At 45.0% G+C, this 129,920-nt stretch overlaps 1 protein-coding gene across 1 annotated transcript; it reads right to left on the reverse strand.

Moving 5' to 3' along the window:
* Positions 1-19,510: 19,510 nt before the first annotated feature.
* LOC142760401 (uncharacterized) lies at positions 19,511-97,361 on the reverse strand. The gene is made up of 12 exons (XM_075863588.1): positions 97,264-97,361; positions 89,516-89,579; positions 88,769-88,883; positions 86,980-87,089; positions 86,324-86,461; positions 84,372-84,530; positions 68,200-68,418; positions 59,532-59,570; positions 55,861-55,911; positions 28,245-28,295; positions 23,006-23,044; positions 19,511-19,562 (listed from the first exon to the last, which is right to left on the reverse strand). Exons 2-12 carry the CDS (start codon positions 89,557-89,559, stop codon positions 19,511-19,513), a joined length of 1,017 nt encoding a protein of 338 aa, XP_075719703.1. The 5' UTR covers positions 89,560-89,579; positions 97,264-97,361.
* Between the last annotated feature and the right edge of the window lie 32,559 nt (positions 97,362-129,920).

The raw sequence follows: 129,920 nt of genomic DNA on the forward strand, positions 1-129,920 counted from the left end.
GGAGCATTATACTGGGTATGGGAGGGGGGCTCATATGGTAGCTGCTGAGGGGGCATCATACTATATGGGGGGCATTATACTGTATGGAACAGCTATGGGGGGCATTATAATCTATGGGGCAGCTATATGGGGCATTATACTGTATGGGGGCATTATACTGTATAGGACAGCTGAGGGGGCATTATACTGTATGGGGGGCATTATACTGTATGGGACGTCTAAGGGGGCATTATAATGTATGGGGGCCATTATACTGTATAGGACAGCTAAAGGTGGCATTTTACTGTATGTGGGCATTATTTTGTATGTGGCAGCTATAGAGGGCATTATACTGTATGGGGAGCATTATACTGTGTGGGGCAGCTATAGGTTGCATTATACTGTATGGGGGCATTGTACTGTAAAGGATAGCTAAGGGGGGCATTATACTGTGTGGGGCATTATACTGTATAGGACAGCTAAGGGGGGCATTATACTGTATGGGGGCATTATACTGTATAGGACAGCTAAGGGGGGCATTATACGGTATGTGGCAGCTATGGAGGGCATTCTACTGTATGGGGAGCATTATACTATATGGGGCAGCTATAGGGGGCATTATACTGTATGGGGGCATTATACTGTATGTGGCAGTAATGGAGGGCATAATACCTGTATGGGGGCATTATACTGTATAGGACAGCTAAGGGGGGAATTATACTGTATGGGGAATTATATTGTATGGGACAGCTATGGGGGGCATTATACTGTACTGTGCAGATAAAGGGGGCATTATACTGTATAGGGCATTATACTGTATGTGGCAGCTATGTAGGGCACTATAGTGTATGGGGGAATTATACTGAATGGGGCAGCTATAGGGGGCATTATACCGTATGGGGGCAATATACTGTACGGAGCAGCTATAGGGGGCATTATACTGTATGGGGGCATTATACTGTATGTGGCGGCAATGGAGGGCATTATACTGTATGGGGGCATTATACTGTATAGGACAGCTAAGGGGTCATTTTACTATATGGAGGGCATTATACTGTATGGGATAGCTATTGGGGGCATTATACTGTATGGGGCAGCTATAAGGGGGCTTAAAATACTGTATGGGGTTAATATACTGTATGTGGCAGCTATGGTGGGCATTATACTGTATGGGGGCACTATACTGTATGGGGGCATTATACTGTATGGGACAGCTATGGGGGCTTTATACTGTATGTGGCAGCAATGGGGGGCATGATACTGTATGGGACAGCTATGGGGCATTATACTATATTGGACATTATAGTGCATGGGGCAGCTATAGGTGTCATTATACCATATGGGGGCATTATACTGTATGTGGCGGCAATAGGGGGCATTATACTGTATAGGGCATTATATTGTATGGAGTGCATTATACTCTATGGGGGGCATTATATTGTATGGGGCAGCTATGGGTCGCAATATACTGTGGGGGCAGCCATGGGGGGGCATGATACTGTGGAGGCAGCTATGGGGAGCATTATACTGTGTGGTGGCATCTATGGGGCATTACACTGTGTGGGCAGCTATGGGGGCATTATGCTGTGTGTGGGCAGTTATGGGGGCATTATACAGTGTGGGGACAGCTATGGGGCATTATACTGTGGGGTCAGCTATGGGAGGCATTATACTGTGGAGGCATTCATGGGGTCTGTCGTGCAAGGCGGCTGGGTAAGGTGTGTTCAGGGGTCTGGTGCTGTTGGGAAGGAGTAGGGGGTCCAAGCTGAATTTTTGCTCCAGGGCCCTTTAGCTACGCCCCTGTATCTGTAAGTGTATATATTTCTGTGTGTGCATCTACTACATTATCTGTGTTCAGAGTTATGACTGTGTGTTATCTGTGGTGTTACATAGGACTGCAGGTGATATCTACTACATTATCTGTACTCAGAGAGTTATCACTGTGTGTTATCTGTGGTGTTACATAGGACTGCAGGTGATATCTACTACATTATCTGTAATCAGAGAGTTATCACTGTGTGTTATCTGTGGTGTTACATAGGACTGCAGGTGACATCTACTACATTATCTGTACTAAGAGTTATCACAGTGTGTTATCTGTGGTGTTACATAGGACTGCAGTTGACACTACTACATTATCTGTACTCAGAAAGTTATCACTGTGTTATCTGTGGTGTTACATAGGACTGCATGTAACATCTACATTATCTGTATTTTTGTCAATCATTTTTGATTTGATTCAAGATTTTCTTATTTTTAGGAGTAATTAAGGAATTACTGTGCATGCAATTCCCATATCCTCAAAAAAATACCAGGACACAATTCTTTACATTAGAGTTATCCAATAATATATATTGATTATCAGGATTGTCCCTCAGCTGCTACGTGTGATCATGCTCACTTATAAAAGGCACAATGCTGATAATCATCATATATATATATATTTGGCTCAGAGAATAAGAAGAGCAACTATGAGTGCAGAGGAACGCCAGGAACAATGAGAAACCACTTCCCAAAACAAGGCGTTAAGAAGGCAAAACCCTGAAGTAAGACGATCCTGTAATGAAGAACGTCGTTCTCAAAGAGCACAATTATAAATACTTATCATTCCTTTTACTAGCAAACCCGTGTAATGAGCTTTCTATACTAGTATAATATGTCTCTCCTAGATAAACACACTTAAATAGTGGAATCTATATATATATATATTCCCATAGATGATACCGTATTATCGTCCTTTATGTAGACATATTAGCACTCACCCCGGGATTACTCATATATCATCTACATGGAAGATTCTTATATCCAACACTAGAGAAATAGGCTCATTATTCAATAAGATAATTACCAGAAATACACCTCCGTCTCCTCAACTTTCTTCCTCCAACTGTTTAAGAAATAAAAAAAAATACCAATATTACACATAATTGTTCTTGAAAGGAATATAAAATATACTATTGTTCTCTGTTATAATATACGAAACAGTCGATACAAGGAGGAGGAGTTTCTCATAGCAACCAATCAGATTGCAGCTTTTATATATGGTATATTTTCCTTGGGCTTTGATTGCCTGATGGGAAAACGTGAGTGGTGATGTCAAAAGGGATCCTACATAAAAACTGGGTTGTGTCTAGAACATTTTTTCATAAAGCCTCCACACCCCAGGAGGCAAAAGCATTTTTCATTACTATCAATGCCTACTGCTTTCTGTGACTGAATAATACCCCCATACAGTGAATACCACCATACACTAACTGAATAATACCCCCACATCACCATACAGTTATGTCATTACAGTTTGATTCGTGGAGCCCCAAACTTTAAAACTACCACCAATCGAGGGACATCGGCTCTATCAAGTACAGCCGTCCTTATCAGGAACGTTGCATATGGTTTACTGTTTACTCAGGCACAGGGGCTCGTCCATATGATCTACTGTGCCTGGTACTACAGCTCAAGGCATCTCCTTCCTGTAAGGCATAGCCATACTCATATGTACAGGGCCGTTTCTGTGCAGATTAGACCCCGGTCAGACCCACACAGATCAAACATTCTAAGAATAGGCCATCGAATGTTAAATTCCAGGTAGTGAAGGGGTAACTTCCTTTGTGGTCTAGGGTATTAACCCCTTTGCGCAGCACAACGTAATAGCACGTCGTGGGGCTGAAGGTGATGTATCGAGGGGGCTCACGCGCTGAGCCCACTCCATATGCTGTGGGTATCAGCTGTGTATTACAGTTGACACCCAGTACTAACGGCCAGGAACAGCGATCGCAATGTTCGTGGCCGTGTAAACCGTCAAATGCTGCGGTAAAAAAAAAAGTTTAAAGAGAGGGAGCGGCCCCGTCCGAGACCTCGTCTTCCTCCCACAACGCGATCGTAGGGTGCTGATGGTTGTAATGGCAGCCCAGGGCCCTAATAAAGGCCCCGAGGTCTGCTTTCACTCTGCCTCTGTTAAAGGGAATGTGACGCTAGAAAAAAATGTTGTTTTTTTTTTATTTCAAAACTGTTTTTATTGATTTTTCTCCTAACATTACATACAAAAATATGTCATTCAAAATGATAACATGTTGTACAGAAAATTCACATCCATCAGGAATCACATTTGGATTTTCATCATTGCAGGAAATGAGTGTGATAACATATCTTGAGCAGTGTAAATTCCATTAAGAATGTGGAACATATATTGATTTACATATCTTCTGATCAACAAGAAGGGAGGGAAAGGGGAGGTACAGGAGGGGGGGGGTAGGAAGGTGGACTGGTGTTGTTGAGTTTAGCTAACATAGATGTTATTTATGATATTGATGAAGGCAAAGTATTCTAATCCCATTGTGTATGATATAGAAACTACTTTCCTACAATTACTCTTACCTAGTTCAAATTGAGGTTGCCCGGTCTTTCCATGGTCCCCATATTTTAAGATACTTCTTTCTAGTTAGCAGTTCCCAATGTGCCAGTTCCTCTAGTCTTTCTAATTCTGATACCTTGTTCACCCAATTACTCAACTGTGGGGGTTCTGTTGATCTCCAGCAACTTGGTATTAATAGCTTAGCTGCTGTGAGCAACAGGGTTGGAAGACAATGCTTCTTGGGGGTAAAACTGGGTGTCGGTTTCCACAGTAGGATTAACTCAGGTGTTAAGTGTAAGTTTGTAGAGCAAATGTTATTAATTTTCTGTTCTATTTGCTGCCAAAAAGGCACAATAAGGGGGCATGTCCACCATATGTGTAAATAAGTACCTCTTGAGGTGTTACATCTCCAACACCGGTCCGTAACTTCTTGATCAATAGCATGTAGGACCACAGGCGTCTTATACCACCTAGTTAACAGTTTGTAGGAGCTTTCCTGTATTCTAGTACACCTAGAGAAACCTAATGCGTTAGACAGTATGAATCTAATTTCGGGCTCGGTCAATGATATATGGAGGTCTGTCGACCACTTTTCCATATAGCTTGGAGTCGGTGGGCAAGTCAGTGAGATCAGATGATTATATGAGGTAGATAGTATCTTACGCTGGGGTATAGAGCTCATGAGCATCTTATCTAACCAATTCTGAGAAGATGTTTGGATGGGTAGGGAGTTAAGCATAGCCGTGCAGCATTTAATAAAAGTGTGTTTAAAGAGGAAATCACGAGACTTTATTCCTAATTTATCAAATACCGTGGGGACACTTCTCTGCGGAGTATCAGTCATCAGGACGGAAACTTTCATGTGGTGTGGTATGTCCCACGGATCTGGTATTAGTGTAGAATCCCGATGTACATAGCAAGGCACTAAACGTAAAGGCATATGTGGTGAAGGCATCCCGAGCAAGTTCAATCTATTATGTGTGTCTTGCCACACTAGGATGGTTCCCTTTAAAAGAATGCTAGAGTATTGGTCAAGGTGTGAACTTTTGGCGAGACTCCACAGGGCCCTCTGTTCCCAGCTAAGCATAAGAGTATTCTCTACTTCCGTATAAAGAGAAGTCTGAGAGGGATGTTGCAGCTCAACCCATCTATTCAAGTGATTAGCAATATAATATGTGTGTATGTCGGACAGTCCCATACCTCCCATTTTAACCGAGTTAATCAGTTGTGTGTGCCTCTGTCTTGGTCTGTTCTTGTTCCATAGAAAATTCGAGAATATACGCTTTAGGGAGAGGAAGAATGATTTTGGTAGCCACAGCGGTAACGTCTGAATCAGGTATAAAATTTTTGGGACTATAAAAGTCTTTAGGAAATTTTTCCGCCCCATCCATGACATAAACGGGAACTTCAAGGAATCTATTTGACGTTTAATAGCCGCTACCAGAGGTATATAGTTGAGGGTATACAATTGTGATGGGCAATTAGAAATGGTAATGCCTAGGTACGAGATTGATGTAGAAATCCATCGAAACTGAGATGTTCCCGTCACCGCAGCAACTACCTGTTGAGGTACAGAGACATTAAGGATCTCAGATTTACTATAGTTAATTTTAAAATTAGATATTGCACCAAATTCCGTAAAAGCTTGTGTTATGTTCCGAAGGGAGACAGACGGCTTAGTCACCAACAGTAGCAGATCGTCCGCAAAGGCAGCCGTTTTATGCGTGAATTGACCTATCTTCAGGCCAGCTATATTGTCATCTTGGCGGATCCTTTGTATCAAGGTCTCCATCACCATCACAAACAGTGTAGGTGATAGAGGGCATCCCTGCCTAGTACCATTTGAAATTTGAAAGGAATCCGACAATATGCCATTTACTCTGACTTTAGCACTCGGATTATGATAGAGTGTCAATATAGCTTGTATGAATTCAACAGGGATCCCAAATTTTGACAAGGTAGCTACCATATATTGCCAGCTCACCCTGTCAAAAGCCTTTTCGGCATCTGTGCTAAGTAGTGCCATTGGGGTGTGTGTCGAGCGAGCGTGTTGAACTAACCGAACTACTCTTGTAGTATTATCCTTACCCTGACGCCCTCCCACAAATCCAGTTTGTTCTGGGCCAATGAGTTTGGGCAGAAGCTTCCCCAATCTAGTCGCCAAAGCCTTTGCCCACCATTTCAGATCCGTGTTTAGTAAAGATATAGGTCTATAGCTACCACATAGTGCTGGATCCTTCCCGTCCTTTGGGAGGACTGTGATGTGAGCTTCCAAAGATTGGCGAGTCAATTGGGCTCCCCCCATCAATGAGTTACACATAGATGTGAAATGGGGCAACAGAATACCGCTAAATGTCTTATAGTACTGAATCGTATAACCATCTGGGCCAGGACTTTTCCCGGATGGTATTGTTTTAAGAATTTTATGAAGTTCTTCTGTGGTAAAGGGTGCAGTAAGCGCTAGTTGATCTTCCTGTGTGAGTTGAGGTAAGCTAAGTTTATCTAGAAACTTTCTAGTGCTATCCCCCAGGTTACCCTGCTGACTATCCCCACCTTTAAGATTATATAGGCCATGGTAGAAATGAGTAAAGGCCTGTGCTATGTCCTTCGATTCAGTAGCTCTAACACCTGAAGAAGTTAGGATCTCAGAGATAAAAGATTTCTCATGTTGTTGTTTAAGCAGTGCAGCCATGATTCTGTTGCCCCTTTCCCCATGCGCATAGTGTTTAAATTTGGTATAGTGAAATGTTTTAGCAGCTTTTATATTCAAGGCATTTTTAACCTCTTCCCTTAACTCCCCAAGCTCAACCTGGGCTGCGGCTGCTTTCGTACGTTTGTGAATAGTCTCAAGCGTAGATATTCTCGAGAACAGATCGTTCAATATTGCTGACCGTTGTTTTTTGATATGTGAGCATAGCGATATCAGTTCTCCTCGTATTACTACTTTATGCGCTTCCCATCTAATAACATCCGATAAATCCGGAGAGGAATTTATATCAAAATATTTCTGAATATTATCCTGTATCGCAGAGGAATGTTGGGGGTCACTCAAAATCGTATTGTTCAACCTCCACAGTCTGTCTCCCCTCGGAACACTATTTAGCTTCATAGATACAAACACTGGTGCATGATCAGAAAGGAGAAGGTTTCCTATTCCTGCCGACAGAACCATCGGGAGGAGACTATCCGACAACAGAACATAGTCTAATCTAGTATATACATTATGTGCTGCAGAGTAATAAGAGAAATCCTTTGTGGTGGGATATAGAAGTCTCCACGCATCAGTGACCTGTAGGTCTCTAAGTACCCTGTGGAGTCTCGATCCAGCTCGATGGGATATTTTAACCTTGCCAGTGGAATCTATAATGGGATTAAGTGGGATGTTAAAGTCCCCGCCTATAATTCTAGCACCTTCCGCAAACAACTTAAAATTCTCTAAGGTCTGAATAATCCACGATATCTGATCCGTATTGGGTGCGTATAAGTTGGCTATAGAGAACAAATCTGTACCAATGTGAGCTTTTATAAAAAGATATCGACCGTCAGGGTCTTTCTGCATTGACAGTAATTTAAAAGGTAAGTTTTTCCGTATCAAAATACTCACTCCTCTGCTAGCAGTAGAGTAGGTGCTATGAAAGGCATTTGAGAAGATAGCCCTAGATAGTTCCATAGTTTTATTATGCTTGTGATGTGTTTCCTGGAGAAGGGCTATATCAGTATTATCTTTTTTCAATTGTTGGGCAATCTGGTATCGTTTACGTGGAGCATTCAGACCTCGAACATTATACGATGTTATCTTAATATCAGACATGGTGAAAGATAGTATACATCAGCATATATGTCATCACAGTATTCAGAACACCAGTAGGAGGGGGGGGGGGGTTGTAATACAGGGAAGAGTGAGATTAAAGTAAAGGTATGTACTGCCCCAATGTATAGAGCATGTACCTGGGGAGGGGGGGGAGTTAACTGTTAACAACAGTTGTGTAGTTGGCATAACCCGCATGCCAGCCAAAACCCAAGTAAGAACAGTGCAGAACAATAAGAAGCGATAGGATAGAATCGCCCACAATAGCAACAATAAAGTCACATCAAAGTATACTCTATTTCTTGATCTTCTCCAGCTACAGTGACTAGCTCCTACTCACGAATCCAATTCGAAAAGAGAGGTGACGTCCGTCAATCCGAATGCTGGAGCCGTGTGGAGAACAGTCCCCGCAATATTGGCAGTACCTTTCAATTTTCCATCGCTCCAGATCTTAGCGCCGGCTTTTTATTCTTAGGCGATTTCAGTTTCCCCACCACTTTCCACGGCATAAGTTCCAGCAATGGAGGTAATTTCAGCTCCGGAGGTACCATCATCCACGGCGAGATTTCCATAGGCGGTATACCCAGGGTTTCCCATGCATGGGTCAGGTCCTCGTGTTTCCTGATGGTGATTTGGCGGCCATCTTTTTGTATCGCCAGGCCAAACGGATATAGCCAGCGAAAAGGCGTCTTGGAGGCACGTAGCGCATCAAGGAGAGGTCGGAAAACTTTCCGTTTTTGTAGTGTGGAGGATGCTATATCTTGATAGAGGTATATTGTTGTTCCTTCAAATTCAATAGTACCTTTCATCCTTGCAGCCTTTAGAATCTCCGCTGTATCAGTGTAGCTCAGCAGACCACATATAATGTCGCGGGGGGGATCATTAGAGCGAGGTTTTGGGCGGAGTGCTCTATGGACACGTTCTATCCGAACTGTATCATGGCTGTTTACTCCTAGAACTGAAGAGAATATGTCATGAGCAAGTTTGCCCAAAGTCTCATGTGCGTATGACTCAGGTACTCCCCGCAGCCCGATATTCTTCCTCCGACTCCTATTTTCTTGGTCTTCTGTCCGCATAAACATCTCATTCAATTGATCTTGTTGTGAATGTAGAATGTCCCGCACTTTGTCATGATAAACTCTCATGTCTGTCTGTGCCGCTTCAAGCGTCTCCACCCGTGATCCTATCTGACGTAAATCAGTGCTTATCTCTGACAGTTCTTTAGTAAGAGGAGTCAAGGCTTTGTATAAGATCCTCTTCATAAACCCCCGTGACACTGGTGCTAAATCATTAGTGTCTCCCGACTCAGATTGCTCACCTCCACTCTCCTCATCTGAATCGTCATCTCGGCACTGTGGAGCAGCATGCACGGTGGCCATCTTAGATTTCCGGGCCGGAGATTCTTCATGCCTTTTATGGAGAAATTTCTCCATGTCTGCTTGTGCTTTCCCCGGTTTGGGTGTGCCAGTGTGATCTTTAAGTTTCTCCTTTGCCGGTTTAACCATTTTCCAACGATGTGGGTCGATATAGCTCGGGTTTTGGCTGGTATCAGTGAGGAGCTCTGGTCTCAAGCTGCCATCACACTGCACGGCTACGCTCCGCCCCCCCGTTGTTTTTTTTTTAGTTAAACAATTAGTGTATAGGTGATTAAACATTGTTCTAATTTTTTTAATTTTTTTCACGAGTCAGGAAATATTATAAATTAGATTCTAATTTATAATATTTCCCAGTGCTGGTCACTAGATGGAGCAATTCTCAAAATTGCAGCATTGCATGTGGTAAAGCAACCACATTGCTTTATGCTGCAAAATTTGAGAAAAACTCACTCGCTCTAGTGAGCTCTCAGAATCCCCCCTCCTTTATCCTGGCTAGTGCCGGGAGAAACGAGGGGATTGAACGGTCAAACCTCCTACACTGTGTGTCGCCATTTTTTGAGCTAACACACAGTGTAGTAGGTTTACATACACTAGTAAACACACAGTAAAACACTTACATACACAGCATTATACTGTGTGGGGCAGCTATAGGATGCATTATAATGTATGGGGGCATTGTACTGTATAGGACAGCTAAGGGGGGCATTATACTGTGTGGGGCATTATACTGTATAGGACAGCTAAGGGGGGCATTATACTGTATGGGGGCATTAAACTGTATGGGACAGCTAAGGGGGGCATTATACTGTATGTGGCAGCTATGGGGGCTTTATACTGTATGTGGCAGCAATGGGGGGCATGATACTGTATGGGACAGCTATGGGGCATTATACTATATTGGACATTATAGTGCATGGGGCAGCTATGGGTGTCATTATACTGTATGGGGGCATTATACTGTCTGTGGCGGCATAATGGGGCATTATACTGTATGGGGCATTATATTGTATGGAGTGCATTATACTCTATGGGGGCATTATATTGTATGGGGCAGCTATGGGTCGCAATATACTGTGGGGGCAGCCATGGGGGGTATGATACTGTGGAGGCAGCTATGGGGGGCATTATACTGTGTGGTGGCATCTATGGGGCATTACAATCTGTGGGCAGCTATGGGGGCATTATGCTGTGTGTGGGCAGTTATGGGGGCATTATACCGTGTAGAGGCAGCTATGGGGCATTATACTGTAGGGTCAGCTATGGGAAGCATTATACTGTGGAGGCATTCATGGGGTCTGTCGTGCAAGGCGGCTGGGTAAGGTGTGCATGCAGTAATTTAATAATACCACCATATAGTAACTGAATAATACCACAATACACTGACTGACTAATACCTCCATACAGTGACTATATAACACTACCATGCAGTAACTGAATAATACCACCATACACTGACTGAATAATACCTCCATACAGTGACTAAATAATACCACCATACAGTGACTAAATAATACCACCATACAGTGACTGAATAATACCACCATACAGTAACTGAATAATACCACCATACACTGACTGAATAATACCTCCATACAGTGACTATAAAATACTGCCATGCAGTAACTGAATAATACTACCATTCACTGACTGAATAATACCTCCATACAGTGACTAAATAATACCACCATACAGTGACTAAATAATACCACCATACAGTGACTGAATAATACCACCATACAGTAACTGAATAATACCACCATACGCTGACTGAATAATAGCTGCAGACACTGACAGAATAATACCATAATACACTAAGGCCTCATTCACACGACAGGGTCCGAGTGTCGGCCGGGAAAATCGGCCGTTTTTGGCCGATTTTCCCGGCCGGTTTGCATCCGGTTTGCATCCGTTCCGGGCCGAGTTGCCGTTTTTACCGGCCGATTTGGACCCGATTTGCATCCGTTTTTTTCCCTGTCCGTTTTAAAATCGGATGAATTTCATTTCAATTTTTTGCCACACACAGCCCTTTGTAGATAATGCCACAGCCCCCCTGGTAGGTAATGCCACCCAGCCCCCTGTAGGTAATGACACACAGCCCCCTGTTGGTGATGCCACACAGCCCCCTGTAGGTCATGCCACACAGCCCCCTGTAGGTGATGCCACACAGCCCCCTGTAGGTGATGCCACCAAGTCCCCTGTAGGTGATGCCACCAAGTCCCCTGTAGGTGATGCCACCAAGTCCCCTGTAGGTGATGCCACCCAGCCCCCTGTAGGCGATGCCACACAGCCCCTTGCAGGCGATGCCACCCTGCCCCCTGTAGGCGATGCCACCCTGCCCCCTGTAGGTGATGCCACCCAGCCCCCTGCAGGCGATGCCACCCTGCCTCCTGTAGGCGATGCCACCCTGCCCCCTGTAGGCGATGCCACCCAGCCCCCTGTAGGTGATGCCACCCAGCCTCCTGTAGGTGATGTCACTCAGCCCACTGTAGGTGATGCCACCCAGCCCCCTGTAGGTGGTGCCACCAAGCCCCCTGTAGGTGGTGCCACCAAGCCCCCTGTAGGTGATGCCACCAAGTCCCCTGTAGGTGATGCCACACAGCCCCCTGTAGGTTGCACCCATCCCCCCCTTCCAGGAGAAGTCACTGACTTCAAAGTCCATATATGGACAGTGGAGTCACTGACTTCTCCTGGAGAGGAATTCCCTGCCACAGGTCGGGAATTCCGCTTCAGAAGTGAGTGACGTCACTGTCCATATATGGACAGTGTAGTCACTCACTTCTCCTGTAGCGGAATCCCCGGCCATAGAGTCGGGGATTCCGCTGCAGAAGTGAGTGACATCGCTGTGTCCATATATGGACAGTGTAGTCACTCACTTCTCCTGTAGCGGAATCCCCGGCCATAGAGTCGGGGATTCAGCTGCAGAAGTGAGTGACATCGCTGTGTCCATATATGGACAGTGTAGTCACTTACTTCTTCTGTAGAGGCATCCCCGGCCATAGAGTCGGGGGATTCCGCTGCAGAAGTGAGTGACTTCGCTGTGTCCATATATGGACAGTGTAGTCACGCACTTCTCCTGTAGCGGAATCCCCAATACCCGGTCGGGGATTGGGGATTTCGACTCCTACAGGGAGCAAAAAAAGGCCCGGTCATCACTCAGGACATATTCCGGTGATGGCCGTGTATTACCCGGCCCCATAGACTTCTATGGGAGCCGGGCGGCCGGGTACCCAGCCGAAAATAGGGCATTTCCCATTTTTTGACGGCCGGTTCTCCCGGCCATCAAAAAATTGGTCGTGTGAATAGCCCCATTAGGGGTCTATTGTTCCTAATGCAGCCGGGTGCCGGCCGATTTATTAACGGCCGGCACCCGGCCGGGAAAACCTGTCGTGTGAATTCTGCCTAACTCAATAATACCTCCATACAGTGACTGAATAATACCACCATAGAGTGACTGAATAACACCACCATTCAGTGACTGAATAATACCACCATACAGTGACTGAATAATACCACCATACAGTGACTAAATAATACCTCCATACAGTGACTAAATAATACCTCCATACAGTGACTGAATAATACCACCATACACTGACTGAATAATACCACCATACAGTGACTGAATAATAGCTCCAAACAGTAACTGAATAATAACTCCATACAGTAACTGAATAATACCACCATACAGTGACTGTATAGTAGCTCCATACAGTCAATGAATAATACCTCCATACAGTCAATGAATAAAACCTCCATACAGTATTTGAATAATACCTCCATACAGTGACTGAATACCACCATACAGTGACTAAATAATACCACCGTACAGTGACTAAATAATACCACCATACAGTTACTGAATAATACCACCATACAGTGACTGAATAATACCACCATACAGTGACTGAATAATTACACCGTACAGTGACTAAATAATACCACCATAGAGTGACTTAATAATACCACCATGTAGTGACTGAATAATTCCACCATGTAGTGACTGAATAATACCACCATGCTGGATCTATTGCACTAAGAATACCAGTGGTGCCCTGCAGACGCCATTGACTTTTAATGGGTCAGCTGGGCTCCGCAAAAGTGTACCTCATTTTGACAGGAAAAATATAATCCTTTTTGTTCTACAGACTTACGGTATTTCCTCATGGGTAATCCAAAAAGGATCATCTTCATATCCTGATGGCCTGGAAGAGAAAATACAAATCCAGTTAGAATAACAAAACTGAAACCTACCAAAAAAATCATCTATCATATTTGGCAAGGATGTGGTGTCCGAGGCACAGTTAGCTCTGCCCACAGCCCGACCTGCAAGAAGCCTGTGAGGAAGGAGATGTGAGTGCTCAGTCTGTCTGTTGTTTGTGCCTCCATTTGTCTGTGAGTCTGAGTGTTTGTGTGTGTATAAATTCCAGTATGTGGGTATGTGTGTGTGTGTGTGTGTGTGTGTGTGTGTCTAAGTGCCTATATATGTATCTGTATAGTGGCGTAGCTATAGAGATCGCATCGGTCGCAGCTGCGACCGGGCCCCCAAGCCTGTGGAGCCCGCAGGGCCCCGTTGCCACCCAGTGCTGACCGCTCTTCCAACTGTATTTGCGTCCTCAGGACGCAAATACAGTTCAGTGCAATGCTGGAGTCCTGCTCCAGTATTCACTGTGCCGCGAGCGGCTCGGCGCAGGCAGGCGCGATGTAGTGAGTCACTCACAGCACAGACCGGAGGAGAAGGATTCTCCACCCATCGTGGGAATGGGGATAGGTAAGTAATTATGTTATTATTTTTCTATTAGGTATGTACATATGGGGGCATTATACTGGGTATGGGAGGGGGGCTCATATGGTAGCTGCTGAGGGGGCATCATACTATATGGGGGGCATTATACTGTATGGAACAGCTATGGGGGGCATTATAATCTATGGAGCAGCTATATGGGGCATTATACTGTATGGGGGCATTATACTGTATAGGACAGCTGAGGGGGCATTATACTGTATGGGGGGCATTATACTGTATGGGACTTCTAAGGGGGTATTATAATGTATGGGGGGCATTATACTGTATAGGACAGCTAAAGGTGGCATTTTACAGTATGTGGGCATTATTTTGTATGTGGCAGCTATAGAGGGCATTATACTGTATGGGGAGCATTATACTGTGTGGGGCAGCTATAGGATGCATTATACTGTATGGGGGCATTGTACTGTATAAGACAGCTAAGGGGGGCATTATACTGTGTGGGGCATTATACTGTATAGGACAGATAAGGGGGGCATTATACTGTATGTGGCAGCTATGGAGGGCATTCTACTGTATGGGGAGCATTATACTGTATGGGGCAGCTATAGGGGGCATTATACTGTATGGGGGCATTATACTGTATGTGGCAGTAATGGAGGGCATAATACTGTATGGGGGCATTATACTGTATAGGACAGCTAAGGGGGGAATTATACTGTATGGGGCATTATATTGTATGGGACTGCTGTGGGGGGCATTATACTGTACTGTGCAGATATAGGGGGCATTATACTGTATAGGGCATTATACTGTATGTGGCAGCTATGTAGGTCACTATAGTGTATGGGGGAATTATACTGAATGGGGCAGCTATAGGGGCAATATACTGTACGAAGCAGCTATAGGGGGCATTATACTGTATGGGGGCATTATACTGTATGTGGCAGCAATGGAGGGCATTATACTGTATAGGACAGCTAAGGGGCATTTTACTATATGGAGGGCATTATACTGTATGGGATAGCTATTGGGGGCTTTATACTGTATGGGGCAGCTATAAGGGGGCTTAAAATACTGTATGGGGGCAATATACTGTATGTGGCAGCTATGGTGGGCATTATACTGTATGGGGGCACTATACTGTATGGGGGCATTATACTGTATGTGACAGCTATGGGGGCTTTATACTGTATGTGGCAGCAATGGGGGGCATGATACTGTATGGGACAGATATGGGGCATTATACTATATTGGACATTATAGTGCATGGGGCAGCTATGGGTGTCATTATACTGTATGGGGGCATTATACTGTATGTGGCGGCAATAGGGGGCATTATACTGTATGGGGCATTATATTGTATGGAGTGCATTATACTCTATGGGGGCATTATATTGTATGGGGCAGCTATGGGTCGCAATATACTGTGGGGGCAGCCATGGGGGGTATGATACTGTGGAGGTAGCTATGGGGGGCATTATACTGAGTGGTGGCATCTATGGGGCATTACACTGTGTGGGCGGCTATGGGGGCATTATGCTGTGTGTGGGCAGTTATGGGGGCATTATACCGTGTAGGGGCAGCTATGGGGCATTATACTGTGGGGTCAGCTATGGGAGGCATTATACTGTGGAGGCATTCATGGGGTCTGTCGTGCAAGGCGGCTGGGTAAGGTGTGCATGCAGTAATTAAATAATACCACCATATAGTAACTGAATAATACCACCATACACTGACTGAATAATACCTCCATACAGTGACTATATAATACTACCATGCAGTAACTGAATAATACCACCATACACTGACTGAATAATACCTCCATACAGTGACTAAATAATACCACCATACAGTGACTAAATAATACCACCATACAGTGACTGAATAATACCACCATACAGTAACTGAATAATACCACCATACACTGACTGAATAATACCTCCATACAGTGACTATATAATACTACCATGCAGTAACTGAATAATACCACCATTCACTGACTGAATAATACCTCCATACAGTGACTAAATAATACCACCATACAGTGACTAAATAATACCACCATACAGTGACTGAATAATACCACCATACAGTAACTGAATAATACCACCCTACACTGACTGAATAATACCTCCATACAGTGACTATATAATACTACCATGCAGTAACTGAATAATACCACCATTCACTGACTGAATAATACCTCCATACAGTGACTAAATAATACCACCATACAGTGACTGAATAATACCACCATACAGTAACTGAATAATACCACCATACACTGACTGAATAATAGCTGCAGACACTGACAGAATAATACCACCATACACTAAGGCCTCATTCACACGACAGGGTCCGAGTGTCGGCCGGGAAAATCGTCCGTTTTTGGCCGATTTTCCCGGCCGGTTTGCATCCGGTTTGCATCCGTTCCGGGCCGAGTTGCCGTTTTTACCGGCCGATATGGACCCGATTTGCATCCGTTTTTTTCCCTGTCCGTTTTAAAATCGGATGAATTTTATTTACATTTTTTGCCACACACAGCCCTTTGTAGATAATGCCACAGCCCCCCTGATAGATAAATGCCACCCAGCCCCCTGTAGGTAATGCCACACAGCCCCCTGTAGGTAATGCCACACAGCCCCCTGTAGGTAATGCCACAGAGCCCCCGGTTGGTGATGCCACACAGCCCCCTGTTGGTGATGCCACACAGCCCTCTGTAGGTGATGCCACACAGCCCCCTGTAGGTGATGCCACACAGCCCCCTGTAGGTAATGCCACCAAGTCCCCTGTAGGTGATGCCACCAAGTCCCCTGTAGGTGATGCCACCAAGTCCCCTGTAGGTGATGCCACCAAGTCCCCTGTAGGTGATGCCACCAAGTCCCCTGTAGGTGATGCCACCCAGCCCCCTGTAGGTGATGCCACCCAGCCCCCTGTAGGCGATGCCACACAGCCACCTGTAGGCGATGCCACACAGTCACCTGTAGGCGATGCCACCCTGCCCTCTGCAGGCGATGCCACACAGCCCCCTGCAGGCGATGCCACACAGCCCCTTGCAGGCGATGCCACCCTGCCCCCTGTAGGTGATGCCACCCTGCCCCCTGTAGGTGATGCCACACAGCCCACTTTAGGCGATGCCACCCAGCCCCCTGCAGGCGATGCCACCCTGCCTCCTGTAGGCGATGCCACCCTGCCCCCTGTAGGCGATGACACCCAGCCCCCTGTAGGCGATGCCACCCAGCCCCCTGTAGGGGATGCCACCCAGCCCCCTGTAGGTGATGCCACCCAGCCCCCTGTAGGTGGTGCCACCAGGCCCCCTGTAGGGGGTGCCACCAAGCCCCCTGTAGGTGATGCCACCAAGTCCCATGTAGGTGATGCCACACAGCCCCCTGTAGGTTGCACCCATCCCCCCCTTCCAGGAGAAGTCACTGACTTCAATGTCCATATATGGACAGTGGAGTCACTGACTTCTCCTGGAGAGGAATTCCCTGCCACAGGTCGGGAATTTTGCTTCAGAAGTGAGTGACGTCACTGTCCATATATGGACAGTGTAGTCACTCACTTCTCCTGTAGCGGAATCCCCGGCCATAGAGTCGGGGATTCCGCTGCAGAAGTGAGTGACATCGCTGTGTCCATATATGGACAGTGTAGTCACTCACTTCTCCTGTAGCGGAATCCCTGGCCATAGAGTCGGGGATTCCGCTGCAGAAGTGAGTGACATCGCTGTGTCCATATATGGACAGTGTAGTCACTCACTTCTCCTGTAGCGGAATCCCCGGCCATAAAGTCGGGGATTCAGCTGCAGAAGTGAGTGACATCGCTGTGTCCATATATGGACAGTGTAGTTACTTACTTCTCCTGTAGCGGCATCCCCGGCCATAGAGTCGGGGATTCCGTTGCAGAATTGAGTGACATCGCTGTGTCCATATATGGACAGTGTAGTCACTTACTTCTCCTGTAGCGGCATCCCCGACCATAGAGTCGGGGGATTCCGCTGCAGAAGTGAGTGACTTCGCTGTGTCCATATATGGACAGTGTAGTCACGCACTTCTCCTGTAGCGGAATCCCCAATCCCCGGTCGGGGATTGGGGATTTCGACTCCTACAGGGTGCAAAAAAAGACCCTCCTCCTCCTCCTCACATGCACACTGCACTGTGAGGAGGAGGAGAGAGAGTGCGCGAGCGACGGTAGACCCGGCCATCACTCAGGACATATTCCGGTGATGGCCGTGTATTACCCGGCCCCATAGACTTCTATGGGAGCCGGGCGGCCGGGTACCCGGCCGAAAATAGGGCATGCCCCATCTTTTGACGGCCGGTTTTGCCGGCCGTCAAAAAATTGGTCGTGTAAATAGCCCCATTAGGGTTCTATTGTTCCTAATGCAGCCGGGTGCCGGCCGATTTATGAACGGCCGGCACCCGGCCGGGAAACCCTGTCGTGTGAATTCCGCCTAACTAAATAATACCTCCATACAGTGACTGAATAATACCACCATAGAGTGACTGAATAATACCACCATTCAGTGACTGAATAATACCACCATACAGTGACTGAATAATACCACCATACAGTGACTAAATAATACCTCCTCCATACAGTGACTAAATAATACCTCCATACAGTGACTGAATAATACCACCATACACTGACTGAATAATACCACCATACAGTGACTGAATAATAGCTCCAAACAGTAAATGAATAATAACTCCATACAGTAACTGAATAATACCACCATACAGTGACTGTATAGTAGCTCCATACAGTCAATGAATAATACCTCCATACAGCCAATGAATAATACCTCCATACAGTATTTGAATAATACCTCCATACAGTGACTGAATACCACCATTCACTGACTGAATAATACCACCATACAGTGACTAAATAATACCACCATACAGTGACTGAATAATACCACCATACAGTGACTGAATAATACCACCATACAGTGACTGAATAATACCACCATACAGTGACTGAATAATACCACCATACAGTGACTGAATAATACCACCGTACAGTGACTAAATAATACCACCATAGAGTGACTTAATAATACCACCATGCAGTGACTGAATAATACCACCATGTAGTGACTGAATAATACCACCATGCTGGATCTATTGCACTAAGAATACCAGTGGTGCCCTGCAGACGCCATTGACTTTTAATGGGTCAGGTGGGCTCCGCCGAAGTGTCCGTCATTTTGACAGGAAAAATATAATCCTTTTTGTTGTACAGACTTACATTTCCTCAATGGTAATCCAAAAAGGATAATCTCCAAATTCTGATGGCCTGGAAGAGAAAATACAAATCCAGTTAGAATAACAAAACTGAAACCTACCAAAAAAATCATCTATCATATTTGGCAAGGATGTGGTGTCCGAGGCACAGTTAGCTCTGCCCACAGCCCGACCTGCAAGAAGCCTGTGAGGAAAGAGATGTGAGTGCTCAGTCTGTCTGTTGTTTGTGCCTCCATTTGTCTGTGAGTCTGAGTGTTTGTGTGTGTATAAATTCCAGTATGTGGGTATGTGTGTGTGTGTGTGTGTGTGTGTGTGTGTGTGTGTGTGTGTGTCTAAGTGCCTATATGTGTATCTGTATAGTGGCGTAGCTATAGAGATGGCATCGGGCGCAGCTGCGACCGGGCCTCCAAGCCTGTGGAGCCCGCAGGGCCCCGTTGCCACCCAGTGCTGACCGCTCTTCCAACTGTATTTGCGTCCTCAGGACGCAAATACAGTTCAGTGCAATGCTGGAGTCCTGCTCCAGTATTCACTGTGCCGCGAGCGGCTCGGCGCAGGCAGGCGCGATGTAGTGAGTCACTCACAGCACAGACCGGAGGAGAAGGATTCTCCACCCATCGTGGGAATGGGGATAGGTAAGTTATTATGTTTTTTTCTATTAGGTATGTACATATGGGGGCATTATACTTGGTATGGGAGGGGGGCTCATATGGTAGCTGCTGAGGGGGCATCATACTATATGGGGGGCATTATACTGTATGGAACAGCTATGGGGGGCATTATACTGTATGGAACAGCTATGGGGGGCATTATAATCTATGGGGCAGCTATATGGGGCATTATACTGTATAGGACAGCTGAGGGGGCATTATACTGTATGGGGGGCATTATACTGTATGGGACTTCTAAGGGGGAATTATAATGTATGGGGGGCATTATACTGTATAGGACAGCTAAAGGTGGCATTTTACTGTATGTGGGCATTATTTTGTATGTGGCAGCTATAGAGGGCATTATACTGTATGGGGAGCATTATACTGTGTGGGGCAGCTATAGGATGCATTATACTGTATGGGGGCATTGTACTGTATAGGACAGCTAAGGGGGGCATTATACTGTGTGGGGCATTATACTATATAGGACAGCTAAGGGGGGCATTATACTGTATGGGGGCATTATACTGTATAGGACAGCTAAGGGGGCATTATACTGTATGTGGCAGCTATGGAGGGCATTCTACTGTATGGGGAGCATTATACTAAATGGGGCAGCTATAGGGGGCATTATACTGTATGGGGGCATTATACTGTATGTGGCAGTAATGTAGGGCCTAATACTGTATGGGGGCATTATACTGTATAGGACAGCTAAGGGGGGAATTATACTGTATGGGGCATTATATTGTATGGGACAGCTATGGGGGGCATTATACTGTACTGTGCAGATATAGGGGGCATTATACTGTATAGGGCATTATACTGTATGTGGCAGCTATGTAGGGCACTATAGTGTATGGGGGAATTATACTGAATGGGGCAGCTATAGGGGGCATTATACCGTATGGGGGCAATATACTGTACGGAGCAGCTATAGGGGGCATTATACTGTATGGGGGCATTATACTGTATGTGGCAGCAATGGAGGGCATTATACTGTATGGGGGCATTATACTGTATAGAACAGCTAAGGGGGCATTTTACTATATGGAGGGCATTATACTGTATGGGATAGCTATTGGGGGCATTATACTGTATGGGGCAGCTATAAGGGGGCTTAAAATACTGTATGGGGGCAATATACTGTATGTGGCAGCTATGGTGGGCATTATACTGTATGGGGGCACTATACTGTATGGGGGCATTATACTGTATGGGACAGCTATGGGGGCTTTATACTGTATGTGGCAGCAATGGGGGGCATGATACTGTATGGGACAGCTATGGGGCATTATACTATATTGGACATTATAGTGCATGGGGCAGCTATGGGTGTCATTATACTGTATGGGGGCATTATACTGTATGTGGCGGCAATAGGGGGCTTTATACTGTATGGGGCATTATATTGTATGGAGTGCATTATACTCTATGGGGGGCATTATATTGTATGGGGCAGCTATGGGTCGCAATATACTGTGGGGGCAGCCATGGGGGGGGCATGATACTGTGGAGGCAGCTATGGGGAGCATTATACTGTGTGGTGGCATCTATGGGGCATTACACTGTGTGGGCAGCTATGGGGGCATTATGCTGTGTGTGGGCAGTTATGGGGGCATTATACCGTGTGGGGACAGCTATGGGGCATTATACTGTGGGGTCAGCTATGGGAGGGATTATACTGTGGAGGCATTCATGGGGTCTGTCGTGCAAGGCGGCTGGGTAAGGTGTGCGCAGGGGTCTGGTGCTGTTAGGAAGGAGTAGGGGGTCCAAGCTGAATTTTTGCTCCAGGGCCCTTTAGCTACGCCCCTGTATCTGTAAGTGTATATATTTCTGTGTGTGCATCTACTACATTATCTGTGTTCAGAGTTATGACTGTGTGTTATCTGTGGTGTTACATAGGACTGCAGGTGATATCTACTACATTATCTGTACTCAGAGAGTTATCACTGTGTGTTATCTGTGGTGTTACATAGGACTGCAGGTGACATCTACTACATTATCTGTAATCAGAGAGTTATCACTGTGTGTTATCTGTGGTGTTACATAGGACTGCAGGTGACATCTACTACATTATCTGTACTAAGAGTTATCACAGTGTGTTATCTGTGGTGTTACATAGGACTGCATGTAACATCTACATTATCTGTACTCAGTTATCACTGGGTGTAGAGCTGGTTGATTTTTCCCAAAAAATAAAATCTAGATTTTTGTCAATCATTTTTGATTTGATTCAAGATTTTCTTATTTTTAGGAGTAATTAAGGAATTACTGTGCATGCAATTCCCATATCTCAAAAAAAATACCAGGACACAATTCTTTACATTAGAGTTATCCAATAATATATATTGATTATCAGGATTGTCCCTCAGCTGCTACGTGTGATCATGCTCACTTATAAAAGGCACAATGCTGATAATCATCATATATATATATATTTGGCTCAGAGAATAAGAAGAGCAACTATGAGTGCAGAGGAACGCCAGGAACAATGAGAAACCACTTCCCAAAACAAGGCGTTAAGAAGGCAAAACCCTGAAGTAAGATGACCCTGTAATGAAGAACGTCGTTCTCAAAGAGCACAATTATAAATACTTATCATTCCTTTTACTAGCAAACCCGTGTAACGAGCTTTCTATACTAGTATAATATGTCTCTCCTAGATAAACACACTTAAATAGTGGAATCTATATATATATATATTCCCATAGATGATACCGTATTATCGTCCTTTATGTAGACATATTAGCACTCACCCCGGGATTACTCATATATCATCTACATGGAAGATTCCTATATCCAACACTAGAGAAATAGGCTCATTATTCAATAAGATAATTACCAGAAATACACCTCCGTCTCCTCAACTTTCTTCCTCCAACTGTTTAAGAAATAAAAAAAAATACCAATATTACACATAATTGTTCTTGAAAGGAATATAAAATATACTATTGTTCTCTGTTATAATATACGAAACAGTCGATACAAGGAGGAGGAGTTTCTCATAGCAACCAATCAGATTGCAGCTTTTATATATGGTATATTTTCCCTGGGCTTTGATTGCCTGATGGGAAAACGTGAGTGGTGATGTCAAAAGGGATCCTACATAAAAACAGGGTTGTGTCTAGAACATTTTTTCATAAAGCCTCCACACCCCAGGAGGCAAAAGCATTTTTCATTACTATCAATGCCTACTGCTTTCTGTGACTGAATAATACCCCCATACAGTGAATACCACCATACACTAACTGAATAATACCCCCACATCACCATACAGGTATGTCATTACGGTTTGATTCGTGGAGCCCCAAACTTTAAAACTACCACCAATCGAGGGACATCGGCTCTATCAAGTACAGCCGTCCTTATCAGGAACGTTGCATATGGTTTACTGTTTACTCAGGCACAGGGGCTCGTCCATATGATCTACTGTGCCTGGTACTACAGCTCAAGGCATCTCCTTCCTGTAAGGCATAGCCATACTCATATGTACAGGGCCGTTTCTGTGCAGATTAGACCCCGGTCAGACCCACACAGATCAAACATTCTAAGAATAGGCCATCGAATGTTAAATTCCAGGTAGTGAAGGGGTAACTTCCTTTGTGGTCTAGGGTATTAACCCCTTTGCGCAGCACAACGTAATAGCACGTCGTGGGGCTGAAGGTGATGTATCGAGGGGGCTCACGCGCTGAGCCCACTCCATATGCTGTGGGTATCAGCTGTGTATTACAGTTGACACCCAGTACTAACGGCCAGGAACAGCGATCGCAATGTTCCTGGCCGTGTAAACCGTCAAATGCTGCGGTAAAAAAAAAAGTTTAAAGAGAGGGAGCGGCCCCGTCCGAGACCTCGTCTTCCTCCCACAACGCGATCGTAGGGTGCTGATGGTTGTAATGGCAGCCCAGGGCCCTAATAAAGGCCCCGAGGTCTGCTTTCACTCTGCCTCTGTTAAAGGGAATGTGACGCTAGAAAAAGATGTTGTTTTTTTTTAGTTAAACAATTAGTGTATAGGTGATTAAACATTGTTCTAATTTTTTTAATTTTTTTCACGAGTCAGGAAATATTATACATTTAATTCTAATTTATAATATTTCCCAGTGCTGGTCACTAGATGGAGCAATTCCCAAAATTGCAGCATTGCATGTGGTAAAGCAACCACATTGCTTTATGCTGCAAAATTTGAGAAAACTCACTCGCTCTAGTGAGCTGTCAGAATCCACCCTCCTTTATCCTGGCTAGTGCCGGGAGAAACGAGGGGATTGAACGGTCAAACCTCCTACACTGTGTGTCGCCATTTTTTGAGCTAACACACAGTGTAGTAGGTTTACATACACTAGTAAACACACAGTAAAACACTTACATACACAGCATTATACTGTGTGGGGCAGCTATGAGATGCATTATACTGTATGGGGGCATTGTACTGTATAGGACAGCTAAGGGGGGCATTATACTGTGTGGGGCATTATACTGTATAGGACAGCTAAGGGGGGCATTATACTGTATGGGGGCATTATACTGTATAGGACAGCTAAGGGGGGCATTATACTGTATGTTGGCAGCTATGGGGGCTTTATACTGTATGTGGCAGCAATGGGGGGCATGATACTGTATGGGACAGCTATGGGGCATTATACTATATTGGACATTATAGTGCATGGGGCAGCTATGGGTGTCATTATACTGTATGGTGGCATTATACTGTATGTGGCGGCAATAGGGGGCATTATACTGTATGGGGCATTATATTGTATGGAGTGCATTATACTCTATGGGGGCATTATATTTTATGGGGCAGCTATGGGTCGCAATATACTGTGGGGCAGCCATGGGGGTATAATACTGTGGAGGCAGCTATGGGGGGCATTATACTGAGTGGTGGCATCTATGGGGCATTACACTGTGTGGGCAGCTATGGGGCAATTATGCTGTGTGTGGGCAGTTATGGGGGCATTATACCATGTAGGGGCAGTTATGGGGCATTATACTGTGGGGTCAGCTATGGGAGGCATTATACTGTGGAGGCATTCATGGGGTCTGTCGTGCAAGGCGGCTGGGTAAGGTGTGCATGCAGTAATTGAATAATACCACCATATAGTAACTGAATAATACCACCATACACTGACTGAATAATACCTCCATACAGTGACTATATAATACTACCATGCAGTAACTGAATAATACCACCATACACTGACTGAATAATACCTCCATACAGTGACTAAATAATACCACCATACAGTGACTAAATAATACCACCATACAGTGACTGAATAATACCACCATACAGTAACTGAATAATAACACCATACACTGACTGAATAATAGCTGCAGACACTGACAGAATAATACCACCATACACTAAGGCCTCATTCACACGACAGGGTCCGAGTGTCGGCCGGGAAAATCGGCCGTTTTTGGACGATTTTCCCGGCCGGTTTGCATCCGGTTTGCATCCGTTCCGGGCCGAGTTGCCGTTTTTACCGGCCGATTTGGACCCGATTTGCATCAGTTTTTTTCCCTGTCCGTTTTAAAATCGGATGAATTTAATTTCAATTTTTTGCCACACACAGCCCTTTGTAGATAATGCCACAGCCCCCCTGGTAGGTAATGCCACCCAGCCCCCTGTAGGTAATGCCACACAGCCCCCTGTTGGTGATGCCACACAGCCCCCTGTTGGTGATGCCACACAGCCCTCTGTAGGTCATGCCACACAGCCCCCTGTAGGTGATGCCACACAGCCCCCTGTAGGTAATGCCACCAAGTCCCCTGTAGGTGATGCCACCAAGTCCCCTGTAGGTGATGCCACCAAGTCCCCTGTAGGTGATGCCATCCAGCCCCCTGTAGGTGATGCCACCCAGCCACCTGTAGGCGATACCACACAGCCACCTGTAGGGGATGCCACACAGCCACCTGTAGGGGATGCCACACAGCCCCCTGCAGGCGATGCCACACAGCCCCCTGCAGGCGATGCCACACAGCCCCTTGCAGGCGATGCCACCCTGCCCCCTGTAGGCGATGCCACCCTGTCCCCTGTAGGTGATGCCACCCAGCCCCCTGCAGGCGATGCCACCCTGCCTCCTGTAGGCGATGCCACCCTGCCCCCTGTAGGCGATGCCACCCAGCCCCCTGTAGGCGATGCCACCCAGCCCCCTGTAGGCGATGCCACCCAGCCCCCTGTAGGTGGCGCCACCCAGCCCCCTGTAGGTGATGCCACCAAGCCCCCTGTAGGTGATGCCACCAAGTCCCCTGTAGGTGATGCCACACAGCCCATGTAGGTTGCACCCATCCCCCCCTTCCAGGAGAAGTCACTAACTTCAATGTCCATATATGGACAGTGGAGTCACTGACTTCTCCTGGAGAGGAATTCCCTGCCACAGGTCGGGAATTCCGCTTCAGAAGTGAGTGACGTCACTGTCCATATATGGACAGTGTAGTCACTCACTTCTCCTGTAGCGGAATCCCCGGCCATAGAGTCGGGGATTCCGCTGCAGAAGTGAGTGACATCGCTGTGTCCATATATGGACAGTGTAGTCACTCACTTCTCCTGTAGCGGAATCCCCGGCCATAGAGTCGGGGATTCAGCTGCAGAAGTGAGTGACATTGTTGTGTCCATATATGGACAGTGTAGTCACTCACTTCTCCTGTAGTGGAATCCCCGGCCATAGAGTCGGGGATTCAGCTGCAGAAGTGAGTGACATCGCTGTGTCCATATATGGACAGTGTAGTCACTTACTTCTCCTGTAGCGGCATCCCCGGCCATAGAGTCGGGGATTCCGCTGCAGAAGTGAGTGACATCGCTGTGTCCATATATGGACAGTGTAGTCACTTACTTCTCCTGTAGCGGCATCCCCGGCCATAGAGTCGGGGATTCCGCTGCAGAAGTGAGTGACATCGCTGTGTCCATATATGGACAGTGTAGTCACGCACTTCTCCTGTAGCGGAATCCCCAATCCCCGGTCGGGGATTGGGGATTTTGACTCCTACAGGGAGCAAAAAAAGACCCTCCTCCTCCTCACATGCACTCTGCACTGTGAGGAGGAGGAGAGAGAGTGCGCGAGCGACGGTAGACTCGGCCATCACTCAGGACATATTCCGGTGATGGCCGTGTATTACCTGGCCCCATAGACTTTTATGGGAGCCGGGCGGCCGGGTACCCGGCCGAAAATAGGGAATGTCCCATTTTTTGACGGCCGGTTTTCCCGGCCGTCAAAAAATTGGTCGTGTAAATAGCCCCATTAGGGTTCTATTGTTCCTAATGCAGCCGGGTGCCGGCCGATTTATGAACGGCCGGCACCCGGCCAGGAAACCCTGTCGTGTGAATTCCGCCTAACTGAATAATACGTCCATACAGTGACTGAATAATACCTCCATAGAGTGACTGAATAATACCACCATTCAGTGACTGAATAATACCACCATACAGTGACTGAATAATACCACCATACAGTGACTAAATAATACCTCCATACAGTGACTAAATAATACCTCCATACAGTGACTGAATAATACCACCATACACTGACTGAATAATACCACCATACAGTGACTGAATAATAGCTCCAAACAGTAAATGAATAATAACTCCATACAGTAACTGAATAATACCACCATACAGTGACTGTATAGTAGCTCCATACAGTCAGTGAATAATACCTCCATACAGCCAATGAATAATACCTCCATACAGTATTTGAATAATACCTCCATACAGTGACTGAATACCACCATTCACTGACTGAATAATACCACCATACAGTGACTAAATAATACCACCATACAGTTACTGAATAATACCACCATACAGTGACTGAATAATACCACCATACAGTGACTGAATAATACCACCGTACAGTGACTAAATAATACCACCATAGAGTGACTTAATAATACCACCATGCAGTGACTGAATAATACCACCATGTAGTGACTGAATAATACCACCATGCTGGATCTATTGCACTAAGAATACCAGTGGTGCCCTGCAGACGCCATTGACTTTTAATGGGTCAGCTGGGCTCCGCCGAAGTGTCCGTCATTTTGACAGGAAAAATATAATCCTTTTTGTTCTACAGACTTACGGTATTCCCTCAATGGTAATCCAAAAAGGATAATCTCCAAATTCTGATGGCCTGGAAGAGAAAATACAAATCCAGTTAGAATAACAAAACTGAAACCTACCAAAAAAATCATCTATCATATTTGGCAAGGATGTGGTATCCTAGGCACAGTTAGCTCTGCCCACAGCCCGACCTGCAAGAAGCCTGTGAGGAAAGAGATGTGAGTGCTCAGTCTGTCTGTTGTTTGTGCCTCCATTTGTCTGTGAGTCTGAGTGTTTGTGTGTGTATAAATTCCAGTATGTGGGTATGTGTGTCTTTGTTTGTGTGAGTGTGTGTGTGTGTGTGTGTGTGTCTGAGTGCCTATATATGTATCTGTATAGTGGCGTAGCTATAGATATCGCATCGGTCGCAGCTGCGACCGGGCCCCCAAGCCTGTGGAGCCCGCAGGGCCCCGTTGCCACCCAGTGCTGACCGCTCTTCCAACTGTATTTGCGAACTCAGGACGCAAATACAGTTCAGTGCAATGCTGGAGTCCTGCTCCAGTATTCACTGTGCCGCGAGCGGCTCGGCGCAGGCAGGCGCGATGTAGTGAGTCACTCACAGCACAGACCGGAGGAGAAGGATTCTCCACCCATCGTGGGAATGGGGATAGGGAAGTAATTTTGTTTTTTTTCTATTAGGTATATACATATGGGGGCATTATACTGGGTATGGGAGGGGGGCTCATATTGTAGCTGCTGAGGGGGCATCATACTATATGGGGGGCATTATACTGTATGGAACAGCTATGGGGGCATTATAATCTATGGGGCAGCTATATGGGGCATTATACTGTATGGGGGCATTATACGGTATAGGACAGCTGAGGGGGCATTATACTGTATGGGGGGCATTATACTGTATGGGACTTCTAAGGGGGCATTATAATGTATGGGGGGCATTATACTGTATAGGACAGCTAAAGGTGACATTTTACTGTATGTGGGCATTATTTTGTATGCGGCAGCTATAGAGGGCATTATACTGTATGGGGAGCATTATACTGTGTGGGGCAGCTATAGGATGCATTATACTGTATGGGGGCATTGTACTGTATAGGACAGCTAAGGGGGGCATTATACTGTGTGGGGCATTATACTGTATAGGATAGCTAAGGGGGGCATTATACTGTATGGGGGCATTATACCTTATAGGACAGCTAAGGGGGGCATTATACTGTATGTGGCAGCTATGGAGGGCATTCTACTGTATGGGGAGCATTATACTGTATGGGGCAGCTATAGGGGGCATTATACTGTATGGGGGCATTATACTGTATGTGGCAGTAATTGAGGGCATAATACTGTATGGGGGCATTATACTGTATAGGACAGCTAAGGGGGGAATTATACTGTATGGGGCATTATATTGTATGGGACAGCTATGGGGGCATTATACTGTACTGTGCATATATAGGGGGCATTACACTGTATAGGGCATTATACTGTATGTGGCAGCTATGTAGGGCACTATAGTGTATGGGGGAATTATACTGAATGGGGCAGCTATAGGGGGCATTATACCGTATGAGGGCAATATACTGTACGGAGCAGCTATAGGGGGCATTATACTGTATGGGGGCATTATACTGTATGTGGCAGAAATGGAGGGCATTATACTGTATGGGGGCATTATACTGTATAGTACAGCTAAGGAGGCATTTTACTATATGGAGGGCATTATACTGTATTGGATAGCTATTGGGGGCATTATACTGTATGGGGCAGCTATAAGGGGGCTTAAAATACTGTATGGGGGCAATATACTGTATGTGGCAGCTATGGTGGGCATTATACTGTATGGGGGCACTATACTGTATGGGGGCATTATACTGTATGGGACAGCTTTGGGGGCTTTATACTGTATGTGGCAGCAATGGGGGGCATGATACTGTATGGGACAGCTATGGGGCATTATACTATATTGGACATTATAGTGCATGGGGCAGCTATGGGTGTCATTATACTGTATGGGGGCATTATACTGTATGTGGCGGCAATAGGGGGCTTTATACTGTATAGGGCATTATATTGTATGGAGTGCATTATACTCTATGGGGGGGCATTACATTGTATGGGGCAGCTATGGGTCGCAATACTGTATAGGACAGCTAAGGGGGGCATTATACTGTATGTGGCAGCTATGGGGCATTACACTGTGTGGGCAGCTATGGGGGCATTATGCTGTGTGTGGGCAGTTATGGGGGCATTATACCGTGTGGGGACAGCTATGGGGCATTATACTGTGGGGTCAGCTATGGGAGGCATTATACTGTGGAGGCATTCATGGGGTCTGTCGTGCAAGGCGGCTGGGTAAGGTGTGCGCAGGGGTCTGGTGCTGTTAGGAAGGAGTAGGGGGTCCAAGCTGAATTTTTGCTCCAGGGCCCTTTAGCTACGCCCCTGTATCTGTAAGTGTATATATTTCTGTGTGTGCATCTACTACATTATCTGTGTTCAGAGTTATGACTGTGTGTTATCTGTGGTGTTACATAGGACTGCAGGTGATATCTACTACATTATCTGTACTCAGAGAGTTATCACTGTGTGTTATCTGTGGTGTTACATAGGACTGCAGGTGATATCTACTACATTATCTGTAATCAGAGAGTTATCACTGTGTGTTATCTGTGGTGTTACATAGGACTGCAGGTGACATCTACTACATTATCTGTACTAAGAGTTATCACAGTGTGTTATCTGTGGTGTTACATAGGACTGCAGGTGACACTACTACATTATCTGTACTCAGAAAGTTATCACTGTGTTATCTGTGGTGTTACATAGGACTGCATATAACATCTACATTATCTGTATTTTTGTCAATCATTTTTGATTTGATTCAAGATTTTCTTATTTTTAGGAGTAATTAAGGAATTACTGTGCATGCAATTCCCATATCCCCAAAAAAATACCAGGACACAATTCTTTACATTAGAGTTATCCAATAATATATATTGATTATCAGGATTGTCCCTCAGCTGCTACGTGTGATCATGCTCACTTATAAAAGGCACAATGCTGATAATCATCATATATATATATATTTGGCTCAGAGAATAAGAAGAGCAACTATGAGTGCAGAGGAACGCCAGGAACAACGAGAAACCACTTCCCAAAACAAGGCGTTAAGAAGGCAAAACCCTGAAGTAAGACGACCCTGTAATGAAGAACGTCGTTCTCAAAGAGCACAATTATAAATACTTATCATTCCTTTTACTAGCAAACCCGTGTAACGAGCTTTCTATACTAGTATAATATGTCTCTCCTAGATAAACACACTTAAATAATGGAATCTATATATATATATATTCCCATAGATGATACCGTATTATCCTCCTTTATGTAGACATATTAGCACTCACCCCGGGATTACTCATATATCATCTACATGGAAGATTCCTATATCCAACACTAGAGAAATAGGCTCATTATTCAATAAGATAATTACCAGAAATACACCTCCGTCTCCTCAACTTTCTTCCTCCAACTGTTTAAGAAATAAAAAAAAATACCAATATTACACATAATTGTTCTTGAAAGGAATATAAAATATACTATTGTTCTCTGTTATAATATACGAAACAGTCGATACAAGGAGGAGGAGTTTCTCATAGCAACCAATCAGATTGCAGCTTTTATATATGGTATATTTTCCTTGGGCTTTGATTGCCTGATGGGAAAACGTGAGTGGTGATGTCAAAAGGGATCCTACATAAAAACAGGGTTGTGTCTAGAACATTTTTTCATAAAGCCTCCACACCCCAGGAGGCAAAAGCATTTTTCATTACTATCAATGCCTACTGCTTTCTGTGACTGAATAATACCCCCATACAGTGAATACCACCATACACTAACTGAATAATACCCCCACATCACCATACAGTTATGTCATTACAGTTTGATTCGTGGAGCCCCAAACTTTAAAACTACCACCAATCGAGGGACATCGGCTCTATCAAGTACAGCCGTCCTTATCAGGAACGTTGCATATGGTTTACTGTTTACTCAGGCACAGGGGCTCGTCCATATGATCTACTGTGCCTGGTACTACAGCTCAAGGCATCTCCTTCCTGTAAGGCATAGCCATACTCATATGTACAGGGCCGTTTCTGTGCAGATTAGACCCCGGTCAGACCCACACAGATTAAATATTCTAAGAATAGGCCATCGAATGTTAAATTCCAGGTAGTGAAGGGGTAACTTCCTTTGTGGTCTAGGGTATTAACCCCTTTGCGCAGCACAACGTAATAGCACGTCGTGGGGCTGAAGGTGATGTATCGAGGGGGCTCACGCGCTGAGCCCACTCCATATGCTGTGGGTATCAGCTGTGTATTACAGTTGACACCCAGTACTAATGGCCAGGAACAGCGATCGCAATGTTCCTGGCCGTGTAAACCGTCAAATGCTGCGGTAAAAAAAAAAGTTTAAAGAGAGGGAGCGGCCCCGTCCGACACCTCGTCTTCCTCCCACAACGCGATCGTAGGGTGCTGATGGTTGTCATGGCAGCCCAGGGCCCTAATAAAGGCCCCCAGGTCTGCTTTCACTCTGCCTCTGTTAAAGGGAATGTGACGCTAGAAAAAAATGTTGTTTTTTTTTAGTTAAACAATTAGTGTATAGGTGATTAAACATTGTTCTAATTTTTTTAATTTTTTTCACGAGTCAGGAAATATTATAAATTAGATTCTAATTTATAATATTTCCCAGAGGTGGTCACTAGATGGAGCAATTCCCAAAATTGCAGCATTGCATGTGGTAAAGCAACCACATTGCTTTATGCTGCAAAATTTGAGAAAACTCACTCGCTCTAGTGAGCTCTCAGAATCCCCCCTCCTTTATCCTGGCTAGTGCCGGGAGAAACGAGGGGATTGAACGGTCAAACCTCCTACACTGTGTGTCGCCATTTTTTGAGCTAACACACAGTGTAGTAGGTTTACATACACTAGTAAACACACAGTAAAACACTTACATACACAGCATTATACTGTGTGGGGCAGCTATAGGATGCATTATACTGTATGGGGGCATTGTACTGTATAGGACAGCTAAGGGGGGCATTATACTGTGTGGGGCATTATACTGTATAGGACAGCTAAGGGGGCATTATACTGTATGGGGGCATTATACTGTATAGGACAGCTAAGGGGGGCATTATACTGTATGTGGCAGCTATGGGGGCTTTATACTGTATGTGGCAGCAATGGGGGGCATGATACTGTATGGGACAGCTATGGGGCATTATACTATATTGGACATTATAGTGCATGGGGCAGCTATGGGTGTCTCTATACTGTATGGTGGCATTATACTGTATGTGGCGGCAATAGGGGGCATTATACTGTATGGGGCATTATATTGTATGGAGTGCATTATACTCTATGGGGGCATTATATTGTATGGGGCAGCTAAGGGTCGCAATATACTGTGGGGGCAGCCATGGGGGGTATGATACTGTGGAGGCAGCTATGGGGAGCATTATACTGTGTGGTGGCATCTATGGGGCATTACACTGTGTGGGCAGCTATGGGGGCATTATGCTGTGTGTGGGCAACCCTGTCGTGTGAATTCCGCCTAACTGAATAATACCTCCATACAGTGACTGAATAATACCACCATAGAGTGACTGAATAATACCACCATTCAGTGACTGAATAATACCACCATACAGTGACTGAATAATACAGTGACTAAATAATACCTCCATACAGTGACTAAATAATACCTCCATACAGTGACTGAATAATACCTCCATACAGTGACTAAATAATACCTCCATACAGTGACTGAATAATACCACCATACAGTGACTGAATAATAGCTCCAAACAGTAAATGAATAATAACTCCATACAGTAACTGAATAATACCACCATACAGTGACTGTATAGTAGCTCCATACAGTCAATGAATAATACCTCCATACAGTATTTGAATAATACCTCCATACAGTGACTGAATACCACCATTCACTGACTGAATAATACCACCATACAGTGACTAAATAATACCACCATACAGTTACTGAATAATACCACCATACAGTGACTGAATAATACCACCATACAGTGACTGAATAATACCACCGTACAGTGACTAAATAATACCACCATAGAGTGACTTAATAATACCACCATGCAGTGACTGAATAATACCACCATACAGTGACTGAATAATACCACCATGCAGTGACTGAATAATACCACCATAGAGTGACTTAATAATACCACCATGTAGAGACTGAATAATACCACCATGTAGTGACTGAATAATACCACCATGCTGGATCTATTGCACTAAGAATACCAGTGGTGCCCTGCAGACGCCATTGACTTTTAATGTGTCAGCTGGGCTCCGCCGAAGTGTCCGTCATTTTGACAGGAAAAATATAATCCTTTTTGTTCTACAGACTTACGGTATTTCCTCATGGGTAATCCAAAAAGGATCATCTCCATATCCTGATGGCCTGGAAGAGAAAATACAAATCCAGTTAGAATAACAAAACTGAAACCTACCAAAAAAATCATCTATCATATTTGGCAAGGATGTGGTGTCCGAGGCACAGTTAGCTCTGCCCATAGCCCGACATGCAAGAAGCCTGTGAGGAAGGAGATGTGAGTGCTCAGTCTGTCTGTTGTTTGTGCCTCCATTTGTTTGTGAGTCTGAGTGTTTGTGTGTGTATAAATTCCTGTATGTGGGTGTGTGTCTTTGTGTGTGTGTGTGTGTGTGTGTGTGTGTGTGTGTGTGTGTGTGTGTGTATAAATTCCAGTATGTGGGTATGTGTGTGTGTGTGTGTGTGTGTGTGTGTGCCTAAGTGCCTATATATGTATCTGTATAGTGGCGTAGCTATAGAGATCGCATCGGTCGCAGCTGCGACCGGGCCCCCAAGCCTGTGGAGCCCGCAGGGCCCCGTTGCCACCCAGTGCTGACCGCTCTTCCAACTGTATTTGCGTCCTCAGGACGCAAATACAGTTCAGTGCAATGCTGGAGTCCTGCTCCAGTATTCACTGTGCCGCGAGCGGCTCGGCGCAGGCAGGCACGATGTAGTGAGTCACTCACAGCACAGACCGGAGGAGAAGGATTCTCCACCCATCGTGGGAATGGGGATAGGTAAGTAATTATGTTATTATTTTTCTATTAGGTATGTACATATGGGGGCATTATACTGGGTATGAGAGGGGGGCTCATATGGTAGCTGCTGAGGGGGCATCATACTATATGGGGGGCATTATACTGTATGGAACAGCTGTGGGGGCATTATAATCTATGGGGCAGCTATATGGGGCATTATACTGTATGGGGGCATTATACTGTATAGGACAGCTGAGGGTGCATTATACTGTATGGGGGGCATTATACTGTATGGGACTTCTAAGGGGGCATTATAATGTATAGGGAGCATTATACTGTATAGGACAGCTAAAGGTGGCATTTTACTGTATGTGGGCATTATTTTGTATGTGGCAGCTATAGAGGGCATTATACTGTATGGGGAGCATTATACTGTGTGGGGCAGCTATAGGATGCATTATACTGTATGGGGGCATTGTACTGTATAGGACAGCTAAGGGGGGCATTATACTGTATGGGGGCATTATACTGTATAGGACAGCTAAGGGGGGCATTATACTGTATGTGACAGCTATGGAGGGCATTTTACTGTATAGGGAGCATTATACTGTATGGGGCAGCTATAGGGGGCATTATACTGTATGGGGGCATTATATTGTATGTGGCAGTAATGGAGGGCATAATAATGTATGGGGGCATTATACTGTATAGGACAGCTAAGGGGGGAATTATACTGTATGGGGCATTATATTGTATGGGACAGCTATGGGGGGCATTATACTGTACTGTGCAGATATAGGGGGCATTATACTGTATAGGGCATTATACTGTATGTGGCAGCTATGTAGGGCACTATAGTGTATGGGGGAATTATACTGAATGGGGCAGCTATAGGGGGCATTATACCGTATGGGGGCAATATACTGTACGGAGCAGCTATAGGGGGCATTATACTGTATAGAGGCATTATACTGTATGTGGCAGCAATGGAGGGCATTATACTGTGTGGGGCATTATACTGTATAGGACAGCTAAGGGGGCATTTTACTATATGGAGGGCATTATACTGTATGGGATAGCTATTGGGGGCATTATACTGTATGGGGCAGCTAAAAGGGGGCTTAAAATACTGTATGGGGGCAATATACTGTATGTGGCAGCTATGGTGGGCATTATACTGTATGGGGGCATAATACTGTATTGGACAGCTATGGGGGCTTTATACTGTATGTGGCAGCAATGGGGGGCATGATACTGTATGGGACAGCTATGGGGCATTATACTATATTGGACATTATAGTGCATGGGGCAGCTATGGGTGTCATTATACTGTATGGGGGCATTATACTGTATGTGGCGGCAATAGGGGGCATTATACTGTATGGGGCATTATATTGTATTGAGTGCATTATATTTTATGGGGGCATTATATTGTATGGGACAGCTATGGGTCGCAATATACTGTGGGGGCAGCCATGGGGGGTATGATACTGTGGAGGCAGCTATGGGGGGCATTATACTGAGTGGTGGCATCTATGGGGCATTACACTGTGTGGGCAGCTATGGGGGCATTATGCTGTGTGTGGGCAGATATGGGGGCATTATACCGTGTAGGGGCAGCTATGGGGCATTATACTGTGGGGTCAGCTATGGGAGGCATTATACTGTGGAGGCATTCATGGGGTCTGTCGTGCAAGGCGGCTGGGTAAGGTGTGCATGCAGTAATTGAATAATACCACCATATAGTAACTGAATAATACCACAATACACTGACTGAATAATACCTCCATACAGTGACTATATAATACTACCATGCAGTAACTGAATAATACCACCATACACTGACTGAATAATACCTCCATACAGTGACTAAATAATACCACCATACAGTGACTAAATAATACCACCATACAGTCACTGAATAATACCACCATACAGTGACTGAATAATACCACCATACAGTAACTGAATAATACCACCATACACTGACTGAATAATACCTCCATACAGTGACTATATAATACTACCATGCAGTAACTGAATAATATCTCCATACAGTGACTGAATAATACCTCCATACAGTGACTAAATAATACCACCATACAGTGACTAAATAATACCACCATACAGTGACTGAATAATACCACCATACAGTAACTGAATAATACCACCATACACTGACTGAATAATACCTCCATACAGTGACTATATAATACTACCATGCAGTAACTGAATAATACCACCATTCACTGACTGAATAATACCTCCATACAGTGACTAAATAATACCACCATACAGTGACTAAATAATACCACCATACAGTGACTGAATAATACCACCATACAGTAACTGAGTAATACCACCATACACTGACTGAATAATAGCTGCAGACACTGACAGAATAATACCACCATACACTAAGGCCTCATTCACACGACAGGGTCCGAGTGTCGGCCGGGAAAATCGGCCGTTTTTGGCCGATTTTCCCGGCCGGTTTGGATCCGGTTTGCATCCGTTCCGGGCCGAGTTGCCGTTTTTACCGGCCGATTTGGACCCGATTTGCATCCGTTTTTTTCCCTGTCCGTTTTAAAATCGGATGAATTTCATTTAAATTTTTTGCCACACACAGCCCTTTGTAGATAATGCCACAGCCCCCCTGGTAGGTAATGCCACACAGCCCCCTGTTGGTGATGCCACACAGCCCCCTGTTGGTGATGCCACACAGCCCCCTGTTGGTGATGCCACACAGCCCACTGTGGTTGGTGATGCCACACAGCCCTCTGTAGGTGATGCCACACAGCCCCCTGTAGGTGATGCCACCAAGTCCCCTGTAGGTGATGACACCAAGTCCCATGTAGGTGATGCTACCAAGTCCCCTGTAGGTGATGCCACCCAGCCCCCTGTAGGTGATGCCACCCAGCCCCCTGTAGGTGATGCCACCCAGCCCCCTGTAGGTGATGCCACACAGCCACCTGTAGGCGATGCCACACAGCCACCTGTAGGCGATGCCACCCTGCCCCCTGTAGGCGATGCCACACAGCCCCCTGCAGGCGATGCCACACAGCCCCTTGCAGGCGAAGCCACCCTGCCCCCTGTAGGCGATGCCACCCTGCCCCCTGTAGGTGATGCCACCCAGCCCCCTGCAGGCGATGCCACCCAGCCCCCTGCAGGCGATGCCACCCTGTATCCTGTAGGCGATGCCACCCTGCCCCCTGTAGGCGATGCCACCCAGCCCCCTGTAGGCGATGCCACCCAGCCCCCTGTAGGTGATGCCACCCAGCCCCCTGTAGTTGATGCCACCCAGCCCCCTGTAGGTGGTGCCACCAAGCCCCCTGTAGGTGGTGCCACCAAGCCCCCTGTAGGTGATGCCACCAAGTCCCCTGTAGGTGATGCCACCAAGTCCCCTGTAGGTGATGCCACACAGCCCCCTGTAGGTTGCACCCATTCCCCCCTTCCAGGAGAAGTCACTGACTTCAATGTCCAAATATGGACAGTGGAGTCACTGACTTCTCCTGGAGAGGAATTCCCTGCCACCGGTCGGGAATTCCGCTTCAGAAGTGAGTGACGTCACTGTCCATATATGGACAGTGTAGTCACTCACTTCTCCTGTAGCGGAATCCCCGGCCATAGAGTCGGGGATTCCGCTGCAGAAGTGAGTGACATCGCTGTGTCCATATATGGACAGTGTAGTCACTCACTTCTCCTGTAGCGGAATCCCCGGCCATAGAGTCGGGGATTCCGCTGCAGAAGTGAGTGACATCGCTGTGTTCATATATGGACAGTGTAGTCACTCACTTCTCCTGTAGCGGAATCCCCGGCCATAGAGTCGGGGATTCCGCTGCAGAAGTGAGTGACATCGCTGTGTTCATATATGGACAGTGTAGTCACTCACTTCTCCTGTAGCGGAATCCCCGGCCATAGAGTCGGGGATTCAGCTGCAGAAGTGAGTGACATCGCTGTGTCCATATATGGACAGTGTAGTCACTTACTTCTCCTGTAGCGGCATCCCCGGCCATAGAGTCGTGGATTCCGCTGCAGAAGTGAGTGACATCGCTGTGTTCATATATGGACAGTGTAGTCACTCACTTCTCCTGTAGCGGAATCCCCGGCCATAGAGTCGGGGATTCAGCTGCAGAAGTGAGTGACATCGCTGTGTCCATATATGGACAGTGTAGTCACTTACTTCTCCTGTAGCAGCATCCCCGGCCATAGAGTCGGGGATTCCGCTGCAGAAGTGAGTGACTTCGCTGTGTCCATATATGGACAGTGTAGTCACGCACTTCTCCTGTAGCGGAATCCCCAATCCCCTCCCCTACAGGGAGCAAAAAAAGACCCTCCTCCTCCTCCTCACATGCACTCTGCACTGTGAGGAGGAGGAGAGAGAGTGCGCGAGCGACGGTAGACCCGGCCATCACTCAGGACATATTCCGGTGATGGCCGTGTATTACCCGGCCCCATAGACTTTTATGGGAGCCGGGCGGCCGGGTACCCGGCCGAAAATAGGGCTTGTCCCATTTTTTGACGGCTGGTTTTCCCGGCCGTCAAAAAATTGGTCGTGTGAATAGCCCCATTAGGGGTGTATTGTTCCTAATGCAGCCGGGTGCCGGCCGATTTATGAACGGCCGGCACCCGGCCGGGAAACCCTGTCGTGTGAATTCCGCCTAACTGAATAATACCTCCATACCGTGACTGAATAATACCACCATAGAGTGACTGAATAATACCACCATTCAGTGACTGAATAATACCACCATACAGTGACTGAATAATACAACCATACAGTGACTAAATAATACCTCCATACAGTGACTAAATAATACCTCCATACAGTGACTGAATAATACCACCATACACTGACTGAATAATACCACCATACAGTGACTGTATAGTAGCTCCATACAGTCAATGAATAATACCTCCATACAGTCAATGAATAATACCTCCATACAGTATTTGAATAATACCTCCATACAGTGACTGAATACCACCATTCACTGACTGAATAATACCACCATACAGTGACTAAATAATACCACCATACAGTGACTGAATAACACCACCATACAGTGACTGAATAATACCACCGTACAGTGACTAAATAATACCACCATAGAGTGACTTAATAATACCACCATGCAGTGACTGAATAATACCACCATGTAGTGACTGAATAATACCACCATGCTGGATCTATTGCACTAAGAATACCAGTGGTGCCCTGCAGACGCCATTGACTTTTAATGGGTCAGCTGGGCTCCGCCGAAGTGTCCGTCATTTTGACAGGAAAAATATAATCCTTTTTGTTCTACAGACTTACGGTATTTCCTCAATGGTAATCCAAAAAGGATCATCTCCATATTCTGATGGCCTGGAAGAGAAAATACAAATCCAGTTAGAATAACAAAACTGAAACCTACCAAAAAAATCATCTATCATATTTGGCAAGGATGTGGTGTCCGAGGCACAGTTAGCTCTGCCCACAGCCCGACCTGCAAGAAGCCTGTGAGGAAGGAGATGTGAGTGCTCAGTCTGTCTGTTGTTTGTGCCTCCATTTGTCTGTGAGTCTGAGTGTTTGTGTGTGTATAAATTCCAGTATGTGGGTATGTATGTCTTTGTGTGTGTGTGTGTGTGTGTGTGTGTGTGTGTGTGTGTGCGTGTGCGTGTGTGTGTCTAAGTGCCTATATATGTATCTGTATAGAGGCGTAGCTATAGAGATCGCATCGGTCGCAGCTGCGACCGGGCCCCAAAGCCTGTGGAGCCCGCAGGGCCCCGTTGCCACCCAGTGCTGACCGCTCTTCCAACTGTATTTGCGTCCTCAGGACGCAAATACAGTTCAGTGCAATGCTGGAGTCCTGCTCCAGTATTCACTGTGCCGCGAGCGGCTCGGCGCAGGCAGGCGCGATGTAGTGAGTCACTCACAGCACAGACCGGAGGAGAAGGATTCTCCACCCATCATGGGAATGGGGATAGGTAAATAATTATGTTTTTTTCTATTAGGTATGTACATATGGGGGCATTATACTGGGTATGAGAGGGGGGCTCATATGGTAGCTGCTGAGGGGGCATCATACTATATGGGGGGCATTATACTGTATGGAACAGCTATGGGGGGCATTATAATCTATGGGGCAGCTATATGGGGCATTATACTGTATAGGACAGCTGAGGGGGCATTATACTGCATGGGGGGCATTATACTGTATAGGACAGCTAAAGGTGGCATTTTACTGTATGTGGGCATTATTTTGTATGTGGCAGCTATAGAGGGCATTATACTGTATGGGGAGCATTATACTGTATAGGACAGCTAAGGGGGGCATTATACTGTATGGGGGCATTGTACTGTATAGGACAGCTAAGGGGGGCATTATACTGTGTGGGGCATTATACTGTATAGGACAGCTAAGGGGGGCATTATACTGTATGGGGGCATTATACTGTATAGGACAGCTAAGGGGGCAATATACTGTATGTGGCAGCTATGGAGGGCATTCTACTGTATGGGGAGCATTATACTGTATGGGGCAGCTATAGGGGGCATTATACTGTATGGGGGCATTATACTGTATGTGGCAGTAATGGAGGGCATAATACCTGTATGGGGGCATTATACTGTATAGGACAGCTAAGGGGGGCATTATACTGTATGGGGCATTATATTGTATGGGATAGCTATGGGGGGCATTATACTGTACTGTGCAGATATAGGGGCATTATACTGTATAGGGCATTATGCTGTATGTGGCAGCTATGTAGGGCACTATAGTGTATGGGGGAATTATACTGAATGGGGCAGCTATAGGGGGCATTATACCGTATGGGGGCAATATACTGTACGGAGCAGCTATAGGGGGCATTATACTGTATGGGGGCATTATACTGTATGTGGCAGAAATGGAGGGCATTATACTGTATGGGGGCATTATACTGTATAGGACAGCTAAGGGGGCATTTTACTATATGGAGGGCATTATACTGTATGGGATAGCTATTGGGGGCATTATACTGTATGGGGCAGCTATAAGGGGGCTTAAAATACTGTATGGGGGCAATATACTGTATGTGGCAGCTATGGTGGGCATTATACTGTATGGGGGCACTATACTGTATGGGGGCATTATACTGTATGGGACAGCTATGGGGGCTTTATACTGTATGTGGCAGCAATGGGGGGCATGATACTGTATGGGACAGCTATGGGGCATTATACTATATTGGACATTATAGTGCATGGGGCAGCTATGGGTGTCATTATACTGTATGGGGGCATTATACTGTATGTGGCGGCAATAGGGGGCATTATACTGTATAGGGCATTATATTGTATAGAGTGCAGTATACTCTATGGGGGGCATTATATTGTATGGGGCAGCTATGGGTCGCAATATACTGTGGGGGCAGCCATGGGGGGGGCATGATACTGTGGAGGCAGCTATGGGCAACATTATACTGTGTGGTGGCATCTATGGGGCATTACACTGTGTGGGCAGCTATGGGGGCATTATGCTGTGTGTGGGCAGTTATGGGGGCATTATACCGTGTGGGGACAGCTATGGGGCATTATACTGTGGGGTCAGCTATGGGAGGCATTATACTGTGGAGGCATTCATGGGGTCTGTCGTGCAAGGCGGCTGAGTAAGGAGTGCGCAGGGGTCTGGTGGTGTTGGGAAGGAGTAGGGGGTCCAAGCTGAATTTTTGCTCCAGGGCCCTTTAGCTACGCCCCTGTATCTGTAAGTGTATATATTTCTGTGTGTGCATCTACTACATTATCTGTGTTCAGAGTTATGACTGTGTGTTATCTGTGGTGTTACATAGGACTGCAGGTGATATCTACTACATTATCTGTACTCAGAGAGTTATCACTGTGTGTTATCTGTGGTGTTACATAGGACTGCAGGTGATATCTACTACATTATCTGTACTAAGAGTTATCACAGTGTGTTATCTGTGGTGTTACATAGGACTGCATGTAACATCTACATTATCTGTACTCAGTTATCACTGGGTGTAGAGCTGGTCGATTTTTCCCAAAAAATAAAATCTAGATTTTTGTCAATCATTTTTGATTTGATTCAAGATTTTCTTATTTTTAGGAGTAATTAAGGAATTACTGTGCATGCAATTCCCATATCTCAAAAAAAATACCAGGACACAATTCTTTAGATTAGAGTTATCCAATAATATATATTGATTATCAGGATTGTCCCTCAGCTGCTACGTGTGATCATGCTCACTTATAAAAGGCACAATGCTGATAATCATCATATATATATATATTTGGCTCAGAGACTAAGAAGAGCAACTATGAGTGCAGAGGAACGCCAGGAACAACGAGAAACCACTTCCCAAAACATTAAGAAGGCAAAACCCTGAAGTAAGACGACCCTGTAATGAAGAACGTCGTTCTCAAAGAGCACAATTATAAATACTTATCATTCCTTTTACTAGCAAACCCGTGTAACGAGCTTTCTATACTAGTATAATATGTCTCTCCTAGATAAACACACTTAAATAATGGAATCTATATATATATATATTCCCATAGATGATACCGTATTATCCTCCTTTATGTAGACATATTAGCACTCACCCCGGGATTACTCATATATCATCTACATGGAAGATTCCTATATCCAACACTAGAGAAATAGGCTCATTATTCAATAAGATAATTACCAGAAATACACCTCCGTCTCCTCAACTTTCTTCCTCCAACTGTTTAAGAAATAAAAAAAAATACCAATATTACACATAATTGTTCTTGAAAGGAATATAAAATATACTATTGTTCTCTGTTATAATATACGAAACAGTCGATACAAGGAGGAGGAGTTTCTCATAGCAACCAATCAGATTGCAGCTTTTATATATGGTATATTTTCCCTGGGCTTTGATTGCCTGATGGGAAAACGTGAGTGGTGATGTCAAAAGGGATCCTACATAAAAACTGGGTTGTGTCTAGAACATTTTTTCATAAAGCCTCCACACCCCAGGAGGCAAAAGCATTTTTCATTACTATCAATGCCTACTGCTTTCTGTGACTGAATAATACCCCCATACAGTACAGGCTGGACCCGGCAGAATGCCATAGGGGGAGGCCACCATGATCAGGGATGTTAGGAAGGGAAGGAGTTAAGGAGTTAGGGGTGTGTTTAGGAGGGGGCGGATGTGAGGGGGGGCGAGGTCAGTTTACTTAAGGGTAGGAGAGGGAAAGGCGTCGCCATCTTTAGTAACAGCACAGGGAAGCTTGCAGCAGCACAGGGAAGCTGGTGATCTTTAGTTAACAGCACAGGGAAGATTGCAGCAGCACAGGGAAGTTTGTCCAGTACTTTATAATGGATGCACTACTTACCCAGCTCCGTGTTTGGATCTGGGGCGCGCTCTCCTCCCCGGCGGCGGTCACGTCGCACGAGGCCTCCGGAGAGGTTGAGCCCGGAAGTGATGCCACGAGCCAGGCGCAGGGTAAGGAGCCCCACGAGGGACCCTCCAGGCCGGGCCCCTCGCTCGGCTGCCGTGAGCAGGACGGCCTGGTCTGAGAGGAATCCTGGAAGCCGGCCTGGCTCAGCGGAGGTGGTAGGGCAGGCACCCATGCATCCGGGACCTCCCTCTGCCTCCAGACGACGGGACCCAGGACTTGCGGTGGGCCGTGCTGGCGATGCTCCAGTCGGGCGGCCCACCTGTACCCAGGATGGTGCAACCAATTCCAGGCGTGTGCCACGGTCGGTGGTGACACGGCGGGCAGGAGGGCGGCTACCTGCGGGCCGCGGGGTGGTCGAGCCTCCCCAACAGACGGGCGGAGAGGCCCAGTTCATTGGCGCAGTTAAGGAGCGCTCCATCAGAAGGTCGGGGATGTCATGCGTGCGGCGCTTGTCCTGGCCCGTCTGGGCAGGATGAAGTGGACGACCGTGAGTTCGGTGACCAAGAGGGACGTCTGGAGGGATCCTTCGCCCCGGCTGGTGGGGACACAGCACCTGCGCAGCCCGGTGAGTCGCTGTCTCCTACTTTTTCATTGCCTGCTGTATTTCGGTCCCCAGGGGTAGGGGGTGGGGGTTCACTTTTGCCTACGGGATTGCCGGGGTGTAGCGGGGGGATTACAGGAAGTACGGGTGGTGGGGGTGAGATTCATGAATTGTTGTGTTGTGTGCGTGACCTTTTGGCGCGATGCGGAGGGGGGGCGGTAGGTTCCCCGTCCCCGGTTGCAGCTTGGGTGGGGCCGTCAGGGCCTGCAGTGGTGGATAGCACGCTATGGGGAGCTGGGGTGGTGTCTAGGGAATCGGGCGTGGCAGTGTCGGTGCAGACAGAAAAGGATGTGGCAGTGGATGAGGTGCGGTTGGATGATAAGGCGAAGGGCGAGGTCTATGTTTGTTTTGAGGGCCCATTGGGGGCGCATCTGAAACCGGAAGTAAGGGAAAAGATATGGAGGGATGAATATGTGGAAATTTTTTCATTGTTGCCGTTGGAGAAGTTCAATTTAGATAAAGGGAAGTGGTTGGAAAGCAAGAAGGAGAAGGAGGAAAAACGTCGGTATCGATTGATTCCCCAAACTTTTGTTAATTGGTTGCAGGCGTTTGCTATTTTGGCAAGCGTAATTGGACAGAAGACGCCGGAGCATTGTTCCGGCCTCTTCTGTTATATGGATGCTATCGGAGAGGCTCATCGAGTTTACGGCGGGCAGACTATGATGAGCAGTTCCGGCAGCGGAAGGCAGTGAGACCTGACATTAGGTGGGATAACAAAGACATAGGGTTATGGTTGCGGGTCATGGCTCCAGTGCGTTTTGGCCAGTCCTTTCAAGGGGGTGGGGCCGGGGTGGCCGGCCCCTCATTGCCTTCGGGGGGGGGAGCAGGGGGGACAGGAGGAAAATCCGGGTTCTGCTGGCAGTTTAATGAGGGCCAGTGTAAGTTCGGATCGGGTTGTAAGTTCAAACATAGCTGCTCCTCCTGCGGGGGGATCTCTCACGGAGCGGTTAAATGTTTTCGGAAGGGAAAAGGACGAGGGGCCGGGGGCGCTAGTCAAGGGCCGGACACCGGTGAGGTGGGAAGACATGGAGCCCTTTCTAAATAGGTACCCTGATAGGTCCAGGGCAAGTTTGTTGTTGGATGGTTTGCGGGTTGGTTTCCGGAACCCTGCCCCTGCTCACAAGGTGCCGTTTACCTTGCGTAGTTTGCGTTCAGCGTTGCAGTATCCAGGGGTAGTAGGGGATAAGTTGCGGAAGGAGGTGGAGTTGGGGCGCATGGCAGGTCCGTTTGAGAGTTGCCCTTTACCGGAGCTGGTGGTGTCACCACTGGGGGTGGTGCCTAAGAAGGAGCCGAATAAGTTTAGGCTCATACATCATTTATCTTACCCGAGGGGGCGATCGGTTAATGATGGGATTTCTCCAGAACTTTGCTCGGTGGCTTACACGTCGTTTGATGCGGCAGTTGCGTGGGTGCGCCGCTATGGTGTGGGTGCATTAATGGCAAAAACGGATATTGAGTCGGCCTTTCGCCTCCTCCCTGTGCATCCTGACAGCATACGGCTGTTAGGATGTTATTGGGACGGGGCTTATTTTGTGGATCGCTGCCTCCCTATGGGGTGTTCTATTTCCTGTGCCTATTTTGAGGCTTTTAGTTCTTTCCTGGAGTGGGTGGTTTGCGATGTTGCGGGGGTCTCGACGGTCATACATTACTTGGATGATTTCCTGTGTGTTGGTCCAGGCGGGTCTTCGGTTGGTGCTACGTTGTTGAACATGATAGAGTGGGTGGCAAAGAGGTTCGGTGTGCCTTTGGCCCAGGACAAAACGGAAGGACCTAGCTCCTGTCTGGTCTTTTTAGGAATCACCATTGATTCTTTGAGGATGGAGTGTCGGCTCCCGCAAGATAAATTGGTAGCGTTACGGGCGGAGGTGGACCGGGCTAGACATTTGCGTAAGATCACGTTACGTGCATTACAGTCATTATTGGGTAAGCTTAACTTTGCTTGCAGGATTATGCCCATGGGCCGGATTTTCAGCAGGCGGCTGTCGGGAGCGACGGCTGGGGTGACAGCCCCTCATCATTTCATTCGTCTGACACAGGCGCTGAGGGCAGATTTGGCAGTTTGGTTTGAGTTTTTGCATCGTTATAATGGGAGGTCCTTGATCATGGCCCCGGTGGTTGACAGCGTAGATTGGGAGCTGTTTACAGATGCTGCGGGGGGCGTGGGATTTGGGGCTTACTGCAAGGGTCAGTGGTGCGCGGCGCGGTGGCCTGAGGAATGGGCGGAGTTGGGTTTGGTGAAGAACCTGGCATTCCTAGAGCTGTTTCCCATAGTAGTGGCGGTGGAAATTTGGAGTGAGAGGTTTCGGGACAGCAAGGTACGGTTCCATTGTGACAACTTGGGCGTGGTGGGGGCTATTAACAACGTGTCAGCGTCATCCCCCCCGGTCGTCCGGCTGTTGAGGCACCTGGTTTTACGTTGCTTGTCTTTGAACGCTTGGGTTGTGGCGGTTCATGTGCCAGGGATCAAAAATGACATCGCAGATTCTCTTTCTCGCTTGCAGTGGGAGCGGTTCAGGATGGTGGCTCCGGACGCGGAGGAGGACGGGATCGCTTGCCTGGAATGGTTGTGGGGGCTGGGTTACGAGCCGCAGGAGGTTTGATTCAGGCTTCGCTTGCGCAGGGTACTTGGGCTGCTTATGATTCGGCGTGGCGGGAGTGGGAGAGTTGGTTGGCAGTTCTGGAGGGTGTAGTGACGGATGATGATCGGGTGGTGGCGTTGTTAGTCTTTCTGGGGCAAGTCTCTATCGCGGGCTGGTCAGTGTCCAAGGTAAATCGTTTTGTGGCAGCCCTGGCTTTTGGTTTTAAGGTCCGGGGGTACACAGATGTTACAAAAAGTTTTTTGGTTGGCCAGGCCCTGAGGGGGTACAGGAGAGGGAGGATGTTGCCGGATCGGCGGCGCCCTGTCTCGTTTATGTTGTTGGAACAGTTGTGGGGGGTGTTGTGCGACATTTGTTTTTCCAGCTACGAGGTGACCCTGTATAGGTTGGCATTCTCGTGGGCATTTTTTGGGGCCCTGAGGGTCGGGGAGCTGGTGGCTCCCAGCACAAGGAGACCTGGGGGGTTGAGAATGGAAGATGTGTTGGTAACGGATCGGAGTGTGGAATTCTGGATCCGGCGGTCTAAGACGGATCAAGGGGGTCGGGGCAAGAGAGTGGTGTTGGGGGTGGCCAAGGGGGTCAGGATGTGCCCAGTCGCCTGCTTTGCGGGGTTCAGAGAGGTCTCAACGGTGCGTAGGGGACAGTTGTTGTGTCATGAGGATGGGTCCTTTATGTCCCGGTATCAGTTTACGTGGGTTTTTCGTAGGTGTCTGCGGAAGTTGGGACTGGAGGAGGCGTTGTTTTCCCCCCATTCTTTTCGGATTGGGGCAGCGACGGAGGCGGTGGCATGGGGGTTGGGTGAGGAAGTGGTAAAGCAGATAGGTCGATGGGATTCCCGCCGCTTCCAGCTGTATGTGCGCCCTCAGTTTATATGATAGTCCAGTCGTAATCCCTCCTTCTCTACACTCCCTCCAGGTCCCCTCATCGTTTTTCTCTCCTCCTCCATGTTTCGCTTGCATCCTTACTCGTTTTGTTAATCAGTGGTTTTATTTTTCAGGACCAGCGGGGCGATTGGTGTGGATCGTCGGGCATTCCTACGTTCATTGGGGGGCGGAGCGGGCGGATGTTCGTCCAGACGGGCGGCAGTTGGGTTTTCGGCGGGAGGATGTAGTCGTGCGGTGGCTGGGGAGTAGGGGGATGCTGTGGAGTCGGGTGTTGCCGAACGTGCATCGGTTTGCGCTGATGGACAGGGCCCCGGATGTCTTGGTGTTGCATGTCGGGGGTAACGATTTGGGTAGTCGTCCTTTTCGGGAATTGATCAGGGATATAAAATACGATCTACTCAGGTTATGGTCCGGCTATTAAGGTGGTGTGGTCAGAGATTGTCCCGCGGAAGGTTTGGCGGCATGCTAGATCGGTGCAGCGGTTGAATAAAGCCAGGGTTAAGGTTAATCGGGCAGTTTCGGGTTTCGTGGTGAGAAACGGGGGGGTCTTCGTGCGTCATTATGACTTCGAGGATGGCCAGGGTAATTATTGGCTAGGTGATGGTGTGTACCTGATGGCCGTGGGGATCGACCTGTGGACTCTGCGCCTGCAGGAAGGTATCGAAAGGGCCCTCTCGTTGGGTGGGGGCTCGCATACTTAAAGGTGTCTAAGTATGTTCGTGTGGCGGATTGGGGGTCCTTGGAGTTGGTGGTAAATTACTGTGGGGGGGGGATTCATAGGGGGTATGGTCCCTCCCCAATTTATTATGGTTGGTAGTCTGCTCAATTTGGGCTCCTGCTGGGTGGTGTCCCGAGGAGTGGTCAATTTGGGCTCCTGCTGGGTGGTGTCCCGAGGAGTGGTCAATTTGGGCTCCCGCTGGGTGGTGTCCCGGGGAGTGGTTGCGGTTGAGGTCAGCCAACTGCAGGTATAACGGTGCCCCTGAGCCAGTAGGGTGACGGCTGGGAGAAAAATACTATGCAGGTGGGCTGTTTCGTGACAGACTTTTGTAGCTCCAAGGACTCCCCTTCCATTGTTATTATTATTTGTAAATTGGTGTTCTTGATGTTTGTTTGTAAATAAAATGGCTGCTGTGGCCAAATTTATCCAACCCAAGTGTCTGAGTCTTATTAGAGGGACAGGGGGTTTGGAAAAAGGTATGGCCATTAATGGGGAAGGTGAGTAGGTGAAGCCACTTCCCCCCGGTAGGAGTGTACGCACTCTACAGTCCCCTGATCAAGTACAGGCTGGACCCGGCAGAATGCCATAGGGGGAGGCCACCATGATCAGGGATGTTAGGAAGGGAAGGAGTTAAGGAGTTAGGGGTGTGTTTAGGAGGGGGCGGATGTGAGGGGGGGCGAGGTCAGTTTACTTAAGGGTAGGAGAGGGAAAGGCGTCGCCATCTTTAGTAACAGCACAGGGAAGCTTGTCCCACCCTCCCTCCCAAAATGATGTGTTCATCTGTGTGACTATTTTGGTATTTCGCTTTGTTGCTCGTTGTTTTTGTTTTTCCGCAGGTACCGGAGGATGCTGTGGAACAGTTTTGCAATGTCGCAGCAGTTGTATGGCGGATTGGGGGTCCTTGGAGTTGGTGGTAAATTACTGTGGGGGGGGGATTCATAGGGGGTATGGTCCCTCCCCAATTTATTATGGTTGGTAGTCTGCTCAATTTGGGCTCCTGCTGGGTGGTGTCCCGAGGAGTGGTCAATTTGGGCTCCTGCTGGGTGGTGTCCCGAGGAGTGGTCAATTTGGGCTCCCGCTGGGTGGTGTCCCGGGGAGTGGTTGCGGTTGAGGTCAGCCAACTGCAGGTATAACGGTGCCCCTGAGCCAGTAGGGTGACGGCTGGGAGAAAAATACTATGCAGGTGGGCTGTTTCGTGACAGACTTTTGTAGCTCCAAGGACTCCCCTTCCATTGTTATTATTATTTGTAAATTGGTGTTCTTGATGTTTGTTTGTAAATAAAATGGCTGCTGTGGCCAAATTTATCCAACCCAAGTGTCTGAGTCTTATTAGAGGGACAGGGGGTTTGGAAAAAGGTATGGCCATTAATGGGGAAGGTGAGTAGGTGAAGCCACTTCCCCCCGGTAGGAGTGTACGCACTCTACAGTCCCCTGATCAAGTGAATACCACCATACACTAACTGAATAATACCCCCACATCACCATACAGTTATGTCATTACAGTTTGATTCGTGGAGCCCCAAACTTTAAAACTACCACCAATCGAGGGACATCGGCTCTATCAAGTACAGCCGTCCTTATCAGGAACGTTGCATATGGTTTACTGTTTACTCAGGCACAGGGGCTCGTCCATATGATCTACTGTGCCTGGTACTACAGCTCAAGGCATCTCCTTCCTGTAAGGCATAGCCATACTCATATGTACAGGGCCGTTTCTGTGCAGATTAGACCCCAGTCAGACCCACACAGATCAAACATTCTAAGAATAGGCCATCGAATGTTAAATTCCAGGTAGTGAAGGGGTAACTTCCTTTGTGGTCTAGGGTATTAACCCCTTTGCGCAGCACAACGTAATAGCACGTCGTGGGGCTGAAGGTGATGTATCGAGGGGGCTCACGCGCTGAGCCCACTCCATATGCTGTGGGTATCAGCTGTGTATTACAGTTGACACCCAGTACTAACGGCCAGGAACAGCGATCGCAATGGCCCCGTCCGACACCTCGTCTTCCTCCCACAACGCGATCGTAGGGTGCTGATGGTTGTCATGGCAGCCCAGGGCCCTAATAAAGGCCCCGAGGTCTGCTTTCACTCTGCCTCTGTTAAAGGGAATGTGACGCTAGAAAAAAATGTTTGTTTTTTTTAGTTAAACAATTAGTGTATAGGTGATTAAACATTGTTCTAATTATTTAATTTTTTTCACGAGTCAGGAAATATTATAAATTAGATTCTAATTTATAATATTTCCCAGTGCTGGTCACTAGATGGAGCAATTCCCAAAATTGCAGTATTGCATGTGGTAAAGCAACCACATTGCTTTATGCTGCAAAATTTGAGAAAACTCACTCGCTCTAGTGAGCTCTCAGAATCCCCCCTCCTTTATCCTGGCTAGTTCCGGGAGAAACGAGGGGATTGAACGGTCAAACCTCCTACACTGTGTGTCGCCATTTTTTGAGCTAACACACAGTGTAGTTGGTTTACATACACTAGTAAACACACAGTAAAACACTTACATACACAGCATTATACTGTGTGGGGCAGCTATAGGATGCATTATACTGTATGGGGGCATTGTACTGTTTAGGACAGCTAAGGGGGGCATTATACTGTGTGGGGCATTATACTGTATAGGACAGCTAAGGGGGGCATTATACTGTATGGGGGCATTATACTGTATATGACAGCTAAGGGGGGCATTATACTGTATGTGGCAGCTATGGGGGCTTTATACTGTATGTGGCAGCAATGGGGGGCATGATACTGTATGGGACAGCTATGGGGCATTATACTATATTGGACATTATAGTGCATGGGGCAGCTATGGGTGTCATTATACTGTATGGGGGCATTATACTGTATGTGGCGGCAATAGGGGGCATTATACTGTATGGGGCATTATATTGTATGGAGTGCATTATACTCTATGGGGGCATTATATTGTATGGGGCAGCTATGGGTCGCAATATACTGTGGGGGCAACCATGGAGGGTATGATACTGTGGAGGCAGCTATGGGGGGCATTATACTGAGTGGTGGCATCTATGGGGCATTACACTGTGTGGGCAGCTATGGGGGCATTATGCTGTGTGTGGGCAGTTATGGGGGCATTATACCGTGTAGGGGCAGCTATGGGGCATTATACTGTGGGGTCAGCTATGGGAGGCATTATACTGTGGAGGCATTCATGGGGTCTGTCGTGCAAGGCGGCTGGGTAAGGTGTGCATGCAGTAATTGAATAATACCACCATATAGTAACTGAATAATACCACCATACACTGACTGAATAATACCTCCATACAGTGACTATATAATACTACCATGCAGTAACTGAATAATACCACCATACACCGACTGAATAATACCTCCATACAGTGACTAAATAATACCACCATACAGTGACTAAATAATACCACCATACAGTGACTGAATAATACCACCATACAGTAACTGAATAATACCACCATACAGTGACTATATAATACTACCATACAGTAACTGAATAATACCACTATTCACTGACTAAATAATACCTCTATACAGTGACTATATAATACTACCATGCAGTAACTGAATAATACCACCATTCACTGACTAAATAATACCTCCATACAGTGACTAAATAATACCACCGTGCAGTGACTAAATAATACCACCATTCAGTGACTAAATAATACCACCATACAGTAACTGAAAAATACCCCCCTACACTGACTGAATAATAGCTGCAGACACTGACAGAATAATACCACCATACACTAAGGCCTCATTCACACGACAGGGTCCGAGTGTCGGCCGGGACAATCGGCCGTTTTTGGCCGATTTTCCCGGCCGGTTTGCATCCGGTTTGCATCCGTTCCGGGCCGAGTTTCCGTTTTTACCGGCCGATTTGGACCCGATTTGCATCCGTTTTTTTCCCTGTCCGTTTTAAAATCGGATGATTTTCATTTCAATTTTTTGCCCCACACAGCCCTTTGTAGATAATGCCACAGCCCCCCTGGTAGGTAATGCCACCCAGCCCCCTGTAGGTAATGCCACACAGCCCCCTGTTGGTGATGAAACACAGCCCCCTGTTGGTGATGCCACACAGCCCTCTGTAGGTGATGCCACACAGCCCCCTGTAGGTGATGCCACACAGCCCCCTGTAGGTAATGCCACCAAGTCCCCTGTAGGTGATGCCACCAAGTCCCCTGTAGGTGATGCCACCAAGTCCCCTGTAGGTGATGCCACCCAGCCCCCTGTAGGTGATGCCACCCAGCCCCCTGTAGGGGATGCCACACAGCCACCTGTAGGCGATGCCACACAGCCACCTGTAGGCGATGCCACACAGCCACCTGTAGGCGATGCCACCCTGCCCCCTGTAGGCGATGCCACACAGCCCCCTGCAGGCGATGCCACACAGCCCCTTGCAGGCAATGCCACCCTGCCCCCTGTAGGTGATGCCACCCTGCCCCCTGTAGGCGATGCCACCCAGCCCCCTGTAGGCGATGCCACCCAGCCCCCTGTAGGCGATGCCACCCAGCCCCCTGTAGGCGATGCCACCCAGCCCCCTGCAGGCGGTGCCACCAAGCCCCCTGTAGGTGGTGTCACCAAGCCCCCTGTAGGTGATGCCACCAAGTCCCCTGTAGGTGATGCCACACAGCCCCCTGTAGGTTGCACCCATCCCCCCCTTCCAGGAGAAGTCACTGACTTCGATGTCCATATATGGACAGTGGAGTCACTGACTTCTCCTGGAGAGGAAATCCCTGCCACAGGTCGGGAATTCCGCTTCAGAAGTGAGTGACGTCACTGTCCATATATGGACAGTGTAGTCACTCACTTCTCCTGTAGCGGAATCCCCGGCCATAGAGTCGGGGATTCCGCTGCAGAAGTGAGGGACATCGCTGTGTCCATATATGGACAGTGTAGTCACTCACTTCTCCTGTAGCGGAATCCCCGGCCATAGAGTCTGGGATTCCGCTGCAGAAGTGAGTGACATCGCTGTGTCTATATATGGACAGTGTAGTCACTCACTTCTCCTGTAGCGGAATCCCCGGCCATAGAGTCGGGGATTCAGCTGCAGAAGTGAGTGACATCGCTGTGTCCATATATGGATAGTGTAGTCACTTATTTCTCCTGTAGAGGCATCCCCGGCCATAGAGTCGGGGGATTCCGCTGCAGAAGTGAGTGACTTCGTTGTGTCCATATATGGACAGTGTAGTCACGCACTTCTCCTGTAGCGGAATCCCCGACCGGGGATTGGGGATTTCGACTCCTACAGGGAGCAAAAAAAGAACCTCCTCCTCTGCACTCTACACTGTGAGGAGGAGGAGAGAGAGTGCGCGTGCGACGGTAGACCCGGCCATCACTCAGGACATATTCCGGTGATGGCCGTGTATTACCCGGCCCCATAGACTTCTATGGGAGCCGGGCGGCCGGGTACCCGGCCGAAAATAGGGCATGTCCCGGCCGTCAAAAAATTGGTCGTGTGAATAGCCCCATTAGGGGTCTATTGTTCCTAATGCAGCCGGGTGCCGGCCGATTTATAAACGGCCGGCACCCGGCCGGGAAACCCTGTCGTGTGAATTCCGCCTAACTGAATAATACCTCCATACAGTGACTGAATAATACCACCATAGAGTGACTGAATAATACCACCATACAGTGACTGAATAATACCACCATACAGTGACTAAATAATACCTCCATACAGTGACTAAATAATACCTCCATACAGTGACTGAATAATACCACCGTACAGTGACTAAATAATACCACCATAGAGTGACTTAATAATACCACCATGCAGTGACTGAATAATACCACCATGTAGTGACTGAATAATACCACCATACACTGACTGAATAATACCACCATACAGTGACTGAATAATAGCTCCAAACAGTAAATGAATAATAACTCCATACAGTAAGTGAATAATACCACCATACAGTGACTGTATAGTAGCTCCATACAGTCAATGAATAATACCTCAATACAGTCAATGAATAATACCTCCATACAGTATTTGAATAATACCTCCATACAGTGACTGAATACCACCATTCACTGACTGAATAATACCACCATACAGTGACTAAATAATACCACCATACAGTGACTGAATAATACCACCATAGAGTGACTTAATAATACCACCATGCAGTGACTGAATAATACCACCATGTAGTGACTGAATAATACCACCATGCTGGATCTATTGCACTAAGAATACCAGTGGTGCCCTGCAGACGCCATTGACTTTTAATGGGTCAGCTGGGTTCCGCCGAAGTGTCCGTCATTTTGACAGGAAAAATATAATCCTTTTTGTTCTACAGACTTACGGTATTTCCTCAAGGGTAATCCAAAAAGGATCATCTCCATATCCTGATGGCCTGGAAGAGAAAATACAAATCCAGTTAGAATAACAAAACTGAAACCTACCAAAAAAATCATCTATCATATTTGGCAAGGATGTGGTGTCCGAGGCACAGTTAGCTCTGCCCGCAGCCCGACCTGCAAGAAGCCTGTGAGGAAGGAGATGTGAGTGCTCAGTCTGTCTGTTGTTTGTGCCTCCATTTGTCTGTGAGTCTGAGTGTTTGTGTGTGTATAAATTCCAGTATGTGGGTATGTGTGTCTTTGTGTGTCTTTGTGTGTGTGTGTGTGTGTGTGTGTGTGTGTGTCTAAGTGCCTATATATGTATCTGTATAGTGGCGTAGCTATAGAGATTGCATCGGTCGCAGCTGCGACCGGGCCCCCAAGCCTGTGGAGCCCGCAGGGCCCTGTTGCCACCCAGTGCTGACCGCTCTTCCAACTGTATTTGCGTCCTCAGGACGCAAATACAGTTCAGTGCAATGCTGGAGTCCTGCTCCAGTATTCACTGTGCCGCGAGCGGCTCGGCGCAGGCAGGCGCGATGTAGTGAGTCACTCACAGCACAGACCGGAGGAGAAGGATTCTCCACCCATCGTGGGAATGGGGATAGGTAAGTAATTATGTTATTATTTTTCTATTAGGTATGTACATATGGGGGCATTATACTGGGTATGGGAGGGGGGCTCATATGGTAGCTGCTGAGGGGGCATCATACTATATGGGGGCATTATACTGTATGGAACAGCTATGGGGGCATTATAATCTATGGGGCAGCTATATGGGGCATTATACTGTATGGGGGCATTATACTGTATAGGACAGCTGAAAGGGCATTATACTGTATGGGGGGCATTATTCTGTATGGGACTTCTATGGGGGCATTATAATGTATGGGGGGCATTATACTGTATAGGACAGCTAAAGGTGGCATTTTACTGTATGTGGGCATTATTTTGTATGTGGCAGCTATAGAGGGCATTATACTGTATGGGGAGAATTATACTGTGTGGGGCAGCTATAGGATGCATTATACTGTATTGGGGCATTGTACTGTATAGGACAGCTAAGGGGGGCATTATACTGTGTGGGGCATTATACTGTATAGGACAGCTAAGGGGGCATTATACTGTATGTGGCAGCTATGGAGGGCAATCTACTGTATGGGGAGCATTATACTATATGGGGCAGCTATAGGGGGGCATTATACTGTATGGGGGCATTATACTGTATGTGGCAGTAATGGAGGACATAATACTGTATGGGGGCATTATACTGTATAGGACAGCTAAGGGGGGAATTATACTGTATGGGGCATTATATTGTATGGGACAGCTATGGGGGCATTATACTGTACTGTGCAGATATAGGGGGCATTATACTGTATAGGGCATTATACTGTATGTGGCAGCTATGTAGGGCACTATAGTGTATGGGGGAATTATACTGAATGGGGCAGCTATAGTGGGCATTATACCGTATGGGGGCAATATACTGTACGGAGCAGCTATAGGGGGCATTATACTGTATGGGGGCATTATACTATATGTGGCAGCAATGGAGGGCATTATACTGTATGGGGGCATTATACTGTATAGGACAGCTAAGGAGGTATTTTACTATATGGAGGGCATTATACTGTATGTGACAGCTATGGTGGGCATTATACTGTATGGGGGCACTATACTGTATGGGGGCATTATACTGTATGGGACAGCTATGAGGGCTTTATACTGTATGTGGCAGCAATGGGGGGCATGATACTGTATGGGACAGCTATGGGGCATTATACTATATTGGACATTATAGTGCATGGGGCAGCTATGGGTGTCATTATACTGTATGGGGGCATTATACTGTATGTGGCGGCAATAGGGGGCTTTATACTGTATAGGGCATTATATTGTATGGAGTGCATTATACTCTATGGGGGGCATTATATTGTATGGGGCAGCTATGGGTCACAATATACTGTGGGGGCAGCCATGGGGGGGGGGCATGATACTGTGGAGGCAGCTATGGGGAGCATTATACTGTGTGGTGGCATCTATGGGGCATTACACTGTGTGGGCAGCTATGGGGGTATTATACTGTGGGGTCAGCTATGGGAGGCATTATACTGTGGAGGCATTCATGGGGTCTGTCGTGCAAGGTGGCTGGGTAAGGTGTGCGCAGGGGTCTAGTGCTGTTGGGAAGGAGTAGGGGGTCCAAGCTGAATTTTTGCTCCAGGGCTCTTTAGCAACGCCCCTGTATCTGTAAGTGTATATATTTCTGTGTGTGCATCTACTACATTATCTGTGTTCAGAGTTATGACTGTGTGTTATCTGTGGTGTTACATAGGACTGCAGGTGACATCTACTACATTATCTGTACTAAGAGTTATCACAGTGTGTTATCTGTGGTGTTACATAGGACTGCAGGTGACACTACTACATTATCTGTACTCAGAAAGTTATCACTGTGTCTTATTTGTGGTGTTACATAGGACTGCAGGTGACATCTACTACATTATCTGTACTCAGAGAGTTATCAATGTGTGTTATCTGTGGTGTTACATAGGACTGCAGGTGACATCTACTACATTATCTGTACTCAGAGAGTTATCACTGTGTTATCTGTGGTGTTACATAGGACTGCATGTGACACTACTACATTATCTGTACTCAGAAAATTATCACTGTGTCTTATCTGTGGTGTTACATAGGACTGCAGGTGACATCTACTACATTATCTGTACTCAGAGAGTTATCAATGTGTGTTATCTGTGGTGTTACATAGGACTGCAGGTGACATCTACTACATTATCTGTACTCAGAGAGTTATCACTGTGTTATCTGTGATGTTACATAGGACTGCAGGTGACACTACTACATTATCTGTACTCAGAGAGTTATCACTGTGTTATCTGTGGTGTTACATAGGACTGCATGTAACATCTACATTATCTGTACTCAGAGTTATCACTGGGTGTAGAGCTGGTAGATTTTTCCCAAAAAATAAAATCTAGATTTTTGTCAATCATTTTTTATTTGATTCAAGATTTTCTTATTTTTAGGAGTAATTAAGGAATTACTGTGCATGCAATTCCCATATCTCAAAAAAAATACCAGGACACAATTCTTTACATTAGAGTTATCCAATAATATATATTGATTATCAGGATTGTCCCTCAGCTGCTACGTGTGATCATGCTCACTTATAAAAGGCACAATGCTGATAATCATCATATATATATATATTTGGCTCAGAGAATAAGAAGAGCAACTATGAGTGCAGAGGAACGCCAGGAACAACGAGAAACCACTTCCCAAAACAAGGCGTTAAGAAGGCAAAACCCTGAAGTAAGACGACCCTGTAATGAAGAACGTCGTTCTCAAAGAGCACAATTATAAATACTTATCATTCCTTTTACTAGCAAACCCGTGTAACGAGCTTTCTATACTAGTATAATATGTCTCTCCTAGATAAACACACTTAAATAATGGAATCTATATATATATATATATTCCCATAGATGATACCGTATTATCGTCCTTTATGTAGACATATTAGCACTCACCCCGGGATTACTCATATATCATCTACATGGAAGATTCCTATATCCAACACTAGAGAAATAGGCTCATTATTCAATAAGATAATTACCAGAAATACACCTCCGTCTCCTCAACTTTCTTCCTCCAACTGTTTAAGAAATAAAAAAAATACCAATATTACACATAATTGTTCTTGAAAGGAATATAAAATATACTATTGTTCTCTTTTATAATATACGAAACAGTCGATACAAGGAGGAGGAGTTTCTCATAGCAACCAATCAGATTGCAGCTTTTATATATGGTATATTTTCCCTGGGCTTTGATTGCCTGATGGGAAAACGTGAGTGGTGATGTCAAAAGGGATCCTACATAAAAACAGGGTTGTGTCTAGAACATTTTTTTCATAAAGCCTCCACACCCCAGGAGGCAAAAGCATTTTTCATTACTATCAATGCCTACTTCTTTCTGTGACTGAATAATACCCCCATACAGTGAATACCACCATACACTAACTGAATAATACCCCCACATCACCATACAGTTATGTCATTACAGTTTGATTCGTGGAGCCCCAAACTTTAAAACTACCACCAATCGAGGGACATCGGCTCTATCAAGTACAGCCGTCCTTATCAGGAACGTTGCATATGGTTTACTGTTTACTCAGGCACAGGGGCTCGTCCATATGATCTACTGTGCCTGGTACTACAGCTCAAGGCATCTCCTTCCTGTAAGGCATAGCCATACTCATATGTACAGGGCCGTTTCTGTGCAGATTAGACCCCAGTCAGACCCACACAGATCAAACATTCTAAGAATAGGCCATCGAATGTTAAATTCCAGGTAGTGAAGGGGTAACTTCCTTTGTGGTCTAGGGTATTAACCCCTTTGCGCAGCACAACGTAATAGCACGTCGTGGGGCTGAAGGTGATGTATCGAGGGGGCTCACGCGCTGAGCCCACTCCATATGCTGTGGGTATCAGCTGTGTATTACAGTTGACACCCAGTACTAACGGCCAGGAACAGCGATCGCAATGTTCCTGCCCGTGTAAACCGTCAAATGCTCCGGTAAAAAAAAAAGTTTAAAGAGAGGGAGCGGCCCCGTCCGACACCTCGTCTTCCTCCCACAACGCGATCGTAGGGTGCTTATGGTTGTCATGGCAGCCCAGGGCCCTAATAAAGGCCCCTAGGTCTGCTTTCACTCTGCCTCTGTTAAGCCCGTCCTGTGACAGGGCTTAAGAGAGGCCTGTAAAATCGACAATACATTGCAATACATGGTCCTAGGGGAACTAATAAAATGTGTAACAAAAATTTAAATAAAGAAATTAGTGAAAAAACAAAAACTTAAAAGATCAAAAAAGCCCCCTTTTCCCATTTTTCCCTCTGAAGTAATGTCAAAAATAAAAAAAATAAACAAAATAGGTATTGTTGCGTCTGTACTATTACAATATACGCTTATTGAACTTGCACGTGAACGCTGTAAAAAATGTAAAATTTGAAATGCCAATCTCTCTAAAAAAAAATCATAAAAAGTGATCAAAAATGTATATGTACAAAACATGGTACCAATAAAAACTACAGCTTCTCTCCAAAAAAATAAGTCCTCACACCGCTCAGTTGTTAAAAAGTTCTGGCTTTCAGAATGTGGTAAAGCAATTTTTTTTTTTAACAAATAGTTTTTAAAAAAAGTGTTAAAATATATAAATCCTATATGAATTTGGTATCATCGTAATCTTATTGAGCCACAGAATAAAGTTAAGTTGTCATTTTTACCGCATGGTGAAAGCCGTAAAAACAAAACCCAAAAAACAATGGAGGAATCGCATTTTTTTCCAATTTCAGCCCGTAAATAATTTTTTTCAGTTTTTCAGTACATTACTAGTCCTTCTTAAAGAATTAGAATATCTTAAAAAAGTTAATTTATTTCAGTTATTCAATTCAAAAAGTGAAACTCATATATTATATAGATTCGATATAACACCAGCAGATGACATTGTGAAAAGTATTCGGCACACTGAGTCGTAGGTAATGGATTCTTGACATTTTTATTATGTTTGATGCCAAGGATTAGGTGCAACGTTTCGGTCAAATGACCTTCGTCAGGCACTATAAGTATACAGAATATTTATACATTGGTATATTAGCATCATATACGTACATTTTTTCAAAAGTTGAGTAAAACATAACGTAAGTAAGGAAAGTAAATAAATAAAAAACGAAATAAATCAAAGAACAGAATTGTGCATTGAAATATCACAGAATAAATCAAGCAAGAACAGTATGAGTGTACGGACGACATCCTTGTCCCAAGCACAATAACGTAATCAGGTATGCAGCAATATAACGAGTTCTTCATATAGGCAGCATAAACAGTTCCACAGAGGCTGTGTTTAACAAATAGAGATATCCATACATAGCTCATTAAGGAAAAGACAGGGGTAAAGCAGTATCTCCTGTTGTCAAACAGGTACATCGCTAAGGGATTAATAAGTCTTTAAAAACGACAACTATGACAAACTATCACTAGTTACCTCCTCTAATATATTATGTTTGAGAAACACTGTCCCCCTAATGCAGGCTCTCCAAAGATATTACCTAAGTATAGAAGCATATATATCATCTACGTTTCCCCACATTTTAACACGTCTCTGGCACGGCACATAGTGCATCTATTGGAGACAGCAAGCAGAGATATTGAAAACTGTAAGATATTGATGCATAAATGATATTGAGAGGTTGTAGAACTTTTTATTATACAATATAGCATGTACAAGATCTCCGCCGCCATGCAATTCTATAACAAATGGCTGCAGCCGAGAGCCTACAGCAGGGATTCCCTTCACGCTCGATAACATATAGGCGTTACTAAGGACAGCAAGGACCAATCAGATTAAGGAGAGGCAGGGTTTGACAGGAGAGGACACGAGTGTCCTCTGATTAGCAGAACGCCCATGGCGTGACGTCAATAACCATACGCGCGCTGGGACACGCCCACTGCCCGCCCCGCTCAGGGATATTTAAACCTACGATAGATCCCCCATTTTAGTGCCAAAAAGAAGCGGAATTCCGCCATTCGTATCCACAGCGCCGATCGTCTGGACATACCAGAAACCAGGGTAACAAGGTAGGCTTGACAACAACTCTGCACTCAATACATTACAACTATGACCTGATGTTATGCTAGTTAGCACTAGACTGATAGCCTTTGCAGACCATGGAAGCCTGTCACACTTTATTACCACTTTATTACCATGTTATGAGGTTACTATGTTACCCTTAGCGATGTACCTGTTTGACAACAGGAGATACTGCTTTACCCCTGTCTTTTCCTTAATGAGCTATGTATGGATATCTCTATTTGTTAAACACAGCCTCTGTGGAACTGTTTATGCTGCCTATATGAAGAACTCGTTATATTGCTGCATACCTGATTACGTTATTGTGCTTGGGACAAGGATGTCGTCCGTACACTCATACTGTTCTTGCTTGATTTATTCTGTGATATTTCAATGCACAATTCTGTTCTTTGATTTATTTTGTTTTTTATTTATTTACTTTCCTTACTTACGTTATGTTTTACTCAACTTTTGACCAATGTACGAATATGATGCTAATATACCAATGTATAAATATTCTGTATACTTATAGTGCCTGACGAAGGTCATTTGACCGAAACGTTGCACCTAACCCTTGGCATCAAACATAATAAAAATTTCAAGAATCCATTACCTACGACTCAGTGTGCCGAATACTTTTCACAATACGATTGGGTTGGGACCCTATTCGTGCACCTACCTGGATCTAGTGCATTCCGAACCATTTTCCACCAGCAGATGACACACTGACTATGGAAACTTCACACTGGGCCGCAAGCAACTTGGATTGACGCCTCTCCACTCTTCCTCCAGACTCTGGGACCGTGATCTCCAAATGAAATGCAAAATTTACTTTCATCTGAAGACCGGACTTTGGACCACTGGGCAGCAGTGTTGGTCCACAGTGTTATATCAATTCCAGAGTCAGCGCAGCGTCTACCAGCACATTTTCGAGCACTTCATGCTTCCCTCTGCTGACAAGCTTTATGGAGATGCTGATTTCATTTTCCAGCAGGACTTGGCACCTGCCCACACTGCCAAAAGTACCAACACCTGGTTTAATAACCACAGTATCACTGCACTTGATTGGCCGGCAAACTGGCCTGACCTAAACCCCATAGAGAATCTACCGGGTATTGTCAAGAGGAAGATGAGAGACCCCAGACCCAACAATGCAGACAAGCTGAGGGCCACTATCAAAGCAACCTGGGCTTCCATAACACCTCAGCAGTGCCACAGGCTGATCACCTCCATGCCATGCCGCATTGATAACACCTCAGCAGTGCCACAGTCTGATCACCTCCATGCCATGCCGCATTGATAACACCTCAGCAGTGCCACAGGCTGATCACCTCCATGCCACGCCGCATTGATAACACCTCAGCAGTGCCACAGGCTGATCGCCTCCATGCCACGCCGCATTGACAACACCTCAGCAGTGCCACAGTCTGATCACCTCCATGCCACGCCGCATTGATAACACCTCAGCAGTGCCACAGGCTGATCGCCTCCATGCCACGCCGCATTGACAACACCTCAGCAGTGCCACAGTCTGATCGCCTCCATGCCACGCCGCATTGATAACAGCTCAGCAGTGCCACAGGCTGATCACCTCCATGCCACGCCTCATTGACAACACCTCAGCAGTGCCACAGTCTGATCACCTCCATGTCACGCCGCATTGATAACACCTCAGCAGTGCCACAGGCTGATCACCTCCATGCCACGCCGCATTGATAACACCTCAGCAGTGCCACAGTCTGATCACCTCCATGCCACGCCGCATTGATAACACCTCAGCAGTGCCACAGGCTGATCACCTCCATGCCACCCTGCATTGATAACACCTCAGCAGTGCCACAGTCTGATCACCTTCATGCCACGCTGCATTGATAACAGCTCAGCAGTGCCACAGGCTGATCACCTCCATGCCATGCCGCATTGATAACACCTCAGCAGTGCCACAGTCTGATCACCTCCATGTCACGCCGCATTGATAACGGCTCAGCAGTGCCACAGGCTGATCACCTCCATGCCATGCCGCATTGATAACACCTCAGCAGTGCCACAGTCTGATCACCTCCATGTCACGCCGCATTGATAACACCTGAGCAGTGCCACAGGCTGATCGCCTCCATGCCGCGCCGCATTGACAACACCTCAGCAGTGCCACAGTCTGATCGCCTCCATGCCACGCCGCATTGATAACAGCTCAGCAGTGCCACAGGCTGATCACCTCCATGCCACGCCTCATTGACAACACCTCAGCAGTGCCACAGTCTGATCACCTCCATGTCACGCCGCATTGATAACACCTCAGCAGTGCCACAGGCTGATCACCTCCATGCCACGCCGCATTGATAACACCTCAGCAGTGCCACAGTCTGATCACCTCCATGCCACGCCGCATTGATAACACCTCAGCAGTGCCACAGGCTGATCACCTCCATGCCACCCTGCATTGATAACACCTCAGCAGTGCCACAGTCTGATCACCTCCATGCCACGCTGCATTGATAACAGCTCAGCAGTGCCACAGGCTGATCACCTCCATGCCATGCCGCATTGATAACACCTCAGCAGTGCCACAGTCTGATCACCTCCATGTCACGCCGCATTGATAACAGCTCAGCAGTGCCACAGGCTGATCACCTCCATGCCATGCCGCATTGATAACACCTCAGCAGTGCCACAGTCTGATCACCTCCATGTCACGCCGCATTGATAACACCTCAGCAGTGCCACAGGCTGATCACCTCCATGCCACGCCGCATTGATAACACCTCAGCAGTGCCACAGTCTGATCACCTCCATGCCACGCTGCATTGATGCAGAAATTCATGCAAAAGGAGTCCCGACCAAGTATTGAGGGCATATCCTGTACATACTTTTCAGTAGGCCAACATTTCGGTATTAAAAATCATTTTTTAAATTGAACTTATATAATATTCTAATTTTCTGACCCACTGAATTTTGGGTTTTCATTAACTGTTGCCATAATCATCAACATTAAAAATAAAATGCTGGAAATAGATCACTCTGTGTGTAATGAATCTATATAATATATGAGTTTCACTTTTTGAATTAAATTACTGAAATAAATTAACTTTTTGATATTCTAATTCATTGAGAAGGACTAGTATATGGTACTTTAAAAAGTGTCAGTAAAAAGTACAACTACTCCCACAAAATATAAATACGCCCTCACACCACTCTATTGACGGAAAAATAAAAAAGTTATGGCTCTTGGAAGGCGGGGAGTGAAAAACTAAAATGAAAAAGCAAACAATGGCTCAGTCCTGAAAGGGTAAAAGGGGTTTCTCATGCCATGCTAATAGTCCTGGTTTTGACCCATTAACCGCTTCCCGACATTTGACGTATCCATACGCCAAAGTCGGGTAGGGGAAGTATGGAGCGGGCTCAGGGTAACTAGCACCATCGCGCTCGAGCATGATCCCGCTAGTTTAACTGGTTAAATGCCGCGGTCAACAGAGACCGCAGCATTTAAATAATTAGAAAGAGGGGGGCGACCCCCTCTAACAGCTCATCACGCCCCCCGCAACGCAATTGTGGGGGGGTGATGGTTGCTACGGCTGCCTGGGGGCTTAATGAAGGCCCCCAGGTCCGCCATCTTTGTACACCTATTAAGCCTCCGGCAGGGCTTAATAGTGGCCTGTCACAATCACGATATACTGCAATACATTAGTATTGCAGTATATCGTGCAAGCGATCTAACGATCGCTGGTTGAAGTCCGCTAGGGAGACTAATAAAAAAAGTAAAAATGAGTTAAATAAAGTTTTTTTTTTGTGTAAACAAAAATAAAAGTATTAAAAGTTCAAAAAAACACCCTTTTCCCATTTTCCCCCTAGAGCATAGTAAAAAAATAAATAAATAACCATAATTGGTATTGCCGCGTCCGTAAAAGTCTGAACTATTACAATATATCATTATTTAACCCGCACAGTGAACGCCGTAAAAAAAACAAATTGTAAACGCCAGAATCTCTATTTTTTGGTCACCTAATCTCCCACAAAAAATGAAATAAAAAGTGATAAATAGTATTATTAAAAACTACAGCTTATCCCGCAAAAAATAAGCCCTCATACTACTTAATCAACGGAAAAATAAAAAAGTTATGGCTCTCAGAATTTGCTGACACAAAATACATTTTCTTTTTTACACCTAGGTTTCTACTTGTAAAAGTAGTAAAATATAGAAAAAACTATATATATTTGGTATCGCCGTAATCGTATCGACCCACAGAATAAAGTTAACGTGTTGTTTTAATTGCACAGTGAATTCCGTAAAAACGGCACGCAAAAAACAATGGAGGAATCGCTGTTTTTTTTCTTTTTCTACCCCACATATAATTTTTTCCCATTTCCTAGTACATTATATGGCAAAATAAATGGTGATACGAAAAACTACAACTTGTCCCGCAAAAATCAAGCCCTCATAGTACTATATTGATGGAAAAATAAAGACGTTATGGCTTTTGGAAGGTGGGGAGGAAAAAACAAAAATTAAAATCTGAAAAAGGGCTGCGGCGGGAAGGGGTTGAAGTAGGTTGGGCTTATATAGTATGGTATAAAAAATGAAAAACATTTTCAGGTAGTTTTTGGGGAATTACGATGGTAAATCATCCGTTGAGTTTAAATATTATTTGTGATTTGGAATGTAAATGTTGTTTTATACAACTCTGCCCATCACCAGGGATCCTACATTACATACATCTCATCCCGGTATTCTTCTTCATCCTTAGGCCCCATGCACACGAACGTAAAAACGCCCGTAATTACGGGCCATAATTATGGCACGTTTTTACGGGCCCATGGACTTCTATTGGCCACGGGTACCTCCCCGTATGCTTACGGGAAGGTGCCCGTGCCGTTGAAAAATATAGAGCATGTCCTATTTCAGGCCGTAATTACGGCACCGGCAGGCCCATAGAAGTCTATGGGGCTCCCGTAATTACGGGTGACTACGTGTGTGCACCCGTAATTACGGGAGCGTTGCTAGGCGACGTCCGTAAATAGTCACTGTCCAGGGTGCTGAAAGAGTTAAACGATCGGCAGTAACTGTTTCAGCACCCTGGACAGTGACTTCCGATCACAATATAGATCAACCTGTAAAAAAAAAAAAAGACGTGCATATTTACCCAGAACTCCCTGCTTCTTCCTCCAGTCCGGCCTCCTGGGATGACGTTTCAGCACATGTGACCGCTGCAGCCAATCACAGGCCAATCACAGGCTGCAGCGGTCACATGGACTGCCGCATCATCCAGGGAGGTCGGACTGGATTTCAGGAGAGGGACGCGTCACCAAGACAACGGCCGGGTAAGTATGAATTTCTTTTACTTTTTCTGCGGAAAGGGCTGTCCCTTCTCTCTATCCTGCACTGATAGAGAGAAGGGGCTGCCGATTACTGCAGTGTAATTTTGCAGCGAAAACGTGCCCGTAAATACGGGTGGAATACGGGTGACCAAGGACCCATATTTACGTCAGTATTTACGGGTGGACAAAAATACGGTCGTGTGCATGGGGCCAAAACATTTTCAGGTAGTTTTTGGGGAATTACGATGGTAAATCATCCGTTGAGTTTAAATATTATTTGTGATTTGGAATGTAAATGTTGATTTATACAACTCTGCCCATCACCAGGGATCCTACATTACATACATCTCATCCCAGTATTCTTCTTCATCCTTATTCTTTATCTTTTCCTCATTATTTCCCAACTCTGCATTCTCCTCCTCCTCAATCCTTGGCTCCTCCTCACTCTTCTCCTCTTCAATCTTTGTCTCCTCCTCATTCTCCTCTTCAATTTTTATCTTCTCCTCCTCAGTCTTTATCTCCTCGTCCTCCTTCACAATCTTCATCTCCTGATCCTTCTCCATCCTATTAGAGAATAAAAAAAGATAGTGAGAATCCAGGACATATTCTATAGACTTATTATTAAGGATCATTAATAACTACTGTGACCTTTTTTTGCCAATATTTTATACTAGAACCATCCCCACCCTGCACCTCAAAATGTACAAGACCTATTCATTGTTACTGTTGTGGAAGTCAATGGCTCAAAATATATTAGACTGAAATTTAGACGAGAGTTCCAACAGACACTCACGCCAGGCACTTCATCCAGCATCCTAATCAGGAGATTTCATTTCGATATGAGTGAAGAAGAATAAATCACACAGACGCTGCTGATATGCTCAAAATACTCCTCTGAGGTTTATTGCCAAACTCAATTATAATATCATTCAAAAGGGGTGTAGGCTTGAGGTTAACCAATCAGAGGCAATGTAACAATAAGGGTATGTTCACACGGCAAAGCAAAAACGGCTGTAAAATACGGAGCTGTTATCAAGGGAAAATAGCCTCTGATTTTCAGCAGTTTTTTATGCATCATGCGTTTTTTTATGTATTTTTTTAAGGACATTTTTGGAGCTGTTTTTCTATTGAGTCAATAAAAAACGGCTCCTAATAAGGCTCAAGAAGTGACATGTACTTCTTTTTTACGAGGCATTTTTTTACGTGTCATTTTTAGAAATGGCGCATAAAAACCGCCCCGTGGGAACGAAACACAGTTTTTCCCATTGAAATCAATGGCCAGATATTTGAAATTGTATCTTTAGCCATTTTTCGGGGCATTTACAGCCCAAAAAACTTCTGAAAATAAGCCGTGTGAACGTACCCTAACTCTTATTCAGCCAATAGAATACTATGAGAATATTTCAAATGCATTATTAGAATTCATCATTAAAATGCTGACATCAGAATTGCATCTGGAGGCAAGCATACAATAGAGTGGTGTTAGCTGCTCTTTCCCATAGAGGGAGTACATAAGATAAAGAGAAATAGTTGCACTTTATGTCCAGGCGTTCAGCCAGACAGCCATCTGAACATTTTGAAGGATATAAGAATAATACACAATAATAACATATTTTTGCAGACTCAGGCAGAACTATGTAGAGGAAAAGTGGAGAATAAATATCTTCGTAATTTGGCATGCTTGATAATTCATAATGTAATTTAATACAGAGAATATAAGCAAATTGACCAACCATCACATTACCAATACCCAACCTGTACCAGAACCCTCAGTACCCAGTCATCCATGCCCATCTTGTACCTGATACATGGATGTACATAGAAATATTCACACTCATATTGTGTTACCCATGACAGTATAATAATCCAGATACAGTAGCTCCATGTTAGGGCACATTCACACGTGGCTGAATTGCTGTTGAATTCCGCTGTGGACAGTCCGCAGTGGAATTCTGCAGCAGCCGTTTTTTACATTTCTTTCTATACATTTTTAGGAAATTTAGTTCAGACGTTGCAGAAAATAACGGTGCGGAAATTAGCCTGCGGTGCAGAATTTTCCCTCCGCAGCATGCTCATTACATTGCGGAGAAGAAGCGGAATTTCACTGCGGATTTTAGCCTTTGCAATGCAAAAACTGAAATCTGTGTCAAGTCCGCTGTGATATCTGCAACGTCTGAATTACCTGTCAAATATGCAAATGTTGGTGCAGATTCGTTGCGTGATTGCCCCAAATCTTCACCAACATTTGCAGCGGAAAAACTCTGCCACGTCTGAACATGGCCTTATAATGGTGTCATGTGCTATAATGTCCAGCACAAGAGTGTAACCCAACCCCAATAATATTCCTTATTCTAATAGTAGTCTTAATAAGTTTGCCTATGGTTGTGTCCTGTGTACTGACCCGGCACGTGTACTATCTCATATAATATGGATTCCGATTGAATGCTCAGAGTAAATGATGCATGGGGGTCATGTAACTAATACCATGTCAGAGGGGCTTCATAGTGACAGGCACGGGCTGCAGGAGGCCGCTGTGCAATAACGTGCCCCTTATACGCACCCCCTTATGTCTCTCTAACAATCCACCAGTAACTCTGAGCCATGAAACTCATCAGCACCGTCCCTTACATGTAATCTAACAGTAGGAAGCTGCTTTTTAGGTGACAGTAGGCCCCTTACCTACTGGACCCCTGTGCTACTGGGGTTTCCTACATATGGCATTAGGCAGAATGCCATATTTTAATCCTTTACCGCATTGTAATAGCATTTCACATTTAGCCGGTTATTCCTGTAAATGTCTCTACTATTACGGCACAGTGATGGTAATATACAGCCAACATCCCAATGCAATGGCCAAGATCAGAGATAACTCTGGTCTTGGACGTATAACCAATGCCAGCCCAACGGCACCCTCATGACGCGATCACAGGGTGACGGTGCGTTACCATGGCAGACAGTGGAATATTACATGGAGGAGATATAGGAAGAATAGAGGAGAGAAAGAGAAACAGTAGAAGAAAATAAAATACTCAACAGGAGCTGAACACAGAGCGGACTTACTTTACACCAACTACAACCCTCAATGGAGTGTCGGCTCAGCAGCTCCTTATATAATCTGAGTGATGTCATAATGTGCGGGGGCGGAGCCAACATTCACAACATTCCGTGACATCTTAAGCAGCAGCAAATATTATTTAAAGGGACAGGACCAGGCCGAGCAGCCAATCCAATTCTATATAGAGGAAATGTTCTCCACCTCGGCTCCCGAAACCTTGTAGATGAGGAGACAATGACATTATTTCTATACAATGTAATTGTGGGGTTATATATACTTATTATAACACAGATATATCCCCGACAATCCCTCATATATCCCAATAATACAGAAGCCATAAATAACATAGCACTGGATTGTATGTACAAGGGAGGGGGGATGATGTGTGGATGATGGGTGGATGATGGATGATATATGGATGATGGGTGGATGGACTGATAATGGATGGACTGGTGGTGGATATATGGCCGGTATATAGGACAGTACATTATAAATAATACTACTATATAATACTTCAGTCATTTATGGACACGCTGCTATTCGCTGGATGAAGTGCGGGGACATTATATTATTTCCCATATAAATATGTATCCACTAGAGAAGTCTGGACGTGTCATTGTGTCGGGGGCGTCTTGGATTTCTCAATCGGAGCTGCGTCTTCTCAGCTCCTCCCATAATATGACATAAATTCACCTGATATAAGATATATAACTAAAGCCATAACTGTCTATATAAAAATAGCTGACGGCACCAGACAGGGACAAGTCCCCCGAGGAGACAGTTATAGGGACTGGGATCACAGTATTGGTTCCATTCATTTCCAGATGTTTCTCTGTGATCATCTGTAGCTCCATAGTGTCAGTGGCGTAACTACCACAGTAGCAGCAGTAGCAGCTGCTACGGGGCCCGGGGCATGGGGGGGCCCGTGTCGCCTTGATAGTCAGGCACATTACATTATGTGCCAGGCATGGAGGCACGGGCCCCCTAATGCCTACTAGTAGCATCCCGTCCCTAACGTTACACTAGGCATCCGGGGGGGGGCCCCGGTGACAGCCGTGGGGGGGGGGGGTCCGGGGGCCCGGTGATATTCACTGTGCACTCCACTGATAGTCCGACTCCTCCTCCACACACAGTGGAATAGGACGGCGATACGTGGTAGGAGGAGCGCTAAGGCAGGGGAGAGGACAGGGGGCGGAGCTAAACGAATGGCGCGAGACATCGGGCGGAGGACAGTACAGTCAGGAGCCAGGACTGCCGGAGTACTTGCATCCCATATGATGGGCGGAGGACTCAGGACTGCCGGAGAACTAGCATCCCATAGGACGGGCGGAGGACAATCAGAGGACGGCCGGAGGACGTGCAGACTGCAGAGGACAGGTACATAAAATAAAAAAGTTCATGGGAGAAGGGAAAAGTTTTTAGGTAGAAAAATCTGCCTCATAATTCCTTCCGGAATTTTGAGGCATATTTTGAACACTTCCCACGTTTTTCGTTGCGTTTTTTTGTGACGTTTTTCGGCCATCGGGCCGTGGACAGAAAAACGCAGCAAAAAATGCATGGGAGGCGTCGGCGTCTTTTTCCCGCGAGCAGTAAAACTGGCTCGCGGGAAAAAGAAGCGACATGCCCTATCTTCGGGCGTTAACACCTCTGACCTCCCATTGACTTCAATGGGAGGCAGAGAAAGCGTATTTCGCGGTGTTTTATGTCCGGCGGCGCTCAATGGCCGCGGGCAAAAATCGGCGTGCAGGCAGAGGAAAATCTGCCTCAAACTTCCAAACGGAATTTTGAGGCAGATATTCTTCCTGCAAAAAACTCAGTGTGAACATAGCCTAACGCTTCTTTTACCCGCAGGCGTTTTTTACTGCTCGCAGGAAAAATTTCATGGTTTTCAATGGGAGGCACTTTCCCCCTAACACCTATACTGAAGCCTTAAGGTCCTGTTCACACAGATTTTTTTGCAGACAGAAAAATCAGCCTAAAAATTCCTTCTGTAATTTTGAGTCAGATTTTCACATGCCTGCACGCCGTTTGCCGTATTTTTTGCTGCGTTTTTTGGAGGCGGACATTGAGCGCCGCAGGCAAATTTCTCTGCCTCTTATTGTCAATGGGAGGTCAGAGACGTAAACGCACGGAGATAGGGGCAAGTCGCTTGTTCCCGTGAGCGGTTTTAGCTCGCTCGCTGGAAAAGACACATCCGTTTCCGTCTGTTTTTTTACACGTTTTTCCGCGTCAAAAAGCATGCTGAAAAACTCAGTGAATTCCCCCTCAGGGTATGTGCACACACACTAATTACGGACGTAATACGGCCTTTTTTGCCCCGAATTACGTCCGAAAAAAGCGCCTCAATAGCGTTGACAAACATCTGCCCATTGAAAGCAATGGGCAGACGTTTGTCTGTTCACACGAGGCGTATATTTACGCGCCACTGTCAAATGACGGCGCGTAAATAGACGCCCGCGTAGAAGAAGTGACCTGTCACTTCTTTGGCCGTAATTGGAGCCGTTATTCATTGACTCCAATGAATAGAAGCCAATTACGCCCGTAATGGACGCGGCGTTCAAGCGCCTGCACATGCCGTTACGGCTGAAATTACGGGGATGTTTCTTCCTGAAAACATCCCCGTAATTTCAGCCGTTACGGACGCTGTCGTGTGAACATACCCTAACACATATACTGATGCCTGCCTGGCCCTGCCCTCTGCCAAGTTATATAACTTCAAACTTCACACACATTACATTAAAGAAAGGGGTCCTCTGAGCATTTTATATTGATGGCCCATCCTTAGGATAGACCATCAATATCAGATCAGTGGGGGTCCGTGATTGATGGGACCATAGCGGTCGTCTGACTTTTCCCAGTTAACAAGCACAACACCACACACACACGGGGCGACTGTGCCTGGGATCGCATTCAAGTGAACGGGACTGAGCTGCAATCCCAGGTGCAGCTGCTACCGATGTGTACGGCGCTGTGCCTGGTAAACACTGAAGAGGCCAAGGCGACGAGTTCTACGGCCCCTCCAAAAAAGCTGATCGGCGGGTGTTCTGGGAGTTGGACCCCCGCCGATCTAATATTGATAACCTATCATAAAGATAGACCATCAATAAGAAATGTCCAGAGGACCCCTTTAACACCCTAATGACATGCCACGTAAATGTACGTAGCAGCCATCATGGGGAAGTATGGAACGAGCTGAGCGCACCCATACTCAGCAGATCTCAGCTGTATATTGCAGCCCAGTGTCGCAGTGTAGCTATAGAGGTCGCAGTAGTCACAATTGCGACCTGGCCCTGAAGGCAGTGGACCCGTAGAACTGATAAGTGTTCATTGTCGGGAAGGCGGGAGTTGTGGCGCCGTTGGTTACCGGGAGGGGGGGGCCCCAGTCAAAAGTTTGCTATGGGGCCCAGTCTTCCCTAGTTACGCCCCTGCATAGTGTCCACCATTCACTACACAGACAAGTATAAAGATGTCTCTGTATATAATGGGGAATATGAGCAGTCCCTGCCTCTCCATGACAGCAGTCTAACAGAAATAGTTGTGTCCATAGCAACCAATCACAGCTCAGCTTTAATTCTGTAACCTGCACTGGGAACATGAGACGTGGACTCCGATTGGTCGCTCATGTGCTCATTTACTTTTTGTTCTTACTGGTTTTTAACAACTTTATTAATCATTCTTCTTTTCAAACAACTGACAATTCCGAAATATAACACAGAATCCCAGCACCTTATGTATCATCATCCCAGAATGTGCCGGAAAAAGGGGAGACCTCCAGGACTGCCAAAAGAGCTGCCAAGTCTCCGGGTGCCATGTTCTGTCTGCAGATAATCACATCTCCGGTTCATGAAGTTCTTCTCCCCTGTGCAGCGCCCCAGACAACGTCCTGATGGTGGCGCAGACGTCACAAGTTTGTCTACGGCGCTGTCCGGGAGTGAATGTACACGCCATCAGTGCCGATTTTGGAGAGACAATGCCATTAACTTGGCCACAAAAAACTTGCAGTTTATGCAAATTTTATCTTGCAGTATTTTTTTTTAAGAGTCTGAAATGTTTATTTCTATACTGTAAACAAGTGCCAGATTATCAGAATTTCTGGATTATTAGATGCCCTATTAAAGGAATTTTCCCATATTAAGATAAATACATGACTAGTATATACACCGTTACATTATTTTAATATTACATTATTACGACCGGAGGTCTCAGATTATCGATTATTGGATGAGAACAGCAAAGTATACTGTAGAAATTAAAAACTAAACTCAGAAAATCTGCAGGAAGACGACCGAAGATAAAACGTTATCACTTAGGCTAGGGCTTCACAACAACATGACGTAGTACGTGAACTGCGGTGCAATTGGTCCCTAAGGGAACAAAAAAAAGTTACAAGGGACTATCACAAATTTTTAATGTAGTAATTGGTTCACCAGTTTTCAGCCCCCGCCCTTGTGAGATTTCAGATTACGTATTATGCCAATTTCTGGACTATTGGATTACAGATTAAGGGGGAGTTCACACTGAGTTATTTGACCCGGAAACTGTGCCGCAACACACGCAAAAAAGCCTCCTATTGACTTAAATGGGAGGCGAATGCTTTTTTTTTCCCGCGAGTGGAAAAACTGGCTCGTGGGTTTGAGGGACAGGCCCTATCTTCGTGCGTTTACACCTCTGACCTCCCATGGACATCAATGGGAGGCAGAGAAAGCGTATTTTGCAGCATTTTATGCCCACAGTGCTCAATGGCCGTGGGCGAAAAACACCACGAAAATCGGCGTACAGGCAGAGGAAAATCTGCCTCAAAACTCCAAACGGAATTTTGAGGCAGATTTTCCTCCTGCAAAAAAACTGTGTGACCCCAGCCTAAAAGGAATCCTACTGTATTAGTAAATAATAGGACAGCGCATGATCTTTACTTTTAACTCCTTCCCGCCATAGCAATTTTTCAATTTCATTTTTTCCTCCCCACATTACAAAAACCATAACTTTTATTTTTCCGTCGATATAGCTGTACATAGGCTTGTTTTCTGCGGAACGAGTTGTAGATTCTCAGGGCACTATTTTTTGTGCCATATAATGTACTGGGAAAAAGTGATCCCATATTTGGGGTTTTTTGTTTTATGGCATTTACTGTGCAGTAAAAACGGCAGTTTAACCTTATTCTGCGGGTCAATACAATTACGGTGATACCAAAATTTCTTTTTTTTTTTGTTTTACTACTTTTACAAGGAAAATAAGGATTGCTAAAAATAAAATTTTGTTTTGTCACCAGATTATAAGAGCCAGATTATTATTTTTTTTCTATTGGTTCCATTTTAAAAAAAAGGTATGAGACTTTATGATCACTTTTTACTTCATTTTTTGTGGGAGATGAAGTGACCAAAAAAAAACAGCGATTGTCGGTGTCATTTGTTTTTCTTAGGTCATTCACTGCAAGGGTTAAATAATGTTATATTGTAATAATTCGGACGCAGCAATACCAGTTACGCTCCTTTTGTTTTTCTACATTGTGTTGGGGGAAAAATTTAATATGTAGCGCTCGAAAATGTCCTGGTAGACGCTGCGCTGAATTGATATAACACACTGGACCAACACTGCTGCTCAGTGTCCAAAGTCCTGTTTTCAGATGAAAGTAAATTTTACATTTCATTTGGAGATCTCGGTCCCAGAGTCTGGAGGAAGAGGGGAGAGGCGTCAGTCCAAGTGTCTTGTGGTCCAGTGTGAAGTTTCCACAGTCAGTGATGGTTTGGGGGCCGTGTCATCTGCTGGTGTTGGTCACTGTGTTATATCAAGTCCAGAGTCAGCGCAGCGTCTACCAGGACATTTCCCAGCACTTCATGCTTCCCTCTGCTGACAAGCTTTATGGAGATGCGGATTTCATTTTCCAGCAGGACTTGGCACCTGCCCACACTGCCAAAAGTACCAATACCTGGTGTTATAACCACAGTATCACTGCGCCTGATTGGCCAGCAAACTAGTCTGACCTAAACCCCATAGAGAACCTACCGGGTATTGTCAAGAGGAAGATGAGACACCAGACACAACAATGCCGACAAGCTGAAGATCACTATCAAAGCAACCTGGGCTTCCATAACAGCTCAGCAGTGCCACAGGCTGATCGCCCCCATGCCACGCCGCATTGATAACACCTCAGCAGTGCCACTGGCTGATCGCCTCCATGCCACGCCACATTAATACCACCTCAGCAGTGCCACCGGCTGATCGCCTCCATGCCACGCCGCATTGATAACACCTCAGCAGTGCCACAGGCTGATCGCCTCCATGCCACGCCGCATTAATACCACCTCAGCAGTGCCACAGGCTGATCACCTCCATGCCATGCCGCATTAATACCACCTCAGCAGTGCCACAGGCTGATCACCTCCATGCCACGCCGCATTGATAACACCTCAGCAGTGCCACAGTCTGATCACCTCCATGCCACGCCGCATTGATAACACCTCAGCAGTGCCACATGCTGATCGCCTCCATGCCACGCCGCATTGATAACACCTCAGCAGTGCCACCGGCTGATCGCCTCCATGCAACGCCGCATTGATAACACCTCAGCAGTGCCACAGGCTGATCGCCCCCATGCCACATTGATAACACCTCAGCAGTGCCACAGGCTGATCGCCCCCATGCCATGCCGCATTGATAACACCTCAGCAGTGCACAGGCTGATCGCCTCCATGCCACGCCGCATTGATAACACCTCAGCAGTGCCACCGGCTGATCGCCTCCATGCCTCGCCGCATTAATACCACCTCAGCAGTGCCACATGCTGATCGCCTCCATGCCACGCCGCATTAATACCACCTCAGCAGTGCCACAGTGTGATCGCCTCCATGCCACACCGCATTAATACCACCTCAGCAGTGCCACAGGCTGATCGCCTCCATGCCACGCCGCATTGATAACAGCTCAGCAGTGCCACAGGCTGATCGCCTCCATGCCACGCCGCATTAATACCACCTCAGCAGTGCCACAGTGTGATCGCCTCCATGCCACACCGCATTAATACCACTTCAGCAGTGCCACAGGCTGATCGCCTCCATGCCACGCCGCATTGATAACAGCTCAGCAGTGCCACAGGCTGATCGCCTCCATGCCACGCCGCATTAATACCACCTCAGCAGTGCCACAGGCTGATCGCCTCCATGCCACGCCGCATTAATACCACCTCAGCAGTGCCACAGGCTGATCGCCTCCATGCCACGCCGCATTGATGCAGAAATTCATGCAAAAGGAGCCCCGACCAACTATTGAGTGCTTATACTGGACATAGTTCTCAGTAGGCCAACATTTTGGTATGAAGTTATTTTTCAAATTGGGATTATATAATATTCTAATTTTCTGACAGACTAAATTTTGGGTTTTCATGAACTGTTCCCATAATCATCAACATTAAAAGAAAAAACAATGCTGGGAATAGATCCCTCTGTGTGTAATGAATCTATAGAATATATGGAGTTTCAATTTTTGAATTGAATTACTGAAATAAATTAACTTTTTGATGATATTCTAATTCTTTATAAAGGGCACAGTGAGGAGCTCATCAGTCATTCAGCATACCATGAGAATATTATAACAGATATTTTTATTTTATTTTTTTATTTCACAAAAAACAAAATACAACAACTAATGCTATTTAACTTATTTTAGTCCCCCTAGAGGACTTGAACCACCGATCATTGAATCACTTGCATGATATACTGCAATACTAATGTATTGCAGTAATTCATGATCCGGACAGTCTCGCTCGCACGCATCTCGCTCTCGTGCGCTTTTTTTTAGTTCAAACTTCCTTGGATGATTCATTTCTTATATATCTTCATAGTGGCCAGAGCTGGGCTGGGCTTTTATTTGCTTTTTTTGCAAAATTCCCTGCATATACAAAGACTTAACTAGTGAACCGGAGGTTTAAGCTGGCTGCCCAAAATATCAGGCAGCTGAATGTAGGGTGCCTGGCAGTCGGACTGATGGGGACCCTAGAGAGAAGGCTGTAGTAGTTTTCATTTCTGTGTTTTCAAAGAGAGGCACAGTCTGTATTGGCCCCGGTAGTAGTGAACGATCATATGATCGCCAGGAAGTCAGTAAGATTTGTTCCGGAACAATATGGTATGCTTTCAGGAGTCACTGCAGTTATCCCCAATGTTACACTTGTGTGAGAGATTTATCAAATTCATGAGTCCGTGAATATGGTGAACACGGCAAAATACATTCAGCGCAACTCGCTAGGTCTGAGCTGACCGGTCATCTTTACCGCGAGTCCTTATTAATATTGGCCAACCAAATTTTAAATAATGTGGTATGACCTTTGGCGTCCGGTGAATCCTTCAGACATGCACAAGCTATTTAGGACCAAATTACATCTATGGATCAGACCTATGACCAAACGGCAGAAGTAAAACAGACCAAGACAGCAGTAGCTTAAAATGTTTAATTTATAAAAACAGAACTTAAAAATATTACAATTAGCTAAAAACGCACTGCAATCCAAGACAGCATGCTAAATAAAAGACATGAGCTCCGTCAGCAGAGGGGACTGTTACTGTTCATATGTAGAGTGGTGCAGGCCCCCTGCTGGTGAGCTGGAGTAATGCCGATTGTGCTCAGCAGAAAAAGAGTTTTCTTTATACCTTATATCAAATGCCCTGAAGGAAAAAGGAAGGGAAATGACTTTATCATGATACTACTATACATCATAATGGAACGTGAGAAGAACACCTGCGTCAATAACCTAATTTAAAAAGGGTTCTCCCAATCCTTAAATTCTTGTCAATCAGATGTTGGGATTCATAGGCGGTCACTATTGAATTGAAGCTTCTAAATCCACCCAATGATGAAATTACACCCCCCCCCATAGTTCCACCCAATTCTATCAAGTTGGGGGTGCACAAGTGCAGCCAGCTATCCGGCAGAAGATGGGGACTGTGGCATGCTCATTCTCGCTATTGGTGAGGGTCAAACCCCATTTGATCACTTTTTGACTTAAAGCAAACAACAAATGTCTGAAAAAGAATGATAATATATCGAATAAAGAACGAGACAGAAATAAGACCAGGGTGTCTATAGAAACAAAACAGTGGTTTTGTGGCTTTTAAATCTACTATCTTCTATTCCAGACAAATATACATGGTAACCGTGATCTCAAATCCTATAACGTATAATACCGCTGTGTAGTTAAGAGGTAAAAGTGACATTTTCGGAGCTGTGTTGTACCGCCTCTATAAACAACCATTAATCTTACACGCTCTCGCAGGGAACGTGCCAGTGGTGCTCTAAACAACCATTAATAATCGACTTATTGCCAAACAGAATATTGTAAAGCCATCCATAGCAGAAAGGCCTGCAGAAGAAACCTGAGGAGTATGAGCGGTTGTATAAGTAAGTGCACCCTGTAGACAGCAATACAGGACCGCAACGTGTAAAGCAGCGCAGAAGGCGCAGCAAAGTAGCCGTGACTGCACATATGGCCATGGATAGGACCGTGCAGCCAATACTAGCCTGTAAGTCAGTGGATATGTACACCGTCTATTCACAGTGATCCTCAGACATCACAAAATAAAACCCAAGCACTAAATCGCATGATCCTCAGGATTCCGTAGTCCCCGCTGCTGATGCGGTCTGGACTAGACGTCCCTGAACAGTGGTGTGGTTTTCTGCAGTCTCTGCACCAGGACGGCATTCTGCAGCCGAGCTTCCTGAATGGTGACCGTCTCATCCAAAAGGTCCCGCAACGGGAAGGAGGTCGCCAGCGTGAAGGGGATCTTCTCTGATTTACAAGGGATGCGCTCTACAAAATTCCTGATATCGCTTATCCTGAAGAAAGAATGGAGAGGTATGTACAAGAAATCAGTAACTCACATGTCATATGATTATAAAAGGACACTTATTACTGAAACTACAAGTTACAATATTGGGCGTTAGTTTCCTTGTAAACCTTGCTTTATGTCCACACATGCTCGGAGTGAAGATATTTAAAAGCCCAACAAGTAATATGGAGGGCAAGTTTCAAAAATTGCTACTTTGTTTTGTTTTATATATAAATCATGTAGTTAACGTGGTAAACATTATATATATATATATATATATATATATATATATATATATATATCTATCTATCTAGGCCCCCTGCTGGACAGATCTAGTACTGCTACAGCCAGATGCCACACTGGTCCCCAGCTGTGTGGATTGCCATAGATCCCCTGCGGTATGACTTATGCATTGGCTGCAATAAGACCTCCACGTGGGCAATACTGCAGATCTATCCTAACCCCCTGAACACTGATATTATAGCAAATGTGCAGTGTTTGGTATCTATCTGCAGGTGACAAAGCAGCGACAAAGTTCTATGCCTTATACATGGAGAATCCCTTCGATCACGGCTGACTGCCAAAAGTTATTTTAAAGGCGTTTTCCCACGAGGGATATTTTTGACATATATACAGGATATGTCATAACTGTCAGATAGTTGCGGGTCCCAGAGGTAGGACCCACATCTATCTCTAGAATGGGGCCACCTAAACACGTTCTAACTTTGTGCTCTGGCTGATTTCGGACCACGAAGGTGAAAACCGCGTAGCTTAGTTCCATAAGTCCCATACAACTGAATGGTAGTTACGAAAAAGCATAGCTGAGCTGTTTCCGTAACTCCCGACCATGTAATCAGGAAGTGGCCGGGAGTCAGCCGGAGCACAGATTGGTAGAACGGGGCTTAAGGGGCCCTATTCTAGAGAAAGGTGCGGGTTCCAGAGGTGGGACCCACATCCATCTTAAATTTATGACCTATCCTGTGGATAGGTCAAATGTCCCTCGTGGGGAAAACCCCTTTAAGTCCAGATTCACTCGAACTAGCACAAACTCTGACTTAAAAATCTGCTGTTTTTCACATCAGAGTTGTACCAGTTTTTTACAGATCCCCATAGACTTGAGTCTATCAAGGGATCCGTGAAAACTGAAGAATAGGACACGTTCTATTTATCAATGGACCCTTCACAGGGTCCGTTGAAACAACGACCGTGTAAATGGCCCCATTGAAATACACTAATCCGTGTGACGGCCGTATTCTCCATTCGTGTGAATAAGCTCTAAAGGGGTTTACCCACAACGGACATTTATCACCAATCCAGTCAAGGTCTACAGTGCCGATGGAAACCGCTGAGGGCTGAACTGGGCTGTTTCCATTGGGTCCATAGACATTGAATGGAGCAGCAGCGCACCTGGGTGACCGCTGCTCCATTCAAACCCTCCTCCCTATGATCGTCCAGTGATTAGGAATGACTGTCGGGATCCCTGTTCTACTGATCGGTGGGGGGTCCTAGTGGTGTTCACACAATTATCACCTATCGTGTGGATAAGGGATGAATCTGCTTAGTGGGAAAACCGGTTTAATAAGGCATGAACCCTTTCATTGCCAAGGACGTATGTAATAGGTTATGACTTTAAACGACTGCGGAATATAAGGTATAGCACTTAGATGGTTTCATATTAAAGCCCAGAATCTTAGCTTTCAAAACGGCACCACAATCCAGGGACAATATTGGCGGTGCTACGCTCGTTGGAAATCAGGTAGCGGGATAAAAGTTTTACTTCGCAGTTTTGTGTAAGGGAGGGGGAATCTGCAAGTGAGGGCCGGAAGAAAGATCACAGCCCGTTACTGTCATCTCCTCCCGGTCCAGCATGAATGCTTTGTATGTAGTGTTTTCTATATTTTACTAGACTTTAACGTAACATCTGGCCGCTGTGTTTTTGACCCAAAAGAAAAAGCAGTAGAAAAATGGGAAAAACGCAAACCGCTGTGGGTCTGATGGACTCATTAACACCTTATTCACACGAAGGTGTCAGTTTTGCGTGCTTAAAAAAACAGAGCGTTTTTCTTGCGTTGCAGTTCCGTGTGACATCCGTGTACGCATTTTTTTTACGCACGTACGTCATCCATATGTCACACGTTTCGTACGTCAGCAAAATAAACAGAAGGCGGTGGCTTTTTCTCATCATTTCTTCAGCAACTGTTGCGTGAATCACGCACAGCACATGTATGACGTCCGTGTGCTGTCCATTTTTTTCACGCACCCATTGACTTCAATGGATGCGTGATGCACAAAAAACACACAACAGGACATGCAGTGAGTTTCACGCAGAAGACACATGAAAAACACTGAATGGCCCCATTGAATTGCATAGGTTCGTGACATTCGTTGTGTTAACGCGCGTAACACGGACGTGAAATACACTTGTGTGAATAAGGCCTAAGGCTAGGAACACGTAGCATAAACACTGCAGATTTTCCGCAACAGATTTCATTACAGTAGCAGAGTAGGAGCGATTTAAAATCTCATCCCCACAACGAGGGGGAAAAAAATAAAATTAAAAAAAAACTAGTCCAGAAGAAGAAAAAAAAAAGTTTGATGCCGCAGCACGCCAATTTATGCTGTGGAATCGCTGATCTGTTGAAGGGTTTCTCGATAGAATTCATTTGAGTGGTAAAACCTGCAACAAAGTCCTATGTACTGCGACTTATCCCGTGGAAACGCTGCGATTCAGCCACAAAAATCGCAAATGAAAACAAAATAAATTTGTATTTAATTTGAATCTAATAAATAAAGCTCATACTTACCCCCCTGCAGTAGTACTAGCAAGGCGATCCTCTTCTGAGCGCAGCCATTCATCCTGGCATGACGTTCCATCCCATGTGACTGCTGCAACAGTCACATGGACTATAGCATCACAGGAGGCTGGGCTATGCTCAGAAGATAGAGAGAGAGTTAAGTCGCCATGACTATGGGTGTGTACGTTTATTCATTTTTTTTTTTACTGCTGCAGGATTTCCGCAGCTAACATGGGGCCTGAAAAACCGCAACACAATTTGGCGTGGCTTTTCGGATGGAATTCCTAGCGGCAACCAGGGTGTATACGCTGTGTAGTTTTACGCACTGACACCGCTATATGCAGGTCCTAGAGGTGGGACGCGCACCTATCTCTATAGGACCCAGTCCTATCTTCTGCCGTTGGGCTCCAGCCACTGATGAGGTGGTCAGGTTTTTCCTAGAAACAGCCAAGCACATTTTGCTGCGCTGTTTCCTAAACTCTTGTAGGAGTGAGTGGAAATTAAGTGAATAGGTGCGGGTCCCAGAGCTTGGGGTATGCAATAAATAAGTATATACCAAGTCTCCACCTGGATGTGGCCACCTTGTCACGTGAAACGGCGGTTAGGAGGAACCACTTTCTCCCGACATGTGAAGGTCCTACCTCTGGAACACAGCCAAAGTTAGAGCTTTACTTTAAATGTAATATTAATTAAATTGCATGTACACATCTTCAGGGTGAGGTCTTGTATTAAAAATTCCCTTTAGTATGCAACACCGCCTATTCATGGGCAGTTGATGTTACACACACACACACACACACACACACACACACACACACACACACACGTAATAAAACGGCATTTCTGCATTACCTGTGTGTAGTGTTACATTTCTGAACGATCCTCTTGCCATCAGCGAGCCAGATCTTGACGTTGGTCAGAGACTCCCCAGCCTTCAGCTCAACACTCGGGAGACTTTGTTCACCTCCATCCTCCAAACCATTTGCTTTGGTAATGACTTTTGGGGTTGCACTGAGAGAAGAAAAGTAAAGACCTCAGAATAGATTCACTTTCTTTCCAGACTTCTCTATGATATCACTTTATGCACCGATCAGACAATTAAATATTGATTGACCAGCTGATCTAATACAGTGACACGACTGCGCCAATTACAGTAGTGTCAGGAGTTATAACAGGTTAATAGGGCTTCCCCAGTCCATGTTTGCCTAGATGTACATAACATAGGATAAAGTCAACCCTACAGTAAAGTAATACGTTTTTAAAGGATTTAAAAATAAAAAAAAAATGACCAGAAAATTAAAAACCACAAACTTGCGAACAAACTTCCAAATACAAAACATTACGGCCGGAGATAAATTGTGGTCATGTGACCGTGCAAGAAACCATGGATGCGGTTAAATCATTAGAAGTACATCTGCCCATGTCCTAAACACACATATGACCTCCTTAAAGAGGCTCTGTCACCACATTATAAGTGGCCTATATTGTACATGATGTGATCGGCGCTGTAATGTAGATTACAGCAGTGTTTTTTATTTAGAAAAACGATTATTTTTGACGGAGTTATGACTCATTTTAGATTTATGCTAATGAGTTTCTTAATGGACAACTGGGCGTGTTTTACTTTTTGACCAAGCTGGCGTTGTGGAGAGAAGTGTATGACGCTGACCAATCAGTGACCAATCAGCGTCATACACTTCTCTCCATTCATTTACACTGCAGATAGCGATATATCTATATCGCTATGTGCAGCCACAAACACACTATAACGTTACTGCAGTGTCCTGACAATGAATATTCATTACCTCCAGCCAGGACATCATGTCTATTCAGAATCCTGTCACTTCTGTAGCGTCTGATATTTACGATGTAACCTGTCATTTAAAACGAGATTACGCTTGCCTTGCTGTAAATATCAGAGACGCTACAGAAGTGTCAGGATTGTGACTAGACATGACGTCCTGGCTGGAGGTAATGTATATTCATTGTCAGGACACTGCAGTAACGTGTGTGTGTGTGTGTGTGTGTGTCTGCACATAGCGATATAGCTATGTGCTGTGTAAATGAATGGGGAGAAGTGTATGACGCGGATTGGTCACTGATTGGTCAGTGTCATAGACTTCTCTCCATAATGCCCACTAGGTCAAAAAGTAAAACACGCCCAGTTGTCCATTAAGCAACTCATTAGAATAAAGCTAAAAGCGTTCATAACGCCGTCAAAAATGATCGTTTTTCTAAAAAAAAACACTGATGTAATCTACATTACAGCGCCGATCACATCATGTACATGATAGGCCACTTATAATGTGGTGACAGAGCCTCTTTAAAGAGGTTGTTCCAAGATCATATGTTCTATCCTAGCCACAGAATAGGTGATAACACGCTGATCGGCGAAGGTCCGACCGTGGCACCTCCACCGATCATGAGAATGGAGGTCCCATTTCTTCGAATGAATGGAGCGGCAGGTCGAGCATGCGCCCAGCTGCTCCATTCTCTATGGCACTTCAGGAAATAGTCGAGCACTGTACTCCATCACTGACAGTCCCAGTTAGTGGATAAAACAGCAGTGCATATGCTCAAACTGCAGCTTCATTGATTCGGAGGAACGGGACCCCCAATCTCATGAGTGGTCGGTCCCCCACCGAGCGGCAGTTTATCACCTATGTAGTGGTTAGAGGATAATATTTACGCTTGTGACAACCCCTTTAATGTCTAACCACCATGGATGATAAAGTCACAGCAGTCATGTGCACTATGAACGATCCCCATAGACAGAAGTACACAGGGCCTTGTACAATCCTCACCTTCCCAGGCGGTGACCCTCTCCGGAGAACGGGTCCACATGCTTCTTTCTTATAAAGTAATGTTCACTTTTTCTGTCTTCAACATTAACTGACAATTCTTTCTTTGCGAAGGTCTTGTGCAACTCTGGTGGGAGCTCCCTGATAAAAGAAGAATATAAGACATCAATTCACCTTGTGTGACACCAAGGTAACAAACCAAAGACATAAAATGTGTATAGCATATTACATAATCCATGGAGCCCAATGTAACGATATATGTACAGCAGTGTATGGACGATGTGATCTCATGTCACCACAAATCAATAACCCACTGTTCAAGATCTCTCCTGCCTTCTCTTCTTACTGCGGAGTTTCTCCGAAAATGTTCCAAAACTCATACTAGAACTTTGTTTTCTAATAATTTTCCTGATTGGTTATTTTTGCTCAGTCTTCTGCTTCTGGCCTGAAGAAATCAAACCTAATACTGCAGTTGTGTGCTGGAAACAAGTGCCAGATTATCAAACTATCCTTTATCGGATGCCGGATCAAGAAAGTCACTGTATATGGATTAGGCTTTATTTACATACGCCCGGAGGAGCCGGTTAGGCGTTACGCGGCACGACTGGACACCACTACGCAAGGTCTGATCTCTGAGCACTGTATTAGGCTGCACTTACCCTTTCCTCATGGAGTCCATAAATTGACGATTTGCAGCATCTGTATAGTCCCTGAGCTGGCCGTCATTGATTGTAAACCCATTCTTCCACATCTTGATGATAACCTCTGCCTGAAAAGAGAAAAACCACCAAGTTAAGTAAACAAATACCCCAGTAGGCCATGTTCACACTTTCAGGATTCTGTCGAGATTTAGGCATGGATTCGGAGTCTAAACACTGACCGAAACCACGAACATTCTGCCAGCAATACATGTGAATGGGGTATATTATATATTTTACAATCTACAAAAGGCTCGTCATTGACACGGATTAGCTATATTGATTTACAATAGGGCTATAATTTATGTGCGGACCTAATGGGCAATCCACAGTAATACGTTTTGAAGACGTGTATTTTTTAAAGAAACAGTCACCATTCCAGGTAATGCTCTGTGCAAGAAAAAGCGAGAAAAATCCCAGTATACATTACGGCTAATAAGCAGCAGACATATCCCCACAATGACCTAGAGATGCACGATGCATAGAAACTTCGATACTGTTTTCGATACTCTGCATCCCCAAACTGTTCGATACCATTATTTCATATATTTCGATACTTGGTTGTGCGGCCGCCCAGCTCAGTATAGTAACACATGAATGTATGAGAGCGGGGCTGCGGATGTGTGATACAGTCATTGCCCCGCTCCTGAGTCCTGATAACAAGTGCGCGGGGTCAGGATGATGCGGCTGGCGCTGCACTAATGAGCGGCGGCACTGAAACAGAACATGGCGGGCGCACCGCAAAACACCCCATGTTCTGTCCTCAGTGCCTGAACCGCCGCTCATTAGTGCAGCGCCGGCCGCATCACCTCATGCTGACCGCGCACGCACTTCCTGTCAGGAGCGGGGCAATGGCTGTATTACACAGCCGCAGTCCCGCTGGCGGAGATCAGAGAAACCTCTAATCTCCGCCGTTATTCCCGTGAATGCTGCGATCCCAGCGGACTGCAGTATTCAGGGGAAAATGCGAAGGGGGGATGCCCCTTGGATCGCGTCACAGGGAATTCCTGTGACGCGATTGAGGGACATACCATATATGGGCAGACAGCCCAGGGTCCATTGAAGGACCCCTGGGCTGTCCTACCATATTTCCTGTTAGGACATACCTAAGTACGCCCTAACAACTGCCTGTGTGCTATCAGTATCAGCTAATGTACTGTAATATAGATATATACCGGTACATTACTATCAGTATATAGATATATGCCAGTACATTAAAGTTTAAAAAATAAAGTAAAAACAAAGTAATGTTAAATAAAAATATTTTAATGTTTATTGTAAAAAATGTGTGTATAAGTCTCAATACATAAAATACACATATTCAGTATTGGCGCGGCCGTAATAACCTGCACAACAATTTTCTCATCATTTATGATGTGTACGCTGTAAAAAAAATAAAATAAAAACGGCTTTCTATCACTTATTGTGGGGCTCGAGGTGCGATGATGAATTTACCCTCCATGTGCCTCAGATTAATAGTAATTAACCCCATCATGTACCTTACATATTAACCCATTATGACTGAGACACATGATAGGGTTAATTACTATTAATGGGAGGCACGTGGAGGTTAAATTCATCATCACACCTCGCGCCTCACATCAGAAAATTGAACTTTTTTTTATATTTTTATTTTTTTATTATTGTTGACAAAGTATCGAATTGGTATTGAAATCGCAATACTAAACGAAGTATCGGTATCGAAGTCCAAATTCTGGTATCGTGACATCCCTACAATGACATAACATACCTCATCTTCGGGTGAAGCGTTAATGACGCCTGCGTCTCCTGCTTCTTCAAACAAGCTGTTCACAAAGGAGTCGCACCGTTTCCTCTCGTTGCTCCTCCCCCTCATCCTGAAAACTCTGGAACAATACAAATAAAACAGAACCGTGATTTAGACGGATAGCACAATAAACGCAGCATGTTCGCAGTTGTCAACCATCAGAGCAGAATAAAACGTGCGCCCTAATCCGGGCTGTGGTGGTCACCAAGGAATGACAATTCTTATTTAAAAATGAATTTTTTTTTATGGATGCCAAAAACACGGCAGCTGTAGAAAATAGAACCGCTGTCCTCCTATACTGCGCGGTATACTTTATTTTACTGGATGCCTCCGATTGTCAACGACAGTATGCCATGCAGAAAAAACAAAACAAAAAAACGGGGTATGCCAACACATAAATCCCAAAAGGAGCCTCTTTTGGTACATATCGATCAATGGGGTCCTATTGATACATTTGGGGTACGATACGTCAAACCTACACTGCAATCTTACCCACTGCCAGGAAATCTCCTTCCGCAATAGTGAATTACGGCTAGTAGTCATCATCCAATCATTGTCAGGTTATTATATAAGTGGCATCCATTTATAAGAGCATTCAGGAGAATGACATGAATCATGCCATAACATTGTCACGATTGTATGACGGCCAGAACGAGTCACCGAATATCACTGCATCACATAAGTGAAACTCTATGAAGGAACTCCCCGTACCGGTCTTGAGGCTTCATGGCGTCAGTTTTGTCGGCTTCTCTCATCTTTGCAACGCTTCATCCTTCTGCACATGAGAAAAATTGGAATAATAAGTTAGACCATGTTCACACAGCGCTCACACGCTTATTCCCAATACACCATGTCCTAATCCATTACTGTGGAAAGCAGGAGAAAATGGGGAGAAAGCGGAGGCTGAAAAGTTTATTGATGTGCACAATAATGTAAAAGTGAATACCCAACTAAAAAAATAGATTTTATTTTCCTGCAGACTGTCTCCCCGTGTCGCACAGGTTCTAGGTTCTAGCAATTCAGGCAGCAGGAGAAACATATAATATATACAATATCACACAGACAAAACGTAGATCCCCCACCAGTCGCACCTCGATCCTAATATTGGCCATAAATGGATATTCCTGGAAACCCTGTCGTTTGTCTTGCTCGGTTCACCATGGAGCGCTGTGATCTAGGATGGATTTAGGCTGCATTCACACTAACAAGTTTCCCATCCGTGTACAACTGACTGCACACAAGTCAATGGGGCTATTCACACACATCCGTTCTGGTGTCCATAGTGAGAAGTTCACAGCGTGTCCTATTCTAGGCCATTTTTACAGACTTGCCAGTTGGGGCTTATTCACACAAGCGCGCACAAATTGCGATTGCAAAAAACAGACCATTTTTCCTGCATATGACTGTCGGTGTGTCATTTTTTCTCTCCTCTGTAAGCCCTTCCCGGTTTAACCTTTTCCCTGCATTTCTTTAGCAAGCGATCCAGACGGTACATGGATGTGTGCGGTCTGTTTGTATCACGCACCCATAGACCATAACTGGAGATTCTGAGCTGCAAAACGGATTTGTGCAAATAAGGCCTTAGGCCAAATGCACATGACGCATATTGGGTGCGAATTTGCCGCAGCGTAATACAGTACCAGCAAAGTAAGTGAGAATTCAAGAAATCTCATTGACACGTTACAGGTTTTTTTTTCGCATGTGAAAAAACCTGCGGTGCGTATTTTAAAATCCGCCGTATGACCTTTATCTTGCGTTTCCCCTTGTGAATTGGGTCTGTCTAGCTTTAAATAAGCCTATCAAAATCAGCAGCATAAAAACACCTATGTCAGCATCAAATTGTAAAAACCGCACCTAAAAACTTAAAAAAAACGCACTATTAGGTGATTTTACTTGCGGAATTACCTGCGGATTTTCTGAACCAAATTCCACAACCTGTGCATTTAGCCTTAAAGCCTATGGGTGCGTGAAAAAAACAAAAACGGGCAGCATGCAAACTCCCGTCTGCCGGCTATTTTTCACCGATTAGTTGCGAAAGAAACGAAGGGGGAAAAAAAAAATAAACAAAATGAAACCAGGAATAGCTGGCAGAGGAGAAACACTGGTCACACGCAGAAACCACATTGACGACTGCGCTATGGATTCCGTCGAAAAAACGGAAACCTGTCGGAACGGTGACAAATGGAAACCATTAGCAATTTTTCCATCACCAATGATATCAATGGTGATGGAAAACGGAAGCTATGGTTTCCGTTTGACTTTCCGTTGCGTGGTTCCAAAACGGATTCCTCCGACAGAAGCCCTGAACGTAAGGCGAACGCTGATGTGAAGCGGCTCTTGGGTTTGCACTGTGCGGCTTCGTTTCCGATCGGCTTTCCTCGTAGTGGTGTACGTGCTCAATAGAAAGTCTATGAGTCCATACACCGCTCGCTCAGCTTTCCGAGGACAGACGATCAGAAACGAAGCGGCACATCATTCACCCGAGCGTTTCTGCTGCTTTGTTTTAGCGATCGGTCTCCGTGCTCAAACCCCCACCAATCAACTCTTCTGACATGTCAACATTTTTTTTTTAAAGTCTAGTTACCCTTTCAAAATATTGCACTACAATTGTACATTTCTCAGCTACAAATCTCAACTACCTGTCACTGCCACCAAGCGGCAATCTTAACCCAGCTCCTTCTCAGGTCATGAGTCATCGCTAGAGCCGGAGATAAGTAGCTGTATCCAATAACCCCACCACTGATCTCCACTACTTATGCACACAATTGAAAACAATATTTTTTGTATCAGTGTGATCCGTGCAACTTTGTAATTCCATTTTATTAAAAAAAATATTTAACTTTTTTGAGATACAGCTGCTTTGTATCCTGTATACAGAGCAGCTGTATCTATCGCTGAAACCTGTATCAGTCAGCTCAGCGGGACTGACTGATTCTGTGACAGCGGGTCCTGTGCGTGTCCGACACACAGGATCCACCTGTTATTGATCACATCTAATTATGAACGTGGATGTGATCGATTAGAGCTCGATGCTGCGTGTATCCCGCTGACGCTGAACCAGTCAGTGCGGCGGGTCTTTAACCAGTCAGTGCCGCTGACCTGACAGATTGATGTCTCCGTGCACTATACAGCTGCTCTGTATACAGAATACAAAGCAGCTGTATCTCAAAGTAAAAATAATTGGAAATAAAACATAATTACAAAGTTGCACCAATCACACCAATACACAATTTTATTTAAAAAAATTAATATATATATATATGCAGGTACTGGGAAAGTTAGAGCTTCCCGATGGCTGTGTAAACGACATGACAATTATATACAAGTGACAGACGGCAAGAAAATGCGGAATTACAGGACATGAGTCACTAAGATTACATGAGGATCCAGTGACATCTATATATACAAAGACTGGAGAACCGGGCATATGGCATGTACACTGTCCTAGATAACACTGCCTGAATGTACCCATAATTATACAGATTGCCAGCCTGGTATATAAACTGCAGGTAATACTCACGGCAGCGGGCCTGGCAGTTGTACAGAATGAGATACAATATGCTCCAGGTCAGTCCTGCCTGTGGGCACATTCCCCCTTTCTATGCTTCACCTTTGATTAAAGGGGTTCTCCGGGACTTCATTGATGGTATATTGTGGATTGGCAGCGACCCCAGAGGTCAGATCCCGACTGATCAAACATTAAAGGCCTATGCAGAGGATAAGCCATCAATGTTACAGTCCCAGAGAAACAGACACTTTTTTTTTTTTTTTTTTAATAAATGTACATTACAAACAGCAGACAAAACTCTACATGACTTGGATCCCGCGGACTGACAGGATCAGCAAACAATATCTGGTCTATGAGGAGAGAGTCCAACTGTCCCCCACTACCACCTTTTGGGGAAACAGGCTGAATTTCAAAACGACATTGTTTTTTCGGAGATAAGCGGCATCAGACGTGTTTGGAAGTCACTAAAGTTGCGCCATGCATAGAAACAAGCTATATATCCAGTGAGACAGCCCCTATGGATACGACGTCAGGACCGAAGATTATTCTCCCATAGGATCGCCTAAAAGCGACCAGCGCCCTCCCTGCAGTAGTCATGGAGGTTGCCGGAACTTTCACACTACTGCACCTCGCCAGTGACAATATAAGACAGCGCTGAGACAAGTAACTAAAAGTCAGAAGTGTATGTGAATGGCGATTAAGTAACCTCGCATCACGTATTATATCTTCATGACTTATTTGCAGTGAATTTATTCCTTCCGCCATCGTCACATTCCCAATGTCTGTCTGATCAATGATATAGCTTAACCTGTCAAACATCTGCTGAGTCTAAACCCCATGTACCATCCTTCACAGTCCCCATAACAACGTATGGAGACCTCCCGGCTCTTCCTCCACATCTGCCGTTGGTTTTCAACATGCCCGATCCTTTTGTTCTCAGTGTGGATAAGCGGCATCAGAGGTGTCCGGCAGTGGAACATTCCCCTCTCTGCACTCAGAATACATGCACGCTTGGCGAACACAGAATGCATGTGTATGGTGGGGGGGGGGGTCGGAGGAATTGATTTTGATCACACAAAAATTTGGCTGACAGCTATGTAATGTGTATGACCAGGATAAGACCACATTCACACTGCACAGATATATATATGGATTCTTGTTTGGAAAACCAATGGCAGAAATCCACAACTCGGATTTCTACCAGGAAGCAGATCCGCACGCAGATTACCCCATTGTAATCATTGGAGCTATTCCATCTTCAGCACAGACCCTGTGGCAATAGATTTTAAAATCTGCAGCATTATTCCTTCATTATTCAGTGTGAATATTTTCCTGTGAGTGTGAATAGAACACGGAATTTAGGCTACATTCACACCTGCGTCAGTGTGTTCCGTAGTTCTGCTTCACAAGAGGAACAACAAGGAAATAACGGAAGCAACGGTTCCGTTGCACAAGGGACGCCGCCGCCGGCCGACAGAACCCATTTACTTTAACAGGTTCCTTCGGTTTTCCATTGGGGTACCCGTGATTATAAAAAGCGTAGAATGCGCTATTGTTTCCGGTAATCTTGGCCGGATCTGCGACGGAGGCCCCTGAGAACCCAAAGCAGATGTGAATGAGGCCTAACATACATTTCTGATAAACGTCAGAATACGGGAGTGGAATCCATGCCTCAAATCCTAAACGCGTGAGCACGGCCTAAAGCTTCCTCCCGTGTCCCAGTCCACCTCTAACCTCACTCAGAGGACACAGGCGGAGTAAAGCTTCATATGATCATTCATGTCAATTATTTCTGCAGAGCCTTCAGGTTCAGGTCTTATTACACGGGCCAATCATCGGGCAAACAAGTGTTCATATAAATGCCTATTCCCGATCATTGCCCTGTGTGATCAGGGAGACGCGCTGCCAACGTGATAGAAATGTTTGAGGACGAGCGATTGTAGTGATGATCGCTCATCCCCATACATAGCCAACGAGCACCGATCAACGAGCCTAAGGCTATGTTCACACGCGTAACCAAAAAAGTCTGAAAATACGGAGCTCTTTTCAAGGGAAAACAGCTCCTGATTTTCAGACTTTTTTAAGCCACTCCCGATTTTTGCAGCATTTTTTTACGGCCGTTTTGGAGCTAATTTCTATAGTCTATGAAAAAACGCTCCAAAAACATCCCAAGAAGTGACCTGCACTTTTTCGCGGCAGTTTTTTTTTTACACGCCCATTTTTCAAACCGGCCACGTAAAAGAACGGCCCGTCGGAATAGAACACTGTTTTTCCCATTGAAATCAATGGGCAGATGTTTGGAGGCGTTCTGCTTCCGACTTTTCGGCCGTTTTTGGCCCGAAAAACGGCAGAAAATAGGCCTTGTGAACATACCCTTAGACAAGTGGATACCCTGGCCCGTGTATACATCTGGGGTGCTGAGCAGCGACGTACATGTGTAACATCAATCTATATGAGATGACTGAAGAGTCGTCATCCACAATCACTGGTAACCTGTAGAAACAACTTGCTGCATCTTTCCTGTGGTGTTCGGGAACAGATCTTGCACACAATTGATGGGGCCGTGAAAAACAGTCCGTGTCTCGGCCGTATTTCCCAGCACGTTACATGTGAACGGGACTCCTGGCATCATAGAATTTTGTTCAGTACATAAAAAGCAGTTCCGTGGGGCAGCAGGGACTCCTATCATCCTCTATGATGCCAGGAGTCCTAGTCACTTGTACCGTGGTTGGGCTGGGAAATCCGGCTGACAGAGCGTTTTTCACGGCCCGATCGCGTACAAGTGCTGGAAGGCTCTGCTCACATCTTCATCGGACGCTCTCTTAGAGACCTCTGTTGCTCTGTTGCAGGGAAAATGTCAGAAGAAATGATGCAATACGCGGCATTATTTATTTTGGTAAGACGATGGATGACCTCATGGAAGTCAGTAGTATCCACGATGCAACGGCTCCGGCACTACCGTTCTTTTGTTCCTATGATGGAACAGAGAAATCAGAAAAAAAAAAAAAAAAAAACTTAGCACAGATGTGAACAAAGCCTTAGGCCGCTTTCAGACTGCGTTTCTGGTCTCCTTTTAACGTACACACCAGGAAAAGCTCCTGACGTATACATAAAACGGACACTGACAGACGCCTAACCGGGGCATCCCTCACCCATACAATGTAATCACATCCATTTAACGTATACTTAGCTAACGAAAAGCTCACGATGTATACGTTAAACAGATGCCTGTGACATTAGTCACGCAGTGGCATACGTCACCTATAGGATCACACGTTAAAAAAAAAAAAAGTGCTGTATACAGGTTACTGAATGTCTCTGGATAAAAGTGTCGTCAAGTACGCAATTCCATACAAAAAAAAAAGGTATCCCCAACGTATACTATAAGAACACTCTGGTTTGTATAATGAGAGCCTATGGGTAAGTTTAATGTAAGACATCACACACGCATGGTATATACAGTGTGAATGGCGCCTAACGGAGCAGACCGCTCTGAGCTGATAACAGGGCAATGCGCTGATGAGGCCGTTATTAAAAGGAGCCAATCACCAGAAAACGTCTGCAGCAGCCACAGGGTCTTCTGGTTTCTACTTAGTTGGGCGGCAGAGAAGCGTGTCACGTGGCCTCATGAGTGGCGGAGAGAAGTCATGGGGGTAAGGGGCATGTGATGTGCCATTTACCAGTCTAAAGACTGGCACAACGTGATGCTGTAATTACCCTGTGCCCAAACCAGTGGTTCATAGTATTAGTTAAATGGGTCGTTCCAATCTGCTTACTTTTTTTTTTAATAGAAAAAAAAAAAAAAACAACACTAAACGACCAGTCTAGTAGCGTAATAACCCAGTTATCACTGTTAACCCCCTTCCCAATATTGGACATAGGGTTAAGTCATAGCTGGGAAGTGAGCCCAACGCATACTCAGCGGGTCTCTGCAGTATGTTACAGCCGGGACCAGAGAACTCGAAGCCCATCAGTTTAACTATTTAGATGCCACAGCCAACAGCAGTTGTAGAACAGAAGATGTTAGAAAGAGAACCAACATGTGATTGTGGGGCGCCAATGGTTGTCACGGCAGCCTGGGGGCCTAATGAAGGCCCATAGCTCTGCCATCCCTCTGCTCCTATTAAGCAAAAAACACAACATACTGCAATATATAAGTATAGCAGTATGTTGTGCAAGCAATCCAATGACCAATGGTTCAAGTCCCAATAGAGAAAGTGTATTCAAATTTTTTATATATATACACACACATATACACTCCCCCTTGTCCCAAAAGTTAAAAAAAAAAGTTTAAATGGCAGAATCACTTTTTTGCTCACCTCGGACACAAAAAAAAAAATGGAAGAATGATCTAGAATCTACAGCTCTCCCCGCTAAAAATCAGCCCTCATATCGCTTAAAATATACCTCAAAATATGGCGACACAAAGCAAATCTTTTTCTTTGCAAAAGTAGTAAAACATACGGGGGAAAAAAAAACACTACATAAGTTTCAACCCGAAGAAAATAGTGAATGCCACAATGACGAAACCCAAAAAATAATGGAGGAATCCCTTTTTTTTTTCCCATTCCACCCCACAAAGATTTTTTTTTCCCAGTTTCCTAGTACATTATATGATGCAATAAACGCCGCTGTGAAAAACTCATCCTGCAAAAAACAAGCCCTCATACGGCTAGATCAACAGAAAATAAAAAGTTCTGGCAGAGGGAAGGGGTTAAAGAACCAAGTCTGGTAGGAGCGGCCGTAAAGCGAATCAATAGCTATGAAGTCACACGGACATCTACACTGCAGTCTATGAGGGGAATCAGCTAGTGCTACTCGTAATGACGTCAGAGGCACGTCAAAGCTTTCACAGGACGCACGACGTCACACACAGCATTAGCCCACATGACGTTACAATCCCCCTCTACACCTGCACCGCCTAATAACGCCCCATACCCCGCGCACTCACCAGCATCACCGCAGTCGCAGAGCTCGGCAAGCATCCACTCCCATGTCGCAGCAGCTACCTAACACCGGAAGTGATGCGCGACGTCAGGCATCTGTAACAAAGCCACGCCCTCTCAGTAGTGTATTCTCGCGAGAAGACGTGGTGATGGTTACACGTCAGCCATGTTTAGTGTGGGAAGTGCCACTCCTTGCCAGGAGAAGGTGCACATAATGAGGATAGAGATACATAAAACGTAAAGAATGTGTATCCACTGAGGAGACCATGTCATATGTGCTGCATAATGGCAAAATCAAATGCCAGCAGCAGACAAAAGATGTATACATAGAGATGAAGCCCTTACCTCATGGTCATATATACTCAAATATTACTGCTGTACAATCTGAAAACAAAGCTACCGTAAACAACGACACGGCTTGTGCAAAGCTACGTTTCTTTACTTCTTGCCCTGCCCATTTATAAAGATCACATCCCTAAACCTACGGAATATGTATCACAAGTAGAGTATATAGCCCCTTTTATCACACCTAAAATGAATACAGGCCCCCTAAACTAATACAGATCCCAGTCCAGACCCCTAAACTTATACAGATCAGTAAACAAATAAAAACCTCAGACCTCCTAAATAAATACAGTCACCAGGACAGATCCCCTAAACAAATACAGATCCCAGACCCCCTAAATAAACACAGTCCCCAAGGCAGACCCCTAAACTAGTAAAGAGCCCTGACCCGACCCCCTAAATACATACAGACACCACCAGATCCCCTAAATAAATACAGACCCCCCCCCTAAACTAATACAGAACACAGACCAGACCCACTAAAGAAATACAGATACCAGACCCCCTAAATAAACACAGTCCCCAAGGCAGACCCCTAAACTAGTACAGAGCCCTGACCCCCTAAATACATACAGACACCACCAGATCCCCTAAATAAATACAGACCCCCCTAAACTAATACAGACCAGACCCACTAAAGAAATACAGATAAGACATTTTAAAGAGTAGAGAACCTTATAAAATAATATTTTTTTATTTTTTTGTAAATTCTTTATTTTGATTTTCTCCAAAAACTTGTAGGGAAGGGGGTGGGTAATAGGAGGGATACAGAAAGGAAGGGGGGAGCAAGGGTGGGGGAGGGAAAACATTACATCAAGAAAGATATAACAAACAAAACATAAACATTATTTTTTTATATCATATAAATTGCAATACTAATAAACAATAATAATAATAATAATAATAATAATAATAATAATAATAATAATAATAAAAAACAATAATTAACACCTTCAGGACAAAGCCGATTTTTCAAATCTGACATGTATCACTTTACGTGGTAATAACTTGGGAATGCTTTTGCCTATCCAAGTGATTCTGAGATTGTTTTCTCGTGACATATTGTACTTTATGTTAGGGAAAAAATTTGTTCGATAAATTCAATATTTATTTGTAAAAAACACCAAGATTTAGAGAAAATTAGCAAAAATTAGCATTTTTCTAAATTTAAATGCATCTACTTGTAAAACAGATAGTAATACCACACAAAATACTTACTATTTTATATTTTCTATATGTCTACTTTATGTTTGCATCGTTTCTTGGACATTCTTTTATTTTTCTAGGACGTTACAAGGCTTAGAACTTTAGTAGCAATTTCTCATATTTTCAAGAAAATTTCAAAAGCCTATTTTTTCAGGGACCAGTTCAGTTCTAAAGTGGCTTTGAGGGCCTTATATATTAGAAAGTCCCCATAAATCACACCATTTTGAAAACTGCACCCCTCAAAGTATTCAAAACAGCATTCAGAAAGTGTTTTAACCCTTTAGGCGTTTCACAGGAATTAAAGCAAAGTAGAGGTGAAATTTACAAATTTCATTTTTTTTTTCGAAAATTAATTTGTAATACATTTTTTCTGTACCACAGAAGGTTTTACCCAAGAAATGCAACTCAATATTTATTGCCCAGATTCTGCAGTTTTTAGAAATATCCCACATGTGGTCCTAGTGTGGTAATGGACTGAAACACCAGCCTCAGAAGCAAAGGAGCAACTAGTGGATTTTGGGCCTCCTTTTTTTAGAACCTATTTTAGGTACCATGTCACGTTTGAATAGGTCTTGAGGTACCAAAACAGTAAAGACCCCCCAAAAGTGACCCCATTTTGTAAACTATACCCCTCTGTAATGATGGGGGTAGGGAAACAGACAAGTGAGCCCTAATCTACCCGCCACTCAGTCCCTGCCTACTTGCAACGACCCGCCCTAGGCGACGGGGTACAACTGGGCGACGGTCCCTACGCTCAGTAAGTGCACGACAGACAAACAGACAAGGGTACACAAAGCTAAGGGAAATGGGGCAGTTGCCCACGGCAACACCGTGAGCAACAAGAGTGGTGAACGAGCCGAGTCAAACCAGGAGTGTACGAGGTACCAAACGCTGAGCAGCAGAGTAGTGAACAAGCCGAGTCAAACTAGGAGTGTACGAGGTACCAAACGCAGAGCAGGAGAGTAATCAGTAAGCCAGGGTCAGTATGAAGCAGGGTCAAATAGTTCAGAAGCTGCAGCAGGGCCAGGAAATCACACGAGAAGAATCACAAGCAAGGAGGAACAGGAAAGGCAGGTATAAATAGACAGAGGGCGGGAGCTAGCTCCGTCTGGCCAGGCTGTGATAGGCTCTCCCACTCCTAAGCCTGCCATCCTGAGTGGTGGAAGATGGAGTCAGTCTCACAGACATAGAAGCAGGTGCAGACTGATTACCTATGGGCGTATACACAGAAGTTGTGACTGGCAGATCCTTTACACCCTCAAGGAATTTATCTATGTGTATAGTTAGCATTTTGAACCCACAGTTCTTTTGCTAAATTTATTTGAATTAGTATGTGAAGATGAAAATGTACTTTTTTTGTGAAAAAACGTAAACATTTTAAATATTTACAAGGAATAAAGTAGAAAAAACACCCCAACATATGTAAAGCAATTTCTTACGATTATAGCAATACCTCATATGTGGTAATAAACTGCTGTTTGGACCCAGCAGGTCTCAGAAGGGAAGGAGCACCATTTGGATTTCTGATTTTGCTGGAATAGTTTTCAGTGCCGTGTCACGTTTGCAATGCACTGGAGGGATGAAAACCGTGGAAACCCCCCAATAGTGACCCCATTTTGGAAACTGCACCCCTCAAGGAATTTTTCTAGGGGTAAAGTTAGCATTTTGACCCCACATTTGATTTGCTGAAGTCATTGGAATTAGTCTGTAAAGGTAAAAATCAACTTTTTTTCTGTAAGAACTTAGACATTTTTAATTTTTACAAGGAATAAAGGAGAAAAAGCACCCCGACATTTGTAAAACAATTTCTCCTCATTACGTAAATACCCCATATGTGGTAATAAACTGCTGTTTGGACCCACACCGGGGCTTAGAAGGGAAGGGGCACCATTTGGCTTTGGGAGCTCAAATTTAGCTGGAATAGTTTTTGGGTGTCATGTCGAATTTGCAAAGCCCCTGAGGTACTAAAACAGTGGAAACCTCCCAAAAGTAACCCCATTTGGGAAACTACACCACTTAAGAAATCTATCTAGGGGTATAGTGAGCATTTAGGCCCCACACGTCTTTTGCAGAATTTATTAGAATTAGGCCGTGAAAATTAATATCAACATTATTTCCACTAAAATGTTGAATTTTTTCAATTTCACAAAGGATAAAGGAGAAAATGCACCCCAACATTTGTAAAGCAATTTCTCCCGAGTACGGAAATACCCCACATGTGGTCATAAATGTTTTTTCATTAGAAAATAAATTAACCCTTTCCGGACTGATCCATGTTTTGCTTTTTCTTTTTCGTTTTTCCTCCCCGCTTTCCGAGAGCCACAACGTCTTTATTTTTCCGTCAATAGAGCGGTGTGGGGGCTTATTTTTTGCGGGATGAGCTGTAGTTTTTATTGGTACCATTTTTTGGTACATAAGACATTTTCAGCACTTTTTATTACATTTTTTGGTAGAGCGAAGGTGACCAAAAAACTGCGATTTTGCCATTTAAAATTCTTTATTTTTCACGGCGTTCACCGTGCGAGTTCAATAATGGTATATTGTAATAGCTTGGATTTTTACGGACGCAGCGATATCAATTTTGTGTATTTTTTTAATTTTTTTACATTACTTTAGAGAAAAAATATGAAAAGGGTTTATTTTTGGACTTTAAATATTTATTTAATTTTTTCCACTAATAATAACTATTTACAATTGTTTTTACATATTTTATTAGTCCCCCTGGGAGACTTGAACCAGTAATCATTAGATCACTGGTAGAATACACTGCAATACTAATGTATTGCAGTATATTGTGATTTTTACAGGCTCCAGTAACAGCGCGATTGCTGTTTCTGTCCGTTAGTCCCGAGTGTCAGCTGTAATACACAGCTGACACCCTCAGCGTATGGCACGGGCTCAGTGCGTGAGACGCTCCATATATCACCCCCCACACCACGACATGCTATTAAGTCATGGTGCGCGATGGGTTTATGCGCAGCCGATGGTGGAAAGTGAAAATTAAAATTTTCCACTGATGTACCATTTTAGTGCACTATATGTTGTGCCCAGTTTGTGCCACAAATACCACAAATAAAATATTAACAGGGTTCTCCCGGGCATGGCGATGCCATATCGGTAGACATAAACGGCTGTTTGGGCACGCTGTAGGGCTCAGAAGGGAGGGACGCTATTTGGCTTTTGGAGCGCAGATTTTGCTTGGTAGAAGCTCTGGCGTTTTGCTGGTATTTCAGTTTATAATGTGGGGGCAAATGTAGGTTGGGCAGAGTACATCAGGGCCATAATAAGAGGGTATAATAATGGGGTAAATAAATAATAATCCGCAGATATGTGGCCAGTGTTGAACTTATATTATAAATGGCGCCCGATCTTATCCGCTTTTGGAACGCTCTGCACATTTTGCATCGCCATAATCTGGGAGCCGGAACTTTTTTTATTTTTTCACCACCGGAGCTGTGTGAGGGCTTATTTGTTGCGGGACAATCTGTAGTTTTCATTGGTACCATTTTTGGGTACATGCGATTTTGTTGATCACTTTTTATTCCATTTTTCGGCAAGCAAGGTGACCAAAAATCATCAATTCTGACAATGATTTTTATTTATTTTTTACAGCGTTCACCCTGGGCTATAAATGACCATTATATTTTATTCTGCGGGTCGGTACGATTACGGCGATACCATATGTATATAGGTTTTTTTATGTTTTGCAGCGTTTGCGCAATAAAATAACTTATTTAGAAAATAAGTTATTTTCTGTGTCACCATATTCTGAGAGCCGTAATTTTTTATTTTTCAGTCAAAAAAGCTGTGTAAGGGCTTGCTTTTTGTGTGACGGGTTGTAGTTTGTATCGGTACAATTTTGGCGTACATGCGACTTTTTGATCACTTTTTATTGTATATTTTGTGAGGGGTGGTGACCAAAAAATAGTGATTCTCGCTTTGTTTTTCATTTATTTTTTTTGCGGTGTTCACCGTGCGGGAAAAATAATATTATAGTTTTATAGTTGGGGTCGTTACGAACGCGGTGATACCAAATATGTGTACTTTTTTTTTACGTGTTCATTTTTTTTCCTATAATAAAAGACTTATTATAGGAAAAAAAGCAGTTCATGTTTATGTCACTTATAACTTTTATTTTTACACTTTTTTTAAAACATTTTTATTCTTTTCTTTACTTTTTTCACTTGTCCCACTAGGGGACACTTAGACTTGCAGCTCTGATCGCTGCTGGAATAAATTACACTACACACGTAGTGTAATGTATTCCAACTGTCATTGTGACGTGACAGTCACACTGACAGGAAGCCTACGACGACCACCCTCCGGGTGATCCTCATAGGCTTCTGTACACGCCATTGTCTGGCGTCCGGTTGCCATGGGTGCGATCGCCAGCCCCCGTGATTTCACATGGGAGCTGCCGATCGGCGCTAAACACCTTAATTGTGGCGTTCAAATCGAACGCCGTAATTAAGGGGTTAACTGCCGAAATCAGCGGCAATAGGCCGCTGATAGGCAACGGGGAATGCAGGGCAGACGCCCTGCACAGTTAACCGCCGCTGCGGTGTAGCGCAGTGCGGCGGTTAACTGTCAAAGCACAGACGTAACTGCACGTCAAGGTGCGCGAACTTACTGCACACATTGACGTGCAGTTACGTCAAGGTGCGGGAAGGGGTTAAAGTGTATATCCTATTATTATACCTAGCATATTCCCCCTTTGTGATATCCTATTATACATGGCATAAAGGACCATCATATTTATAAAAATATAAACCTGAATGTCTCAGTTCTCTACCTTATCTTAAAATATCACAATCACGACAAACACATAAATAAGATCGGTAAAGAAGTTGATTAATATTACACACCTATAAAAAAAAAACTTCCCTCTGCAGCCATTTTTAGATTTTTCATTTCCTTTTTCACTCCCCGTCCTCCAAAAACCATGACACTTTTCTGTCGACATAACCATATGAGGTCTTTTCTTTGCTGTAATTGTTAATGGCACCATTTCATTTTACCCTATATTGTACTAGCAAACTTTTACAAATTATTTTGTTGAAATGGTATAGAAAAAACAGCAATTCCTCCATGGTTGTTTGGGTTTCGTTTTTTTGGTGTTCACCGATCGGTAAAAATGACATGTTATATTTAATCTGCCGGTCAATACGATTCCGGTGATACTAAATGTATATCTATTTTTTTATCTTTCACTAATTTCAAATAATAGTTTTGGAATAAAAACAATTTGTTAAAAAAACAAACTTGTGTCTCTATATTCTGAGAGCCATAATTTTTATTTATTTATCTATGGAGCTGTGTGAGGGCTTGTGTATTATGAGGTTCTGCAGCAGCTGTGATGTGTATTATAATCTACAGCTACTGAGGTATACACGTACAGTGGACCGCAGGTTGTCACTAGGCCGGTTAAAGTAAAATATTTTTGCCTGCAATAGCACGTGTTTGTAATTTTGTGTGTAACACCCCTTTGGGCCGACCTCTGTAGGCAGGGTGTATTGTAGTTCTCACCTCACTATGGCGCAGTGCCTCCACCCGAATCTTGCTAGGAGCTCTATAGGAAAGCAGGAGGGTCTTCCTCTTCTGCCAGGGGTCGACTCGGGAAATCCCCACCTGAGCTCAGTACACACTCACAAGCGGTTATGGTGAAACTACTCAACCGTTTTATTTAGGGAAAGGTAAACAAGGACGATCTGAATAAGAATGATGCAAATAAAGAAATAAAGCACAAATGACATAACAGTTACAGTTCTGTGTGATTGACCCCCTAGTGGTGGGCATGGACTATATGCCAGGCCTGGCTGGTACAACATATATCAATATTCCCAGAAATGTTATGGGGATAACAAAGGGTTAATATACTGTCTTCACCAAACATGTACAGTATATCAGTGACCCACACAGGATAATGATCACCACACACACTTATACTGTTGGTAATAGCCGGCACACACAAATGTCAAGTCCGAATTTCAGGGTAGCTTCCTTCTCCCTGTTATTTCACACCGAGTAACCACCTCTGTAAATTGAAAGCTGAAGGCATGCCTGGAAAGAAGTAAACCAGCCAGAGATGTTGGTACACAGCTTTCTTCAGATCGGACAGGAAGCCAACTGAACTTTATTCAGAACAAAGAAACACAGAAAAAGACACATGCCCCCTCCCTAGAGATGTGGGACTTGCTTAAAGAGGCTCTGTCACCAGATTTTCCAACCCCTATCAGCTATTGCAGCATAGGTGGGGGTTTCTCCGATGTGTCCTCGCTCGTCCGACATGATGCAGGACCTGGGGCAGGAAGTGCTGTGTGTCTGTGCACTGCCAGAAGCTGGGTGTTGACGAAGAGAAGTGGATGATGCTGATTCATCAGCATCATACACTTCCATTCACAACGCCCAGCTAGTAAAACAAGTAAAAAAGCCCAGATGTACACACACAATACACGCCCACTTGGACTTAACTTTAAACACGCCCAGTTGTACTTCGGAAAGCCTCATTTGCATAAATATAAAAATGGTCATAACTTGGCCAAAAATGCTCGTTTTTGAAAAAAATACGTTACTCTTATCTACATTGCAGCGCCGATCTGCTGCAATAGGAGATAGGGGTTGTAAAATCTGGTGACAGAGCCTCTTTAAGCCCCATTGGCTCCTCAGCTGAAGTTCTTCTGCACATTCTTCTTTGCATTCCAGGGGGCGGTGTCTTCCATAGGCGTGTTATGCAGGCTCTTTGTGCTCCATGAATCCAATCTCTTTGTGTAATATACTGAATATATATATATATATATATATATATGGATAATATTTTTCAAACAATATACATGGTAATGATCCCTGACAGTCCCCCCTAAAAATATTATTATTCTATCCCTGAGTCTTGCCTATCAACCTACCACTGACCACTCGAACCAGGCGGGTAGGGGTTTTGGATTTCTTCACCAGCTTGAGACGAGTTACTCCTTATAAGTAACCCCCCTTTGTACCTGGACTTCCAAGGTTTCGGAGTGGTCCTAACTTTCCCTATTCTCTTCAGGATACAGGATGGTTGTCTTGATATAATCTACAAGCCGCTGCTGGTTGTAATATATATATAATTAATCCAGTCTACATTTTTATTAATGGTAATAATTGTCGCACTGTCACTTACTGTCCTAATAGGACTTTTACCCCTGCAGATATAACAGGTCATGGGCAGCACAGTGACCTTCACCTCACACCTTCACATAAAAACTCCTCAGATTGTAATTTGCAGCACCGTGGCATATTTACACACATTATAATTATAAACCTCAGACATTATAAACAATAGGGCCTCAACTAATAATATAATGCTATCACCAATCTCATGCTATCACCCTCAGGTTTCGGGTCCCATCAGTTCATTGCCAGTCCTGTACATCATTGTCCCCTTCTTCTCCTGTCTTCTGCTCTTCACTGACTGTCACCCCCAGGGTAACCTACACAATTGTGGAGTCAGACTACGTTGGTGTCCAGTGGGGGAGTTATTATTACCCCCTCCTAGCCACTTACTTATTAAAACACTTGATACTGCTGACGGATTCACTCAGGTCTTTGGTCTTTACTTTGATCTTCGCTGATGTCATCAGGACTTGGTTTGGTCCTTCTCGTCTCTCTTAGTATACGTCACCAGGCTGTACATAGCACCTCATGCTGTGAGCCTGGGGTGAGATCCCACGTAGACGGAGTAGTGGAGTTGTATTGTGCCTACCACAAACCCTTCGCATCTGTACTCTTTCTCTGGCAAGTTACTTGTCTGGGCGGCTGCTTAGAATTGTGACACTGCCGTCAGTTCATGATAAACGCATTGTACTGGCTCAGGCTGTGCATGCCGCATCTCAGTGATGGAGTTCATCGTGTTAAAAGTCTTTTAGTTCATATTTACTGGCACTTGCTGGGGACCCCCAACTCTTGTCAATTGTTAAAATAAATACTAATCTGGTGATAATATCATCCGCATACATTATAAACGTTGTTCTAAGTACATACAATAATGTCAGGCCCTTAAACAACATCAAACACCTTTATATAAGGAAAAACTTCTCTGTTACAATGGACAGGGCACCTAGAAGATGTGTGATAACTGGGTACATTATATTTGCACTTGGTGTTTACACTTTCCAGCAGAATTTGTACCTTAGTCTCAGCTGATTTCCTGGAACATCTCCACCTTACAGAAATATACACAGATTCCACATGTTTATCTGACAAGTGTCTCAAACCAATTTTTTCTTACTCTAATCTGGTTCGTTCTACCTGGGAAGGCCTCTCAAGGTCGGTTTTCTTTGTGGGAGGCGGGTATGATAAGGTTGGCACCGGTCTGCCAGGACTGTTCTGTAGGCAAATCAAACAGCTCTAACGGAATTTAGCAGCATCAGCTGTAAAGCCTGGGACATACCAATTAGATCTAACCAAATCGATCCTTGCAGTCTTGGGGCATATGTGAGGTCATACACCATCAATACAAGTGCTATCAAGAATGCATTGGGCGCTACCTGTTTACCTTCCTTTATCCGTCCACATTCTGTCAGAATCTGGTTCTCACGCCTTCCGCTCCCAGTTGGACTCTTCCTGTGAAGAACAAGCTTTTCATAGCCTAATCAGTAATTGATCTTAATCAGATAATTAACTTGAAGAAAAACATTAACAATGACAGATTTATGTTAAACGTTCACACTGGTCAGTAACTAGAAGTGATACATGCAAACTCATTTTTCTTCTTTATATATATATATATATATATATATATATATACATATATACACACACAAAGACTGCACAGAATTTTCCTTACACAATAACAACAAAAAAAACAAATAAATAAAAATGTTTTCAAATGGGAATATTCCGCTTCTGTACCTTTTATCTGACGCCTCTAATAGTTCAATGCTAAGGCTGATCCAGAACTTTACATAAAACTTGACCTCAGTATTTAATATTCCCACAACACTTCTTGAATACAGTTATTAAACAAACTAACTTTGGGACAACATCTGGAGAACTGCTGACATCTTATCATTGTACAAACTCCAGTTCAATACTTGGGATAAAAACTATTCCTCTGAAGATACCAGCCGGGCTTCAGGCCCCCCTGAGAACAGGTCTATACATACAAGCACATTGTCATACACTTCTACCTCGGGTAGTTGTATGTTCTGCAGTCGCTGGGACGGGTTATCTGGCCGGGCTGCACTTTTCACAGGTACCTTTGCTGTTTTACCTGTCATGCCGTGCGCACATCATGCAGGCTGCTAGAAACCTAGCGGTGGCATTATTGTATCCAGGGACAAGCCAATTTACTGACACCTGGCCGCACATTCCCTTGTTGTCAGTTCTGTCTTCTCTCGCTCTCTCAATTGGCTTACCCGATGATCCAATAAAATTCCTACTACCAATGGGCCCATAATTGTGGGCGATGGCAAAAGCGTACCTAGAGTCAGTGTAAATGTCGGTGGTCTTACCTCCTGCCAGGTTACAGCCTCAGCGAGCTCCGCTCCTTGAGATGAACAAGAAGGTGAGAGTGGTTTCTGGGTAATTTACCTGGTGCCTCGTATCCTGTCTTGTACATACTGTATATGATCAAGTATTTCTACATTACAAATTTACATTAAAAACCCATGTCACATATAGATAGAACATCTCAAAGGGGTGGCGTCTTCATCCCCTAAAATAAAACCAAATGTTATACACTTCTCCACACTCATCTGATAATCCAGAACACTTTGAGAACTTCACTTTTATCAGGTTCTGTAAATACTTGATTAATACAAAAACAAATAAAAATATATTACTGAAATCTGGCATAAAATAAACAATGTTCAGCCAATTTTTGTTTTTTTGTTTTGCCTTCTCCCCCATCTAAATCTATAAAGACTCATCTGTGAGTGACGTCACCTCGCCTCCTGTGTAAATTTGCTGGAGAGGAATGGTCTTTTACACACTACCTCATATTGGGTGGAGACTACAGCACAGCTTACCCAGTGCCTTATTCACCGTTCTGGAAAGATCTGGAACCATCTACACAGAAAAAACTTCAACATTTAAGTTACTCTCATACACATTTAATCTGGATTACTCATTGGGGTCTAATACACATTTTGTAGATCTCCTGAAACCAAATTCATTAATTCAAAACAAACCAAAATTGTACCTGATCAGTCCCTCCCCCCCCCCCCCCTTTGTGGACTCTGCGAAAGTAATGTAGCAGGGTTCAAAACTACATGTCAACATAATAAGGTTGGGCACTCTGTGGGGGGGGGGGGGCACTCGTTTAACCCCCTGTAATGTACAACAACCTGAAACAAAAATGACTTTTCCCTGATGAAAATACATTTGATCTTTACAATGACATAACTCATGTGTGAAATCAAAAACAAAACAATTGTAGTTAGTTATTCAATAAAACAGAAAATATTATCTCTGATAACATTAATTACTGCAAACCAATAAACTGTATATAAAAATAGGGAACGGTGGGGGGGCACATACATTTTCGAAACCCCGTGTCTCACAGTATCTATAGTTTAACACATCTGAATTAACATCAAAACATTCCAACATTAAATCTTATCACATCATAACACATAAATATGCATCGTAACTGTTATCTTTTTATAAACAGATCCACCGGTCTGTAATATTTTTCTCACTTGGTGTAGTTACAGACGACAGCGCGTGCGCAAAGATAAGAAACATTCCATTAAAAAGTGGAACGGATTTAAACCCCATACACAAAACACTAAGAATTTTTGTTTTTTTTAGACATTACTGCTGTTAACAATAAGAGCATAGAATATATATCCAAAAGCAGTCCACGCCCTGTATAGCACAGCACACAGCCCACAGCACACAGCCCCCCTCCCCTCTCCCTCAAATAAATATATCCTATATAACTACAGCAGCAGGACAAAGCTCTGACATGTATACAGTACCAGAACCAAGCTCAGTACATATATACAGCACCAGAACAAAACTCTGACATATATACTGTACCAGAACCAAGCTCAGTACATAAATACAGCGCTAGAACCAAGCTCAGTACATAAATACAGCACTAGAACCAAGCTCTGATATATATACAGCACCAGAACAAAGCTCAGTACATATATACAGCACTAGAACAAAGCCCATACATATATACAGCACCAGAACCAACCTCAATACATAAATACAGCACTAGAACCAACCTCAGTACATAAATACAGCACTACAACCAAGCTCAGTACATATATACAGCACCAGAACCAAACTCATTACATATATATACACAGCACCAAAACCAATCTCATACGTATATACAGCACCAGAACCAAGCTCAGTACTTACATACAGCATCAGAACAAAGATCAGTACATATATACAACACCAGAACAAATACAGCTCAATTTAGTGCAACCCCTGCCGTATATGTTTGTAAAACTACAGCTCCCTGCATGGCCCGAACAATGGTAAGGATATGCTGGGAAATGCTGTTTCACAAAAAAAAATATCATACCGCCATCATCTCGCTGCAGATCACACAGTAACTACAAAACTGATTAGAGGCAGAATAAACAATTACATTAAGTGACTCACCGGTGACGTCTCAGATTCTAGTTCTTTTCTTCTCCCTCCGGATTATAATAGTACCATACACTGCCACACACACACACACACACACACACACACACACACACACCATGCCACCTGTAAATAGTGCCCCCATAGCCCCCTGTCGATAGTGACCCCATAGAGCCTCTGTAGATAGTGACCTACATAGAAGCCCCTGTAGATAGTGTCCTACATAGAAGCCCCTGTAGATAGTGCCCACATATGGACTCCAGAGCTGTAAGGCAATAGTGCTAACCACTGAGCCATCGTGCTGCCCTACATATAGCTTCCCCTATAGATAGTGCTCCACGTATAGCCCACCTCTGTAGATAGAGTCTCACATATAGCTCCCCCTGTATATAGTGTCCCACATATAGCCCACCCCTGTAGACTGTGCACTACATATAGCCACCCTGTTGCTAGTGCCCCACAGGTAACCCACCCCTGTATATAGTGTCCCACATATAGCCCACCCCTATAGAAAGTACCCTAAAAATAGCTCCCCTATAGATAGTGCTCTACATATAGCCCACCCCTGTATAGTTTCACATATAGTGCCCCACATATAGACCCCCCGGTAGATAGTGCCCCACATCCCCACATATAGACCCCCTGTAGATAGTGGCCCACATATAGAGCCCCCTGTATATAGTGGCCCACATATAGAGCCCCCTGTATATAGTGGCCCACATATAGAGCCCCCTCTATACAGTATAGTGGCCCACATCCCGACATATAGACCCACCTGTAGATTGTGCCCCACATCCCCACACACAGACCACCCCTGTAGCTAGTGCCCCACATATAGACCCCCTCTGTATATAGTGGCCCACATATAGACACCCCCTGTATATAGTGGCCCACATATAGACGACCCCCTGTAGATAGAGCCCCCACTATAGATAATGCCACTCACAGTTTTATGAGAAAAAAAATATAAACTTGACATACTCATATGATCCCGTTCCCATGCTGCTCACAGGCGATGCAGACATGCTCTCTTCTGAGCATGTCTGCTGGGGCTGAACGAGCGTCATCCAATGACGGTGATTGGCAGGGCAGAATGACTTGCCCCGTCAATCATCGCCTTTCAAGCATGGAAGCGGCGCGATGATGTCATCGCGCCGCGGGCCAATCAGCGTCATTATAAGGCACTGGATGGTCGGGCATGCCCGGCCATTCAGTGCTAATGCATGTTTCTTGCTGTCGCTAGCACCGGGGCCCCTTCCGGTGCTAGCGACGCCTACAGGCATGAGAAGGCCTGTGTCGCCCGTCCCATACTTGTTGGAGGCTCGGCGGCGCGGGCCCCATAGTAGCGGCGCTACCGCTGTAGCAGCCATAGCGGCTGCTAGCGGTGCCACCGGGCATATGTGGGGGCTTGTCGGCTGGCGGCACGGGCCCCCTCAAGCCCCGGGCCCCGTAGCAGCCGCTACAGCTGCTACTGCGGTAGTTACGCCACTGATCAGACACAATATTTTCATGCAGACAAACTACCTGATCAATAAATAATTTAGACAGAGTTTTGGAATCAGGGAGTTGCGGCAATGGAATGAAATGGCACATTTTACTGAAACGGTCCACCACAACCCAAATGACAGTTTTCCCTTCAGATGGAGGCAAATCAGTGATTAAAAGGAAGGTGTCATTAATTTTTTTTTTATCATATTGCTTTTAGTATGATATTAAAATAAATTTTATTTATTTGTGTTCTTGTGTTGTACTTTTTACTTTTTTCTTACTTTTACTTCTCTATGGGGGCTGCCATTTTTTCTTCATCTCTGTATGTCGATTAACGACACATACAGAGATGGAATACGGCACATACATCCCCATAGAGAATGGGAACAGAAGCCGTTCCATTCTCTGCAGCGTACGCCGTCTGTGTGGGAACGGAGCATGCGCCACACCCACACAGACCAAAACGAAGCTCGTTCGCAGAGCGAAATCCGGCGCCATTTTCATGTGGACTGGAAGCCGCTACCGGACAGTAAGATGACAACTTCCGGCCGTGGCTTCCGGCCATATGTTCAAGGAAGCGAAGGCGCAAGGAATAGGAGCAGAGGCTGCGGCAGAAGAAGGTAATTTATGTTCGTGTATTATATTCGTGTTATACTGTCTGCTGAGCCCTGTATATAATCCTCCTACACTGTGCAGTCGCTCACAAAATAGCGGCACACAGTGTAGGAGGTTTGAAGATTCAAACCCCTCCTTCTCCTGGCACTAGCCAGAATAAGGGAGGGGGGATTGTGTGAGGACACTAGAGCGAGTGTGTCTACCCCAAATTTGCAGCATAAAGCAATGTGGTTGCTTTACCACATTGACCATGCTGCAATTTTGGGAACTACTCCCTCTAGTGCCCAGCACATGGAAATGTTATAAATTAGAATCTAATTTAGAATATTTCCTGACTTGTGAAAAAATGTAAAAAATTAAAACAAAGTGTAATCACTCAAATAATAATTGTTCAACTAAAATAAATTAATTTCTAGCGACACATTCCCTTTAAATCCATGGACAGATGGGACCAAGGTCTATGTGGAACAGACAATGGAAGAAGTTCACCCATAGGACGAACTCGAGGAGTATTAGCGCGAGCGCAGACATCACAAGCAGAGACATAGGAAATAACATCACGAGATACAGACGGCCATCAGTAGTGACGTGACACAATTAGTTTTTTATTGCCAGTTATCCCTGGATGGCCACTCAAAACAAAATCATGTAACTCATTGAGCAAACAAAATCTGAATTGAGGAGGTACAAACAATCTCCCAGCAGGAATGGTTTGCGGAGCAAGTTGCTGACATTCTTTAATTTCAGTAGCAAGATCGGGCGATATTATAGAAACCACTATCCCTTTAGACAAAATAGGTTCAGGGTGAATGTCGGGGAGCTGATAGGAACATAAAGTTTGAGATAATGTGTCGGCCTGACATTTTTAGACCCGAGTCTGTAGGTTACAATAAAATCTGATAAAGAACAAGGCCCACCTAGCCTGTCTAGGATTGAGTCTTTTAACAGATTTTTAAAAAGTCAGGTTTTTATGGTCGGTCAGGACACTAATTTGATGTCTAGCCCCCTCTAGAAAGTGGCGCCACTCTTCAAACGCCCACTTAATAGCAAGAAGTTCATGACTACCTATATCATAATTTTTCTCATTGGCGGAAAATTTTCAAGAAAAAAATACACAGGGACGCAAATTAGTCAATACAGAAGATCCTGGAGACAAGACAGCCCCCACACTTTTTTGTGAGGCATCAAACTCAACAATAAAGGGGCTAGAAAGGTCAGGTTGAACAAGTACAGGCGCTTCTATAAAACACTGTTTTAAGGTTTCAAAGGCGGAGACCGCACTCGTAAGATCTGTCAAAGTTTTTGCAATGGAGGAAAAATTATGAATACATTGTAATGATGGGGGTAGGGAAACAGACAAGTGAGCCCTAATCTACCCGCCACTCAGTCCCTGCCTACTTGCAACGACCCGCCCTAGGCGACGGGGTACAACTGGCCGACGGTCCCTACGCTCAGTAAGTGCACGACAGACAAACAGACAAGGGTACATAGAAGCCAAGGGAAATGGGGCAGTTGCCCACGGCAACACCATGAGCAACAAGAGTGGTGAACGAGCCGAGTCAAACCAGGAGTGTACGAGGTACCAAACGCAGAGCAGGAGAGTAGGGAACAAGCCGAGTCAAACCAGGAGAGTACGAGGAACCAAACGCAGAGCAGGAGAGTAGTCAGTAAGCCAGGGTCAGTATGAAGCAGGGTCAAATAGTTCAGAAGCTGCAGCAGGGCCAGGAAACCAAACGAGAAGAATCACAAGCAAGGAGGAACAGGAAAGGCAGGTATAAATAGACAAAGGGCGGGAGCTAGCTCCGTCTGGCCAGGCTGTGATAGGCTCTCCCACTCCTAAGCCTGCCATCCTGAGTGGTGGAAGATGGAGTCAGTCTCACAGACATAGAAGCAGGTGCAGACTGATTACCTATGGGCGTTGACACAGAAGCTGTGCCTGGCAGATCCTTTACATACATTTTCGGTAATAATTAGCAAAACCCAAGAACCTCTGCAGAGCTTTTATTGAAGTGGATTGGACCCAATCACGAACCGCCTGAACTGTAGCGGAGTCCATACGAAAATCATGAGGAGACAGAACATACACCAGGAAATTAACTTCTTGAACTCCAAAAATCCATTTTTCAAATTTTGCGTAAATACAATTCTCCCACAGCACTTGGAGGATGGATCTTAAATGTTGAACATGAGAGGACCAATCGGAAGAAAACACAAGAATATCTTCCAGATACACAACCACAAAGGGTCCAATAAAACTACTGAAAATATCATTAACTAGGTTCTAAAACACTGCAGGAGCATTACTTAAACCCATAATGCATGACGAAAATACTCATAATGACCATCTGGAGTATTAAACGCTGTCTTCCACTCATCCCCTCTGCGGATACAAATCAAATTGTAGGCCCCGCGTAAATCCAGTTTAGAGAACCACCTGGCCCCTGAGATCTGAATAAACAGGTCTGAGATGAGTGGAAGAGGATACTGATTCTTAACGGTAATCTTATTTAATTCACGATAGTCGATAGAGGGTCTTAAACCGCCATCTTTCTTTTTAACAAAGAAAAAACCTGCACCCCCTGGAGAAGTAAATGGACGAATATGACCCTTACGGAGACTGTCTTTAACCCTTTCATGACCAAGGGTCATTGATGCCCCTGTGTCCGGGTCAAATTTTCCATTTCTGATGTGCACTTCTTCAAACGATAATAACTTTGCAACCACTTTGAATATCCTGACTTATGAGGCTTTAATTTTCTAGATTGGTTTAATTAATTCCATGTTTTACATTTTTATTATGAGCAGACAAATCACTAAAAATGTGAAAAAAAAAACACTTTTGTAATTTCTTTTTATATATTTATCTATGTTATTTGTGTGTGTGTGTGTGTGTGTGTGTGTGTGTATATATATATATATATATATGTATCTACAGTATATAGAGATATATATATATATATATGTATATATATATATATATATATATATATATATATATACATATACATACATACATACATACATACATACTGTTGCAGCTCTTTAACAGTTAGCCTTCTTCACTCTCCAGGAGAGTAAAGAAGACTAATGAGTTAAAACAAAACTTTTAGTACCTTATCTGCCTAGATAACAAGCACACTGGCTCTGTTATCTCTGGGCAGAAGCTGACAAATGGAGAAGGATTGGGGAGGTGCCGACAAACGGGGGAGAGAAAAAAGTGCATACTGCTTCATTGTGAGTAGAGCTGCACTTGTGTCACGAAGGGTTCGTGGACCCACTGGTCCGTACCGTCTTGGTAGTATGGCAGCTGGCCAACAGGATGCCGGTCAAAGTCTATAGTTCGTATAGGGTACCTGTGGCAGCTCGGACAGTAGCGAGGCAGGCTAGGCAGGAACTTGGCAGCAGGTGGACGTCAGGTGTGGAGAGGCAGGTCAGGCGTGGAATATAGCACAGCACGGCTACAGCAAGCACGACACTAGATTCAGGAACATGAAACAGGAAACAGGAACAGGAAACCACTGGAAGCAGGAAACACTAGGGGGCCATTTGCAGGACAGACTAGGGATACAACAACAAAGTTCAGGCATAGAACTAGGGGGCTGGATCCCTCTTATAGTCCAGAGTACTCACAGGTCAAAGGTCAGGAACGAGATCCGGTGCGCTCACTGCCCCTTTAAGAGCGGGCACGAGCATGCGCGCGCACCCTACGGGATCCGGCATTGGTGAGTAGACGCGAGTACTGGCTTCTCCTGAGGAGGAGGCTGGGGCCAGCGCTTGCCGACTCGTGGCTGCAGTTGTCAGGGGAGGAACGCAGCTGACAACCCGCAGCCACGGACATGACAGTATCCCCCCTCTTACACCCCCTCTTCTTGGGACCAGAGCGAGAGAGACATTTTTTCAGAAGAGCAGGAGCATTAAGGTTCTCTACTGGCTACAAAGACCTCTCTTCAGGACCAAATCACTTCCAATCCACCAAATAAAAGGTCTTTCCTCTTAATCTTTTGGGGTCCAGGATCTCTTGAACCTCAAAGGTGTCTGAAGGGCCGCTGGCAACAGCCACTGGGCTAGGAGTCTTGGTGTAGCGGTTCAGGACCACTGGCTTCAGGAGGGATACGTGGAAGGAGTTGGGGATCTTGAGGGTAGGAGGCAGCCGAAGTTTATAGGCGACAGGGTTGATTTGTTTTAGGATCTCGAATGGTCCGAGGAACCTGGGAGCAAACTTGCATGACGGTACTCTTAGTCGAATGTTCCTGGAGGACAGCAGACCTTTGTGCCAGGAAGAAACTGAGGTTGTTCTCTTCTCCTTGTGTCCGCCCTCCGTTTCATACTATCCACTGCCAGCAGGATGGAGGATCGAGTTTGCCGCCAAATTTGTAGAAAGTCCTTGAAGGCAGCGTCAGCAGCTGGTACCTTGGATGAATCAGGAACCGGGAGAGGTATTCGTGAGTGTTGGCCAAGGACTATGAAGAACGGAGTATTCCTTGTGAACTCGCTGGTATGATTGTTGTAGGAGAATTCAGCCCACGGGAGCAACTGTACCTAGTCATCATGTTGCCTAGAGACGAAGTGATGCAGGTAGTTCTCCAAAATTTGATTGATCCTCTCGACCTGTCCAATGGACTGAGGATGGTAGGCCGAGGAAAAGTCCAACTTTACACCTAGAAGTCCGCAGAGGACTCTCCAGAACCTCGAGGTGAACTGAACCCCCCGATCAGACACAATATGCTGTGGCAAGCCGTGCATGCGGAAGTCGTGCTGGATAAACAGTTTGGCCAGTTGAGGAGCAGACGGAAGACCGGTCAGAGGAACGAAGTGGGCCATTTTTGAAAATCGATCCACGACCACCCAGACAGTGCTGCATCCGGCAGAGAGAAGCAGGTCCGTAATAAAGTCCATCGCTATATGCTGCCAGGGAGCATCTGGCACAGGCAATGGCTGGAGCAGCCCAGCGGCTCTGGAGTGAGCGACCTTGTTAGTTGCACATACAGAGCAGGAGGAAACAAAGTCCATAACATCTTTGGGCAGCGTGGGCCACCAGAAATGACGGGCAATCAAATCCCGGGTCTTACGGATCCCCATGTGACCTGCCAGTCTTGGGGCATGTCCCCAGCGGAGGACTCTCCTTCGGTCAGCCATGCGCACAAAAGTTCTCCCTGGAGGGATGTCCCCAACTTGCAGTGGATTGACTGAAACAATACAGGACGGGTCGATAATGTTCTGGGGCATCTCCATAGTGTCCTCCGTCTCGAAAGACCTGGATAAGGCGGCAGCTCTCACATTCTTGTCAGCCGGGCGATAATGGAGCTCAAACTGGAACCTGGCAAAGAACAGTGACCACCTGGCCTGACGAGGATTCAGCCGTTGGGCTGTCTGGAGGTAGGTGAGGTTCTTGTGGTCCGTAAAAATCAGGATGGGGTGAGCTGCGCCCTCTAGTAGATCTCTCCACTCCTCCAGAGCCAATTTGATGGCCAGTAACTCTCGATCCCCAATCGAGTAGTTGCGTTCTGCGGAAGAGAAGAGCTTAGAGAAATATCCACATACCCTAGACTTGCCCTTGGAACCTCTCTGGAACAGGAGTGCACCAGCACCGACAGAGGACGCGTCCACCTCCAACGAGAACTGTAGGGAAACGTCTGGATGATGGAGGATAGAGGCTGACGTGAAGGCACTCTTCAGGGTATTGAATGCGGACTCTGCCTCAGGAGTCCACACCTTGGCGTTCATGCCCTTCTTGGTGAGGTTAGAGATAGGAGATGTTAGTGAAGAGAAGTTTGGGATGAACTGTCTGTAAAAATTGGCGAATCCCAGAAAGCGCTGTATGGCCCTCAAGCCTTTAGGACGTGGCCATTCCAGGACGGACTTTACCTTTTCAGGATCCATCTTGAGGCCTCTATTCGAAATGATGTAGCCCAGGAAGGGTAGAGCATCCCTCTCAAATACGCACTTCTCCAATTTGGCGTACAGTTGATTCTCCCTTAATCGCAGCAAGACTTGACGGACATGTTTCTGATGCGTCATAGGATCTGGAGAAAAAATTAAGATGTCATCAAGATAGACTTCCACGCAAACATAAAGGAGGTCACGGAAAATGTCATTCACAAACTCCTGGAAGACCGCGGGAGCATTACACAGGCCGAAGGGCATTACAAGAAATTCATTGTCCGTCCCGGGTGTTAAATTCCGTCTTCTATTCGTCACCCTGGCGAATCCGGATTAGGTTGTAAGCCCCCCGCAGGTCTAACTTGGAAAAGATCTTGGTACCACGTACGGTCAAATAATTCTGAGATCAATGGCAATGGATAATTATTTTTCACCATGATCTGGTTGAGACCCCGGTAGTCTATATAGGGACGAAGAGAACCATCCTTCTTTTTGACGAAGAAGAACCTGGCTCCTGCCAGGGAGGAAGACTTGCGTATGAAGCCCCGCTCCAAGTTCTCTCTAACATAGGTGGACATAGACAAGAGTCTCTGGCAGAGAGAGAGGATATACCCTGCCACAGGGAAGGGAAGCACCAGGAACCAGCTCGATAGGACAGTCATACGCCTGATGTGGGGGCAGTGTCTCCATTTCTTTCTTGCTGAAGACGTCCGCAAATGAAGCAAAATGACTCGACAATCCTGCCAGTGACTGAGGCAGAGGAGGCTAAGCCAAACGAATCTATCCCAGGCAACGATTGTGACACTCGGGGCCCCACTGGAGAACCTCTCCAGAATTCCAGTCCAGGACTGGGGCATGCAATCGGAGCCAAGGCAGGCCCAGCAACACAGGATCAATGGCTCTGGGTAGGACATAGAACGACAGCAGTTCGGAGTGGAGGGCCCCTACTTGGAACCTCAGTGGTTTGGTCACAGTAACAACTGGGTTAGGCAGGGGTAGACCATCTACAGAAGCAATTGTCAACGGGCTCTCCATAGGGGTGGTAGGCAACTGAAGAAGGTCCACCAGGTCTCTACGGATGAAATTAGCCACGGATCCCGAGTCCAGATACGCAGAGACCTGATGCATTCTCTCGCCGGACACTATGGACGCTATTATGGACAATTTGGATGAAAGTCCTTTTTTACCCAGGGTTGTCACTCCTAGCAACCCTAGACTTTGGGGCTTTAGGGGACACAGGCGCACAAGATGGCCACCGAGGCCGCAATAGAGACAAAGTCCCGAAGTGCGTCTGCGTTGTCTCTCCTGGGTGGATAGCTTACCCCGGTCCATCATTACAGATTCCTTAGGAGGATCGACATCTGAGGACAGCAGGGGTTGCTGCAAAGTAGGTCCCAGACTAGGAGGGTCTCCCTCCCAACAAACCTCTTGGAGGCGTTCTCGGATCCGTATGTCAATCCGGGCGGACAGAAGGATGAGGTCATCCAGGGTGGATGGCAGGTCTCGAGCGGCAAATTTGTCCTTAATCCTAGGGGACAGTCCATTCCAGAATGTCCATTCCAGTGTTTCTCTACAGTTCTCGTTGGAGGTGGACGCATCCTCTGTCGGTGCTGGCGCACTCCTGTTCCAGGGAGGTCCCAAGGGCAAGTCAAGGGTATGTGGATACTTCTCTAAGCTCTTCTCTTCCGCAGAATGCAACTACTCGATTGGGGATCGGGGGTTACTGGCCATCAAATTGGTTCTGGAGGAGTGGAGACATCTACTAGAGGGTGCAGCTCACCCGATCTTGATTGTTACGGACCACAAGAATCTGACCTACCTCCAGACGGCCGAACGGCTGAACCCTCGTCAGGCCAGGTGGTCACTGTTCTTTGCAAGGTTTCTGTTTGAGCTTCATTATCGCCCGGCCGACAAGAATGTGAGGGCCGATGCCTTGTCCAGGTCTTTCGAGACAGAAGACACCATTGAGAATCCACAGAATATTATCGATCCATCCTACATTGTCTCGGTCAATCCCCTGCAGATTGGGGACATTCCTCCTGGGAGGACTTTTGTGCGCCTGGCTGATCGTGGAAGAATCCTCCGCTGGGGTCACTCCTCTAGACTGGCAGGTCACGCGGGGTTACGTAAGATCCGGGATCTGATTGTTCGTCATTTCTGGTGGCCCACGCTGCCCAAAGATATTGTGGACTTCGATTCTTCCTGTGCTGTATGTGCAGCCAACAAGGCCACCCACTCCAGGCCTGCTGGTCTGCTCCAGCCATTGCCTGTGCCCAATGCTCCCTGGTAGCATATAGCAATGGACTTTATCACGGACCTGCCTCGCTTTGCTGGATGTAGTACTGTCTGGGTAGTGGTGGACCGATTTTCGAAGATGGCCCACTTCGTTCCTCTGACCGGCCTTCCTTCCGCTCCTCAGTTGGCCAAGTTATTTATTCAACACATCTTCCGCCTGCACGGCTTGCCACAGCATATTGTGTTGTCTGATCGGGGGGTTCAATTTACCTCGAGGTTCTGGAGAGCCCTCTGTGGACTTCTTGGCGTGAAGTTGGACTTTTCTTCTGCCTACCATCCTCAGTCTAATGGTCAGGTCGAGAGGATCAACCAGATTTTGGAGAACTACCTACGCCACTTCATCTCCAAGCAGCATGATGACTGGGTGCAGCTGCTCCCATGGGCGGAGTTCTCCTATAAGAATCACACCAGTGAGTCTACTAGGAATACTCCGTTCCGCATTGTCGATGGCCAGCATCCACGAATTCCTCTTCCGGTGCCTGATGCTTCCGAGGTACCTGCAGCTGACTCCACGTTTAGAGACTTTTTGCTGATCTGGCAGCAGACTCGATCCTCCATCCTAATGGCAGTGGACATCATGAAACGGAAGGCTGACACAAGGAGAAGAGAGCCTCCTCGGTTTCTTCCTGGCACTAAGGTCTGGCTGTCGTCCAGGAATATCCGACTGAGGGTGCTATCATGTAAATTTGCACCCAGGTTCCTTGGTCCATTTGAGGTCCTGCAGCAGATCAACCCTGTCGCCTACAAGCTTCGGCTGCCTCCTAACCTCAGGATGCCCAACTTTTTCCACGTCTCCCTCCTGAAGCCTGTGATCCTAAACCGCTATTCCAAGACTCCCAGCCCTGCGGTTGCCCCCAGCGGCCCCTCGGACATCTTTGAGGTCAAGGAGATCTTGGACACCAAGAGAGTGAGAGGAAAGACCTTTTATTTGGTGGATTGGAGGGGGTTTGGTCCCGAAGAGAGGTCCTGGGAGCCAGAGGAGAACCTCAATGCCCCTACTCTTCTGAAGAAGTTTCTCTCTCGCTCTGGTCCCAAGAAGAGGGGGCATAAGAGGGGGGATACTGTAATGTCCGTGGCTGCGGGCTGTCAGCTCCAACCTCCCACTGACAGCCACAGCCACGAGTCGGCAAGCGCTGGCCCCAGCCTCCTCCTCAGGACACAATGTAAAGCGAACCAAAAAGGGACACAGCCCTTAAAGAAATTGTATACTAAATGATATACAAAAATGCTAAATCTTTATTAGATATAATACAACGAATAACACAGAATATAAAAACGAATGAACCATAAATGGAGATACAACCAGTATGGTCAGATAAAAAAGACCATAAACATGCAGAGTCAACCAAACAAGGGTAGCCAGGAACCGCTCAAATAACCCACAGGGAAGGAAAGAACAAACCATACATATGAAATAACCATACCCAAATAGATTTTTTTCCCCAAATAGATTTTAGAGTGCTGCCTGTCTGCACATATAATACAACAGAATAAACTAGGAAGATCCTAGCCAGTCACATAGGCATGGATAGTTACGGAAAGTGGGACTGGAGTAATAAATGAAAAAGAAATAAATAATGTAGAAATACAAGGCCAGCACGTACCCTGAAACATAGTGGAGAGCGGAACTGGCAACCCAAATCGAATGGATGAATGGACGCCTCGACGCGCGTTTCGCCCTACAGACCGGCTTCGTCAGGAGGCTACATAACATAAAACTAGGGGGGTTTATATAGGAATGAAATATGGTTAGAGTCACCTGTGATGGGTGCACATCGGTGCTCGATACGCCCGCCGAGTGACACACTAATCACGGGACACGCCGCACGTCAGATGACCAGGCACCGCATGATGACCTCAGCCGAGAGTCTCCATGACAACGCCAAACGCTAAGCGGCACTCCCGGATGTGGGTCCCACAGCGCATGCGCAAGCCAGCGTCTGTGCACACACCACAGTTAAGGAAACCAGGGTAATGAAAACGATGTGAGTATGAAGACTACAATGAATGGGACTGCTATGGAACAATGACCTATAGAAGTAGATATAGATAAAGAAGTATATAGCTATTACCTACAGCTCGAACGATAAAAGAGTGAAATGGCAAATATAGATAGTGACTGTAATAATACGTGGATAGTGCTAAATGAATGTGATAAATGAAAAGTGAATTAGAAAATAAAAAATAAATAAATAAATAAAAAGTGACAGTAAACAATAAACGTGCAAGATACTATTCCACAGAAAAAGTTAATTTAATGGTGAAATAAATAGCAGACAAATAATAGTAAAATAAGTTACATAGTTACATAGTTTGTACGGTTGAAAAAAGACACATGTCCATCAAGTTCAACCAAGGGATGGGAAAGGGGAAGTAAAAAATTTCTACACATAGGAGCTAATATTTTTTTGTTCTAGGAAATTATCTAAGCCTTTTTTAAAGCCATCTACTGTCCCTGCTGTGACGGCTCCTGCGGTGACTATTCCATAAATTCACCGGTAAAGAAGGCTTGTCCCCTCTGCAGGTTGAACCTTTCTTTTTCCAGATGGAGGGAGTGCCCCCTTGTTTTTTGAGGGGGTTTTACATGGAACAGGATTTCACCATATTTTTTGTATGTGCCATTCATATATTTATATAAATTAATCATGTCCCCCCTTAGTCGTCTTTTCTCAAGGCTAAATAGGTTTAGTTATTTTAATCTTTTCTCATAACTTAGATTCTCCATGCCCCTTATTAGCTTCGTTGCTCTTCTTTGTATTTTTTTCAACTCCAGGGCATCCTTTCTATGAACTGGAGCCCAGAACTGGACTGCATATTCTAGATGAGGCCTCACTAATGCTTTTAAAGTGGTAATATTACATCCCTGTCCCGCGAGTCCATGCCTCTTTTGATACACGACAATATTTTGCTGGCCTTTGAAGCAGCTGATTGACACTGCATGATGTTATTTAGTTTATGATTTACAATTACACCCAGATCCTTCTCATCAAGTGACTCCCCCAGTGTAGCTCCCCCTAGGACATATGATGCATGTAGGTTGTTCGTACCCAGGTGCATAACTTTACATTTATCTACATTAAACTTCATTTGCCAAGTGGACGCCCAAACACTTAGTTTGTTTAAATCTGCCTGCAATTCACAAACATCTTCCATAGTCTGAACTATATTGCATAGCTTGGTGTCATCTGCAAAAATAGAAATAGTGCTATTAATCCCATCCTCTATATCATTAATAAATAAGTTGAATAATAGTGGTCCCAGCACTGAACCCTGGGGTACACCACTTATAACTGGGGACCATTCAGAGTAGGAATCATTGACCACAACTCTCTGGATACGGTCCTTGAGCCAATTCTCAATCCAATTACAAACTATACTTTCTAAACCTATAGTCCTTAATTTACCCATTAGACGTCTATGGGGGACAGTGTCAAATGCCTTTGCAAAGTCCAAAAACACAATATCCACAGAGGCCCCTCTGTCTAGGCTTCTGCTTACCTCTTCATAAAAACAAATCAGGTTGGTTTGACAGCTTCTGTCCTTTGTAAAACCGTGCTGGCTGTCACTTATAATTGTCACTTATAATACTATTTATTGTCACATAATTCTGTATATAGTCCCTCAATAGCCCCTCAAACATTTTCCCCACAATTGATGTTAAGCTTACTAGTCTATAATTACCCGGCGAAGACCTAGAGCCCTTTTTGAAAATAGGCACCACATTTGCCCTGCGCCAGTCCCTTGGCACTATACCAGTCATGAGAGACTCTCTAAATATTATGAAGAGGGGGACAGAAATAACTGAACTAAGCTCCTTAAGAACTCTAGGGTGTAACCCATCTGGTCCCGGGGCCTTGTGTACATTTATTTTATTTAATTTAGCTTGCACCATATCTACATTCATCCAATTCAGTATATCAACTGATATATTAACAGCACTGGCAGCGGCTACATCAGCTGCTCCTTCTTCTGTTGTATATACAGAGCGGAAGAACCCATTTAGTAACTCTGCCTTCTCTTGATCCCCTGTGACCAACTCCCCATTACCACTATCTAAGGGTCCTACATGTTCAGACCTTGGCTTTTTTGCATTTATATGCTTGAAGAATTTTTTAGGATTTGTTTTACTATCCTTGGCCACCTGCCTTTCATTTTGTATTTTTGCTGATTTTATTATCTTTTTACAGATTTTATTAAGCTCTTTATATTTTACAAAGGCTACAGCTGTAACCCTCAGATTTGTATTTTTTAAATGCCCTTTTTTTGTCACGTATTGCCCTTTTTACAGAAGGTGTAAGCCATGTGGGGTTTAATTTTAGTCGTTTATACTTGTTACCTGCAGGAATAAATTTTTCACTATAATTACCCAAAGTAGATTTGAAAATCTCCCATTTATCATTTGTCCCATTATTTAACATTAGTTCTTCCCAGTCTATATCCTGAATTGCAGCCCTCGTCCTGGGGAAATTAGCCTTCTTAAAATTAAGTGTTTTTGCCCTCCCAGCCTGTGTTTGTTTTTTACAGTATAGGTAAAATATTACTATATTATGATCACTGTTACCAAGGTTTTCACGAACATTGACATTCCCAACAAGCTCTGATGTATCAAATAGATAATATAATAAAAAAGAATAGTGAAGTAGTGAAGGAGGGCAAAATATAAAATCACCCAATAATACATAATATATAGTAAAAACATATGGATATAGAAAAATTTCTATAGCAATAAAAATAGGCATATGTACATACAATATATATGGGCAAAAATATTTTGTGTAAAAGTGAAAAAGCCGTAAGAGCCTATATTGTAAAAATTAAAAATGATACACAATAGATATTAAACATGCAGCAAGATCAGTAAGGATAAAAAATACGGGTAAAAAATACCCCAATATCCAACAGAAGACAAATGTACAGTATATATAAAAAAGAAATTTAAGAAAAATATGTATATTAGAAAATAAAAATAGTATATCAATAAATATATTATAATATAACATCAATACCTCTCACGAAAAAGAGCAAGAATATTCCAGAATCAAAGAACATAATATTAATTATCAATGTACAGAAAAGATCTACACATACAAAATATAATATATGCACAATGAATAAATAGCGGACAGTTAAGTACAATTCTTGATTGATCAGTAGTAACTCTTTATCTTCTCCAATCTGGTAAAGTGCATATAGAAGCAGTTCCGCAAACTCAAATAGGTACTCTGTAAAATAAAAAAATGATATCAATAAAAACAAGACAAAAGAACCCCCTAGAAAAATAAAATTCACGCATAGTTGGAAATTATAAAAAGGGCTTGAAACTAGTGGCCTCATTTAAACCGAATGGTGCCGTGGTGTTAAGTAACGTGATCCATTTCATCTCCTTTCTCAGTAATGCCAGACGTACATCCCCCCTCTACATCCCAGGGAAATCCTGTCTATTCCACGTACCTCAAAACCCCTAGGATTACAGGAATGGTACTCGCGAAAATGTCGGGCAATGGGTTGAAGTTTATCCAACTCCCTTGCATTAGCAGCTAACTTGATTTTATTGACGTGTTCTAACATCCGTACTTTCAGAGGTCTGCTGGTCATAACGACGTAGATAAGATCACATGGGCAAATAGCAAAATATATCACAGCTGCTGTATTGCATGTGATGTGATAAACGATCTTAAAATCTTTGACTCTATCTGAGCTATAAAAATTGGAAGCACGTGGAATATACTTGCACGCAGAACAATTCCCACAGTTAAAAGATCCCCAGGGGGGACCGCGACTACCAAACGGGTTAGGAGGAGCACTGGGGACATAATGACTGGATGTTAGAAGATCCCTCAGGTTCTTAGATCTCCTCCATGTGATGGAGGGATAACTTGGCAAAACCCCTGCCAGAACGCGATCAGTGAGTAACACCCTCCAGTGTCTTTGTAAGATATCACGGATCTCAGTCCATTGTGGGTTAAAGGTGGTAATAAATCTTACATTCAGTTCCACACTTTTCTTTTTTGGCTTACTCACCAGAAGTCCATCGCGGGTAGAATGCTCCGCTCTGAGATAACCCCTTTTAATATCACTCTGGTTATAGCCTCGGTTTTTTAACCTAATCGTCATGTCGGATGCTTGACGCTCAAAGCTACTGTCACTGGAGCAGATACGCCTTGCCCTCAAAAACTGCCCCACAGGTATAGACTTCTTGACCTTTGGATAGTCGGCGGAAGAAGCATGGAGGAGGGCATTGGTGGAAGTTTTCTACCCTATAGATGCCGGTGGAGATAAATCCCATATCATCCTTCATGATGCAGTTATCCAAAAACTCCACACAAGTCTGACTATAATTCCACGTCAGTTTAATATTGAAGTTATTGACATTAAGGGAAGTCAGAAATGATTCCAATTGAGACGTGGAGCCCTGCCAGATGAATAGAATATCGTCTATATACCTTGACCACAGGAGTATCGCTTCATGACCCGGAGTCTGCTGGACAATGTCCCTCTCCCACAGCCCCATGAATAGATTGGCATACGAGGGTGCACACGTCGACGCCCTATTGCCGTACCCTGGAGCTGTAGGAAAAGGCGATCCTTAAATGTAAAAAAAATTATGAGTCAAAGCATAATTCAGAAGACATAATACAAACTCAATAAGATCCGGGTCATGATTAGTCATCTGCAGAAAATATCTCGACGCGCGTACCACGTGGTCGTGACATATAGATGTATACAGGGACTCCACGTCACATGTCACCAAGAACATATCATCTTCAAGATGTAACCCATTTAGCCGTTGTAGCATCTCTGTGGTGTCCCTAATATAGGATGGTAGAGTTTCCACACATTTTTGTAAAAATAAATCTATAAATCTACAGATATTTTCACAAAGGCCCCCAATACCCGATCCGATTGGATGGCCAGGAGGGTTAATAGCATTTTTATGCACTTTGGGCAATAAATAGAAGGTGGGTTTAATTGGGAAATCAACCGAGAGACCCTCTTTCAGCTTCAAGTTTATAATTTGTTCATCCACTCCCCTCTGCAACAGGGTATCCAGTTCACTTTTAAAGGTCAGGGTAGGATCAGATGATAACCTCTGGTAGCAGTGTCTCATATCAAGCTGTCGAAATGCTTCACTCTCATACATCCGTGCCGGCCAGATCACAACATTAACCCCCTTATCGGCTGGTTTTATAACCACGTCCTTGAGTTTTTTAAGTTCTATAATTGCCTGTCTTTGATTAAAATTAAGATTACAGGGCATCCTTTTATCAGAAATGTTTTCAAAATCTTTCTTGACCAATTTAAAAAAAATGTCAACTGATGGGCATAGCGCGAAAGGGGGCAAATGTTGGGAGCGGCGGCACAAATGCATGGGAAGTCTAGGGTCTGCCTTTTCCTCCTGTTCCTCCAAAAGTGACAGCAAGGCATCAAATGCCTGCTTTTCTTCCGGAGAGCCTATAGGAACAGTATAGCCATTTCTACTGAAATGTTTCTTAAATATCAACTTCCTGGAGAACAAGGCCAGGTCTTTAATCGTGGTAAAAAGGTCGAATTTACCAGTGGGGGAGAAAGATAGACCCTTTTGTAAAACATCTATTTGGGAGGGTGATAGAATGTGTGTGGAAAGATTAATTACCTTCAGAGCCTCCTGTTTCTCTTGTCCTTGTTGAACACCCCCCTGGTCTTTCTTTTTACTGCCGATGTCCTGGAGTTGAACATAGGATCTCCATCTCCTCCGTCTAAAAAACCGCCACATTCTTCTTCAAATAAGAGAGAGGTAGAAGAGACAGAACGAGATAAAGAGCGAGCTCTATCCCTTTTAGTGTGCCAGCGATAAATTTTGTTAGACTGGAAGTCGCTTAGATCTCGTTGAAATGTCCTCATTTTTAGGTCATGTATCTCTTTTTCCCATTTAGTTAGTTCTTCCTCCAATTTTTTATCAAAAATATCGATCTCCTTTTTAGTAAGAGACTGTTGTATTTTATCTTTAAGGAAGTAAATTTCCTTTTCCACAGAGTCAAGGGTTGACTCGATCCTCCATCCTAATGGCAGTGGACATCATGAAACGGAAGGCTGACACAAGGAGAAGAGAGCCTCCTCGGTTTCTTCCTAGCACTAAGGTCTGGCTGTCGTCCAGGAATATCCGACTGAGGGTGCCATCATGTAAATTTGCCCCCAGGTTCCTTGGTCCATTCAAGGTCCTGCAGCAGATCAACCCTGTCGCCTACAAGCTTCGGCTGCCTCCTAACCTCAGGATTCCCAACTCCTTCCACGTCTCCCTCCTGAAGCCTGTGATCCTAAACCGCTATTCCAAGACTCCCAGCCCTGCGGTTGCCCCCAGCGGCCCCTCGGACGTCTTTGAGGTCAAGGAGATCTTGGACACCAAGAGAGTGAGAGGAAAGACCTTTTATTTGGTGGATTGGAGGGGGTTTGGTCCCGAAGAGAGGTCCTGGGAGCCAGAGGAGAACCTCAAAGCCCTTACTCTTCTGAAGAAGTTTCTCTCTAACTCTGGTCCCAAGAAGAGGGGGCATAAGAGGGGGGATACTGTAATGTCTGTGGCTGCGGGCTGTCAGCTCCAACCTCCCACTGACAGCTGCAGCCACGAGTCGGCAAGCGCTGGCCCCAGCCTCCTCCTCAGGAGACGCCAGCGCTTGCATCCACTCACCCCTGCCGGATCCCGTAGGGTGCGCGTGCACGCTCGTCCCCGCTCTTAAAGAGGCAGCGCGCGCATCGGACATCTTGGACGACCTTTGACCCGTGAGTACCCTGGACTATAAGAGGGGTCCAGCCCCCTAGTTCGATGTTCGATGTTTTTTTATGTAAAATTTAAAATTACAAATTAAAAGTTAAAAAAAAAACCTTTTCCCATTTCCCTCCTAGAGCATAGTAAAAAAAATAAAATAATAAACATAATTGATATCGCCGCATCCATAACAGTCTGAACTATTACAATATATCATTATTTAATCCGCACGGTGAACACCGTAAAAAAAATTGTAAACGCCAGAATCGCTATTTTTTGGTCACCTCATCTACAAAAAAATGAAATAAAAAGTGATCAAAATGTCGCATGTACCCCAAAATAGTATTATTAAAAACGACAGCTTATCCCGCAAAAAATAAGCCCTCACACCACTTAATCGATGGAAAAATAAAAAAAGTTACAGCTCTCGAAATTTGGTGACACAAAATAAATTTTATTTTTTACACTTAGGTTTTTACTAGTAAAATATAGAAAAAACTATATATA

Source organism: Rhinoderma darwinii, chromosome 4 (assembly GCF_050947455.1).
Source record: "Rhinoderma darwinii isolate aRhiDar2 chromosome 4, aRhiDar2.hap1, whole genome shotgun sequence".
In the NCBI taxonomy this organism is placed as follows: domain Eukaryota; kingdom Metazoa; phylum Chordata; class Amphibia; order Anura; family Rhinodermatidae; genus Rhinoderma; species Rhinoderma darwinii.

Coding starts and splice junctions, on each gene's coding strand:
- LOC142760401 (XM_075863588.1), bottom strand. CDS start 89,559: ATGAGAGAAGCCGACAAAACTGACGCCATGAAGCCTCAAGACCG. Junction 84,531..86,323: donor GAGGGTCACCGCCTGGGAAG/GTGAGGATTGTA, acceptor TTCTTCTCTCAG/TGCAACCCCAAAAGTCATTA. Junction 68,419..84,371: donor AAATGTAACACTACACACAG/GTAATGCAGAAA, acceptor ATTCTCTAATAG/GATGGAGAAGGATCAGGAGA.